Genomic DNA, 144,179 nt, shown 5'->3' with positions numbered 1-144,179 from the left:
GTGTCCAAAAAATTAACTATTACTCAGGGTCTCTGTAACAGACATTCACTGAAACGTAGGTATCTGACAGCACTGTGCAGTAGAGTGCAGGGTAGGAGCTGCCCAGCCAGTGCTGAACCAGTGAGCTTGCAGCCATGAATCAGATGCAGCAGAGCAATGTTATCCCAGCAGCTTCATCAGCATTAATTAGCCTGGCTGAGAGGAAGGACAGATTTGCCTGGGCAGACTGAAAAGACAGAGCAGCTACAGAGCCTGGTACCTGAGCGAGTTCTTCACTGTGAGAGTGGTGAGAGCCTGGAATGGGTTGCCCAGGAAGGAGGTGGTTGAGGCCCCATTCCTGAAGGTGTTTAAGGCTAGGCTGGATGAGGCTCTGGCCAACCTGATCTAGTGTAGGGTGTCCGTGCCCATGGCAGGGGAATTGGACTTGATGATCTGCTTGAGTCCATTCCAACCCCTAATATCCTGTGATCCTGTGAGTTTATCTGGAGAAACAGGGAGGTGCTGCCAGTGATGAGAAAATTGCACTGATTTAAACGGGTGCCAGGTCACACTATTCATTAGATCACTTGTCTCAAGGCATATGTACTAGGTTATAGCTGAAACAGTTTCGATCCTGTGCTTTTCCTTTTTGGTGCAGCTTCAAGAGAAGCAACAGCCTCAGTGTGCTAGTTTGAAGCAGGCTAGAATGTTTTGGTGAGAAGAGCTAGATGACAGGCTGTGAAAGGAAACAATGGGGATGTCTACTTCACTCATAGGCTTGCTGAGATGTATAAAAGCGTAAGTCAAAACATAGATAAGACACTCGGCACCACTCTCACTTGGGGCTGCTGGCTGAGCTGCATCTCTCTAACCTCACCCTCCATTTTTGGGACTAATCCACTTTGCTTCCTAACCCCCTGGCCAAACCTCCTTTCTTCCCTGGGACTAGGGTAAGGTTGAGAGGGGTAGGGGGAAGGTGAAGGGATGGTTGGGAGCCCCTCCTGGGGACTCCGGTTTCTGGGAGGGCTGTTGTGTTTCTGTATTACCTTTTACCTTGTCTATTTCTGCCTATAACTGTATATACTGTAAATATCTGCTTGGATATTGTGTTAGCTGTAAATATAAGCTTCACTCATATTTCCAGAGCCAACTGAGTCTAGTCTGGGTGATTTCCAAAGTGTGGGGGGTGGGGAACACCCAAACCATCACAGTATGGTTGCTCGAAGAGCCATTATCTACTGTATCAACACATAAAAGGTTAAACCATAGTAAAACAGTTCCCTTTGCTGTCTCATTTGCATGTGAAAATATTAAGAATGGAAATAGAAGTAGGAGCAGAGATATGTGTCAAAGTACAGATCTCTAAGACAGATTTGTGCCCTCACCAATCTATAACAATTAGATTTTACTTTCATACAATCCTTTAAATGAATGTCTGCCAAACTGTGTGTTTCAGTTCTGATGGCTAAATAGCTAAGTAATAGTAAACTAAGTCAAGCTAAGTATATAAGATCACATGCATTAGCTTCCAGGAGAAAGGAATTTGGGAACATAATCTGATGCTAAGCCCTTTCCAGGTAATGTGAGCCTTGCATCTAATGGGGCTGTCTTGGATCAGAGCTGTTTATTGCCAGGCACTGTAACTCCAGCTTCAGGGAAAGGAGAGTAACCTGGAAAGGCATAGAGGGAATACTGATGGAGGCTTAGCATCTTTGCCCTTTCTTCACGTGTGATTCTAGGCAAGTAACTCCGGGAAATCAGACACAAAGGCTATTTGGAAAGTGAGGAATAGAATACTTTGAAATGGTGTTAAGTTATTGTGAGAGTTCTGGCCTTGAAAGAATGTGAAGTTATCTTCAGTAAACGGGCAACAAACAAGCATTTGAGGCAAAATACTGTGATGTGCTTGTAGTTATGGGAGCCAAAGAGGAAAGAGTATAGAAATGTGAGCGAGGAAAAGTGTTTTGTGTACACACGCCTGTAACCGATGGGAGCAGTAAAGAGGTTAGGGATCCCTCTCCCATATCCTTCACACTGTACAATTCTATCTCAGTCCTAAAACAGAGCCTATGTTTCACAGGTGAGAATTCTTCATAGCTGCAGGTGCCATGCAGCTGAATTATAGAGCACTCAGGGCTAGCTGCTGGGCTACTTTGGCAGCATGAGTGCAGAATTAGGACTTTCAGTGCTATCCATTCATTTTCATGTCTTTATCACAGAATCACAGAAATAACCAGGTTGGAAAAGACCTTCAGGATCAGCTTATCACCTAATCCTTGTAATTAACTAAACCATGGCACTAAGTCCTTCATCCAGCCTCCTTTTAAACACCTCCTGGGATGGTGACTCCACAACTTCCCTAAGCAGCCCATTCCAATGCCAGTCACTCTCTCTGGGAAGAACTTTCTCCTAACATCCAGCCTAAACCTGCCCTGGTGCAGCTTAAGACTATGTCTTCTTTTTCTGTCACTGGTTGCCTGGCAGAAGAGACCAACACCCACCTGGCTAGAACCTACTTTCAGGTAGTTGTCGAGAGCAATGAGGTCTCCCCTGAGCCTCCTCTTCTCTAGGCTGAACACCCCTAGGTCCTTCAGTCATTCCACATAGGGTTGTGCTCCAGCCCCCTCACCAGCCTTGGTGCCCTTCTCTGGACGTGTTCAAGCACCTTGACATTTTTCTTAGATTGAGGGGCCCAGAACAGGACACAGTATTCAAGGTGTGGCCTGACCAGTGCTGAGTACAGGGGCAGAATGACCCTTTCAATACAGTTAGTGGAATAAAAATCCAGGACTGAAGATCCTAACCAGGAGTTCCTGGAAAAATACAGTGTGAGGTATAGGAAGCTCAGAAAATAGCAGATAATGTCCACATTTGTCTGGACAAAAATGTGCTGGATACATTCTGTGTTGGGAAATGAAAAGAAAAGGAAGACAAGAAAAACCCAGACATCAAAACTAATAGAATCATAGAATGAACCAGGTTGGAAGAGACCTCCAAGATCACCCAGTCCAACCTAGCACCCAGCCCTAGCCAGTCAACTAGACCATGGCACTAAGTGCCTCAGCCAGGCTTTGCTTGAACACCCCCAGGGATGGTGACTCCACCACCTCCCTGGGCAGCCCATTCCAATGCCAATCACTCTCTCTGGCAAGAAATTCCTCCTAACATCCAGCCTAGAGCTCCCCCAGCACAACTTGAGACTGTCCCCCCTTCTTCTGTTACTGGCTGTCTGGGAGAAGAGACCAAGCCCCACCTGGCTACAATGTCCCTTTAGGTAGTTGTAGACAGCAATGAGGTCACCCCTGAGCATCCTCTTCTGCAGGCTGAACAATGCCAGCTCCCTCAGCCTCTCCTCACAGGGCTGTGTTCCAGGCCTCTCACCAGCTTTGTTGCCCTTCTCTGGACACATTCCAGTATCTCAACTCACTAGGTAGACACAGGACCAGGAGTGCTGATTCATAGCCTTAACACAGGCAGGCAGGAGCTCTGGTGTGTGAGTGCGCTGTTGGAACATGCTTTTCTAGAGAGCACACCTACATTAAGATGCTGTCAGAGACACATCTTGCATAGTGCTGGCAACCCAGGTGTAGCGAATTTCCAGCACTATTAGTGAGTACTAACAGCTGAAAAAGCATTTCTCGTTTCTTGATGAATGTGGAGATGAGGTCTCAGGAAGAAATGGGGACTGGTAAACAGAAGTGAAGGGCAGTTGGGATCATAGAATCAGTCAGGGTTGGAAGGGACCACAAGGATCATCTAGTTCCAATCTCCCTGCCATGGGCAGGGACACCCTACCCTACATCACCCTGGCCAGAGCCTCATCCAGCCTGGCTTTAAACACCTCCAGGGATGGGGCCTCAACCACTTCCCTGGGCAACCCATTCCAGGCTCTCACCACTCTCATGCTCAACAACTTCCTCCTCACATCCAGCCTGAACCTGCCCATCTCCAACTTTGTTCCATTCCCCCTAGTCCTGTCACTCCCTTAGAGCCTAAAAAGTCCCTCCCCAGCTATTTTGTAGGCCCCCTTCAGATACTGGAAGGCCACAGGAAGGTCACCTGAGAACCTCCTCTTCTCCAGACTGCACAGCCTCAACTCTTTCAGTCTGTCCTCATAGCAGAGCTGCTCCAGCCCTCTCATCATCCTCTTGGCCCTTCTCTGGACACCCTCCAGCATCTCCACATCCTTCTTGTAATAGGGGCTACAGAACTGGATGCAGTACTCCAGGTGAGGTCACACCAGAGTGGAGTAGAGGGGGAGAATCACCTCCTTTTCTCTGCTGGCCACACTTCTCCTGATGCAGCCCAGGATCTGGTTGGCACTCCAGGCTGCAAGTGCACACTGCAGATATGCCTGTGAAGTAATGCCCATTAGAAGGGAAACCGTAAATGATCTCCCGTCATAATGAAGTCCTGATCAAGTCATCCTAGAAAAAGAAGCAAGAATGGAGGAAGTGGAATCACACTTCCCTGGTGCAGAATTACTTTTGCTCTTAAAGTCAAGCTTTGTGTCTTGGCCTCTGGATATGTTAGGTAGGGCATTCTTGCCTTCCTGTCTTTGCTTTTCTGTTGATACATTGAACAGCAACGTTAATTGCACTGGGGAAACACACCCACAGCTCTCTTGTAACTGTTCTGAGTGCTACCTTGTTTGTTTTTTTTTCATTTAGGGATCAGTTGTAATGTAAATGGAACCAACGAGATGATGATAGGATTTTATTTCCTGAATGCAAGCGCTCAGTGCCTGAGAAAATTGCTTTAATTCACTGGGGCTGCCCTGCAGAGTGGAAGTGGGAATTGAGCAGGACTTTCAAGGATTTCTGTGTATTTTACTCTGCTCCTTTCCAGTGATCTGCAGGGGCAGAAACTTTAGGCACATGATTGTAAAGGGTTAACCCTCCTGGGGGAGTGGTCTTGACACTGACTCCTCCCCAGGAGTGGGTTGGAACTTGTGATGGTTTGGGTGTTAGCAGCCCCCTTCCCCCTCCCCCCTTTGGAAATCACCCAGACTAGACTCAACTGCCTCTGGAAATTTGAATGAAGCTTCTATTTACAGTTTAGTTCAATATGCAAGCAGATATTTACAGTATATACAGTTATAGACAGAAATATACAAGGTAAAAGGTAATACAGAAACACAGCAGCCCTCCCAGAAACCTGAGTCCCCAGGAGGGGCTCCCAACTGCCCCTTCACCTTCTCCCACCTCCTCTCAACCTTACCCCAGTCCCAGGGAAGAATGGAGGTTAGGAAGCCAAGTGGACTAATCAGGGAGATGGCAGAGAGGCTAGAGAGGAAAAGAAATGCAGTTTCAAGCTCCCCAGCAGAAGAAGCAGTGATTCCCTTATCTATGTTTGGATTCTTGTACCTCTCAGCAAGCCTATGAGTGAAGCAGACATCACTGTTTTTCTTTACACAGCCTGTGATCTAATCCTTCTCACCAAAACATTCTAGCTAGCTTCAAACTAGCTTTTCTCCAGGTGTGGTGATTAGCCCACTCCCACTTGCTGTCTGGCCCCCTATAAAAACAGAGGAACTTCCTCTTTTGCTCTTTCTCTCCCCTGCCTCCCAGCCTGCCAGCATCACCATCCTGTTCCCGCTACTCTTTGTTTTACCACGTGGCCATAATCCACGAGGACAAACTCATTGCCACCAATCTGGGTTGTATTTACATATTTTGTATCTTGTTTCTTACCCCCCTCTCTATCCCTTTTGTAACTCCCCTACCTCAAATGCCTTTTCTTTATTGTTAATGTTTTCTCTTTTAACTTCCAAATCGAAGTGAGGCTTTATTTGGGTGTGTTATACCTTCTCCTCTCTACATCTAATTCCCTTTCCTTGAAAAAAAGTGGGGGAGAGGGAAAGGCATCCTATAAATTGTTATTGCTTCTATTAACTGTGTTTGAGTCTCTGGGAAATTTAAACCAGAATCAAGACAGTGATATAAAGGAAAGTAGGTTTTTGTGCATTTCTAATAGCTTTTAGTAATCTTGTAGTAAGTCTTTCACTTGTTTCATGTGGGCTTTTAAAAAACAGTACTGTTATTCTTATTCTCAATTTGTTTCACTTGGAAATTTTGTCTGAATTCTAAGAGTTAAAGAGAAAAGGTAGAGCTTCTGATGCTAAACATCAGTGTCCAGAGAAAGGCGACGAAGCTGGTGAGAGGTCTGGAACACAAACCCTATGAGGAGAGGCTGAGGGAGCTGGGGGTGTGCAGCCTGCAGAAGAGGAGGCTCAGGGTGTACCTCGTTGATGCCTACAACTACCTGAAGGGAGGCTGTAGCCAGGTGGGGTTTGGTCTCTTCTCCCAGACAACCAGCAACAGAACAAGGGGACACAGTCTCAAGTTGTGCTGGGAGAGGTCTAGGCTGGATGTTAGGAGGAAGTTGTTGGCAGAGAGAGTGATTGGCATTGGAATGGGCTGCCCAGGGAGGTGGTGGAGTTGCCATCCCTGGAGGTGTTCAAGCAAAGCCTGGATGAGGCACTTAGTGCCATGGTCTAGTTGACTGGCTAGGGCTGGGTGCTAGGTTAGACTGGGTGATCTTGGAGGTCTCTTCCAACCTGGATGATTCTATGATTAAGACAGAGTTCACAGAATCACAGAATGTCAGGAGCTGCAAGTGGCTTCAAAAGATCACAAGATCATTGGATGTTAGGGGTTGGAAGGGACCTAAGGAGATCATCTAGTGCAAACCCCTGCCAGAGCAGGACAATACTATCTAACAGATCATCCAGTTCAACCTCCCCTGCCAGAGGAGGGTCACCTAGAGCATATCACACAGGAATGCATCCAGGTGGGTTTTGAGTATCTCCAGAGAAGGAGACTCTACAACCCCCGCTCCGGGCAGCCTGTTCCAGTGCTCTGTCACCCTCACAGGGAAAAAAATTCCTCCTCACGTTTCTGTGGAACTTCCCATACCTCAGCTTCCACCCAGTGCCCCTTATCCTGTCATTGGGCATCACAGAGCAGAGCCTGGCTCCATCCTCTTGCCACTCACCCTTTCCATATTTATAAACATGAATGAGTTCACCTCTCTGCCTCCTTTCCTTCAAGCTGAAGAGCCCCAGCTGCCTCAGTTTCTCCTCATGAGAGAGATGTTCCATTCCCTCAGTCATCTTTGTGACTCTGTGCTCCAAGGACATACAATTCACTTGTCGACTTAGCAGCAATGTTTCTCATTCAGAGGTTAAACTGGTGGTCAGTTCAGCTACTTTCTTTTCAGCAGGCAGCCCCCCACTTCAAGGTTCACCTGTGGCACATAAAGATGTGAGATGGATGGGACTGCCTTTTGAACAAACAAACCATTTTCTTGCACGTGTAAGAAGTCATCTTGGCTGATCTCCACCTGGGCATGTGCAACGTGAAAACAGAGCTTGTGGATAAAGGTTAAAGGGGAGGCAGGGGAAGGTGACATCGTAGTAGGAGTCTGCTACAGACCTCCTGATCAGGAAAGTGAAGCAGATGAGGCTCTTTCACAAATAAATAGGAGAAGCTTCATGATCACAGGCCCTGGTCCTCATGGGGGACTTCAACCACCCTGACATCTGTTGGAAGGACAGCACAGGAGAGCATCAGCAATCTAAGAGGTTTCCGGAGTGCACTGAGGATAACTTTCTCCTCCAAATGATAGAGGAACCCACAATAAAAGGTGCTACACTGGACCCAGTTCTCACCAACAAGGAGGAGCTGATGAGTGAAGCTGAAGGGTAGCCTTGGCTGCAGTGATTATGAAATGGTAGAGTTTAAGATCCTCAAGGCATCAAGGAAGGTGCATAGCAGACTCACTGTTCTGGACTTCAGAAGAGCAGATTTCAACCTCTTCAGGGACCCCCTTGGCAGGGTGCCATGGGAAACAACTCTGGAAGGAAGGAGGGCCCAGGGAAGATGGTCAATGTTCAAGGATCCACCTCCTCCAGGCCCAGGGGTAATACATCCCAAAAAAGAGGAAGGCAGGTAAGAACACCAGGAGACCTGCATGGATGAAGAGAGGGCTGCTGGACACACTTAGATGCAAGAAGAAAGCTTCAGGGAGTGGAAGCAAGGACAGGGAACGTGGGACAAATACAAAGAAATTGTGCAAGCAGAGCTCAGGTTAGGGAAGCTAAAGCACAGCTAGAACTGAATCTGACTGGAGACATTAAGGAGAACAAGAAATATCTTCTGCAGGTGTATTAGTGAAAAAAGGAGGACTAGGGAGAATGTGAGACCCATCAACAAGGGAAATGGAGAGCTGCTGACAAAGGATGTGGATAAGGCTGAGGTGCTCAGTGACTTCTGTGCCTCAGTCTGCAATGGCAAGGGCTCCAACTGCAATGTCCAAGTCCCAGAGAACAAAAGTAAGGGCTGGGAGAAGGAAGATCTACCCACTATAATTGAAGATCTTGTTCACAAGCACCTAAGGAATCTGAATGTGCACAACTCCATGAGGCCTGACAAGATCCACCCACGGGTCCTGAGGGAACTGGCAGACAAAGTTGCTAAGCCACTGTCCATCCTATTTGAAAGGTCATGGCAGACTGGTGAAGCTCCTGTTGACTGGAGAAGGACAATGCCCAGCTTCAAGAAGGGGAAAGAAGGATGACCCCAGGAACTACAGAGCGGTCAGTCTCACCTCTGTGCCTGGCAAGATCATGGAGCAGATCCTCCTTAAAGTTCTGCTCAGACAAATGGAAAACAAAGCAGAGGTGATTGGTGGTGCCCAGCAATGGCTTCACCAAGGGCAAACCATGTCTGACATAGTTAGTGGCTTTTTATGATGAAGTCACAGCAACAGTGCACAAGGGAAGGGCAACTGACATCATCTACCTGGACCTGAGTAAGGCATTTGACTCTGTCCCACATGACATCCTGGTCACCAAACTGGAAAAACACAGACTTGATGGGTGGAGCACTGCTGGATAAGGAATTGGCTGGATGGATGCACACAGAGAATGGTGATCAATGGCACAATGTCCACCTGGAGACCAGTGCCAAGTGGTGTCCCTCAGGGGTCAGTGCTGGCACCAGTGCTGTTCAACATCTTTGTCAGTGACATGGACAGAGGAATCAGTGCACCCTCAGCAAGTGTGCAGATGACACCAAGCTGTGTGGCACAGTCGACTTGCTAGAGGACAAGGATGCCATCCAGGGGGACCTGGACAGGCTGGAGAGGTGAGCCCAGGCCAACCTCATGACATTCAACAAGGCCAAGGCTAAGGTCCTGCACCTGGGTTGGCACAATCCCAAGCACAGATGCAGGCTGGGTAGTGAGTGGCTGAGAGCAGCCCTGAGGGAAAGGCTCTGGGGGCCTGGGGTGATGAAAATCTCAACGTGATCTGACAATGTGCACCTGCAGCCCAGGCAGCAACTGTGTGCTGAGCTGCAACAAGAGCAGTGTGGGCAGCAGGGCAAGGGAGGGGATTCTGCCCCTTTACTCTGCTCTCGTTAGACCTCATCTGGCGTATTGTGTGCAGTGCTGGAGCCCCCAACAGAAGAAGGACATTGAACTGTTGGAGCCAGTGCAGAGGAGGGCCACGAAGATACTCAGAGGGCTGCAGCAGCTCTGCTATAAGGACAGGCTACAGGAGTTGGGGCTCTTCAGCCTGGAGAAGAGAAGGCTTTGGGGAGACCTTAGAGTGGCCTTCCAGTGTCTGAAGGAGACCTACAGGAAGGCTGGAGAAGGACTTGTAGGGACAGGACAAAAGGTAATGGGTTTAAGCTGGCAGAGGAGAGATTTAAACTCGATGTTAGCAAAAGGTTCTTTGCAGTGAGGGTGGTGAGACACTGGCACAGGTTGCCCAGGGAGGCTGTGGCTGCTCCCTGCCTGGAGGTGTTCAAGGCCAGGCTGGATGAGGCCTCGAGGGGCCTGTGTGGGGAGGTTGGATGAGGCCTCGAGGGGCCTGTTTGGGCAGGTTGGATGAGGCCTCAAGGGGCCTGTTTGGGCAGGTTGGATGAGGCCTCAAGGGGCCTGTTTGGGCAGGTTGGATGAGGCCTCGAGGGGCCTGTGTGGGGAAGTTGGATGAGGCCTCGAGGGGCCTGTGTGGGGAAGTTGGATGAGGCCTCGAGGGGCCTGTGTGGGGAGGTTGGATGAGGCCTCAAGGGGCCTGTTTGGGCAGGTTGGATGAGGCATCGAGGGGCCTGTGTGGGGAGGTTGGATGAGGCCTCAAGGGGCCTGTTTGGGCAGGTTGGATGAGGCCTCGAGGGGCCTGTGTGGGGAGGTTGGATGAGGCCTCAAGGGGCCTGTTTGGGCAGGTTGGATGAGGCCTCGAGGGGCCTGTGTGGGGAAGTTGGATGAGGCCTCGAGGGGCCTGTGTGGGGAGGTTGGATGAGGCCTCGAGGGGCCTGTGTGGGGAGGTTGGATGAGGCCTCGAGGGGCCTGTGTGGGGAGGTTGGATGAGGCCTCAAGGGGCCTGTTTGGGCAGGTTGGATGAGGCCTCGAGGGGCCTGTGTGGGGAGGTTGGATGAGGCCTCAAGGGGCCTGTTTGGGCAGGTTGGATGAGGCCTCGAGGGGCCTGTGTGGGGAGGTTGGATGAGGCCTCAAGGGGCCTGTTTGGGCAGGTTGGATGAGGCCTCGAGCGGCCTGTTCTTGTGGGGGGTGTCCCTGCCTGAGGCAGGGGGTTGGAACTGGATGATCTTTGAGGTCCCTTCCAACCTAAACCATTCTGTGATTCTAAAGTGCTGACCCCTCCGTGAAGCAAGGAGACAAGGTCAGTGACCATGGTGGCGGCCAGACCTCAGAAAGGGCAGGTCTCCAGGCCACCCTGCAGTAGGTGCTGGGGTGCCTGTCCCCCTGCAAGGCACTGCTGTTGGCAGCAGACCCTCTGGCCAGCCAGGCCCAGCAGGTAACGTAGCTCCAGGTTGATCGCTGGTGGATGGGGTTTTGTTTTTTAACGACTCCTCCTGTACTCCACACTTAGGCAATTCTGTGAGTTTTGTTGCTTTAGGAAATCCATTTCTAGTGCTGATTAAAGCTGTGTCTGGGAACGCTCTGGGAACGCAGGTTATTTAGGGCCTGTGTGTAAAAGGGCTGAAGGATAAGGGAGTGTTTGCTCTCAGGAGCTTCCCACCTGCCTTTCACACTGTGGTTTGCAATGTGCAGTCTGAGTAGGCATTTAGGCAGTACTTGGAGTCTGCATCCGTAGCGTTTTCTGGGGAAGAAAGGGCCCCAGAAACGACATTTTGGTTTATTGGGTTGTGCTGTGCTTGTCTAGCAAGGTAGGGGGGCGGGAGTGGCTTCTGCAAGAAACTGTGAGAAGCTCCCTCTGCGTTCAGTGAAGCCATCGCCAGCCGGCTCCAAGATGCACCCACCTCTGGCCGAGGGCAAGGCCATCACCGGCAGTGGTAGTGCCTCTGCACAGCTGTCAAGGTCCGGAGGAGCAGAGATTAACAGTAACTCTGTCCACAGGAGCAAGACCAGCTCTTATGGATTCCGTGTTGTGAAATTCAGGTGCAAACGAGACCAGATGTCACCATCAAACTGTTTATTAAAGGATGAGGTTGGGCAAAACGGAGGGAGAGAGGGGAGAAGGGGGAGAGAGAAAGATCAGAACCGGGGGAGAAGGGGGAGAGGGAAAGATCAGAACCGAGAGAGAGAGGGGAGAAGGGGGAGAGAGAAAGATCAGAACCGAGAGAGGGGAGAAGGGGGAGAGAGAAATATCAGAACCGGGGGAGAAGGGGGAGAGGGAAAGATCAGAACCGAGAGAGGGGAGAAGGGGGAGAGAGAAAGATCAGAACCGAGAGAGGGGAGAAGGGGGAGAGAGAAAGATCAGAACCGAGTGAGAGAGGGGAGAAGGGGGAGAGAGAAAGATCAGAACCGAGTGAGAGAGGGGAGAAGGGGGAGAGGGAAAGATCAGAACCGAGTGAGAGAGGGGAGAAGGGGGAGAGAGAAAGATCAGAACCGAGTGAGAGAGGGGAGAAGGGGGAGAGAGAAAGATCAGAACCGAGTGAGAGAGGGGAGAAGGGGGAGAGCGAAAGATAGAGAGAACGATGGAGGAGAGAAGAAGGAGCAGGGAAGGGAAAAGGCTGTGAGCATATTACCCTCAGTCGCAGATGAAGGGGAGAGAGAGAGACGGGTGCGTGGCCCAGGGGTGATCTTCTGCGGAGTTTGTCAGAGGTTCTTCAGGTGGTGTGCAGCTGTGGTGGTCTGGTGATGGTCTGCCCTCGGTGGTCCGCTGGGAATGGTGGTCCGCTGGGAATGCCACTGGTGGTCTGCTGGGAATGCCATGCTTGGTCTGGTGGGGATGCCACTGGTGGTCCGATAGAGATGTCACTGGTGGTGCGGTGGGAATACCACACTTTGGCAGGCATTTCTCCTGCCTTTTTGTACAGTTTTCTGCTCAGTCTCCAGCTGCAGCCCCCCAGGACATCTTCCTGTGCATTCTCAGGCATTCGCAGGGGTCCGGCGTCGCCGGGGGGAGGGCCTCCACCCTCTCTCGGCTACACCTGTCCACACCCTGCATACACAGCCCTTGGGGGTAGCTGAGATAAGATGTGGGCTTCCTGGGCAGTCCAGGGTGAGGTCCAGGAGTTTCAAAGGTATTGTCTGTTGATTTGCGTCCCTGAGCTTCGGGCTAAGCACCGAGTCTGAGTCCCAGGAGTAACAAGATTAAGGAGAGATGATGCATTCTTTGTTGATTAAGGAGGGACGATGCAATCTTTACCTTTGTTGATTAACAAGAGAGAGGATCAGGCTCTCACAATAGCATACTTAACAAAGAGGAAAAAACCTGCCCAAGGGACACTGCAACCGGAGAAAGGAGTGAGAATATGAGAAACAACTGCAGGCACCGAGGTCAGGGAAGGAGGGGAAGGAGGTGCCATAGGCCACTGGAGCACAGATTGCCCTGTGCCTGTGGTGAAGACCATGATGAGGCAGGCTGTCCCTGTGCAGCCCATGGGGGTGAACTGTGGACCAGACTTGCACCAGCAGCCCATGAAGAAGCCTACACCAGAGAGGGTGAATGCCTGAAGCAGGCTGTGGCCCCGTAGGAAGCCCACACTGAAGCAGGTTTGCTGGCAGGATCTGTGACCCTGTGGGGACCCACACTGGAGCAGTTTATGTGGAAATGGAGCAGTTTATGTGGAACTGCAGCAGTTTATGTGGAACTGCAGCTTGTGAGAGGGGGTTAAGTGAGGAATTTTGTCTCCTTTGGGAGGGACACCATATTGGAGCAGAGAAAGAGTGTGAGGAGTCCTCTGCCTGAGGAGGAAGAAAGGAAGGAAGAGCAGTTTCTTCTGCACTGCTCAGGCAGAGGAGGTAGAGAGTTTGGGAGTAAAGCTGAGCTTGGGAAGAAAAGAGAGGCAGAAAAGTGGTTTAAGATTTGAGTTTACTTCTCACTACCCTATTCTGATTGAATGTCAAGTTAATTTCCCCAAGCTGAGCCTGTTTAGCCTGTGACAGTAAATTGCTGAGTGGTCTCCCTGTGCTTATCTTGACTTATGAGCCTTTCATTACATATTCACCCCTGTTCAACTGAGGAGAGGGAGTGACAGAGCACATCCGATGGGCATCTGGCACCCAGCTGAAGTCAAACCACCACATATGTTTATCTGACCACTTAAGGATTTGCTAATATTGTCTCAGCTAGGCAGATAGTAGAGGACTTCTGGGTGCTAGACTTTCCTGGAATATACTTTCTAGATAATGCTTGTCCTAAGTGGCTGTTTCTGCTGTCAGGCTCACAGAAGCCCAGAAGCCCACTGAGACTCTTTTAGCTGATGGTGTGACAGAGTGACTTTGTCTTCTGCTCTAGGATAAAGTTCAATGCTGTGTCTGTCCTGCCTGTCTCACAGAAGTTTCTTCAATCACAGCCTTTGCTGTTCATGGTGCTTTGAACCTGAAGTGCTGTTGGGCATAGTGAGAATAACCAGCTGGAAAAGGAAGCAAAAGGCACACAGAGTAATAGCTGCATTGCAGCTTCTCAAGCAGCCTGGGTACCACTCACCTGCTTATGAGTAAGGAAAGCAAAACTACATGATTCTAGACAAAAGTGAAAGATTTTGGCTATTTCCAGGAAGTTTATATGCCTCACTGATCCCTGCCATGTCTTTTGACCGTTCGTCCTAGGACTTTAGCTCCAGCATTTATCCCCTGTATGGAGACAACAGCTCCTAAGTAGCTGCACCAGCCTTTGCAACGTTCACCTCTGCTGCAAACACACCAGGAGAGTGTCCTTGTTCCTGGGCAGACAACGTTTAAGTCAGGCAGGGGTCAGGAGATGAGTCAGAATCAAGCCAAAGCCTAGAAAAGCTTATGCAGGCTGACTGTGGAACAAACACTGTGCCTAATGTTCCCAGCGTGGATGTGTTTAAGATGCCCTAAGGCTTTGGACTCCAAAGTATTTTAAAGGGATTGTGTGATATGTGCCTTCTAGTGCTTTGTGAAGCTATTTATAAGAGTTGAATGTCAGGAGCTTCTAAAAAACAAAGCAGTTCTAGAAATACCCTTTCTCCTCTTAAATCTTGTGGGGCTTTGGCAGATGGATGACATGGAGTAGTCGTATTACTATTTCAAATTGGCAGGCTCTATTAAGAATTAGTCAGGAGTTACCCTGCAATGTCTCCTGAATCCAAGAGAGCTAACATAGATTTACATTAACATTGCTGAGAAAAGAAATAGACCATTTTTGGACATCTCTTCTGCCAGGCAACCAGCAATAGAATACTATTGCTGGTTGCCTGGCAGAAGAGATGTCCAAGAATGGTCTCAAGTTGTGCTGTGGGAGGTCTAGGCTGGATGTTAGGAGGAAGTTCTTCACAGAGAAAGTGATTGGCATTGGAATGGGCTGCCCAGGGAGGTGGTGGAGTTGCCATCCCTGGAGGTGCTCAAGCAAAGCCTGGATGAGGCACTTAGTGCCATGGTCTAGTTGACTGGCTAGGGCTGGGTGCTAGGTTGGACTGGATGATCTTGGAGGTCTCTTCCAACCTGGTTGATTCTATGATCAGCACTTCCAAAGCAAATGGGTGTGTTGTATCTCTAATAAGACTTAGAATCGTAGAATCAGCCAGGTTGGAAGAGACCTCCAAGATCATCCGGTCCAACCTCCTACTTCATAACTTGAAGAGAAAATTAACTGCTGGGCAACACCACCATTCTGTGCACTCCGTGCAAGCCAGTGACACACAGCTTTTATATTCAGTAACAAAATACCTGCCTGAGGCACCTTTTACACTTTTGCTTGTATGTGGACTGTGTCTGAGTATTTTTGAGGGGGAGATGGAGCACTGGAACAGGCTGCCTGAAGAGGTTGTGGAGTCTCCCTCTCTGGAGACTATGAAAACCTACCTGGATGTATTCATGTGTGGCTTGTCCTAGGTGATCTTTTTTGGTGGAGGGGGAGGGGTTGGACTGGATGATCTCTAGAGGTCCCTTCCAGTTCCTGATATCCTGTGTGATTCTGTGATTTTCTTTCTATCAGATAGCTGTACTGTCTGTAATACAGTATGTTGCACGTGAGGAGTTTTTACAGTGCTCAGTAAAGCTCTGTTTCACTAAAACTGGATTTTGGATTCCTGAAGTAGGGCATACTCTGCAATAACTTTCCAGCAGCCCTTCCAACATTCTTTGCCTCATTTGAAAACCATGGGTGATTAGAAGTCTGATGCAACAGCTGTTTGTGATCATATGATAGATATGTTTTCTAGGCTGATGTTGAGTATTAGAGGCAGAAACTTGCTGAATTCTTTGCAGTGTTCAAAAAAAAATAGATTTGAATTTGTACTCTCTCAATAGTCTGAGGAGAGTGGAACTGATCAGCAATGCAGTCTTCGTGTCTTTAAACAAGAATTGGTGCAACTCAGAATCATAGAATCAGTCAGGGTTGGAAGGGACCACAAGCATCATCTAGCTCCAAACCCCCTGCCATGGGCAGGGACACCCTACCCTAGATCAGACTGCCCAGAGCCTAATCCAGCCTGGCCTTAAACATGAAAAAAAACATTAGGCATGACTTAAGGAAGTGAAATTCTTTGTTTGAATCCGAAAGGGATCTGAAACCACTTAACAGCCTGCTGTACCTATAGGCTACTGTGTATTTGTGCCATTGGATTTCAGAAGTGAAGTCCCCTTGTGAAAAAGCTTACAGCTTATCTGACCACTACAGAACAACTAGCTGAAGAGGGGTCAGTCTCTTCTCCCAGGCAACCAGCAACAGAACAAGGGGACACAAAGTCAAGTTGTGCCAGGGGAGGTATAGGCTGGATGTTAGGAGGAAGTTCTTGCCAGAGAGAGTGATTTGCTATTGGAATGGGCTCCCAGGGAGGTGGTGGAATTGTTGCCTCTGGAGGTGTTCAAGCAAAGCCTGGCTGAGCCACTTAGTGCCATGGTCTGGTTGATTGGACAGGGCTGGGTGCTAGGTTGGCCTGGATGATCTTGGAGGTCTCTTCCAACCTGGTCAATTCTGTGATTCTATGATATTGTGTCTTTCTGCTTCTTTTCCGTCTCTCCTCAAAGAAGACATTACAGATGATCTTGGAGGTCTCTTCCAACCTGGTTGATTCTATGGTTCTATGTAAGCCAAAAGGTGAACATCACTGAATTCAGATTGCATCAGTAAAACAATGCATATCATCCCTGTAAAGCCACCAGAGCATTGCCTACCCTGCTGTTTAGGAAATGCTTTCAGAAATAGGAGCTCAAGCTGTACAATGACTTGTATAAAGCAGAGCTTCTCTGAAAAAGTTTCAACAGCTTTGCTGCAGCCTGGCTTCTTCTGTACTGAATCAGGATAATTTCTCCCAAGCCTGAACGCAGTTGTGATTTTCACAAAATCATGAGGCCACAGTGGATAGATGAAATACAATAGGCCTGGGGGTTGTTTTCCATGTGAAGTATCCTTTAATTGTAAGAACCTCATGCCACAATCATAGCTGATTAGCTGGTTGATTAGTTGTCTTCTAAAGGATCATGCAAACATCTGGGGAAACAGGTGGTGCCTCTCCTAAATGCATCTGCAAGAAGTGGAAAGCTGCCTTGAATGTCTGCCCTGTGTGAATCCAGAGACTCTCTTTGACTGCCCATAAGCATTTTCCTGTAGCTCATCCTAGCTTCTGACTCAAATGGGAGCATGTCCTTAGCTGGTGTAAACACTTAATCTAGCACCTGTATTCCTGGTACCACAGTCAGCTTGCTGATGGTAAAATTTGAAAGGTCTCTTCCTAAGAGCTTTCTTAGCCCCTCGTGGATTAGATTAACAAAGTTTCAAGCAGATAGTTGATTTAGAAGATGGACAGACAAGCTGAAGAGAAGACTCACAACCCTGTCCCCTTAAGGGCAGATGGCTCAGCTGATATGAAAATAGGCATTACCTCACAAGGCAGCTTCGTGAACATTCAATGACAGTAGTCTGAGTGTATCTTGGTAATATGGGGGCAAATGCAACCTGTCACATAACCTTCTTTAGTAAGGAAATGGGGACAGACTGAGAGAGCTGGGGCTGTTCAGTCTGGAGAGGAGAAGGTTCCAAGGTGACCTTATTGTGGCCTCCCAGTATCTGAAGCAGACTGCAGAAAAGCTGGAGAGGTGCGTTTTAGGGTGTCAGATGGTGATAGGACTGGGAGGAATGGCTCAAAACTGGAAGCAGATAGATTCAGATTGGATGTTAGTAAGAAGCTCTTCACCTCAATTTGAGAGGGATGTTGAGGTGCTGGAATATGTCCAGAGAAGGGCGAAGAAGCTGGTGAGAGGCCTGGAACACAACCCTATGAGGAGAGGCTGAGGGAGCTGGGGGTGTGCAGCCTGCAGAAGAGGAGGCTCAGGGGGGACCTCATTGCTGTCTACAACTACCCGAAGGGAGGTTATAGCCAGGTGGGGGTTGGTCTCTTTTCCCAGGCAACCAGAACAGAAGAAGGGGACACAGTCTCAAGTTGTGCTGGGGGAGGTCTAGGCTGGATGTTAGGAGGAAGTTGTTGGCAGAGAGAGTGATTGGCATTGGAATGGGCTGCCCAGGGAGGTGGTGGAGTCACCATCCCTGGAGGTGTTGAAGCAAAGCCTGGATGAGGCACTTAGTGCCATGGTCTAGTTGATTGGCTAGGGCTGGGTGCTAGGATGATCTTGGAGGTCTCTTCCAACCTGCTTGATTCTATGACCATGAGGGTGGTGAGACACTGGAACAGGTCAGTCTGGGAGGTGGTGGAAGCCTCATCCTGGAAGTTTTTAAGGTCAGGCTGGATGTGGCTCTGAACAACCTGATCTACTGTGAGGTGTCCCTGCCTATGGCAGGGGTGTTGGAGGTAGGTGATCCTTGGAGTCCCTTCCAACCCTGATGATTCTGTGATTCTATGAAATGGGCTTTTTGAAGGAGACATAAAATGTTCATTAAGAAGTTGACTGGGAACTTGGGGCATATGTGTGTTTATTAATGGTGTACTTTGTGCTTTGTATATACATAAACCCCATTAAAAAAAAAAATCCATTTCTGGTTTGTAGCTTGAAGATCAAAACTTTAGAAAAGCTCATTACACTGCCAAATATTTGCTCATAAAAATATACAGGTTTGTGTGCAGCTCAGAGATACTGAGATCCAGCTAGTGAAAAGAAACAAGCTTGATTGCTTCTCTTATTAATAAGCAAAAGCACTGTCAGAAGGTTTTATGATAGAAGTCCTAGATAGACAGCAAGGCTCCAGTGTGGGAGCTGATTGCTCATTATATTTATAGATAAGCATAAAACAATGTGTGAAAGATTGCTTCAAGGGGTGCAGTTTTCTAGTATATGATAGGAAGTTCCAACCTCTGTTGCTGAGAGCTGTTGAGGACACAGATTTAGAAAGGAGACCCTGTTTTTAACAGCTGCTTAAAGTACCAAGTGAGAAGTCTTTCTTTTTTAAATACCTTTTTCTTCTTTAAAAAATAGTTGTAACAGCTCTTGCTGTGTGAGGACTTTCTTCATTAGCAGCCTGATGAATGATGAGGAACTTGTGAGCTCTTGAACAAAGGTTTATCATAATGTTGTGTAATCTAGTACCTGGAGTTGATAATAATTGGCAGTACTTTGACTTCACCCAATTTATTATCTGCCTTGCTTTAAGTAATGTTCAGCTGAGGCCTGGTGGGCAATTCAATAAAGAGGTGGTTTCCCACTCAAACAGTTCAAGGCACCAAGTATTTAGCTAATACTTGAGAGCTGGGTGATCCTTATTATATCTGCATTTTAACAGGATCATTTTCTGTCCTTGGGAAGTTCTCAGGCTTGTCTAAGAGCTCAACATGAGGAGAAACTTCCTTATAAGTGAGGGAGACAGAGCACTGAAACAGGCTGACCAGAGAGGTTGTGGAGTCTCCTTCTCTGAACACATTCAAGACCCACCTGGATGCATTCCTGTGTGAACTACCCTAGGGGATCCTGCCTTGGCAGGAGTGTTGGAATCATAGAATCAATCAGGTTGGAGGAGAACTCCAAGATCATCCAGTCCAACCTATCAACCCTTTGGAGTTGGGGTGGTTGAGTCTTGAGAAGAGGAGGCTCAGGGGTGACCTCATTGATGTCTGCAACTACCTGAAGGGAGGCTGTAACCAGGTGGGGGTTGGTTTCTTCTGCCAGGCAATCAGCAACAGAACGAGAGGACACAGTCTCAAGTTGTGCCAGGGGAGGTCTAGGCTGGATGTTAGGAGGAAGTTCTTCAGAGGGAGAGTGATTGGCATTGGAATGGGCTGCCCAGGGAGGTGGTGGAGTTGCCATCCCTGAAAGTTTTCAAGCAAAGAGTGGATGAGGCACTTAGTGCCATGGTCTAGTTGACTGGCTAGGGCTGGGTGCTAGGTTGGACTGGATGATCTTGGAGGTCTCTTCCAACCTGGTTGATTCTATGATTCTTTAGGTGAACAAAAGACAATCTGGGGTTTAGAACTGGTATGGGCCTCTTCCTGACAACAGTGGTGAAGTCTGCTGGAGGGGAAGGACTGTAAAAGGAGCAACTGACTTAGTTTCATCTGGATTTATTGTGCAGCAGGTTCCCTGAATTCATAGTTTATGCACTGTCAAATTTCCTCTTTAGTGGCATACAGAGAAAACTGCAATGGATTCTGTCCCCAGCCTTACCAGTTTGTCATATGCCCCCTGAAGTCTAATAAAACTCTAAGAAAGGGAAAGATGTTCCTTCTGCTATAGCTAAATACTGCTTAACAAAAGGCTTTGCAATCTTCTGGTTATGTGTATATGTGCATCAAAGCACAGATGTTAAGTAAAGCTGGGCTCTTTCAGCTCACTGACTGAATTAATGCATTTGAAAGGAAGAGAGGGGAAAATGGTTTAGGGACAAACCAAACCAGATGGGAGAAGCTGGGAGTTAGGTTTGCCATCAGTTTCATTTGACTAAATCTAAATATGTGGTCCTAAATTTATGTTTTAGCTTAGGCATTATTTCATGCTTGTTTAACCTATAATAAAAAAAAGGTTACTATTTTATTGTAAATTAATAATGTTCAATGTTTTTTTTTCCCTTGAAGATGCTGAAACAAATCAATCTCCCTTTTTTGCTCCTGAATTTTGATTCACATCGATCATGAAGTTTGAATGAGACTCACAAAGAGATTATTCTTCTGAGTAAGTGTGTTTTATGGTTAAGTCTGGGAAACCCACTTCTTATACTGAATGCTTTGGATTGTTTGTGGCATGTCTAGCTGCTGTTGTATGGCCATGTCCAGGGGTACCCCAAATTGCTTTCTTCTCCCTCTCAGTCTGCAGGTTTGAATGGGAGAAGGTAGTGTGAAAACTGCTTCCCCCACCCCTGCCCTGAGGGCTTGAAGGGGGGCAGCAAAAGGTGCCTTTCAGCACGTGGGCTGACCCATGTGGAAGCCCATGCTGGAATCAGGCTGGTGGTTGGCTGGGTTTTCATGCCCAGTATAAATGCTAAATGGACACTTTGTCTAGAAAAAGGATAAATAGAGGAAGAGTTCCTGCCTTGAGAGTTCATAGAATCACAGAATCATCATAGAATCAAACAGGGTGGAAGAGACCTCCAAGAGCATCCAGTCCAACCTAGCACCCAGTTCAACCCCAGCTCCCTCAGCCTCTCCTCACAGGGCTGTGTCCCAGGCCTCTTGCCAGCTTTGTCGCCCTTCTCTGGACACATTCCAGTATCTTAACATCTCGAATTGAGCAGCCCAGAACTGGACACAGGTGTGGCAGACCAGTATTGAGCACAAGGGAAGAATAACCTCTAAATTTATCTATAATATCCTTTTAGAAGAAATTCCCTATCAAACTGAGTCTGTTAATCAAGTAATGTAATTTTTCTATGTAGTTTGAGGGCAGGGTTCCAGGAAAATAACATAATTCTATTTTTTATAATTCCTGACTTGGCCACATTAATTCCTTGCCTCCATGCCAGGCCAAGACTGTGATCTGAGAGAAGAAGGCTTTCTAAACTTGAGTTGCACAGGCCATCAGGTATGTCCATATCGAGTGGTACAGACAATGAACCATGTCATAAAACTTTATCTTCATTTCCCCCAATATCTCATTGGTGGGAGTTGATTTTTTTTGGCTCAGTATTACTTTTAACTATGTTATTGAGATACCAGTTTACTCTCTTCCCTATGTTGTGCACTAGATTTAGAGACATTTGATTTTTATTTCAAATAGAATTTCTGATGGAAAAAAAAAAGGGCTGTTAAACCTTTTGGATCAGCATGTGGGGCGAGGCAATACCAAGCACAAATCCAGGCTGGGCAGTGAGTGGCTGGAGAGCAGCCCTGAGGAGAGGGACTTGGGGGTGCTGGTGGACAAGAAGCTCAACATGAGCCAGCAGTGTGCACTTGCAGCCCAGAGAGCCAACCAGATCCTGGGCTGCATCAGGAGAAGTGTGGTCAGCAGAGCAAAGGAGGTGATTCTCCCCCTCTGCTCTGCTCTGGTGAGACCCCATCTGGAGTACTGAATCCAGTTCTGGAGCCCTCAGTACAAGAAGGATGTGGAGATGCTGGAGTGTGTCCAGAGAAGGGCCACTGAGATGATCAGAGGGCTGGAGCAGCTCTGCTATGAGGACAGACTGAAAGAGTTGGGGCTGTTCAGTCTGGAGAAGAGGAGGCTCCCAGGTGACCTTCTTGTGGCCTTCCAGTATCTGAAGGGGGCCTACAAAAAAGCTGGAGAGGGACTTTTTAGGCTATAAGGGAGTGCCAGGGCCAGAGGGAATGGAGCAAAGCTGGAGGTGGGTAGGTTCATCCTGGACATGAGGAGAAAGTTGTTGAGCATGAGAGTGGTGAGAGCCAGGAATGGGTTGCCCAGGGAGGTGGTTGAGGCCCCATCCCTGGAGGTGTTTAAGGCCAGGCTGGATGAGGCTGTGGCCAGCCTGATCTAGGGGAGGGTGTCCCTGTCCATGGCAGGGGGATTGGAACTAGATGATCTTTGTGGTCCCTTCCAACCCTGACTGATTCTATGATAAATACTCACTGTAATTCTAATTTTGGCATCTCACTTGGTTAGATGATAAAAGCAGCATTTGCATGTGTTAAATGATGGGAGCTATTTCGATCCCAGTTGTAAAAGACTTCACAGACTGATGCTATATATTGCTCTGTTTACTTAGAGGCTGATGTGTGTGGACAGTTGGAAAGGTTAGTGCTGTGGTTACTGTACTGAATTTTGCAGGGGACTCTCAACGGGGATGTAAAAGAGCTACACAGATTGTTTTGAACAGCAGTGCATACTGTGGTTTTGGCTCAACACATCTCTGCCTTTCTAGATGAAAGTAGAATGTAAGTTTGCTGGAAGCCAGAAGGTTTTTGGTTTGCTTTTTTTCTTGTGAACTCTAACAGTCTGGAAAAAGAACATTGACTGAAAGAAAAGCAAAATCAGAGTGCAAAAATTAACTCCTAGAAGAGAGATTTTTGCCATTTGCAAGAATATTACAAACGCCTTTGTTGGTTGCGTGTTCCTAGGTTCTTGCTGAGTTTTGAAGGAGAAAGTAAGAGCACTCTGACTTCCAGTGTCATAAGACAGAGAAAGTTCAAAATATTATTACAAGGATTTAGCTTGGTACTGCTGCAACTTAGGTCTACAAGCAGGGAGGGTTTCCCATGGTATGCTTTTTGGATGACGTCAATCCTCTTGTGTGCATGAGAACATCACAAAATGAAACACAAGCCCTGTGAGAAGAGGCTGAGGGAGGTGGGGGTGTGCAGCCTGGAGAAGAGGAGGCTCAGGGCAGTCCTCATTGCTGTCTACAACTACCTGAAGGGAGGCTGTAGCCAGGTGGGGGTTGGTCTCTTCTCCCAGGCAAACAGCAACAGAACAAGGGGGGACAGTCTCAAGCTGTGCTGGGGGAGGTCTAGGCTGGACGTTAGGAGGAAGTCCCTGCCAGAGAGAGTGATTGGCATTGGAATGGACTGCCCAGGGAGGTGGTGGAGTCACCATCCCTGGAGGCACTCAAGCAAAGACTGGATGAGGTACTTGGTCTAGTGATGGTCTAGCTGATCGGACAGGGCTGGGTATAGGTTGGACTGTGGGATAGGGCTGGGTGCTAGGCCTCTCACCAGCTTTGTTGCCCTTCTCTGGACATGTTCCAGTGCCTCAACATCTCTCTTGAATTGAGGGGCCCAGAACTGGACACAGTACTCAAGGTGTGGCCTGCCCAGTGCTGAGTACCAGGCAGTTCCAGCATGTGCCTTGTAAAATCTCAGCAAGGCTCTTTGGCCAGATTGCTAACCCGGAAAAGAAGAAGATCTGGAAAAGGTAGATTTTCCAGAACTACCCATGCAGAGGTGAGCCCAACTGGATATCAGTAGGTGATCTTTTTCTGAACTATTAAAGGAATTAGTGATGGGAAATGGCTGTTATCCAACATAGAAGTGAGCAATGGGAGTATAGCAGCTATGTGCTATTTATGACATAGAATCATAGTCTGGGTTGGAAGGGACCACAAGGATCATCTAGTTCTAACCCCTCCAGTCGTGGGTACAGACACCCTACCCTCGATCAGGCTGGCCAGAGCCTCATCCAGCCTGGCCTTAAACACCTTCACATTCTGTCCTATTTCTCCCAGCCAGGAGCAAGAGCTCTTGCTGGAACCAATGCTCATGTGCATGGTCATGACCTCAAGTTGCCTCAGGGGAAGTTCAGGCTGGACATGCGGAAAAAATTCTGCCCCTCAAGGCTTGTCCAGGCTGCTCAGGGCAGCGATGGAGTCCATATCCCTGGAAAGGTTTCCAATCCTTGGAGATGTGGTGCTGAGGGCCATATTTTGATGGCCATGGTGTGAGTGGGCTGATGGTTTAGTGGGCATGGTGGCACTGGATTGATGGTTGGATTCGATGGTCCTTGAGGTCTTCCCCAGTTTTGATGCTTCCATGACCTTTAAGGCCCTACCCAACCAAAACCCACTCTTTGATACCAGGGTTTCCTGACTCTCTGTTGCCCACCAGTGCCACACACACACACACACACCTCCTCCATGTCCCTCCTTGCTCCTTTTCCTGATCTATTTGTTGACTTGTTGTCCTGCAAAATGTCTTTCCTGCAGTTGCTGAATTATATTTTGATCTATACTGAGGCACCATCTGATGCTTCTGTATTCTCTCTTGTGTGACTTTTAAAAAGATTTAATTTCACACAACCTTTCTGAAATGTTTCTCACTGGAATCTCTCTGCAGAGTGCTCTTTTCTTATCTGTCAGTACTACACTTCCTTCATCTTGATCATGTCTCCTCCTCCTACTGCTCCTACCTGACCTGATCCATGCTGTCACTTAACTGTCTCATCAATGTCCACAGTGCCTAAGTTACTCAATCACATCTGTGCTGTCCCAGGGAAAGGCTACCTGAGTCCAACCTCCCTTCAGGCTTGCATCACACTAAATGTCACTTGTTCCATTTTACTATTGGTCTGTGGTGAGAAACTGGGTCATGTATTTTTGTCTACAAGTTTTTTCTTCTCTCTGGTATACTTCTGCTCAAGTAATTTTTCTCTTTTACTGCCAAGTGTCCTGTGCTTACAGTGTCAATCATATGTAAAACTCTTTAGTTTCTCTCCCACATTTACTTTTTTTTTTTCCTGAAAAAGTGCCTGAAAGATGTACTTCCAAGGAAAGATCCAAAAGCTTTGTAGAGGACAGATGACAGATAGAAAGAAAAAACACCACAATCTTTCCCAATCTCTCAACTTTAGGAGTTGTGAACACAGTAGAATGATAGATCAGTCAGGGTTGGAAGGGACCACAAGGATCATCTAGTTCCAACCTTTCTGCCATGAGCAGGGTCACCCTAACCTAGATCAGGTAAGAGTCATCACAGAATTGTTGGTCTGCTGGCTTAAGTTAAATGCCTGGAATTAATTCTGGAATCAGTGGTCCAGCTCCAGTTGAGATGGGGAAACTGCCAAATTAGTTTCCTTTACAACTGGATAACAGGATTTGGATGCAACAGAGAAACAATAACTATCATCCTTGTATCAGTGAAGTTCAAGGTAGTTGTCAGTCACTCGCTCTTAAAATGAAAAGCTACTGAATGGTGGTGTGCAGGTATCCAGGACTAATTTAAATGTCCCAGAGACTCAAATATAATTGATAGAACCAATGACACTTTATAGGGTGCCTTTCTTTCCCAAAAGAAAAGGAATTAGATGGAGAGAGAGAAAAGGTATGCAGACCCAAATAAATAATCTCACTGCGATTTGGAAGTTAAAAGAAGAAAAGTTTAATAATAAATATAAGGTATATGAGGTAGGGAACTTACAGAAATATATGGAAGGGAAAACAAGGTACAAAAATATGCATATATACAACCAGATTTGATGGCAATGGACACAGAGGAGGAACCAAATGAGGTTCAACAAGGACGAGTGCAGGGTCCTGCAATTGGGAAGGAATAATAAACTGCACCAGTACAGGCTGGGAGGTGATCTGCTGGAGAGCAGCCCTGTGGAAAGGGACCTGGGGCACCTGGTGTATAACAAGTTAACCATGGCACAGCAATGTGCCCTTGTGGCCAAGAAGGCCAATGGGATCCTGGGGTGTATTAAGAAGAGTGTGTCCAACAGATCAAGGGAGGTTCTCCTTCTCCTCTACTCTGCCCTGCTGAGACCTCATCTTGAACACTGTGTTCAGTTTTGGGCTCCCCAGTTTCAGAGGGACAGGGATCTGCTGGAGAGGGTCCAGCAGAGTGCTAAGAGGATGATTAGGGGAGAGGAGGGCATGGCTTATGAGGAGAGGCTGAGGGACCTGGGGCTGTTTAGTCTGGAGAAGAGAAGACTGAGAGGGGATTTGATAAATGTGCATAAATATCTGAAGGCTGCCAGGATTTGGGGGGGGGGGGGAGAAGAACAGGCTTTGCTCTCTTGCTCCCTGTGATAGGACAAGGAGCAATGGGTGTAAGTTGCAGTACAAGAGGTTCCGCCTCAACACAAGGGGGAACTTCTTTACTGTAAGGATCACAGAGCACTGGAACAGGCTTCCCAGAGAGGTTGTGGAGTCTCCTTCCCTGGAAACTTTCAAGGCCTGTCTGGATGTGTTGGTCTGTGATCTATGCTAAATTGTGTGGTCCTGCTCTGGCAGGGGGCTTGGACTCAATGATCAACTTGGGTCCCTTCCAAACTCTAACATCCTGTGACCCTGTAATGTAGAACATATATGGATCTGTAAAGAGAATTCAAAGTCTGTAGTCACAACTTCTTTCCTTCCCCCTGAAAGCATATATGCTTACATATTCTAAGGCTGGTGAACAAGTCCAAATCTATAGTCTGAGTACCTTGAAAGTTTGGAGTGGAAGAGCAAATTGTTGTGCTTTACTCCCAAGTCTTTCAAGGAATGACAATAAAGCCTCTTGAACTTTTGAATGCATCTTTGAAGTTGTGATTTTATCTCATCCCAGTCCAGATGCAATTAAACATCAGAAATGTATTCCTGCTAACTTATGCATTGTATTAACTAACTGTTTAATTCTACACTGCTCCAAAGTGCATGCATCTAAAAATTATAATTTCTTCCTGTGGGCCCACAAAGATTTCATAGACTCAATTACCTCAGAATAATGTTATCTTAATGGTACTATTTTTCCTTTAAAGAAAAATCCTGAAGAATGGTGAGATGATGTAATGTTTGAAGAGATAGCAGAAGAAGAATTGATACTAGTGGTTGTTCCAGCAGGAGTACATTTCACATCTGTTATTTGTGGAAGTGCCACTGGGGACAGATCCAGTAACTATGTACATAGTAATACCTTTAATTAGACTCACAGAACAAATATTGCACACAGGCTTTGGGGATCTCATAAAAGCTTTACTCCTGATGAAGAGGAAATTGGTGCAACTGTAGAACGATAACTCCAACAGGAACTACAAACTGGGAAGATCAGTATCTCCTGACTTCTTGTGCCTTGATTCTTGCAGGGCTCATGGATAAACTCAGGAGTCCTCTACAAGCTTCCAGGAAGAAACCTTCCTGTGAAACTGGGAAACTTAAAAATAGCCTGGAGAAGAGGAGGTTCAGGGGTGACCTCATTACTGCCTACAACTACCTGAAAGGAGGCTGTAGCCAGGTGGGGGCTGGTCTCTTCTGGCAGGCAACCAGAAACAGAACAAGGGAATGCAGTCTCAAGTTGTGCCGGGGGAGGTCTAGGCTGGATGTTAGGAGGGAGTTGTTGCCAGAGAGAGATTGGCATTGGAATGGACTGCCCAGATTGGTGGTGGAGTCACCCTTCCTGGAGGTGTTGAAGCAAAGACTGATGAGGCACTTAGTGCCATGGTCTAGTTGACTGGATAGGTCTGGGTGCTAGGTTGTACTGGATCATCTTAGAGGTCTCTTCCAATCTGGTTGATTCTATTCTAAGCTCCTAGGACAGATGTAGAGATAGCATGAATCACAGACTCCCTATATGGGAAAAGGGAGGGGAAAGCAAAGACAAGGAATGGTAGGAAGTTATGTGTGTAAAACCTTCCTGTGAAATTGGGAAGCTTAAGACTAAAACTTACTCATCAGCCAAAGGATGAATGTCAGATGACCTTCTGCTATGATCATGCCCACACCATGATTTAAAACAGTAAATTCTAATATCTTTTGTAAGCACTGCAGAGACTAAGTTATTGGAGCAGAAGAATATCTGTACCTGAAACTATGCTGTCTCTCTTCTAAGCTGCACTGCCTGAGGTACAGAGCTGAAGCTTAGGGTTATGAAGGCTTTGAAGTTAAAGCATAACAGCCTCTTTGTTTTCTCTCTTTTCCTTGCCATAAAGAGCACATAACTCGAGTGGCAGAGTTCAGTGAGTAGATGCGTTACACAGCTGCCCACTGCAACACCTGCAGCTTAGTGTGACACCACTGCAAACCTCTACTCGTGGCAAAGGAAGGGACACAGAAGACCACCACTGAGTCTCATGTTTTATGATAGTCAGAAATATGCATGTGATGCTTGTGTTCTTCTCATCCCTGAAGCTAATTTTTTCATGGATTTCAGCTAAAGCAATGTCTGTGAACATTAAGTCTAATTTTCCAGCTCAGTACTTTAGAAGTAACTACGGCAATGCCACAATCATATTGTCATCTTTAGCATGTGTGGCTGGTTTCAATGCCCTTGCAGTGATGTTTCAGGCACAGATAGGTGGACAAGGATATTTTAATAATCTGTGGCTGCTGATTAGGCTTTGTAGCTTGTGTCTGTATTGAAGTAGAAGACCAATTGACCAGCATCTGGAAGAAAAGACAATAGGGGATTATAAATTTGAGGGGTTTTTTTGCACGCTTGTGGCAAATTGAGGACTTCACCTCAGCAAAAACTCTGAGCTGAACCTTTTGGGTGGGCTGAAGAAAATATGCTCCAAACAGTGCAGTCTCAACAGCCTTGGCTGTGGAACCACTTCCATAATTTATCAGACTCCAGCTCGAACTTGTGTTCTTTCCGTGTTCTGTTATCATTTGTATGACTTGATCTATTAACATCATTCCTTAAACATGCACAAAATGAAGGGCAAATGTTTGAGGGTTTTGTTTGTTTGTTTTTAAAGAGTGCCTCTAGAAATTGGACTAGAATTTCATAGTATTATAGTGTCATAGAATCAACCAGGTTGGAAGAGACCTCCAAGATCATCAGTCCAACCTATCACCCTCCAACCTATCACCCAGCCCTATCCAGTCAACTAGACCATGGCACTAAATGCCTTGACCAGTCTTTGCTTGAACACCTCCAGGGATGGTGACTCCACCACCTCCCTGGGCAGCCCATTCCAATGCCAATCACTCTCTCTGGCAACAACTTCCTCCTAACATCCAGCCTATACTTCCCCTGGCACAACTTGAGACTGTGTCCCGTTGTCCTATTGCTGGTTGCCTGGCAAAAGAGACCAACCCCTACCTGGCTGCAGCCTCCCTTCAGGTAGTTGTAGACAGCAATGAGGTCACCCCTGCTTTCCTTTATTTGTATTATGTTCAATTGTTTCTTCATTTGTTTATTTATAAAAGGTCTACTTGTCCCTTGGTTTATGAGACCTGCTCTTAGAACACATAGTACCCATCAGAAATCCTGGATTTTTACACTTTTTTACCCAATAGATATTTCTCAGCCATGATTGAGACTAAATAGTTGGGCTTTTTTTTAATTTCAATTTGATGTCTCAAGAATTAGCATCATACTTTACCAACAAAAATGTCAATACAAAGTGAAAATGGCTCAGTTTTGCTGTTTAAAGTTTTATCTGAAACAGCACTAGTGACTGTTTGCATGAGACACAAGAAAAGACTGGATGAGGCAACCAGCAACAGAACAGGGGGACCCAGTCACAAGTTGTGCCAGGGGAGGCATAGGCTGGATGTTAAGAGGAAGTTCTTGACAGAGAGAGTGATTGGCATTGGAATGGGCTGCCCAGGGAGGTGGTGGAGTCACCATCCCTGGAGGTGTTGAAGCAAAGCCTGGATGAGGCACTTAGTGCCATGCTCTAGTTGACTGGCTAGGGCTGGGTGCTAGGTTGGACTGGATGATCTGGAAGGTCTCTTCCAACCTAGTTGATTGTATGATTCTAAAACCTTATTAAAAGTAAAAGCTGAGCAGTTGCTGCAGTATTTCATGCTCACTTTAAGCTTTATTAGCAGTTAAGGGCTTTCTTGGTGGAAGGTATTTGGCTATTCATAGCGGAAGGAAAAATTCTCTACACGTATAAATAAAACTTGATGAAAAGTAGGTCAGTCCTTCAGTCTAGCTTTTAGCTCTGCCTTCAAGATTTTTTTTTTTCTCTGCAGTGATTTGCTGATCCACTTATTCTTAATATCATAATCCTTAAATTTGTAATCCTCAGTGATAGTTAATGATTGCTAACATGTATAATTTCTCCTCATTCAGTGTCAACAGCGCCGGGGCTAGATTTGGCCATGTGTTTGTAAGTGGCTGTCTGTTTCAGGATCTGGGTATTTAAAGTGTATCTAATTTAATTACCAAACAGCAAATACACTGTCTGCAAAAGTCACTGACCTAGAATGTTGCCTCTAAGCTTTTGAGCACGGCTGATAGTGGAATGATGTAAAATGACATGAAAGCTGAAGACATAATTGCTCATTGTGAATCTTTTTCAGTAGCTAACATTATTCCAAAGATGAAAAGTGACAGTTATATATTTTTGGCAATGTTTCCCCTGTAGGAAAGGAACATGCAACCTACTTTTTTTTTTTCTTTTTTTTTTTTTTTTGCTGCTGTTAGGGTTGACTCAAAATTATAGTCATAAAATGTTTATTTAATGACATTATGGACTGAATTTTTGATCAGTCTCTACTGAAGTACTAATTTAGAGGTCTTGCAGGCTAGGTATGTAGTCATGCAAAATGAGCTGTTAGAAGCTTATCCACAAAATAGCATGAGAGTTATTCCTAGGAGCAAATGCTGTGTTTTGGGAGTATGAAAAAAAGGGGGGGGGAGGAAGGAAAGTGAAGCATGCAAAACTCAGATGCTGCTTCTGAGTATCTGGCCACACAAAACTTCAAAATGCCATCTGGTGACAGCTTTACCTTCTACACAGACTCCATCAGACTGTGTGCATGTCTGTGTCTTACCATTGCTTGCAAATTTACACTCGTCGCTGATGGGAGCGCTACATATGTGAAAGTTTGGAAAGCAGCTAGTGAGCAACCTCCTTCTTAAAAGAGCTGATAAAAATGTAGCAGCCAACAATCTTAAAGTGAACGTAGAGCCTCAGCACATATTGCAGTATTGGGTGCTTGCTAAGTGTTCAAGGCTCTGTTAGCTCCAGCTCTGACTGTTAACGGTTTCTGACCACAGTAAAGGTACAGGAGCTGCAGTACCCTTTGGGAATGTCAGGAGACTCATCTATGTGAAATGCAGAAATACCAACTTTGATGTTCAACAAGCTAGCAGGGCTTGTTAAAACTGGCTCTTTGTGTTACGAGGAGGAGAGTGGCATCGACACCCTGTGAGGTGAAGCGCAACAAACAGCTTATGTAACAAGGGGACACAGGAACACAGCCCTGTGAGGAGAGGCTGAGGGAGCTGGGGGTGTGCAGCCTGCAGAAGAGGAGGCTCAGGGGTGACCTCATTGCTGTCTACAACTACCTGAAGGAAGGAGAATGTAGCCAGGTGGGGGTTGGTCTCTTCTGCCAGGCAACCAGCAACAGAACAAGGGGGGACACTCTCAAGTTGTGCCAGGGGAGGTCTAGGGTGGATGTTAGGAGGAAGTTGTTGCCATAGACAGTGGTTGGCATTGGAATGGGCTGCCCAGGGAGGCGGTGGAGTCACCATGCCTGGAAGCATTCAAGCAAAGCCTGGATGAGGCACTTAGTCTAGCCATGGTCTAGTTGATTGGACAGGACTGGGTGCTAGGTTGGACTGGATGATCTTGGAGGTTTCTTCCAACCTGGTTGAGTCTATGATTCTATGATTAATCTTATTGATCCAGGGATCCAAGTTAGGATTTCTTTGTAGATACAACCTATACACATTCATCTGTCAGAGAAAGATGGAAAAAGAATAGTGTGTTTAGCTTCAGTGACATGGTCTACTATTTGTAGGCATTTGACTGAATCACCTTTCAGTTTCAGTCCAGCAAAAGCTAGAATATGCTCTTGATGAACAATTTTATCATGAGTATCCTGAGCTAATCTGATAGCACCCTTATAGACAATGAATAAGGCAGGAAGACTTCTCTTTTGGGAAAATATAGCTCAGGTACCTCACCTAAGTAGAATGAAACCAGTAATGGTAGAAACTATGACTGGTCAAAACCTGCTGTGACAGTATGCAAAAAGATATCTGTGCAGGTATACATGTCTCACACTTGGATTACTCCTGAGAAATGCTGCTAATTAGCATCATAGAATCAACCAGGTTGGAAGAGACCTCCAAGAGCATCCAGTCCAACCTAGCACCCAGCTCTATCCAGTCAGCTAGACCATGGCACTAAGTGCCTCTTAGACTCTTTGCTTGAACATCTCCAGGGTCGATGACTCCACCACCTCCCTGGGCAGCCCATTCCAATGCCAATCACTCTCTCTGCCAACAACTTCCTCCTAACATCCAGCTTATACTTCCCCAGCACAACTTCAGACTGTGTCCCCTTGTTCTATTACTGGCTGCCTGGCAGAACAGACCAACCCCCACCTGGCTGCAGCCTCCCTTCAGGTAGTTGTAGACAGCAATGAGGTCCTTCCTGAGCCTCCTCTTCTCCAGGCTAAACACCCCCAGCCTCTCCTCATAGGGCTGTGTTCCAGGCTTTTCACCAGCTTCATCACCCCTCTCTGCACACAAAAACAGCCTCTATAAGGAGAAAGGAAACTTTTCAAATTCCATTAAATTTTTTCCCCTGAGGTATGAAGTGTCTTAGGTTCATCTACAAAGACAATAATGAGGTGTGCAGTGCAGTGATGGCAAGAGGCAGAGAAGAGGCAGGAGGTTTTGGTGTGTGGTGCTTTTTGTTGGTTTGGGTTGTGCAGGTTTTTTGTCAGGTTTATTGGGTTTTGGGGGGAGTTATTTGGTGGTTGGTTGGTTTGTTGGTGTTTTTTGTTGCTGTGGTTTTTTGGGAGTTGGTTTGTTTATTTTCATGACTTTGCTTGTTTTGTTCAAGAATTTACTCTTAACAATCAAATCGCAGAATTCACTTTAACCAGACCTGTGCTTTGGTTATCTTGCTCTTGATGCATGTCATCTGGTCCCACAAGGCACTTCCAGTCAGAAGTTACAATCACTTGTAGGCACACCTGCAAAGTCTAAAACTTTGCAGGATGCAAACTATCTCTTGTAAAAGCTGACAAAAACCTGAGGACAATAGACAGCTGTAAGCCAGAGGGGATAAAAAGTGCTGGATATTGTGAGAGAAAGTACCTTAAGTGATGTAATGTTCTGCTTCTACTTTTGTTTGTTTTGTTTGTTGGCTTGGTTTTTTTCCCCCTCAAATACTACTAATGAACGGCTTAGTTTTACTAGCTCTGTGTTAAAATAAGGAGACATTCTGGCAAGTGCACAATGTGAAGGGAGAGATGAGACCCAAGCTGCCATTGCCTTGAGTACGTACATTTGTGCTGTGGGAGCCATAGTCAGACAAAAATATGCTGTGAGCTCTTTCCCACCCACGTACCTCAAGCATCATGAAGCAAAGGAGACTGTCATGTGGTGGCAAAGGCCAGATTATCATAATGTGGGTGTGACATTTCTACCCCAAAATACTCTCCTGCCTGTTGTTTCGAAACCTCTTATTTGCACCTGCAAAGCAGCAATCAGCACAAATGGAGTAGTTAGGCACCCAAATCATGTGTCCAGAGCCACCCACAGCTTGTCTGTGGGCAGAAATGCCCTCTCTGTAGGCAGGAACATGTTTTTTTTTCAAGTACATGTTCTTTCATTTCTCTCTTTCCCCTCCCACTAGAGTGATATCTACCTTTGGTTTCATTTTTTTGGTGTAGCATAGAATCAACCAGGTTGGAAAAGATCTCCAAGATCATCCAGTCCAACCTAGCACCCAGCCCTTTCCAGTCAACCAGACCATGGCACTAAATGCCTCATCCAGACTTTGCTTGAACACCTCCAGGGATGGTGACTCCACCACCTCCCTGGGTAGCCCATTCCAATGGCAAATCACTCTCTCTGTGTAGGATGTGCAGGACCATACTTTTTTTTTCATTTCTTTTATGTGCTGGCTTGCCAGATCCTCAGCTCTCTCAAGCTGGCATGATTCCACTGAAATAAAGAAAAGTATGTCAACTAAAACATGCAGAAAAGCTGAATCCACTAGTTAGCAGACCACGATACATGTGAGCTTCTGGAACGAGCTCAGAATTGTCCTGAGGATGTGCAGAGATCTTCCCAGAGCAGCTACAAAGACTCCCTTTACCATTACAGAATCACAGAATTGTTCATGTTGGAAGAGAGCCTTGAGATCATCAGGTCCAACCATTAATCCCACTCTACCAAGTTCACCAATAAACCATATTGCTAAGAGCCTCACCTTTAAACCTGTCCAGGGATGGTGAGTCAACCAACTCCCCAGGCAGCCTGTTCCAATGCCCAACCACCCTCTCAGTAAGCAAACTTTTCTTCATGTCACCTACCCTAATGCAGTCTGAGGCTCTTCCCTCCCATTTGATCACTGATTACTTGTGAGAAGAGACCAGCATCTACCTCTTTTCTGTCCTTTCAGGTAGCAACGAGATCTTCTGTAGGCAACCGATGGGTGACGTCTTTAAAGGTACTGTCATTATTCCTCTTGTCTTCTACAGCTAGATCCTGAATGTCTGCCTGAATGTTCTGTTAGTTTTGATATCTCTCTAGCAGTTTGTGGCCTGCCTGTTGTGCAGGACAGGGGATGCAGCAATTTCATCCTGCCTGTCAATGCAGTGCCCAGCAGTGTATTGAATGGGATAGGATGGAATGGAATGGGATGGAATAGAGTGAGATGGGATAGAACAGAATGGAAGACTGGATGAGGCACTTAGTGCCATGGTTTAGTTGACTGGTTAGGGCTGGGTGCTAGGTTGGACTGGATGATCTTGGAGGTCTCTTCCAGCCTGGTTGATTCTGTGATTCTATAATAGACTAGAATCATATCATAGAATCAACCAGGTTGGAAGAGACCTCCAAGATCATCCAGTCCAACCCATCCCCCAGCCCTATCCAGTCAACTAAACCATGGCACTAAGTGCCTTATCCATCCTTTTCTTCAACACCTCCAGGGAATGGGATAGAATGTTGATACTCAGTGAACTCCATGGTATTTAAATGTAAGTCTATTGTCATGAATGCTAGGCTTATAATGGCTCATTACTTTGAGGCAAATAGAGTAATTAGCATGAGGTGTACTTTATGATAATAAGGAATGTTTTACACATCAGATGGTGATATTGATTTTTGAGGGCAACCACCTGGACTCAGCATTCGCTAGCTAAAATTAATTTCTTTTTGGTATCCCTTTTGGATTCAGTGTTTCAAAATGCTTATGCTAAAATACTTTAACTGTTCAATCTCTAAATAATAGATCCATGCAATAAATTAGCTTTGAAGAATGATTACTGGAATAACATGCCATCAGCCAGAGGTGATACTGTAGTTTAGTTTATCTGGAATGCAAAGGGAAGCATCCATTATCTTAATGTCCAGGTCAATGTTACTTTCTAGCTCTCTTATGTCTGTCTGACTTGGTATCTGAACCTTATGAGCCTAGAACTGTGGTACTTAGTCTACTGTAGAGCTGTTTTTTTTATCATAAAGATGTAGTGTGACACTTCAAATAAAACCAAACAACAAAACCCCCATAAACCACCAAACAAAAATAACACAAGAACTTACACAACTGAGTCTCATGACAAGCTATTTACAACCTGTGATGGTTTGGGTGTTTACTCCCCCCCTCCAACTTTGGAAATCACTCAGACTAGACTGAGCAGCTCTGGAAATTGAACAAAGCTTTATATTTACAGGTTAGCACAATATACAAGCAGATATTTACAGCATATACAGTTATAGACAGAAATATACAAGTTAAAAGGTAAAAGAGAAACACAACAGCCCTCCCAGAAAACAGAGTTCCCAGGAGGGGTTCACAACCACCTTTCCAACTTCTCCCACCCCTCTCTACCTTACCCCAGATGTTGCCTTGTGCCCAAGGAAGACTGGAGGGTCAGCCAGGGGGATTAGGAAGCAGGTGGATTAGTCACAAAGATAGCAGATTAGATGAGAGAGAGAAGTTCAGCCCAAAGCCCAAACAGCATCTCCGTTATCTATATTTACCTTCTTGTTCTTGCACATCTCAGCAAGCTTATGAGTGAAGTAGACATCACCATTGTTTGCTTCTCACAGCCTGTAATCTAGTTCTTCTCACCAAAACATTCTAGCTAGTTCAAAGTAGCACACAATCTAAGATAGCTCTAAAGTGGCTTTGTTAAAAACCTAAAAACTTTAGGGCTAGCTTGGAAGCAGTTGGTTCTCAGTCAAAATCTGGATCTATGTGCTAGCTGCAGAGATAGAGACCTTATTTCTGACTTACTAAGAAATACTGGCTTGTGTAGATCAGTTTCTGCACCTGAAGCTCTCCCAGAATTTTTTTGTACCAGTTGAGATCCAAACCTAGGTGAAGGAGAAACTATTTTTTGTGCCAGTGATAAAGTGAAGGTAGTGCCATAACCAGCAGATGGAGAAATTGGCCAGGTCTGACAGTTTTGTTATAAGAGCCATCCTGGAAGCTGTGCAAGAGCTCAAGAACATCTCAATACTGCTTCCAGTTGAACTACATACTACTATATTTAACTCTTTAGCTTACTGTATGTCACCTCACCATCTGTAAAGCAAGAGATGTTAGTGTGGTGTGAGCCTGTGCCAAAAAGTGAGTCTAACATATTCATATTGCCACGATCCTGAATATCACATATTATTCCTAGTACAGCAGTTCTTTGACTTGCAGTTTTAGAGGTTAAACCAAGTGTCTTTCTGTACTTGTTAAACAGAAGTTACAGACTTGGTGCAGAAAGTCTTAGGTTAGATGTTTTGACTTGTCTCATACCAGAAGGTGGAGTGGGGTGGTGGGGAAAGGACATTTGGAGGTAAGAAAGAAACAACCAACTACTCCAAGTGCAGGGCTCTGCACTTTGACCATAACAACCCCAAGAAGTGCTACAGGCTGGGAACAGAGTGGCTGGAGAGTAGCCAGGAAGAAAGGGACCTGGTGTGCTGGTAGACAGTAGCTGAACATGAGCCAGCAGTGTGCCCAGGAGGCCAAGAGAGCCAATGGCATCCTGGGCTGCATCAGGAACAGTGTGGCCAGTAGGACAAGGGAGGTTATTCCTCCTCTGTACTCAACCCTGGGCAGGCCACACCTTGAGTACTGTGCCCAGTTCTGGGCTCCTCAATTCAAGAGAGATGCTGAGGTGCTGGAACGTGTCCAGAGAAGGGTGACAAAGCTGGTGAGAGGTCTGGAACACAAACCCTATGAGGAGAGGCTGAGGGAGCTGGGGGTGTTTAGCCTGGAGAAGAGGAGGCTCAGGGGTGACCTCATTGCTGTCTACAACTACCTGAAGGGAGGCTGTAGCCAGGTGGGTGTTGGTCTCTTCTGCCAGGCAACCAGCAACAGAACAAGGGGACGACACAGTCTCAAGTTGTGCTGGTGGAAGTATAGGCTGGATGTTAGGAGGAAGTTCTTCCCAGACAGAGTGATTGGCATTGGAATGGGCTGCCCAGGGAGGTGGTGGAGTTGCCATCCCTGGAGGTGTTCAAGCAAAGAGTGGATGAGGCATTTAGTGCCATGGTCTAGTTGACTGGACAGGGCTGGGTGCTAGGTTGGAGTGGATGATCTTGGAATTCTCTTCCAACCTGGCTGATTCTATCATTCCAAACCACAGAATAAGCCCTTAAAACTACCTCTGCTGTCTTCAAGTGGAGTATTGTGTGCACAGGGGATCAGGAACTGCTCTCTCACATATGGAAAGCGTATTCCTTCTCCTCCTCCTCCTCTGCTGTAAAACCAGTGCTCCTATTATGTCAAGGTCCATCGTGTTTGCTGCAGCTTTGATATGCTTGACCTAAAAATATTGCCATGAGTGAATTATTTACAATGACACTGAGGACTAATTTTCTAGAATGTCTCTGTGGCCTGTGGGCATTGCACTGGGTACATATGTATCATATTAATAAGAAAACAGAAAAATTACCATGAAATCTTTGTGCAGTGTTTTCAGCTACTGCTCCCAAAATGGGGTTGTTCTGTGGTTTAGGAGAGATGTGTGAACACCAGCGTCTCTCTGCTGTCACTGAAATCGCTGATAAATCACAGAATCATAGAATCAGCCAGGTTGGAAGAGAACTCCAAGATCATCCACTCCAACCCAGCACCCAGCCCTGTCCAGTCAACTAGACCATGGCACTAAGTGCCTAATCCAGTCTTTGCCTGAACACCTCCAGGGATGGCAACTCCATCACCTCCCTGGGCAGCCCCTTCCAATGCCAATCATTCTCTCTGCAAAGAACTCCCTCCTAACATCCAGCCTATACTTCCACCAGCACAACTTGAGACTGTGTCTCCTTGTTCTGTTGCTGGTTGCCTGGCAGAAGAGACCAACCCCCACCTGGCTCCAGCTTCCCTTCAGGTAGCTGTAGACAGCAATGAGGTCAAAAGAGCCTATTGCTGCAAAGTGTGTTCTTCAGAAAACAGTAATATCTGCAGCCCAGGTGAAAATGTTTGTCTTATTTTCTAAAGGATGTGTCCTGATTATCTCTGCCCAGGTAGATGCTCTTCTAGAAGGTGTGCTAGTTTCAGCCCAGCTGGGATATTTTAGTGAGAAGAATTAGATGATAGGCTGTGAAAAGGAAACAATGGTGATGTCTACTGAACTCATAGGCTTGCTGAGATGGATAAAAACAAGTACACAAACAGAGATAACAGAGCTGCTCTTTCTCTCTGGCTCTGACTGCATGCACTTCTCTAACTTGCTGCCTGACTAATCTGTTTGCTTCCCAACCCCCCTGTCATATCCTCCAAACTCACCTTAAACGTAAGGGAAAGCCTGGGGTAAGGTAGAGGGGTGGGAAGAAGGTGGAAGGATGGTTAGGAGCCCCTCCCTGGGGACTCTGGTTTCTAGAAGGGCTGTTGTGTTTCTGTATTACCTTTTTAACTTGTATCTTGCTGTCTATAGCTGTATAGACTGTAAATACCTGCTTGTATATTGTGCTAAGCTGTAAATATAGCTTTATCTTTAATTTCCAGCTGCTGAGTCTAGTCTGGGTGATTTTCTTAAGTGTGTTAACACCCAAACCACCACAGAAGGGTATAAACTATTGCTGGATAACATTTAGTGAGTGTATGAACCAAAATTATGGTAGAAATGAGGCAAAACCATGTGTTTTGTGGAAAAGTACCCCCTTTAGAAAAGGATGCAAATTATTTCATATTTTTCCAGCACTGGAATCTGTCTCTCTAACACTAATCATTCAGACATTATCGTTTAGCACAGAGAAGATATATGGAGAAACTACTTAGATCATCAAGCAGGTTGGAAGAGACCTCCAGGATCATGCAGTCCAACCTAGCACCCAGCCCTGTCCAGTCATTTCCTCTGTTAAAAGTACATAACACAACTGCAGAAACAAGTTCTGATTTTCAGGGTCCAGCAAGGAACTCTGGTATATTGCAAGAGCATCCTAGTTTTTCCTTCTAGACACAATGCATCACTTTGAGTCCCTTTTTAATATGATCCTTATCTGCCTGCAATATGTACATTGCTCATCACTGAAGCTCACTTTCATAGAAATGAGTAAAGATAGGAGCTTATCACTGAGCAGTGGTGATGAGAAGTTCTGCATGCAGAGCAGAACAGAGTATTCAAAAAGGATCACTGTCTCTGCCCATGGTGGTGTTCAGTGAACAACAGACCTTGTGAGTTATCCCCTAGTAAATACTGTAATGAAGAAACCTCCATCTTGCCAAACATCAGCTTAAAATAATGTCCATACAAGTCCAGAGTTTAATGTTAGTGTTGTTAAGGGCTTTTGAGGAACTGATGTTTGGGTTTTTTTCCTATAAAAATCAGTCTCACATAGGGCTGAGGACTGATCTCTCTCACGATGGAAGTATTTTTATCAATTCAGTAGGCTTCTAAGACAAAGTTCAAGAAGTAGACATAGATTTATCCTCCCATGACAGCCTTGATGCCTGTATCCTGCTCAGCTGGAGGGCCATGAGGGTGATCAGAAGGCTGGAGCAGCTCTGCTATGAGGACAGGCTACGAGAGTTGGGGCTCTTCATTCTGGAGAAGAGAAGGATACGAAGAGACCTTATAGTGGCCTTCCAGTATCTGAAGGGGGCCTACAGAAAGGCTGGGGAGGGACTATTTACAAGGTCTTGTAATGACAGGATGAGGGGTAACAGGTTTAAACTGGAAGAGGGGAGATTTAGGCTAGATGTTAGGAAAGGGATCTTTACAGTAAGGGTGGTCTCTTCTCCCAGACAATCAGCAACAGAACAAGAGGACACAGTCTCAAGTTGTGCTGGGGGAAGTAAGGCTGGATGTTAGGAGGAAGTTCTTGACAGAGAGAGTGATTGGCATTGGAATGGGCTGCCCAGGGAGGTGGTGGAGTCACCAACCCTGGAGGTGTTAAAGAAAAGCCTGGATGAGGCACTTAGTGATCTAGTTGACTGGATAGGGCTGGGTGCTAGGTTGGACTGGATGATCTTGGAGGTCTCTTCCAACCTGGTTGATTCTATGATTCTATGGTGAGACACTGGAATGGGTTGCCCAGGGAAGTTGTGGGTGCTTCCTCCCAGGAGATGTTTAAGGCCAGGTTGGATGAGCAACCTGCTCTAGTAGGAGGTGTCCCTGCCTATGGCGGGGGTTGGAGCTGGATGATCCTTGAGGTGCCTTCCAACCTAGACCGTTGTACAGGGTGGAATGTGGACAAAACAAGAAAGTACAGTACATAAGAAAGACAACTGTTATGCAACTGATGTGCTGAGGAAACTCTGTCAATAAGGAGATGAAAGTATTATTAATATCCTCCCCCATGATGGGCAGGAATGATATGAATGCTGTGCAATTATCTATCTTCTGGCAGCAATTCCTGTTGCAGAATAACTGAGTCACACTAAGTCTAAAAGCTGAACTTACCTTAGATGACCATGTGATGGTCTTCCTGTGGGTCTGACCAGGTTAATTATGGGTCATAAGGAAATAATGACAAAGTTGTGAGTTTCATTTCCACTTTTATTTTCTTATTACTGTCAGCAGTACTGAGAGTGTGACACAGGTACCCAAAATTTACAGTCATTTTACAATTGAACTACAGTTCCATTATTACTTCTGAATATACATTTCTCTGTCACCCTTCCAATCTCTCAAAGGGCAAATGTAGTAGGATTTGTTGTCTAACAGTAGTGATTTAGGTGCTTAATATCAGTTTTACACAAAATGAATTCACTTTTTGATGCAACACCTTGTGTGTTTCTTTGAATTCTGGCTCTCGTTTGTACTTGTTATGACAAGTATAGAAGAAATCTTGGAGCTATCCCACAGCACTTAGTTAAAATGCAACTTAAGTGTTCTTTTCTCCATAAAAGTGGCTATACACAATGTTCCCCTTGCTGCTACTGATTTCCACAGACATTTTGAACACACATTATGCTTTCAATGATGTTAAGACTACAGCAGGACGATATTCCAAAGAAAAGCAGTGGTTTACTTCTTTTATTCCTAGTCAGCTAAGTTAAATACACTGGAAAACAAGCAAGTAAAACTTGAACATGCCCAGCTACATCTTTGACCAGAAAAAAATGCAACCTGTAAGAAGTGCTGCTTCTCACTACTGCTTTCAGAGCTGGATGTTCCTCTCAACAGCAACTGTAAAATGTGGGGCCACAGTTGCATTCATTGTTCAGTGAGCTTGTCCACATAGTTAAACCCACCGACAGCAATGAATGTTGATTGTGACCTTTTTGTAAAGCTTGGCAGGGTAGGGGAGAAACACCATGTGATGATTAGGTTGCTATCTTCGGTGTTAAGGCCTGAAAGCATGAAGTAAGGAGGAGGATGGTTAGCTGGAGGGTACAATCAACGGTCGATGGTTTTCACTTTAACTCCAAACTCACCGACAGCGTTGAATGTTCACTGAAGCAACCACTACAACAGAACTCCATTGATTGACAGCATCCTCAAATGTCTGAAAGGAGTGGGGTGGGGGGAATAAAAGTTGACATAATTATTTAATCATACAGGTGATGCAACTTCAGTCTTTTTTTGTTTTCTCTTACCAACACCTTTTTCTGCCCATCCTATTTCAGTCTTTGTGCAAGGAGCTGGCAGTTGCCCAAACTTCTTTCTATGAAAAAGAAAAGATATTTCACTTATTCAGGCTTTAACAATACAGGATGTGGATCCTGGCACACAGTGAATTAATGTGGTCTATCATTTCACAAAATTGAACTTCACAGCAACCCAAAACACAAGATCCCATAGATATACAGAACTGCTTAAGAGTTGTGTGAATGAGTGCTGCCATTTGTAGGTTGCCAATCTGAGCAAAATATCATAGTGATCAGATGTTGTGCTGAGGGATTTGGTTTAGTCAAGGACTTGTCAGTGTGAAACTAATGATTGGACTCAATGATCCTGAAGGTCTTTTCCAATCTAAGAAATGCTGTGATTCCTCTGCTGACATGGTTAATTTGGATTTAAATTTGCTTAGGAGTGATGAAAACTACATTTTCTTTTGAAAAGATTAAATGTCTCAATAAATGTCCTAAGAGACAAAATGTCTTTTTTTTTTCCCCTTACAAATTGTTGTACTTATAGAACCTGTTCTGATTGTCTCCAGGAAGAAAAAAGGCAAATGTAGGATGTCAGGATCATAGGATGTTAGGGATTGAAACGGATCCAAAGAGATCATCGAGTCCAACACCCCTGTCAGAGCAAGACAATCCTATCTAACACAGAACACAGAGGAACACATCCAGATAGGCCTTGAAAGTCACCAGAGAAGGAGATTCCACAGCCTCTCTGGGGAGCCTGTTCCAGTGCTCTGTGACCCTTAAAGTTTCCCCTTGTGTTGAGGTGGAACCTCTTGTACTGCACCTTACACCCATTGCTCCTTGTCCTATCGTAGGGAGCAAGTGAGCAGAACCTGTTCCTCCAGCCTGCACTGGTGCAGTTTATTATTGCTCCCCAGATGCAGAACTCTGCACTTGTCCTTGTTGAACTTCATCTGGTTCCTCTGTGCCCAGCTCTGCCCAGTTCTCTCGAGATGGCCACGTTTTTTGCATGTTTTTTTCCCAGGTGGCAGCATGCTGGCTCTATCTAGAACTCCATCATCACACAGGACAGTGCTTAAAACATTTCCACAGCAGCACAATAACCTTCTTCCAACCTTCTGAGCTCTCTAACTCAATTGTCCTTATTTATCACGTAAACAAATAGAAATAACTTTTAAAAAACTCATGTAGGGTTGCAATTTTCATCTTTGTTGGAGGAGGGTTTTAGAGGCTGAATCAGCAGACAAAGCATGGTGTCCTAGGAATTTTACCTTATTTGTACTTGTGAGCAGAGTTTCCCTGCCAACAATGCTGCCTTGAAGCTCAGCTGACCTGAAATCTTTTTTTTTGCTAGGCTCACCCTTAGTTTGTTGCATTGAAACTGTGTGACTGATTCATTGGCTTCCAAGAATTGCTTCTCTGCCTTGTCCTTTGATAAAAGATGGCATACTCTTTCTGAACAATTCAGGAGAGATGTTGAGATAGTGGAACATGTCCAGAGAAGGGTGACAAAGCTGATGAGGGGCCTGGAGCACAGCCCTGTGAAGAGAGGCTGAGGGAGCTGGGGGTGTGCAGCCTGGAGAAGAGAAGGCTCAGGGCAGAGCGCACTGCTGTCTATAACTACCTGAAGGGAGGCTGTAGCCAGGTGGGGTTGGTCTCTTCTGCCAGACAAACATCAACAGAACAAGGGGACACAGCATCAAGCTGTTCCCGGGGAGGTAGAGTGATTGGCATTGGAATGGGCTGCCCAGGGAGGTGGTGGAGTCACCATCCCTGGAGGTGTTCAGGAAAAGCCTGGATGAGGCACTTAGTGTCATGGTCTAGTTGACTGGACAGGGCTGGGTGTTAGGTTGGACTGGATGATCTTGGAGGTCTCTTCTAACATGGCTGATTTTATGATTCTATGATCTTTTTGTGACTATTTTTAACATCTTAACCAAAACCTCCACCATCTATAACTTTTGTTGGTACTCATTTAAAGGGAAGCAGCACTGAAAGACTGCAGATTATATGCCTACTTCCTGTACTTCTTTTGCAAACCAACACACGACAAGGACCTGCTTCTTTCCAGCAATGGCTTTGCATGTAGAGACATTTAGCCCAACTGTATTTCTATCAAATATACCTAAAGGACAGGGTAATTAATGTAGCCTACTAGAGAGCCAGATAAGAATGGAATCAATTCTTTCCTTTACAGTAGATTAGATACAGTGTGTTTAGGAAGGCAACCGTGATTAGGAGGGCATCTATACTCTAACCAGTTCTGGCAGTTGACCCTCTGACATACCACCAGAAGATATCTGCTACCAATTCCTGAACTCTGAAGTTTGACTTTATTTTTATAATTAATTTCTTTTCCTCCTGTGGCTTTTGTGCAGTTTAACTCCATATGCATGTTACAAAAGGAGTTCCTTACACCAGCATGAGTGGTGAGAAAATAAGGTTCTCCAGCTCAGTAGTCCTTTATGCACCTGCATCTGTTCAACGTTGTTCTCACCAAAATGAGGGGACTATGGTTTAGGGTGGCTCACATTTAACATCTGCCTTATTAGAAGCTTGCTTTCTGTATGATATTTCCTTCAGCCCTTATTCCTATGCTGTTTTCCCCTCCTTCCCTTTGTCACTTCATGTTTCCATATGAGGGCTGTGCTAATTTGAGCCTAGCTGGGATATTTTGGTGAGAGGAATTAGATGATAGGCTGTGAAAAGGAAACAATGGTGATGTCTGCTTCACTTATAGGCTTGCTGAGATGTAAAAAACAAGAAGACAAACATAGAAAACAGAGCTGCTCTTGGACTCTGTCTGCATGCACTTCTCTCTCCCTAACCTGCTGTCTGTGTGACTAATCCTTCTGCTTCCTAACCCCCCTGGCCAATTTTCCAAACTCACCTTGAACGTAAGGGAAAGACTGGGATAAGGTAGAGGGGTAGAAAGAAAGTGGAAGAGTGGTTGAGAGCTCCTCTTGGGGGCTTCATTCTAATTTCCACCTCTTCTGAGTCTAGCCTGGGTGATTTTCTTAAATGTGGGAGAGTGGAGGGGGGTGGGTAACACTCAAACCATCTCCTCTTTATTTAAATAAAGTGCATGCAGCCAGAGCTCAAGAGCAATTCTGTTATCTATGGTTTTGTTTTTATACATCTCAGCAAGCCTATGAGTGCAGTAAACACCACCATTGTTTCCTTTTCACAGCCTATCATCTAATTCCTCTCACTAAAATATCCCAGCTAGGCTCAAACTTGCACAAGGTCTCAGCTAACAGCTGACAATTAGGGTGGGGTGTAGGGGAAGGAGGAGAGCTTCACAGAACTTACAGCTGGGTAGACTGCACCTGAGAAGTAATTACTTCCACAGGTGCTGCCTATTCCCTTAATTAGAGAGTTAATTCTCTCCAGCTCAGCCCAAACCCAGTAGTCCTCCCTGTCTCCCATGATGGCAGATCTTCAGCGTGTCCTTGCTTACCCGACCTCTGTTGAAACAGGCTGGAACTTGTAAGTACAAACCCAGTATTCCTGACTCCTGATGTGTGCAGGGTAGAAATGCTTTCATCTTCTCTCATCTGGTTTTCATTTTATTAAGAAATTTTACAGCTCTTAGCTAGGTGTTACAAATGCCAGCTTCGTTTGAAATCTGCTTTCAGATCTGCAGGCTTGTGTGAACATTCAGATTGCATGTGTGGGTTGTTTGGGGTTTTTGCTGTTGCTGCTGTTGTTTTTACTTGAGGTTAGTAGGTCATAAATAAACCAAAGCACTTTCCTTGCTATGAGCAATAGGGTCATAGTGTACACGAAATACTGCTTTAAAAAAATTGGAACTTAACTTGAATTGACAGAGGTACATGAGGAGGTAGTTCATTGTGGTGTTGTAAAGGCCATAGGGATTTGGATTGCTGGAGCTGCCTGGTTTAGGAATAGATTAGATATCTTGTCTGATGACCTGTACTTAATTTAAGTGACTGCCTTTGCCAGCCCATCCAGAGGGCAACTGTGTGAAGTAGAGCATCTCATCTTCAGTCTTCGGTACTTTTCCTGCTCTTGATGGCCTGACCTAAATTGAAGATATGGCTGTTGTGCTGCACAAACAATTATCATAGAGTCGTAGAGTTACTTCAATGCTATGTGAACTGCATCTTTGTCTCTCATCAGCTTCTGCCATTTTCACCTTGCTACCTTGAATCAAAAGACAAATGTTCAACTTCATTCTGCCAGTTACTATTGGCACCTGCTCCACAGCACGCTCATGTTTAACAGCTGCTTTACATAAAGCAATAATGAAATCTCCATCTCCCTACTTAGAAATGGTGGACAGAATTATGAAGTACTACCCTGCCCTGCTTGTTGTCCCACCTCTTCCTTTCTTCCTCCCCCACAGAAATGCTTGATTATACATACATGATAAATGTCAGACAAATCTGGCTCGCAGGCTACTTCAAACAGCTGTTTTAGTACTCTTAACAATCTTCCTGCATGTACAGCAGTGAAATCTTTTGGGAACAAATGGATTAATCCATAGGTCTCAGGTGTGAGAGGTTTTCTACCTGTTTCCTAATGATGCATTAAAGCAGCCTGGTCAGATTGCAAACTGATTAGAAGAGCATATTAACCTGTTTATAGGAGGTAGATACTCTGCATGGCTTATGGTGTCTTTTTTCTATTGCTGGCCTTGAATTGTTGCTGGAAGGTGGAGTTAAGACTTCTTGAAGGTAAATATTCACTTATATCAAAGGAAGGCAACAGAACAATGGTGTTGATACTCATACTGATATATTGTTGGCTACTTTCACCTCTCACTTGCCTTCTGCCACAGTCTGTCGACAGGCTTTCAGTTGTACACATGGGGACAGGAAGAAATGCAATGTGTGGGTGTATTTTTAATTGCCTTGTGAAAATGAATTCCAGTGGCAGTGTCTCAAAATGGCACTAACAGTTTTGGAATCAGATTCTCAGCTAGTGTAAACTGACACAGCTGCATTGATATCAGTGGCATCTGCACTTACACCACCTGGCACCTGGATGCTTATCTGGAAAGAGAAGTGATATAGAATGATCAGTTATCAGTTCTTATCTCCTTTTCTACTTTTTGTGATGAGTTCCTTTTCTTTTTGATTAAACCTTCCTCAGAAGACAAGTTTTCATGTTGTATTGACATTTTACCTGCAATGAATTAGCACTAAAATTGAATCTCAGTAAGTATTGACACTGCTGTGCTTCCACTGAAAGTAATCAAATCCAGCTGATCGTAGTTAGTAGAGATTCCATTTATTCTTGGCTGACTTTGAATTATATGCTGAAAGCTGAAACTTTGTGTGGCTGTCACCAAGAGGAAGTCCTTTTTCTGGCAAAACCAAAGTGTTTCTGCTGCAGAAACAGAGTCCAACAACCTCCACTGTCATCTAAGACCCACCTGATTCTGCAAATGCTAACTGCAGTTGCTCCTGCAGCGCGTTGGAGTATAACATTGACTCCTAATTACTAATACAGTAACTTTAAGGGCAATGTTTTTCCAGAGGTCTAATTAGAGAATCAAAATGTTTGAATGTTGCCTTCAATCTATGGAAACATCTTTGTATATCTCTGCTGGGAAAAAAAAAAGCAGAAGGGTTAGGGAGTAGAACTGGAATACAGCCATCTCTGGGGAAAAAGTAGCAGCTGCATGACATCTTGAAAAAACAGTGCATGCCAGCCTGAGACAGGAGGGAGAAGTGTTTAAATGCTGCACTCTATAAGGCTGCCTTCTTTTTTGGACATTATTGTATGAAGAAATCTGAAGTTGTGCATGATTGTCTCGACACTTGCTCATGAAAAAAGGGAAATATCCTGCTACAACAGCAGACACTTTTTGAGGCAAAATAATAACTTCGAGACTTTTTCTAAACTAAATTAAAGCTTGCTTGACACTCAGTGTGCTAGTTTGAGCCCGGCTGGGATATATTTTGGTGAGAAGAATTAGACTATAGGCTGTGAAAAGGAAACAATGGTGATGTCTACTACACTCATAGGCTTGCTGTGATGGATTAAAAACAAGAACACAAACATAGATAACAGAGTGTCGATCTGGGGCTGCATGAACTTCTCTCTCTAACCTAACTTGCTGCCTGACTAATCCATCTGCTTCCTAACCCCCTGTCATATTCTCCAAACTCACCTTGAACATAAGGCAAAGTCTGGGGTAAGGTAGAGGGGTGGGGAGAAGGTGGAAGAGTGGTTGAGAGTCCCTCTTGGGGACTCTGGTTTCTGGGAGGAGTGCTGTGCTTCTGTATTACTTTTTAACTTGTCTATTTCTGTCTATAGCTGTATATATATTGTAAACATCTGCTTGTATATTATGCTAAGCTGTAAATATAGCTTCATTAATTCAATTTCCAGAGCAGCTGAGTCTAGCCTGGGTGATTTTCCTAAATGTGGGGTGGGGAGTAACACCCAAACCATCACACACAGCCATCGCAGAGCAATCTGCAGTTCACTGAGTCTTACTGGAATTCTGGTGGCCAAACACAGACTACGCTGTCGAAACTAATCCCATGAGATGCCACATCTACAACGCAGGCTAGGAGCTGGGATGCTGATTAGCCAAGCTAATTCAGGAAAAGGACAAATGTGAGGAGAAGCAATGATTTTGAGTTCAATTAAATATTTGATTGCACTTCCCGAAGTAATTTAATTGCAGAATTCAAAACTGTGCTTCGCCCATTAGGATTTTACCTGATTAGTGTCATGGTAAATTCTGATATTAAAGACACTTCCAACCCAAAATCTGATGTAAAAGCACCCAAGCATACCTTGTCTTGAATGCTAGTTTGAGCCTAGCTGAGATATTTTGGTGAGAAGAATTAGATTGTAGGCTGTGAAAAGGAAACAATGGTGAGGTCTACTGCACTCATAGACTTGCTGAGATGGATAAGGACAAGAACACATATAACAGAGTTGCTCTCTGTCTCTGTCTGCCTCCTTTCTCTCCCTAACTTGCTGTCTGTGTAACTAATTTGTCTGCTTCCTAACTTCCCCGGCCAATTCTCCAAACTCACAAGAACACAAACAGTCTCTCTCTGGCTTTTGGGTTGCACTTTTCTTTCTCTCTAACCTGCTATCTGTGTGACTAATCCCTCTGCTTCCTAACCCCCCCATGCCAACCCTCCAAACTCACCTTGAACGTAAGGCAAAGTCTGGGGTAAGGTAGAGGAGTGGGAAGAAGGTGGAAGGGTGATTGGGAGCCCCTCCTGGGGACTCAGGTTTCTGGGAGGGCTGTTGTGTTTCTGTATTACCTTTTTAACTTGTCTATTTCTGTCTATAACTGTATAGATTGTAAATACCTGCTTGTATGTTGTGCTAAGCTGTAAATATAATGCTTCATTCTTTAATTTCCAGCTCGGCTGAGTCTAGTCTGGGTGATTTTTTTAAGTGTGGGAGGGGCAGATAACAGACAAACCATCACAGGAGCAGTGTAAGTCAAAACGGTAGAAGCTGCAAACACAGTCAGAGTTCTGCGTGGCTTGTACCTGAAAAATATCAACTCCAAGTAGTATGATGGGGGTGGGAAGGGAAAGACTGAAATGATCAGCTCTGCTAGAACATGAGATTCTGTTAGTAATCCTTGGTACTCATTACTGCCTTTGAAGGGAATTTCTTACTTTGCCCTTCCTTAGACAGGCATCCTTTTTTTATTTGATCAATCTGGTTTGTGTGTATGGTCTACATTTTTGTCTTAGTAATATGATCTATTTCCCATGCAAACCTGCAGGCAAGATTCTAAGGCCAGTAACTGTGAGGCTGTGCTCACAAAACATATGGTATGTGTGGAAACCAAGACTTGCATACAAGTTAAAAAGATGTGGAAAAGATCCATGTTGTATGGTAGGATAGGTGGTGGATGAGAAGGCAGGGGATGTGAGTTTTATTCTCGCTCTTCAATCTCAGTATGTTTACATGAAGTCTTTTCAGCTATAAAGATGAGAATCTTTAGGGTGTAAACTGTTCAAGGTTTGTCAGGCACTTATGTGGTTGTCATATGCTCAAAAGTAGGTTCACTGGTTGTTTTTTCAACACCTCTTTTATCTTTTTAGTTTATCAGAATGGAGACTTGGTATTTAGAGGATAGCCTTAGATATGCCAGCATAGCAACAAAATCTCCATAGAAGAAAAATGTGTATAAAAATGGAGCTTGTATCTTGTCTTTTTGGCTTCTTCACAGCGCCTCTGTGAAAGAAATATATTCAGAGAAAATTGTTTGGGGAGGTTTAAAATGCTTTGCTTCATTTCTGCTCCTGTTTTTTAATTAGTTTGAGAAGTCAGCAGAAAGATGCTGTGAGTGCAAGGTAGCTTAGGGATTCTCTGTGTCTGTCCTACTGCCAGAGTGTGGTAGCAGCTAGCTTTAATATGCCAACCTCTTATTTCCAATAGCAGCTAGCTTTAATATGCCATCCCCTTCTTTCCAATAGCAGCTGGCTTTAATATGCCATCCCCTTCTTTCCAATAGCAGCTAGCTTTAATATGCCATCCCTCTCTTTCCAATAGCAGCTAGCTTTAATATGCCATCCCCCTCTTTCCAATAGCAGCTAGCTTTAATATGCCACCTCCCTCTTTCCAATTCACTCTAGGAATGGACTGCAAGAATTACCAAATTCAAATAATTACATTCCTGCTGCACAAAGCTTCTTTTGATCAAGAGCAAGTCATTTGAACCCTAATGTTTAGTGGGTAATACTTACAGCCTCATAAAAGTGTAGTGATGGGTGATATCTCATAGCTCTTTGAACATGTGAAGTGCTATATAAACAACATAGGGCTACTCCACACAGCTCAGGCTGTTAGCATTTGAGGCACACTGCCCCGGGGCTCTCAGAAGGGAAATGTCTTCACTGGAAAAGAGGCACCTTTTTCTGTCCTGTGTGCTTTCAGGTTAAGGACTGGGAGCTCCCTAAATAGGATGTAGAGAAGCAAAAGAATGTGGTGGTTTGTTGGTTGGTTTTTTTTTTTCAAATACCATGTCTATTGCTCAGTACTGGATAATAACTAAAGAGAGAGAGCAGCCAGTTAGAACTGTGCATCTGAAAATGTCAGGATGGTAAATCATTGCCTGTTTGCATTGTTTCCATTGCTGTAAGAGTATTCTAGCATTCTTGCAGATTTTTTTCCCCCTTTTGAAATGCCTGTGTGCAAATCTTATTTGTTGCTAACATCCTTAGTATTTTTCACGTGTAATTTGAAGCAGATGAGAAATGATGCTCCACTTTTGTTCCTGAAAAAAATAAATCACTGTGTTTTACAGAAGGCATCTAATGCAGCTTGAGATTAGATTGAATGCTCCATGGGTGTCTGTGTCCAAATGCTGGTCAAAGCAATGGTGTCCATGTCTGAATGCCAGTGAAAGCAATGGTGTCCATGTTTGAATGCCAGTGATATCAGTGGTGCCCGTGTCCAAATGCTGGGTAAATCAGTGGTGCCAGTGTCCAAATGTTGGTGATATCAATGGTGCCCGTGTCCAAGTGCTGGGGAAATCAATGGTGCCCGTGTCCAAGTGCTGGGGAAATCAATGGTGCCCGTGTCCAAGTGCTGGGGAAATCAATGGTGCCCGTGTCCAAGTGCTGGGGAAATCAATGGTGCCCGTGTCCAAGTGCTGGGGAAATCAATGGTGCCCGTGTCCAAGTGCTGGGGAAATCAATGGTGCCCGTGTCCAAGTGCTGGGGAAATCAATGGTGCCCGTGTCCAAGTGCTGGGGAAATCAATGGTGCCCGTGTCCAAGTGCTGGGGAAATCAATGGTGCCCGTGTCCAAGTGCTGGGGAAATCAATGGTGCCAGTGTCCAAATGTTGGTGATATCAATGGTGCCCGTGTCCAAATGTTGGTGATACCAATGGTGCCCGTGTCCAAATGTTGGGGAAACCAATGGTGTCTGTGTCCAAATGTTGGGGAAACCAATGGTGTCTGTGTCCAAATGTTGGGGAAACCAATGGTGTCTGTGTCCAAATGTTGGGGAAACCAATGGTGTCTGTGTCCAAATGTTGGTGATATCAATGGTGTCTGTGTCCAAATGTTGGTGATATCAATGGTGATGTTGGTGATATCAGTGGTGTCCGTGCCCAAATGCTGGGGAAATCAGTGGTGTCCGTGGCCAAATGCTGGGGAAATCAGTGGTGTCCGTGCCCAAATGCTGGGGAAATCAGTGGTGTCCGTGCCCAAATGCTGGTCAAAGCAGTGGTGTCCGTGTCCAAATGCTGGGGAAATCAGTCTAAATGCTATGGAAGCAATGGTGTCTGTGTCCAAATGTTGGTGATATCAATGCTGTCCGTGTCCAAATGCTGGTCAAAGCAATGAATCAATGGTGTCCATGTCCAAATGTTGGTGATATCAATGCTGTCCGTGTCCAGATGCCGGTCAAATGATATTCTTAAGACACCAATGTGAGTCAAGAAAATAAAGGGCTGCTTGCTAAACAGCTGATGTGACATGTGTCTACTAGAGATGAAGGTGGAACAAAATTTTCCTAGGATTGGAGGAGCTGCCTGATTTGCTTAATTTTGCCTTTCCATCACACTTTATCTATGTTCTGATAACTAAAGGCAGCTGCTCAGGTTCCACACTGACATGCCTATCTTGCAATCACTACAACGTGCAGCCTAGGGAAGTGGAAAGGCTCGTGACTATCTTTAGGGAGAAGAGGAAATTCCTTGAAATCTTTTTCATGCCAGTCATTGCTCCAGATTTAAAAGCAAACCATTTTTTTTGTCCAGAGTTGGCAAAACATTTTTTTTTTTTTGGCCTTTTGATGGTGTAACTTTTAATTTCCAACAGCAGAGATCATTCTAAAGAATTGGATTTTTCTACTTGCTTGCTGCCTTGAGCTAAGCTTTTAGGCATGTTAAATGATGTAAACAAGTTTGGATTTTTGTTCCTGTTATCTAGGAACAACCATTCAAAACAAATATGCTATTGACTCAGTCCTACAAAGCTCTGAACACATAACAAGCTCAGGCTTTGAAGAACTGGGCACACAGTTTAGATATTTAGCATAGCAAAATCCATTGCAGTACAATTACTTGTACTGGATCCAGTGATTTATAGCATAAATGCAATGCAGAATCCCATGTATTTAGGGAGTAAATGCTTAGTTTACTGTTTTCTGTTGTGACTTTTATTCCTTTTTATTTCATAAAGATCAACCCAAACTACTTCTTTCCTGCTCTAGCAAAGAGATTTTAAAGTAATGTATATTCTTCTAAAGAAAAATAGCCCACAAGAAATAGATACAAGATCATAGGAACTCTTAGAAAAGCCTTATCTTTATTGTTGAAAAAAGGTGCACCCTTCATGTTTTTAATCTGCCTGTATCTTTGTGGTGTTCTCTACATCCTTCTGTTTGTCTCTGTTGAGCTCAGCTGCTCTTGGAAAAGCTCTTTGTGCTCCAGTGACCACTTTAAACTTTCTATTGACAGAATTAAACTAGACTCCTAATTTATTTTTTCCAGCAGAAAGTGGAAGTTGAAAGTGGTCACTGGCCCAAAAACCTATGGTGAAAGCAAAGATGTTTTTGTTGAGAAAAGGAAGTGATGTTTGGTCTCCCTTTCTCTGTCCTTCAGTTCCCTTCTGCTAATTTCTTACAATCATTTTAGTCCACCCAGAGCCCCAGGAAACTGCAGACTCTGCAACCCTGAGGTTTCCCTTTTGCAGCCCCACAGCAGTGAAGTTTTCCCTTTTTTTGCCACCATCTGCTGTAGTAAGGCAGGATAGTCTAGGAAATACTTAAGACCTCAGATGAATCCAGTTTGGGAGTCCAAATTCTGTCTCTCTAAACTGGGAAGATTGACTGGGAGATTGGCAATGATGTAAATGAATTAATGGAATGAGGGAAAATATGACTAGGCAAAGCTAGTGGGAGTTATTAGACCATACCCCTTGCTTCATGCATTCTTTTGTGTGTCTTCATAATATCTGCAAGCACACATGCAGAGAGAGTTTAATGCAATGGAAGAAAAGGGGGAGGGGAAGAAAGTGACAGGACTAGGGGGAATGGAGAGAAGCTGGAGATGGGTAGGTTCAGGCTGGATGCGAGGAGGAAGTTCTTCACCATGAGAGTGGTGAGAGCCTGGAATGGGTTGCCCAGGGAGGTGGTTGAGGCCCTGTCTGTAGAGGTGCTCAAGGCCAGGCTGGATGAGGCTGTGGCCATCCTGATCTAGGGTAGCATGTCCCTGTCTGTGACAGGGGGGTTGGAACTAGATGATCCTTGTGGTCCCTTTCAATCCTGACTGATTCTATGATCCCTTCTTTTTGGGAACTTAAAAGCATCAGATTTGTTCATGTGGAACACCTAAAAGATTCAATCATAATCAAAACACAGTTCTACAACTGAGACTTACTTCTCTGAAGTACCCAATACACTTGAACACCTAACCTGTAGTGAATGAACAGCTTTTGGAGTGGATCCATCTCATTCAGTCAACACTTTATCTGCAAGTCTCTAGAGATCCCGTTACCATCTCCATAACCACTCAAGAAATCACAACCTGAGAAACCATGGGTGACTTTGGTTAGCCTGTGAAATTTTATTTCTCTGTCAATGCCTCCCTGGATTTGTAAAACTTTTCTGGTTTGGATACCTACTGATTTTTAAAAAGAACTTCTGTGCTGCTTAATGGCCTTCTCTTTGTATCTTAGAAAGCTCTGCATTCAATTCTGCTAGGTGCAGAGCCTTCATCACTTAAGTCCTCTGGTAACTTTGCATTCTGAAAAACCTAATGCAGAGACATTATGCTGATACTCAGCAGACAGGAGGAACTTCATTCTTAGTGACTATGACCCAGGTGCTAAAAAGCTCTGAGAGTGCTAGGTTAAAAGCACAAGACAGCTTGGTACATAAATATTACATGACTGTACCTTTAATGGGTTCCTGTCGGAGACTTGCTTTGTTTAAAGATTTCTATAACCCTGCTGATTTATTGCATCTTCTCTAGAAGTGTGCTGTTAGCAGGAAACTCAGCTGAAGCACTTTCAATCGTGTTGGAGGATCATTATAATTTCACTTGAATAACTAATTAGCTGCAAGAAGTTAACCACTGCTGTTTAGCACGAAAACACTTCCAAGAAGGGCTTTCAGTTTTGTTGTGGAAAATTACCTCAGGCACTGGAGGTGGTGGACAGAAGGGAGAAATAACAGTCCTGCTGCCTTTTAATGTAACTTTTGTTTTCAATTCAACCTGATAACTGGCAGGGAACACAGCTGTCTGAAAGGGATGCTGCACTCAGACTTAGGGTGAATATGTTCTCATCATTCTGGTACCATGAATCTGATGACTAACCTCATTTCATTGGCTAAAAAGGGTTTTAAGATTCTAAATGTTGTCCCTTAAGGTCATGGGAGACAGAATGTGAGACCGAGGAAGAAATAACTAGTGATTAGAATCATGGAATCAACCAGGTTGGAAGAGACCTCCAAGTTCATCCACTCCAACCTAGTACCCAGCCCTGTCCAATCAACTAGACCATGGCACTAAGTGCCTCATCCAGGCTTTGCTTGAGCACCTCCAGGGGCAGTGACTCCACCACCTCCCTGGGCAGCCCATTCCAAAGCCAATCACTCTCTCTGGCAGGGACTTCCTCCTAACATCCAGCCTAGACCTCCCCCAGCACAACTTGAGACTGTGTCCCCTTGTTCTGTTCTGATTGCCTGGGAAAAGAGACCAACCCCACCTGGCTACAGCCTCCTTTCAGGTAGTTGTAGACATCAATGAGGTCTGCCCTGCGCCTCCTCTTCTCCAGGCTGCACACCCCAGCTCCCTCAGCCTCTCCTCGTAGAGTTTGTGTTCCAGGACTTTCACCTGCTTTGTTGCCCTTCTCTGAACATGTTGCAGTATTATGACCGAAGAAAGGATACATAAACAGTCTGTTTATCTATCTGGAACTTGTTTTTCTTGTGAAATGTGGACCACGATTAATTGGTATAAGAAGACTTAGCCTGAGTATTTTGCATAAGAGCTCAGTAGCATTGACAGATGCTATTCATAGCACTGCTTAAATAATGTGAGACAGCGAAATGAGGAAGGAGAACGAAGTGCAGTTAAAATACTTGGCCATTTGCCCCACCTCTCCTAGGGCAAAACCTGGAAAGAAACAGAAGACAAACTGTTTCTGGGATCTAGGTTCTTCTCTAATATATTAAATCTGTTTAATGAGGCAGTAACAGGATGATCAGGTTTTTTTTTTCGCTCTGGAACTGTGGTTTCAACCTCACTGTTTGAGAAATATGCATATAAAATACGCTTTAAAACTATGAAATAATCATCATAATAAAAAGTCCTTTTCTCCTCCTACTGCAGAAACATTGAATTCCTCAAGTATTTGGAGAAAAAGAGAACTATTGTCCGCTGATGTGAAGGCAAAGGGGAGAGGAAGCCTGGCAGTATTTCTTACTCCCCACTTCTCTCTACCAACACTTTCAGGTTTAGAAAGTGAAGTCTTCAGTATGTGCGAGAGTGATGTGGTGATACTGAAGCACTGGGAATTATTCAGAGCAAGAAGGGAGTAGGCTACTGTAGTCATGACAAACTCCTCCTGAATAGCAAAAATAAAGGCAGTGCTACCCCATTCCTATAATACTTTCAGCACTTTCACTCCCTGTTCTTTGCTTTCTTTCCTGTGCTTAGCCTCAGGAGTCTATTTTGGGTACCTGAAGATTAGGATCAGAACCTCATTCAGCTGTCTCACATTCTATTGGACTACCTGCATTGTTTAAGTGTCTACTGAAAGTATTCACATAAACCCAGTACCTGCTGGATGTGCTTCTTCTCCTCGGTTTTGGTTTCACTGTAGGTTTTTATCTGTTTATTTGTTATTGCCTTATGAGGATACAGGAGAGAGAAAGGTTACATTTAGCTTTTTGGAGAGGAGGTGGTTTGCATGAGTTGCATGCTGCAAAATCTGAGTTAGACTCAAGAAGGACAGAGAACTGCCTGAGAAAGTCCAGTGCAGAGCCACAAAGATGATTAAGGGAATGGAACATCTCTCTTACAAAGAGAGACTGAGGGAGCTGGGACTTTTCATCTTGGAGAGGTGCCAGGGTTGAGCAGAACTGAATAGTCTCAGAACTGATAAAGAGGCACAGCTGCAGAAAAGAAAGGGACCTGGGGCTACTGGTAGATAGTAACTGAACATGAGCCAGCAGCGTGCCCAGGTGGCCAAGAGCCAACGGCATCCTGGCCTGTGTCAGGGACAGTGTGGCCAGTAGGATGAGGGATGTTTTTCTTCCCCTGTACTCAACACTGGTCAGGCCACACCTTGAGTGCTGTGTCCAGTTCTGGGCTCCTCAATTCAAGAGAGGTGTTGAGGTGCTGGAATGTGTCCAGAGAAAGGTGACAAAGCTGGTGAAAGGCCTGGAACACAAACCCTATGAGGAGAGGCTGAGGGATCTGGGGTTGTTTAGCCTAGAGAAGAGGAGGCTCAGGAATGAGCTGATTGCTGTCTAGAACTACCTGAAGGGACATTGTAGCCAGGTGGGGGTTGGTCTCTTCTGCCAGGCAACCAGCAACAGAACAAGGGGACACAGTCTCAAGTTGTGCCAGGGGAAGTATAGGCTGGAAGTTAGGAGGAAGTTCTTGCCAGAGAGAGTGATTGGCTTTGGAATGGGCTGCCCAGGGAGGTGGTGGAGTTGCTGCCCCTGGAGATGTTCAAGCAGAGAGTGGAAGAGGTACTTAGTGCCATGATCTAGTTGATTGGACAGGGCTGGGTGGAGTCTCTTTCTCTGGAGATACTCAAAACACCCTGGATGCATTCCTGTGTAATCTACTCTAGGTGATCCTGCTCTGGCAGGGGGGTTGGACTGGTTGAGCTTTTGGGGTCTCTTCCAGCTTCTAACATTATGTGATTCTGCAAAAGAAACTGGTAGAGCTGCCTTCTAGAAAGAAGGTATGAACAATGCTGTAACAGCTTCAGTCCAACCCACAATAGCACTTTTCATCAGGAGCTATGGGACAGACAGTTTCAGTCTGGGCATGCTGCCACTAAAACAAATTACTGCAAACACAGGCAGCCAAGAGCTTGTGTGTGTTTACATGTGTGCAAAGTCACTGCTTCAGAATCGCTCTGCCCAAGAACTCATTAAGAAATATAATGGGAGAAGGGCTTAGGGAAAGTTCTTTTTAGTATGTTCTAGAACATTACCTGCCAGGCTTTAAAAAAAAAAAAAAAAAATTACTCTGAAACCACATGCAGGGAATTTAAAAAAACCCAACCAAACAAACAAAAAAAACCCAACCCTTGATGCTCATTGGAGTTTCTACTAAAAATTCCAGTGCTGTTTTTTGTGCATGGCTCCAAAGAACAACCTGAGCACAAGAGCATTGTCTTATCATAGAATCAAGCAGGTTGGAAAAGACCTCCAAGATCATCCAGTCCAACCTAACACCCAGCCCTGTCCAGTCAACTAGACCATGGCACTAAGTGCTTCAGCCACTCTTTGCTTTGAACACCTCCAGGGATGGTGACTCCACCACCTCCCTGGGCAGCCCATTCCAATGCCAATCACTCTGTCTGGGAAGAACTTCCTCCTAACATCCAGCCTAGACCTCCCCTGGCACAACTTGAGACTGTGTCCCCTTGTTCTGTTGCTGCTTGCCTGGCAGAAGAGACCAACCCCACCTGGCTACAGCCTCCCTTCAGGTAGTTGTAGACAGCAGTGAGGTCCCCCCTGAGCCTTCTCTTCTCCAGGCTGCACACTCCCAGCTCCCTCATCCTCTCCTCATAGGGTTTGTGTTCCAGGCCTCTCACCAGCTTCATTGCCCTTCTCTGGACACATTCCAGCATCTCAATATCTCTCTTGAAATGAGGGGCCCAGAACTGGACACAGCCCATTCTCTTTGTCCCTCCTATTAAAGGAAATCTAAGTATGTGATACAATGAATTGGAAATTGTGGCACATTATTAAATAGCTGAAGAAAATGCACAGCAACAACAACAGCTAAATAGATCTGCAAAGCTGTGATGGTTTGGGAGTTACCTGCCACCCCACACTTAAGAAAATCACCCAGACTAGACTCAGAGGGCTGGAAGTTAAAGAATGAAGCTATACACTGCTGGCTCATGTTTAGCCTACTGTCTACCAGAACTTAATACTGAAAGGATCAACAGAATAACCCCAGACCTCTTTCCTGAGAAAATGCCTGTACAGATGAGTATATCAAGGCAAGACGCTGAGGGAGAGACAGAGAAATATCTCTTGAAGTGGATTATAGGCAAAAGGATGTAAATCTGTTCCATTCTTTCTATGAGGAAACTCCAACATGTTAGCTAATTATCCATTTCAGTAGCTGTGCATGCATGCAGTTGCAAAGATGAAGCAAATGAGAAAGAGGCTTGAGTTGGTCATGCATGTAGGAATTTTGCTTTGGCTTATGCTGGGTAAAACCAGATGTGAAAGGATAAGCTTCAAAGGTGAATTCCAGGTGACTTCAGACCAATGGCAATAAAGTTTTACTATGCGAATTGAAAAGATCTTCCAAATTAGAGACTGTGTTTGGTAAGATTGGTTTAAACTATGTTTTTACCCTCCCTTCTCTCCTCATTCTTTCATGCTCTGCTGAGGCTGTAAATCAACTTTATTTGTCTGTCTTTCTGATTTCTCAAGTTGCAAGCCTGTCTTTATGCTGATGGGCAAATATGCTTCTGCAAAACTGTACAGAGCATAACAGTTCACAGTTTGTACATCTCATCAATTGATTCCATTTTGACAGTCAGCAACAAAACATGGCTTTTTTTTTCTCCTCACGTGGCCAGCAATTTTCCCTGTAGTTCTGGTGATGATGAATTGTATTTCTAGTTCAAAACTCCTTCCAAGTCTAGCAAATGAGTAAAAAAATCTGTCTTTAAAATGATAATGGCCTGTTGGTGTTTTACAGTTCTGAATCAAAACAGTGGTAGTGTATTAGTTAAAAGCAAACAAACTGTACTTTGGATTTTTCTTTCCATGTCTCATGAAAATTAGGAATTAATTGCATTATGGTTTCTTTGTGTCTGACATGTTTGATATTTATTCTGGATGTTTGTGAGAGATGCATAGTCAGGAGCTGAGCTAAAACAAGGACTACATTCTCTTGTCTTTGCTGTTCTGCACAGGAGTTTTTTTCCCCCCATTATCTTCATTAATAAAAAGAAAAACAACACAAAAGCCAGAGAAAAATAAAAATAATTAATGTAGTCTTGGAGCTTAGGACCTACTCTGGCCCTACCCCTAGAGGTGTTTAAGGCCAGGCTGGATGGGGCTCTCTGGCCAGCCTGATCTAAGGTAGGGTGTCCCTGCCCATGGCAGGGGGGGTTGGAATTAGATGATCCTTGTGGTCCGTCCCTTCCAACCCTGACTGATTCTATGGTTCTTTCTCATTCATTCTCGTGCTGTTTTGTGCCTTTGTATAGCACCAGTATCAACTATTCAATCAGTGTCTTTGAAAAGTAACCTACCAGGCTGCCAGATGCCTGATGTAGAGAAGTTAGACGGTGCCAGAAATCAGTCACTCTGCGCTAAATATTGCTGCTGGCTCCACTCCCTGTCTCTCGGAGTCTGCAGAAGTCTAATCCTCTGTTCTTCAGTGAAAAGATGGCAGAATTTTAAATTGCCATCTGAAGTTGCTGTTACATAACAAATGTCTTGCCATCCCAAATGATTAAGGAGTTATAGAAATCTCTGGTCTCAAAGGGTAGGAAGGCTTTGTTTTGTTTCCTTTTGGTATCTCATATTAAATGGAATGCCTTTATGCTCAGCTATTGTGATATCTCCCATGTGTTTCTTTGCTTGCCACGGCTTAAGTTCAAAGAATTTTGCAATTCCTGTATTTTAAACCAAGTGTTATGCTGACCACAGCTTGAGTACTGTGTCCAGTTCTGGGCTCCTCAATTCAAGAGAGAGGTTGAGGTACTGGAATGTGTCCAGAGAAGGGTGACAAAGCTGGTGAGGGTTCTGGAACACAGCCCTGTGAGGAGAGGATGAGGGAGCTGGGGGTGTTCAGCCTGGAGAAGAGGAAGCTCAGGGATGACCTCATTACTGTCTACAACTACTTGTGACGAGAGGCTGAGGGAGCTGAGAGTGTGCAGCCTGGAGAAGAGGAGGCTCAGGGGTGACCTCCTTGCTGTCTACAACTACCTGAAAGGAGGCTGTAGCCAGGTGGGGTTGGTCTCTTCTCCCAGGCAACCAGCAACAGAACAAGGGGACATAGTCTCAAGTTGTGCCAGGGGAGGTCTAGGCTGGATGTTAGGAGGAAGCTCTTGCCATAGAGAGTGATTGGCATTGGAATGGGCTGCCCAGGGAGGTGGTGGAGTCGCCGTCCCTGGAGGTGTTCAAGCAAAGACTGGATGAGGCACTTAGTGCCATGGTCTAGTTGATTGGACAGGGCTGGGGAATAGGTTGGACTGGATGACCTTGGAGGTCTCTTCCAACCTGGTTGATTCTATGAAATCTGAATATGAACACCAAACTGCCCTGCATGCACACAGGACGGCAACCAGCAGAGTACCTACTTGGGCTGTCCCCGGCTTTCACCACCCATTTGGCATGTGGAAAACTTAAGATAGTGCAGTACTAAAACTAGAGTCAGAAAAAGCAATGCTGAAGTTAATGTGCAAACAAATCTTTTCACCTTTGGTAAATGCATCTTCATGGAATTTACAGTTTTTGTATAAACCAGAGACCTTCCCAAAATTACCAACAGCCACTCTATTGTGTAAGAAAGAATTAACGAGTTTCCTAATCACACTTACAATGCACAAACAACTTCTGGTAAGCATTTAAAACCATTATGTCATCATCAGCCCAGTATAAACCTGAATCTGCATTATTTTGCTTTAAATGTCTTCCACAGCTGGCTTAGAGAGTCCATAGTGCCTACATTAAAAATCAGGCTACTCAAAACACTCTCTTTGGTGCTTGTCTTGACGTGGAGGGGCTCAGCTACCATGATTACCGTGGTTTAGACCAGGCTGGTGCTGAGCACCCATCTGCAGAAATGCCTCACAGATATTACCCAAGCATGGCCTGAAGGAAAGGCTGCAAGAGTATGCAGGTCCCTTCCCTTGCATTTTTTGCTCTTAAGTCCCTGGATCAAATTCTGAAGATGAGGGGAAAGCTGGTGTCACTACCAAGATGTAGCTGAACATATTCTCTATAGCCAGATGAACATTAAATTGCCCCCTTCAAATTCTGAAAGCTCATTGAGGAGGCATTCAAGAGCATCTCTCAATGAGAATATCCATTTGTGGGGGGGGGGGGAGGGAGATTAGGGTTCAAAACCCTATTGATAAAGCTGGAATTTGAATCCAGGTCTTCTGTGCCCTGAGCATGCAATCTGTTCCATTTGAGAGAGGCAGTAAAAGTGCTTGCTCTTTTGTCAGGTGGAAGAAGAGTTATTTTAGGGCCAGACTCCAGGAGAGACTTCCTGGTCCTATCATTGCAATGGCAGCAATATTAAATTCCCTTTCAAGGCTGCACTCCTCGGCCTGTGATTTTCACTATTCCCCCACCTAATTTAGGAGTACCTTCTTCAACCTGCTAGCTCCTGAGAGTACTTTCATGTGCATGGTTCTTTAAGCAATATACATCTGCCTAGATGGAAATCTGTGTGGATATAGCTGCTGGGAAGATGACTGTAACATTTATTACTTCTGTAACACCCTTTGGTTGCTCCAACCTACCTCCAGGACTTTCCCCTGCCTCCAGATGAGGAAACAGATCTAATGATTACCATGTTTGTTTGACTCTTCTTCTCCTTAACTAAGAGACTAGAGTGATTTGCTGTTGGAATGGGCTGCCCAGGGAGGTGGTGGAGTCACTGTCCCTGGAGGTGTTCAAGAAAACAATGGATGAGGTACTTAGTGCCATGGTCTAGTTGATTGGCTAGGGCTGAGTGCTAGGTTGGACTGGATGATCTTGGAGGTCTCTTCCAACCTGGTTGATTCTATGATTCTATGGTCTAGATGACTGGATACGGCTGGGTGCTAGGTTGGCCTGGATGATCTTGGAGGACTCTTCCAACCTGGTTGATGCTATGATTCTATGATTTTCCTTCCTGGGTTTCCTACTTTCTTCTTCGACCCAACTTGCTATTACTCCTTGCAGTGAAGTGACAGCTCCTGGGAGATGTGTGACGCAGTACAGCCAAGCAATCTGTACGTGGGATGCATTTTCTCCAGCTGGATAGTTCTCCAGGAAGAGTTTTAGCAAGTAAACCTGAGCCACAAAGTCTGTTTCCATTATCAAGGGATTTAGCTTCAACTGCTAATTCTAGACATCTAATGTATGAAGCCAGTATTTATGTATATGACTTCGATAGCTGAAAATGTTAGCATATGAATGTGAGGGTCTGACAAGGATTCTTAGAATGCAAATTAGCTTTTAGCTAAGCCACACTTTAAAGTATACCTGAAAAGAATATTCATATGCATCAAACTGCAGAGTTTATTTCTATTTATTGCTCTGGCAGCAAGCTGGATGGTCCAGATGAAGACAGAAGGCTCATTTTATCTTAAGAGTTCTTTTCTGGAGTTAAAACTGTTTAAACCAGCTTGGTTTAAACTCAGTAATATGGAGAAATACTAATGGGAGCAACCTCTATCTGTCAGTATTTCCCTCCTGTGTGTCTAAAACAGAGGAAGAGACTTTGATAACCTTTATTTTGACAATCATAGAATCCCAGAATCAACCAGGTTGGAAGAGATCTCCAAGATCATCCAGTCCAACCTATCACCCAGCCCTGTCCAATCAACTAGACCATGGCATTAAGTGCTTCATCCAGTCTTTGCTTCAACGCCTCCAGGGACACCAGCTCCCTGGGCAGCCCATTCCAATGCCAATCACTCTCTCTGGCAACAACTTCCTCCTGACATCCAGCCTAGACCTTCCCCAGCACAGCTTGAGACTGTGTTCCCTTGTTCTGTTGCTGCTTGCCTGGCAGAAGAGATCGACACCACCTGGCTACAGCCTCCCTTCAGGTAGTTGTAGACAGCAATGAGGTCACCCCTGAGCCTCCTCTTCTCCAGGCTCCACACCCCCAGCTCCCTCAGCCTCTCCTCATAGGGTTTGTGTTCCAGGCCTCTCACCAGCTTCATCACTCTTCTCTGGACACATCCCAGCATCTCAACGCTATGGTTCACTTTTGACATATGGGAGTCTTAAGTATTGCTTATAAGAAAAGCTGTACTCTAAAAGGTGCTATGAAGTTTCCTTCTACTCTGAGAATAACAGCTAGATTCTCTCCACACACATGAAAAAAAAAAAAAGGGGGGGGGAGGTTCCTTTTAGATGAGGTTTGTGTATGCAGGGATTTTCCTTCTTAACTGACTTTGGATGAAATGAACTGTGTGTTGAGCTTCCACACTCAGGCTGGCTGTGTGTTGAGCTTCCACGCTCAGGTTTGCTTGCTTGAGTATGTTGTCAGTCTGCTTTTTTACTGAAACTTCATGGTGATGTTTTTTGTTTATTAGTCAGACAATCAGGTAATTGAAAATCTAGTTACTCCTTTCCAGATGCCTTGGGGGGGAGGGGGGGAGGCTGCTTGGCAAAACTAATTGTTCAAGTATGCTACAGTATAACTCTCTTTTCATTGGTTACTTTGAGACAATGAAGGAGAACAAATGCTGCTTATGTAAAACAAGGCAGAGAGCAGACCATGGAAAACATGCCTGTTCTTGTGAGAGGTGTGGTGTGCAACAGCTTATGATGAAATGCAATTGAAGAGCTGTTATGACTAAGGTGGATGCTGCCTAATATAGGCCTGGTAAAGCTGCTGCTGGCTTTGTTCATTTCTTCCCTTCCCCATCCCTGCAGATTCTCCCACCACTGCAGCCCTGTCCTGTATTTTCCCTTCATGGGGGAGGAAGAATTAATGGGGGAATACTATTTGGCAACAGAAGCTTGCTTCCAGCTGGACTCCAGTGATAAAACTTAGAAATGTGTTGCAAAAAGGCACTACAAGAAGGCAAAAAGAGAATTAATAGCCTGGGGAGCTGTTCTTCTGCTGTGAGCTGTGGCAACGTAGATTGCATCACAAAGGGCTATGTCTGTGGTTTATAACAAGTGGGTAATTACAAAGTGAAGATAACTCAGTGAATCATAGAATCAGTCAGGGTTGGAAGGGACCACAAAGATCATCCAGTTCCAATGCCCTTGCCGTAGGCTGGGACATGCTACCTGAGATCAAGCTGGCCAGAGCCTTGTCCAGCCTGGCCTTAAACCTCAACCACCTCCCTGGGCAATTCATTCCAGGCTCTCACCACTCTCATGCTCAACAATTTCCTCCTCACATCCAGTCTGAACCCACCCACCTGCAGCTTTGCTCCATTCCCCCTAGTCCTGTCACTCTCTGATATCCTAAAAAGTCCCTCTCCAGCTTTTTTTGTAGGCCTCCATCACATACTGGAAGGCCACAATAAGGTCACCTGGGAGCCTTGGTGCACTGCTCGTATAATTTCTCCTTAAGCTTGTCACAGATATTCACTTAAGATGTGACTCTGATTGGGTTTGGCTTTTTATTTTCCTTCTGCATTATTATTCCTGGTTTTCCTACCTTTGGGGGCAAAAAAACCTTCAGAACAAGTCCAGCTTTTTGGAGCACCAGAATGCAGTCATAGGTATTTCTATAGCATTGAGAAGTCTTTTTTGGGAAAGGAATTGGGTTTTTTTGTTTTGTTTTGTTTTTTTTCCTTTTGGAGTATGGTTCTGCCACATTTCTTTCACATCAGACACAGGAACTGCATCATAAAAACTGAGAATGTTTTATATGCCAGGTGCACGATTAAAAATGTCAAAATTTGCAGTTTAAAGAGGTCAAGCTCAGAAAATAATTCCCAGATTATGTTGATTCGTGTTCAGTCTAGAGAGTATCCATGGCAAACTGTCTGATTACAGCAGTAACTATTAGTGATATGAAAACTCTTTTTGCTGGGATAACATCAAATTTGCTCCAATTGTCTTGATTTTCATAATGCTAAATCTACAGCACTAGTAAAAATTATAGATATGTGTGCTAGTTCAAAGCTAGCTGGAATATTTTGATGAGAGGAGTTAGACTAGAGGCTGTGAAAAGGAAACATTGGTGATGTCTACTGCACTCAAAGGCTTGCTGAGATGTATGAAAACAAGAATGTAAATGTAGATAACACAGTTGCTGTGCATCTCTGGCTGCCTGCACTTTCCTCTCCAACCTGCTAATTCTTCTGCTAACCCCCTTGGCCAGTTCTCCAAACTCACCTTGAACACAAGGCAAAGCCTGGGATAAGGTAGAGAGATGGAAAGGAGGTGGGAAGGGTGGTTGGGAGCTCCCCCTGGGGACTCTGTTTTCTGGAGGGCTGTTGTGTTTCTGTATTGCCTTCTTAACTCATATATTTCTGTCCACAGCTGTATATATCTGCTTGTATATTGTGCTAAGATGTAAATACAAAGCCTCACTCTAATTTCCAGCTCAGCTGAGTCTAGTCTGGGTGATTTCATAAGAGTGGGGAGGGCAGGTAACACTCAAACCATCACAGTATGGTAGCACTGCTGCAAGTCTCTCTACAGCCCTAACCAGCTGCATGAAGATATGCAGTGAGGAGCCTAGAGCAGACATCACTCCCTTGCATGGCACCAATACAGCTGCTTGCTACTTGGCTATGCAAGGAAATGATCCCAACTGCCAGGACAGATTTTTGAGTGTACAAATTAGGTTTTGCAGAGAGGTGTGTAGCCCTTGCACACAAGTTGGAAAAGAGAAGGCATGAGCTTCATTTAAATAGCCAAATGTCTGAAATGCTTAAACCAAATTCATATACAGAGATATTTTCAGCAGGAAATTAAAGCTTAAGTCACTGCGAGCATGACTAAATGTAAACGGATCTGAGCAACGTGGGGGATCTGAGACAAAGGCATAATGAACAGTTTTAGCCTGGAGAAGAGGCTCAAGGGTGACCTCATTGTTGGCTACAACTACCTGAAGGGAGGCTATAGCCTGGTGGGGGGTTGGTCTCTTCTGCCAGGCAACCAGCAACAGAAGAAGGGGACACAGTCTCAAGTTGTGCTGGAGGAGGTCTAGGCTGGATGTTAGGAGTAAGTTTTTGGCAGAGAGAGTGATTGGCATTGGAATGGGCTGCCCAGGGAGGTGGTGGAGTCACTGTCCCTGGAGGTGTTCAAGCAAAGAGTGGATGAGGCACTTAGTGCCATGGTCTGGTTGATTGGACAGGGCTGGGTGCTAGTGGATGACCTTGGAGGTCTCTTCCAACCTGGCTGATTCTATGATTCTACACATGTCCGTCTGACATTTGCATTCAAAGATCAAGTGTAGCTTCTCAGGTAATAATCAAAGATCCAGGAAACAAACCTGTTATCAAGCCTTTGGTTCTAATATTCAATGATTGTAAAGAGTTAAAAAGGGGCTTACAGTGTCAATTTTTTTTCCTGTTTGCTGGAGAAACTTCTTATGTAGTTAGAGAAGCAAACCAAAGCAAGTCTACATTATTTTTGTAAAGGCTTGCTGCCACCAGCACTCCTTTAAACAATATCCCTGTGAAAATATGCTGGCTTCAGCATTTAATTTTGTGTCTTTCTATGCAAGGATGGAAGAATGTGTGTATTGGAAAAGTAGTATATGTATTTCATGTTGATAATCCTCAGCTGAATAACAAATGGCTTTTTTTTCTTGGATTTAAAAAGGAAGAAGATAAAAGGGGATGCTGGTAACTCTCACTTAGGTTTTAATTTTTAACACAGTTATTTTACAGGATCACAGTAGGTTTGCAATGGACCCAAACAGATCATCAAGTCCAGCACCCCTGCCAGAGTAGGACCACACAATCTATCTCAGGTCACAGAGGAAAGCATCCAGACAAGCCTTAAAAATCTCCAGAGAAGGAGACTCCACAACCTCTCTGGGGAGCCTGTTCTGGCGCTCTGTGACTTTTACAGTAAAAAAGTTCCCCCTTGTTTTGAGCTGGAACCTTTTGTGCTGCAGCTTATAGCCATTGCTCCTTGTCCTAAGCCAGAGAGCAAGTGAGCAGAGCCTGTTCCTCCTACTCCTGACACCCAGCCCTCAGGTATTTATAACCATTTACTAAATCCCCTCTCAGTCTTCTCTTCTCCAGACTAAAAAGCCCCAGGTCCCTCAGCCTCTTCAGTGAACTTCTGCTGATAAGGTCAACAGTCACATATCAGTAAGGTTATGAAAGGACCTGATTTCATAGCTCAGAGCAGGGATAGAGGGGAAGATATTCCAGTATTCCCCCAATAAGATCTATCAATCTATACTTGCAGCACAAATTACAGCAAGTGAATTTTTCATGTCATACCACGTTTTCAAGTGGGTGTTTGAAGAGAATACTTAATATTTTTACCCTTTAATTAAAGGCCAGATATCAAAGTCCTTCTTGAACCAAGTAAAGGAGACAGCAGCAGATCTTAAGTAATCAAGCCTAATATATTTTAATAGCTACTTCTGCATCTGTCATATTCACTTATAAACAATGAGTTGTTCCAGGGGTAGTTTTGGGCTAATCAGTGTAACATCAGAACAGGCTTTCAAAAGGGCCTAATGCTACTTTGCTTTGCACTCAATGAGGTTAAATGGTAATTTGTAATGCTGACTTCTAGAGTTGAATTTAGGGAAGACTAATTACTTCTGTGCAAGGAGGGTTTTCAGACTGAATTGTCAGAACAAACCATCAGTACTTGGAATGAATCCAACTCAGGCTGACTGCAGCACCTTCTGAAGAGCCTCTGAGGCAGTTCAAATGAACAACAGTTAGTTTAACAGAAGCTACTTGTTAGTAAGGCATTAATGAATGTGGTCATAGAATTGTAGAATCAACTAGGTTGGAAGAGACCTCCAAGGTCATCCAGGCCAACCTGTCATCCAGCCTTATCCAGTCAACTAGACCATGGCACTAAGTGCCTCATCCAGGCTTTTCTTGAACGCCTCCAGGCACAGTGACTCCACCACCTCCCTGGGCAGCCCATTCCAATGCCAATCACTCTCTCTGTGAAGAATTTCCTCTTAACATCCAGCCTAGACCTCCCCCAGCACAACTTGAGACTGTGTCCCCTTGTTCTGTTGCTGGTTGCCTGGGAGAAAAGATCAACCCCCATCTGGCTACAACCTCCCTTCAGGTAGTTGTAGACAGCAATGAGGTCTGCCCTGAGCCTCCTCTTCTCCAGACTAAACACCCCCAGCTCCCTCAGATTTAAACAATGTAAAACCTCACAAAATCTTTAAAGGATCATCCATGGCTACCTTCAGTGATCATTCCTAAGTCAGTTAACACACCATTGTGCAGTGGTCTGGACCAAACTGAGAGCATTCACTATGGAGGTAGTATCTCATATGTCACAGATGGTTTTACAAAGGACACCATAAATCATAAAGAGCAGTCAAATGCTACAGCTGGAATACAGCTAGATGTCATAAGCCTATTTGTGAAGTTAGAATCATAGATCATAGAATCAACCAGGTTGGAAGAGACCATCCAGTCCAAACTATCACCCTATCATCATCATCTAATAAATGTTAAAGCTTGCCTTGGATTGTCACTGGTGACAGTTAAAAGCTGATTGGACAAAGCACTCTGTACAACACAGTGTCAGGTTTTGCTCTGCTGTGAGAAAGGTGTTGGACTATTTGAGGTACTGAAGTCCTTTCTGAGATCAATTACTTCAGGAGTCAGAGTCTCTGATTTCAGTTGTTCTGAATAACACCTGAGGCACAGGAAGCTCCATGGAAATGTGAGAATGAATTTTTTTTCACTGTGAGGGTGACAGAACTTTGGAACAGGCTGCCCAGAGGGGTTGTGGAGTCTTCCCCTCTGGAGATATTCAAAACCTGTCTGGATGCATTCCTGGTGTGATCTGGTGTTGTGATCCTGCTCTGGCAGAGGGATTGGACTGGATGAGCTTTCAAAGTCCTTTCCAGCTCCTAACATTCTGCAATTCTGTGAATATATATTAATGAGGCTTGATGGAAGGGCTTCAGAGACACTTGTTATGATACAGATATTTGTCCTTGTTTTGAGCCATGAGCTGCCCAGGGCAAAAGGACAGAAAATTTCAGACAGCTCAAGACTTTAATCTTTTCCATGGCTTTGTCAGCTGTCTGAGGAGAGCTTGTCTCTCCAAAGATGCTCCAAGCATTCTGTTCTAAAGGTCAATAATAATACTTTTGGACACTAGGAAAAATCCCAACACATTTGGGGTGTGTATAAATGCATATAGTACCTACAGTCTGATGGACTTTCTTTCTTCCTGTAGTTTCTTTGGCTGTGAGGAAGAGTGAGGGAATACCTGGGCGGGGGGGGAGTTCTGTTCTGCTTTCAGACTCTACTATCCAGTGCCAAGTCACTGCAGCTTTGCACGGCACCTGAAGTGCAGGAGAAAATAAAAGGCATTGAACTGGAGAAGAAAAAGAAAAGAAATTTAAAAATTAGGTCACTTTTAAAGTAGTCTTTTTACATTGGTAAGAAAAGACAAAATCATTTCAGTCATCAGCAAGTTTGCAGATGACACCAAGCTGGGGGCAGATGTGACTAGGTTGGAGGGCAGAAGGGCTCTGCAGCAGGACCTTGACCGCCTGGACAGATGGGCAGAGTCCAATGGGATGGCGTTCAGTAGCTCCAAGTGCAGGGTGCTGCACTTTGGCCACAACAACCCCATGCAGAGATACAGGCTGGGGTCGGAGTGGCTGGAGAGCAGCCAGACAGAGAGGGATCTGGGGGTGCTGATTGATACCCGCCTGAACATGAGCCAGCAGTGTGCCCATGCGGCCAAGAGAGCCAGTGGCATCCTGGCCTGCATCAGGAATGGTGTGGTCAGCAGGAGCAGGGAGGTCATTCTGCCCCTCTACTCTGCACTGGTTAGACCACACCTCGAGTACTGTGTTCAGTTCTGGGCTCCCCAGTTTAAAAGAGACGTTGAGATGCTTGAGCGTGTCCAGAGAAGGGCGACGAGGCTGGTGAGAGGCCTTGAGCACAACCCCTATGAGGAGAGGCTGAGGGAGCTGGGATTGTTTAGCCTGGAGAAGAGGAGGCTCAGGGGTGACCTTATTGCTGTCTACAACTACCTGAGGGGTGGTTGTGGCCAGGAGGAGGTTGCTCTCTTCTCTCAGGTGGCCAGCGCCAGAACGAGAGGACACAGCCTCAGGCTGTGCCAGGGGAGATTTAGGCTTGAGGTGAGGAGAAAGTTCTTCACTGAGAGAGTCATTGGACACTGGAATGGGCTGCCCGGGGAGGTGGTGGAGTCGCCTCCCTGGGGCACTTCAAGGCAAGGTTGGACGTGGCACTTGGTGCCATGGTCTAGCCTTGAGCTCTGCGGTAAAGGGTTGGACTTGATGATCTGTGGGGTCTCTTCCAACCCTGATGATACTGTGATAACTGTGATTTCCATGTTCCAAAAGAAAATTGTAGGTTGTTTTTTGGTGTGGTGTTTTTTTTTTCCATCTCCTCTGTCCTGCCATCTCTTACTCAGTGGAAACAAAAGTTTAGATGAACTGTTGAATATGTTCATGTATTGCTGATATTTATCTCTCCTGAGTTGAGAATGTGGCTTTGATAAGCAAAACTCACTGTGATTCTTTGATTTTGCACATAGCATTACAAATAAGAAGTAGGTCAATACAGAATTAGCTGACTCCAGTTTGAAAATGTGACTTTTATTTGTTTCCCCTAGTGTGAATACTCTGAAACACTAACATAGGAGTAACTATTTACTTAATGCTTAACACTAGCTTAGTATTTCACATTGCAGAAGATAGGAAAGCTTGAAAATGTTTCCTTAGATAAATAAGTTCATTCATCTTCAGTGGAGCTGGCTGTGTAAGCAGCACAAAAGCTCATAGGAGCGGATCACAGGAGGTTAGGGGTTGGAAGGGACCCAAAGAGATCACTGAGTCCAACCCCCCTGCCAGAGCAGGACAAGACTATCTAACACAGATCACAGAGGAACACATCCAGACAGGCCTTGAAAGTCTCCAAAGAAGGAAACCCCACAACCTCTCTGGGGAGCCTGTTGCAGTGCTCTGTGACCCTTACAGTAAAGAAGTTCCCCCTTGTGTTGAGGCACAGCCTCTTTTGCTGCAACTGACACCTATTGCTCCTTGTCCTATCCCAGGGAGTGAGTGAGCAGAACCTGTCTCCCCAGCTCCTGGTCAGCCCTCAGATACAGAATCATAGAATCAGTCAGGGCTGGAAGGGACCACAAGGATCATCTAGTTCCAACTCCCCTGCCATGGGCAGGGACACCCTACCCTAGATCAGGCTGCCCAGAGCCCCATCCAGCCTGGCCTTAAACACGTCCAGGGACATATTTATAAACATTTATCAAATCCCCTCTAAGTCTTCTAAGATCCTCATCCCAAAAAGCACTTTTGTGTTCTTGAAACAATTTCTTTGGACTTTTCAGAAAAAAAAAAATCTAAAGTTTTAAATGCAGGCCAAAATTCTAGATTCAGTACCTAGCTCTATTAGTGACTTTTTGTGTGATTCCTTTAACTTCTTTGTTAGGATAATTGAAGAAATTTATTGGATTTTGTTATGTAATTGTTTGGAAGCAACTGGAAATTCTCTATTAAGATGGTCTCAAAGTGTAACCTGTTTAACCAGTATTTTGTTATGGTGAATATCTGTACATATATACAGGTTGATTTAAACACCTGTTTCTGGAAAACAGTGTTTTAGCACATCTGGAATATTGTCCTGAAGGTGGAAAGAAAAAAATCCAGTATTTAGAAACCAATAGAAAGAAAAAGTTCCACTTGATCTAGTTGAGAAGTTAGCTGGTCCAAAGTGCATTCTTTATCTGACTCCCTAACTATATCCTCTATTTTCACTGTACATTCTTCCTGAGGATTTTTTTATCTAGGTCTGTGCTACTTATGCCCCTAAACATTTCATTGGTGTGTGGGAATGCAATGTGAGAAGGAATAATAATAAGCAGCCTGAGCATTTTGACCTCTGTTCTCATGGCTTCAGGATTCCTCCCGCAGAGGAGAAGGGATAGTGGACACCTGGTTAATGAGAAAAAACAAGGTGTGATGTATGTAACAGACTGGGCTGTGCTTGCCTAGATTATGCTAACGTGGAGGTGTGTGGTCTATGCTCAAGACTATATAAATGGAGTCAGAGCGAACGGTAAAGGTCTCCAAGTGGGATTCACGTTGAATCATGTGGAGTCCCTGTGGTACCCCTCACTAAACAGGTGGTGACCTGCACCACCCTCCTGAAGGAAGCATCCGCAGCTAACATGCGGTGACCTCCGACGTGTGCCTAAAGGAAGATCTGTGGCCAGCACTGGCATAAGCAGAAGTCTTGGCTATGTGATGAAGTATGGCAGCTATCTGAGTAAGACATTTCAGTGGAGTCTATATTTAGACTTGTCTCTTGTATCTATTTTTTGGCAGAGAAAGAGGGTGATTGACAAGAAGCACAGTATATGAAAGAACAGTTAAAGTCTAGGCAAACTGACATTACAATACAGCATCTCATTGGCTGATGTAGTGTTTTGACTACAGGGCTTTAGCAGGTCTATAATTTAGCTGCCATTAATTGCACAAAAAGCAATAGCATAGAGACAGGAATACTGCAAAATCTCTGGCTCTGTACTTATGATGTGGGTAAAAAAGCCCTTTTGAACTTGTAGTACCAAGTCTCGTCCGAAGTTACTGTTCTGCCTTGAGGAAAGCAGGTTTGGATTCTGTGGAATTTTATTTCTTCCCCTTAACACACAGACATTTTCTGTTCAACTTGCTTGCCTTGCGTCACTGCAAAGATCCCAGGCAGAGGGAGGCTGCTTGTGTTTTGCCTAAGTCGTGTCCAGTTCACACATTCAGTACAGAATTCACTATTGTGACCAGTCATGACTATGTTTTCTTTGTGCTTGTTGGCTTTTGAATATGCTTCTTTATACTTTTGCTAAAGTGGCACACAGAACTAGTTTCACCAGAAGCTATTGGTGCTTAGCTGTCACAGAGTTACACATAGTCCTGTGACTGCAGCCCAGCTATAATATCTCATTTGTTTCCTCTCAGTTGTTGTAATGTTCTCTGCCTTCTAAATTTGCCCTTTCTCTTAATCTGCTTTTTTGGGTTTCTCTTTATCCCCCTCTCCATTTTAAATTCTAACTAACTTTGCTTTGGTTATTGGCTTTAACTATGGGTAAGCACAAGTTTCTGTACTCTCCCCTAAGCCAAACATTTCATGCACCATAATGTACGCTATAATTGTTTGCCAAGTCGAGGTGAGCCTCTCTAGAAAGAGTTCCCCGATCTTTAAGGCCCTTGTAAAATGTGTGCAATATGTTAATTGTGAAGGGTGGGGAATTTTTTTTAAGCATGTATTTCAAAAGAGAGGGAAAGCTGTGTGAGTGAAACTTGTTTTAAAGTGCTCTGCCATTTCTAAGGGGAGACTGCTGTGAGAGTCGCGTTCTGCCGGCATAAAGAAATAATGCAAACGAAAGAATGAAGCCTTTGTAAAATGCACTTTAAACTGGTCCATTGGATGTAAGTCTAGCGCTACACTCTGTACAGACCAGCTGTTTCCAGTTTTGGCTGAGTGGGTGGACCCTTCAAATTGTTCATGCGGTGCTAACAAAGTTTAAACCCAACTTCTGTTAAGAGAATAAATCAAAACTAAACAGTAATAGTTCCTAAATGGAGAGGTAGGGCGTTCAGAAAGGCTCTCTAGGGTACAAGCCCCTGTTCTAAGTGTCATAAATGTGTGCATATACTTCTCTGCATATGCCTTTCTTTTCTCACTTACAAACATGCCATATCTATGATGCAGTGTGTATTTCTGTGCTAGAACACATGCAACATAAATCTGCTTTATACCGAAGGTAAGGAGAAGCGAAGAAAAATAGACCTACTGCATGAACTTAGAAACGTTGGATCTTAGCAGCAGTTCTTTGTTGAGAATTATCTGTGTCTGGTGTCTGTCACGCGTAGCTACCTCTTTGAAGCAGAAGCTTTTAAATCTGTGATCATCAAAACGGCATTCTACTGATCCTGTGCACTGATGTAACAACTTCATTGCTTTCAAAGTCTAGCACTAGAATGGGCAAAAAGAAAGCTTGTGACTGCTTTCCTTTTGGAAGGCAGCCGAATCAAAACAATAACGTGCAAGAAGGCACACTGGCCAAGTGAAACCCATCTTCTCTCTTTACCTCCTGAATATTAGTGAAGAAAGATTTTACTTTAAAGCACATTACAATCAGCACTTCTTAGTTTCAGCAGGAGGCAGAGAGAGCTCTTCAAAGAAGTGTGTAGTGGCTCTAAATAAATTTCTTTGGCAGGTAGCCTGAGAATTTTAACTAGAAGTGATACCTTTAAGTTGAGTGTTTGGGAAGGTTAAGTTTTCTCAGCTTTCAACAGCAAATCCAACTGATACAACCTTGGAGCATGTTGGGGAACTGCTCCACTTCTACCTTCGCTCTTGTAGAGATCATAGTTTCACTTCTTATCAGAAATGTCAAGAGCGAAATGTCAAAACGCTGTGTCAAGGTACAAGTATTGCAAAAACCTGGCTGGCCTTGATTTCCTCTTCCTATATTTCCTGCTAAGTTTCTTTTACTGCCTCGCCAGCAAAGTAATATCTCATTTTTCTCTTAGTTTCTCTTTCTGCTTGACAGTGCAACAAAAATTAAACACAGAAATTACATTTCTTGTATTTTCAGTTCCTTCTGCAAGTGTTTTTCATTGCTGTCTCAAGGAATCATTATGTATAGTCCAGGGAGGTGGTGGAGTCACTCATTGCTGTCTATAACTACCTGAAGGGAGACTGTAGCCAGGTGGGGTTGGTCTCTTCTGCCAAGCAACCATCAACAGAACAAGGGGACACAGCATCAAGCTGTTCCTGGGGAGGTAGAGTGATTGGCATTGGAATGGGCTGCCCAGGGAGGTGGTGGAGTCACCGTCCCTGGAGGTGTTCAAGAAAACAATGGATGAGGCACTTAGTGCCAGGGTCTAGTTGATTGGCTAGGGCTGGGTGATAGGTTGGACTGGATGATCTTGGAGGTCTCTTCCAACCTGGTTGATTCTATGATTCTATAAAATCTTTTGGCTTGGTGTGGCTGTACTTTCTCACTGTAGCTAAGTCACAGCAATTCCACTAACCTATCATGTACTCACTACTGAAAAAAACCTGCAGCAATTCAAACAACTGGAAGACTATTGCCTTTTGTGTTAAACTTTCCAGAGTCACTATTCTGTGCATGCAGCTCATGGCTCACTGCGTGCCATTTACACAGATGTGCAACTTACAAGTATGTGCTTTCGATAAACCCATTTCTATGCTATAGGAAATGCCTCTATTGTAACTGTAGACTTTACATATGTCAGCTGCTGAAAACAGTGCCCAAAGGTACTCTATCTACTTCTAACATTCCTACAATTTTGCTTGTGACTTGAAAAGGCATTTTTTTTCTTAGCACCCTCATCACAAAAACTTGGCCTGCCAGATGAGGAATCCTTTCCCCTGTTTTTTGAAACCCAGATGAAAAATAGAATTTGCCTAGGGTTTAATCACCTATGCTGGAATCTCCTTCAGGTTAGTGGGTGTTTGTAAGAATAGTAGGAGTCAGGAAGAGCTTAAGGGTATTGTAACAGCTGCTCACCAACCAAATTGCTAAAAGCTGTGAGGGGTCACAGACTTTGAAAAGAAAAGCCCAGCATTTTAATATTGTAGACATAATATCCAGGTCTTTAAGTTGCAGCAGGTTCTAGTAGGAAATTTAGGGGAAGTACCAGAAGAATTTGCAGTGTGTTTGCCTCACACTACCCCACTTAGTTAGCATTCCAGTTCTTCATAAAGCTGAATGGCATTAGGCATTAACTACCAGGTGATTTTTAAGTACAGAAGAAACTTTTAATGTAGAGATGTTTAGTAGAGTATTTGAGATGGTCATATACTTCTCCATATGCAGTGTTTAACAGATTTGAAACTTTCAGCCTGAGCAATAAAGAAGTATCCTGATTATATCACCACAGCTTGTGCCCTCAAGATCAGAAAACGTGCAGTTTGTGGAGATGGACTGGTACTGATCTCTTTGCCATTGGAATGGGCTGCCCAGGGAGGTGATGGAGTCGCTTGTCGCTGGAGGTGCTCAAGCAAAGTCTGGATGAGGCACTTAGTGCCATGGTCTAGTTGACTGGTTAGGGATGGGTGATAGGTGGGATTGGATGAGGTGTTCAAGAAAAGACTGGATGAGGCACTTAGTGCCATGGTCTAGTTGATGGGACAGGGCTGGGGGATAGATTGGAGTGGATGATCTTGGAGGTCTCTTCCAACCTGGTTGATTCTACGATTCTCAAGTAGTAGTAGTATTACTGATACTGCTTCAGAGACTGCATGGAAGAAGGATTTATGGTCTTTGAAGTAATGCTGCATTTTTCTCTGTTTCTGTGCTCTGAAAACTCTTTTAGCAGCATAATCAACAGAAATATTAATTGCCGGTTGTTAAGTGACTGTGCACAAATACTCCATGTCATAAAATCACGTTATGCCCTGAGACAACTTTTTCCTACTAAATGCCTTGCACACAACTCCTGCAGTACACAAAACGACTTAGTTTTCTGCTAAAAGCCCTGAGTAGATTTTGTAGCAATTAAAACCCCAAGGAGAGCACAGTTCGCTTCCTGACGTAGCCATGCGGTGCCAGCTGCCCTCACCAGAGCTGAATTCCAGATGGTCCTGTTTTGCTGTATGGAGCAGTGCTGTCATTGCTGGACAGCAGAGATGTGTTTTGGCTATCTGACAACGTATCTATTGAAATATTTTCACTGTGGCTGTTGTACTGTGCATACACAATATGAAGGGAGCTCTATTACGTATTCTAGTTTTCATACACATTCATGTTGCTGAACTGAGTACAAAAAATGCTTGATTTGAGCCTATAATAATGGCATCTAGAATCCTATATAAGGCAGGAATTAGCTGGACTCTAAAAAGCAGCATATACAGTAGCAGAGCCCATGATTTGAACCTGTGGTTCATAGAATCTTCTACGTTGGAAAGGACCTTTTAAGATCAAGTCCAACTGTAAATCTAATTGCAAAGTTCACCACTAGACCACATACCTAAGCATCACTTCTACATCTTTGCAATACCTCCAGCAATAGTGATTCAACCACTTCCCTGGGCAGGCTGTTCACAGGCTCACAGGATGTTAGGGATTGGAAGGGACCTCCATAGATCATCAAGTCCAACCCCCCTGCCAGAGCAGGCCCATAGAAACTAGCTCAGGTCATATAGGAATGCATCCAGATGAGTCTTGAACGTCTGCAGAGAAGGAGACTCCATAATCCTTCTGGTGAGCCTGCAATGCTTGACAACAATTTCCTAATGCCCAACCTAAACCTCCCAATGCCACCTGAGGCCATTTCTTCTCATCCTGTCACTCATTACTTGGGAGGAGAGGCAGACACCCACCTTGTTACAGTCTGCTTTCAGGTTGGACTTGATGATTTCAGAGATATATGCCAGTCTCTATAATTCTGTGATTGTAGACAGCAAAAAAGTCTCCTCTGAGCATCCTTTTCTTCAGGCTAAACAACCCCAGTTCCCTCAGCTCTTCTTCATGGGATTTATCCTTTAGATTCCTCACTTTAATCATGCTACTTGCTTGCTCTAGTTATATTTTGTAGCTCTGGTGTTTCTCCCACTGCTCCATGGGACTACTTTTATATGAGTTAATACCGTTTGGATTCAGTTAAAAAACCCTCAAAGAATCATTTTGGTACTATTTCAGAATATGTTTTACCAAAGTTGGGTGTTTAGATTTTTTTAAACACATTCACAACTGGACTGAGAGCTTGATCCTGGATTCCTTTCTACACCTAACTATTAAATGCTATGGATACTCTTGTTGTGGGTTATCTTGGTTTAAATCATTGCTACAGACACTTTAAGTTATTTTAAATGCCCTACTGAGCAGCTGATGGAGGACAGAAGACTTCTCAAGTACTAGCCATAGCTGCTACTTGGGGCAAAAGAGGAAGGCCAGGCATGGATTCCTTTTCTGTTCACAAACTGTGTGGTCACTTCTATTTCCCTAATCTGCCAAGTCTGAAAGTGGCTTGGCTTTCTTGTTCTTTTCTTTGTTTCTCCAAGCTGTAGTTGCAGCAACACAGTGCCTTGATTTCAGATGATGATGTTAATGCACTCTTGTAGTAGAAATTTTTAAGTGTCAACAGTATCTGGCTTCCCCTTCAAGATAAGAAAAACAGAGATGATGATTCCCAGATTCCTAGAATCCTGCTTTGCTGCAGAAAGACCAGTGGGGCAAACATGGTGTTAGTATAGAGTAAAAGGATCGTCTCTCCCTTCTGGATAGGTAGGGTTGAACATTTACTTTGTGGTCTAGGTTTATTACTGAATGCTCAAGCAAGCCTGGAGACGTTCCTGAAATGAGGTTGCAGCTGTATAGCTTTTAAACTCAATTAGGCCTCTCTTCTGTTTTTTCCATACTGCATCAATTATAATGGAGTTGACTTGGCTGTATGAGAAAAGGAAGGCACAGAGGTCCCTGTAACCAGCCCTCTCCATTCCTCATAGTGCACTGGAATGAAATGGCCTTTTGGCAGCAGCAGGTATCTCTCCAGAGTCTAAACACATAAACAGTGCTTAAAGGTGGGAGAGGTACTGGTAAATGCTGGAGGAGGAAAAAAATATCTAAACATTCAACAGCAAAGAAATAAGTGAGTTAGCTTCCACTACCTGCCATGAGACTCCTGCAGAGTAGGAAGAATACAGAGCTGGCTGTGCTTTGTGTAATAGACAGATGATAGGTTTGCCCCAGTGTGTTTCTTCCACACAGTGGTCTTCTGAGGCTTGTGGGCTTCTGCAAAATGCAAACTCAAGAGAAAGTAATCTCATCACAGCAATTACTGATCCCAAAAAATGTACCCTGAGGAAGTTGCTGTTCACAGGGATAAGCCCAGCTTAGAGTGCATTGGGAGGTGGTGGAGTCACCATCCCTGGAGGTGTTCAAGAGAAGACTGGATGAGGTCTAGTTGACTGGATAGGGCTGGGTGCTAGGTTGCACTGGATGATCTTGGTGGCCTCTTCCAACCTGGTTGATTCTATGATTCATTTGGCAAAGCAAGAGAACTGCTATGTAATGTTTTAAAGAGGAGGAAAAAGCAAGCACCTAACAGCCATCTTAAGGAAAGAAAGCTCTTTGGTAGACTTCAAGCAGAAGAAAATACTTGGCCTGTTTTGAACAGCAGTGTTTTTATAACATGCTTTTGTTAGACCACAGTCCTCTCTTCTCCTCTGTTTGATGCCCAAACCCAACTGTGTTAATTCAACAAATGAATGTAATGCATTAAGGCTGTAACATGATTAAAGGTACTACTAGAATTGATAGAAAGGGATTTTTGTTTCCTCTTTCCGTTGGGAGTTTTTCCCTTGCAATTGCAGATATATAGAGAGCTGTAACTAAACCTGGTTGAAAATTCAACCTCTTTTCTTTCTTTCTCCCTGCCCTCCCTGTCCCCTTTTTTCTTCCCCTGTGAGAAAAACAGCAGATTTTTTTGAAATAGATATATTTTTCAATGGGTAATTTTCTTCTGGGGATGCCTTTTGTATGAGGAGGTAAAAATGAAAGCAAACACAACAAGCCCCATTGCTGCCCCAGAATGGATAACAGCCTGGTGGTTTCAGTGTGCCTCTGGGGTGTCAGAGCTCTGTTGGTTTTGGAGAAGGACCTGGAAACCTGGATTTCCAATACATGGTGTGAGAGCCTTAACTATCAGAAGACTATCTACCTGGAAAGTGATGATGCTGCTTAGCTTTTCTCCTCCTCTTGCCTATGCTATGACCCCCTCCCATTCTCCAAAAGAAAAGTACCATAATTTAGAAGTACCTCTCTTTAGGCTAAACCTGAAAAGAATTCAAACTTTCTCTCTGCAACAGAGGTTTATTAGCAGTCCTAATGGTAATGGAGAGATCCACTCTTGGTGTTGTCTAGCAAAGGACAAGCTTTAGTGATAATGGCATGGAGGTCACCCTTAGCAATGCAGTGAAACTGTACCTGTGTGGAGGCAAAAAGCACTGGGACTGAAAAGCAGTGTTTGGAACAATTCAAGAGAGATGTTGAGGTGCTGGAACATGTCCAGAGAAGGGCAACAAGGCTGGTGAAGTCCTGGAGCACAAACCCTATGAGGAGAGGCTGAGGGAGCTGGGGGTGTGCAGCCTGGAGAAGAGGAGGCTCAGGGGTGACCTCATTGCTGTCTACAACTACCTGAAGGGAGGCTGTAGCCAGGTGGGGGTTGGTCTCTTCTGCCAGGCAACCAGCAACAAAACAAGGGGACACAGTCTCAAGTTGTGCTGGGGGAAGTGTAGGCTGGATGTTAGGAGGAAGTTGAAGTTCTTCACGGAGTGATTTGCCTTTGGAATGGGCTGCCCAGGGAGGTGGTGGAAGTGCCATCCCTGGAGGTGTTGAAGCAAAGACTGGATGAGGCACTTAGTGCCATGGTCTAGTTGATTGGCTAGGGCTGGGTGCTAAGTTGGAGTGGATGATCTTGGAGGTCTCTTCCAACCTGGTTGATTCTATGATTCTAAGATTCTTGCTTTCATTCCACTGGGTCTGGCAAAGAAGCACCTCGCTGTCTGTGCACTTGCATACATACTTAATGCTTTGCTTTACACATAGTGAAAACTAGGACTGATGGTGGCACTATGAGGGCTGCTTTAAAAACACAAAGCCAAACAGAAAACAGGGTGAGGAAAACAACCTGTTCATAAAGCCCAAGTGGTTCTTTATGGCAGAGTAACAAAAAAAAAACAAACAGTCCAACATATTCTGAATCTCTCTTCCCTTCAGAGAAAAACATAACTTAATGGTATCTTGCTTTTAGAAGTGTACTAGAGGTCTTCAAGAAGAGACTGAAAGAGGCAATTGGTGCCATGGTCTAGTTGACTGGATAAGCCTGGGGATAGGTTGGACTGGATGATCTTGGAGGACTCTTCCAACCTGGTTGATTCTATGAAAGCCCAGACTTGAATTTAAACAAGCCTATATGATGAGAGAAACATCCAGGAGAAGGGGTGGGAAGCATAGAATCAGTCAGGGTTGGAAGAGACCACAAGGATCATCTAGTTGCAACCCCTCTGCCATGGGCAAGGACACCCTAATCTACATCAGCCTGGCCACAGCCTCATCCAGCCTGGCCTAGTTTGAGGCTAGCTGAGATACTTTGGTGAGAAGAATTAGATTACAACCTGTGAAAAGGAAACAGTGGTGATGTCTATTGCACTCATAGGCTTGCTGAGGTAGATAAGAACAAGAGCACAAACATAGATAAGGGAGTCTCTCTCTGGGTTTTTTGGGCTGCACTTCTCTCTCTAACCTGCCTGACAAATCCCTCTGCTTCCTAACCCCCCTGGCTGACCCTCCAAACTACCTTGAGAGTAAGGGAAAGTCTGGGATAAGGTAGAGGGGTAGGGAGAAAGTGGAAGGGCGGTTGAGAGCCCCTCCTGGGGACTCAGGTTTCTGGGAGGGCTGTCGTGTTTCTGTATTACCTTTTAACTTGTCTATTTCTGTATACATTGTAAATATCTGCTTTTATATTGTGCTGAGCTGTAAACATAGCTTCATTCTTCTACTTCCAGATTGTCTAAGTCTAGTATGGGTGATTTTCCAAAGGGAGGGCGGGGAACACCCAAACCATCACAAGAAGCCAATGTTTTAATGTTCATCACTTTAATGTGGTTTGGGGTGTACTTCTGAATCATTACTTGGCAAAAAAAACAGCAGACGTGGGTATCCACCTCCAGATGGGTTTTCACACTGTTTAAAGATTAGTGTTTTTCTTCTTTCATAGAACAGAATCATAAAATCAACCAGGTTGGAAGAGACCTCCAAGATCAGCCAGTCCAACCTAGCACCCAGCCCTAGCCAGCCAAATAGACCATGGCACTAAGTGCCTCATCCAGGCTTTGCTTGAACACCTCCAGGGATGGTGACTCCACCACCTCCCTGGGCAGCCCATTCCAATGCCAATCAATCTCCCTGGCAACAACTTCCTCCTAACATCCAGCCTATACTTCTCCCAGCACAATTTGAGACTGTGTCCCATTGTTCTGTTGCTGATTGTCTGGGAGAAGAGACCAACCCCCACCTGGCTACAGCCTCCCTTCAGGTAATTGTTGAAAGCACTGAGGTCATCCCTGAGCCTCCTCTTCTCCAGGCTTAACACCCCCAGCTCCCTCAGCCTCTCCTCACAGGGCTGTGTTCCATGCCTCTCACCAGCGTCATCGCACTTCTCTGGACACATTCCAGTACCTCAGCATCTCTCTTGAATTGAGGGGCCCAAAACTGGACACAAGACTCAAGGTGTGGCCTGACCAGTGCTGAGTACAGGGGCAGAATAACCTCCCTTGTCCTACTGGCCACACTGCTCCTGATACAGGCCAGGATGCCATTGGCTCTCTTGGCCACCTGGGCACACTGCTGCCTCATCTTCAGTTACTATCTACCAGTACCCCCAGCTCCCTTTCCTCCTGGCTTCTCTCCAGCTACTCAGTCCCCAGCCTCTAGCACTCCTTGGGGTTGTTGTGGCCAAAGTGCAGAACCCTGCACTTGGCCTTGTTCAATCTCATCCCATTGGCCTCTGCCCACCCATCCAGCCTGTCCAGGTCCCTCTGCAGGGCTCTCCTACTTTCCAACAGATCAACACCTGCTCCCAGCTTGGTGTCATCTGCAAACTTACTGATGCTGGACTCAATGCCCTCGTCCAGATCATCAATAAAAATGTTGAACAGGACTGGGCCCAGCACTGATCCTTGGGGAACACCACTAGTGACAGCTGCCAACTGGATGTGGCACCATTCACCACCACTCTCTGGGCTCTGCCATCCTTAGGAAAGGTCCTTTTAAATTAGATTCTGATTTCCAGATCAGCCTCTCTTCATTTTTAATTCAAGGCAGCAAGAGAAGATAGCAGTGGCTTCTATTTGATCTCTTTTAAATATTTCAGCCTGCCTTTTAAAAACTTTAAAGTGCTGTAACTTTCCCTTGAAAGGCTGCTGTGACATTCAGATGTTTGTTGGCTGGACTTGAAAGTACACTTTGGATAGTGTTTAGAAAAATCCAGTGCCCCATAAGTGCAATACACAATAAGAGGAAGTAATGCTCGAGATCTATTGTGTGTGGATTGCTGCAAACTGCTTTTTTTTCCCCTTCTCTAAATGCTTTCAGCTCACTGGCCCAGAGAAAAGGTTCTTTCTACATTTGATTCCAGTCATCTGCATAGAATTTTTCATTTCAGGTCCTTTTTAGTTTGCTTTGACCTGTTTTTTTACCGATTTTAGTGCTGCCTGTTTACCACGTGTGTGCAGTGAACAGCTGCACTACTGAGTTACTGCAGATGTTGTCAGCCAGCATGATTTTTTTTGGTAGCTGCCTCTACCATGTTCAGTCATGGAAGTCTTGATTTAGCAAATAAATACCTGTTCAGGCAGAGATATCTTCAAGTGCTCAAGAGAAGACTGGATGAGGCACTTAGTGCCATGGTCTAGTTGACTGGCTAGGGCTGGGTGATAGGTTGGACTGGATGATCTTGGATGTCTCTTCCAACCTGATTGATTCTATAATTCTATAAGTGTCCTGACCCAGACCTGAAAAAAAAACTGTATGGTGTTTTCTGGCACTCCCTCTACTGAGCTGTCTGGGATGGTTTTCTTCTGTGGCTCCTAAATACATCAGATAAAGTTTTGGAGCCGTTCTGCATTTGCACGGTTCCAAGTTTCTTTTCATATCTCCAGCAATTCTGTTAATGTTACCTCTTTTAAAGTCCTTTGTTAGTAAATATCATCAAAAGCCATGAGCTCTGGATTTCTGCTCTGTGGAAGTCCATTAAATAAACAGAGTGTTACCAGCTGACTGACTTCTGAGCTTAGATTTACTGAGGGGTTTAGTGAGCTCTTATCCACTACAGGTATGGCTTTTTTGACTTCCTGATTTGGGGGGAATTCTGCTTATCAGATGACCTTTGTTTTCCTGATGAACTTGCCCTAGAGGAGAGCCAATCTCTAACTGTTTTCTTTATTATGAGTTCAAAACACCTTTAAATCTGAAAACATTTTTTAGGAGGTGTATTCTACTGCTGAAATAGACTTCGAGACTCTGTTATTTTGTCTCTGCATTTTGGCATAACAATTTAATCTATTTAAAATACATAAGTGAGTTTCCTTTCAAGACAAGTTTCAGAAAGACAGCCCTGAAGCAGACCTGTGTCAGTGTGCTTGTCTGGGAACTAAGTCAGATGTCAGGGCTGCATCACATCATGTAAGCCTGGAGCAGGGAACTAAACTTCCCTCTGTGCATGCAACCAGGTTTGTTGGACTTGGTATCTTACTTCGTATGCGTTGCAGCTGCATTTGTTGTTCTCCTTTGCTCTGGGAAAGCAAAGTAGGTCTTCTGCCATGTCTTACTTTCCCCATCTCTATCAGCAAAACACTATATTATAGGTATATATTCAGGGCTATTTCTCCTTTTGTGGGAGCTGTTAAATAATGCTGCCAGCTTCCCAGAGTCAGAAATGTAATCATTGTTTAAGTACTGAGGCTGAGAAGGAAATAAATAACAATCAGCTAGTTAGAGGGTGAGGTTTGCCAGGGGAAAGAGTAGTAAGAGTAAAGCCAAGAGTTGGTCTTATTCTTTATGCCAGTGCACAAAATTGCTTTTGTCCCCTTGTTACAGCCCGGCAGCAATCTTTGACTGCAGCCCCCTTCAGTTTTGGGGAATTAGAAATACAAAGGCAACCTTCACTCTTTACAAGCAATTTTCAAGCTCCTTCCCTTGCTATGATAAAATGGAAACCATAAACTAATGGTAAATGTCAACTAACCGCTAGACTTGAAAGAACCAGCAGCTGGCTTCTGCTTATGAAGGAGAGAAACTGTGTGGGAGGAGATGTAAAGAACCTCCTCAAATATCCACTCTAACAGCAGGGCAGGGAGACTGCACAGAATGTGGGTCTTACTTAACATTTAGAAATCTTTTGCTGTTCTTTCACATAATCATAGAATTGTTTCAGTTGGAAAAGACCTCTAAGATTGACTCCAAACTCCAACCTAACATCACCATGGCCGTTAAAGCATGTCTTGAAGTGCCACAGCTAAATGTTTAACATCTCCAGGGATGGCGACTCCACCACCTCCCTGGGCAACCTATTCCAATGCCTGACCACTCCTTCAATAAAGAAAGTGTTCCTAATAGCAGCCTACAACTACGTGAAGGGAGGCTGTAGCCAAGTGGGGGTTGGTCTCTTCTCCCAGACAACCAGCAATGGAACAAGGGGACACAGTGTCAAGTTGTGCTGGGGGAAGTATAGGCTGGAGGTTAGGAGGAGGTTCTCCACAGAGAGAGTGATTGGCATTGGAATGGGCTGCCCAGGGAGGCAGTGGAGTCACCATCCTGGAAGTGTTCAAGCAAAACCTGGATGAGGCACTTAGTGCCATGGTCCAGTTGACTGGACAGGGCTGGGTGTTACGTTGGACTGGCTGATGTGGAGGTCTCTTCCAACCTGGCTGATTCTATTCCTAATACCCAGTCTAAACCTCCCCTGGTACAATATGAGGCCATTTCCTCTCCTTCTGACATCTGATAGTAGGGAAAAGAATCCAACGCCCACCTCACTACAACCTCCTTTCAGGTAGCTGCAGAGAATAATGAGGTCTTCCCTTTCAGTCTCCTCCAGTTCTCTCAGATACTCCTTAAAAATTGGTTCTCCAGGCCCTTCACTAGCTTTGTTGCCTTTCTCTTGACACACTCCAGCAACTCAATGCCCTTGTAGGGGCACAAAACTGAACACAGTATCCGAAGTGCAGCCTCACCAGTGCCAACTACAGGTATTCTTAGACTCATATGAAAAAGCAGAACTGATTTTGTTTGAGGTAAAGGCATCAGACCAACACTTCCCCTCCCCATGCCACCTCAAATTAATTTCTGATAAGAACCTAAGCTCTTCATTTCCCTGCAGCAATTTGGTGGCTGTTAAAAGAGCTATGGCAGGAATCTCATAAACACTTTTGAAAGGTATTTAATGAATAATCGTTTGCAAAGAGCTTGTGTGCCTCAAATTAGATGCAAGGTTTCAGTGCAGCAACATTAACATCATTAGAGCAGTACTCAAACGGCGGCACTTAAAACATGCATCTGCCACGGATCTGAAATGATGGGTTTGTTTTGAATACAAATAAACAGAGGGGAAATGGATTGGGTGATAGTCATCCATGATGTATAAACTGAGATCAAAAGTAGTCCACAGGTTTATGCTAATGTAAATTGAGAAAAATTATAGGTTGGCAACACTGTTTGACCTAAATCCATCTGAGCAAGGCAACTAAATGTTACTCTTGCTTCTAGTAGTTCACATCCACTGGTGAGGAAAGACAGAGGGTTGTTTCAGGGTATTTTTGTTGGTTTCCAAGTAAGTTGTGTCTTAGGTTGTTGAGAAAGTGCTGATATGGAAAACAATATAATACAGCTTGATTAGTTTATGGCACAGTTACTTTTCACTTTAAAAAAGATCCAGGATAAGTAGACTAGAAAGTGGGAGGGGAGAGTTGTTGTGGGTTTGGCTTTGTCTCTGAAAACAATAAACTGCAAGACACAACACATGTGGAAAAGGTGACAATTTGGTTTTTAATTAGAGAACTTTCTAAAGCTAAATGTGGATTTGTGAACATAATAAACTGCAATACATGTGGAAAAGGTGACAATTTGGGTTTTAATTAGAGAACTTTCTATAGCTAGATGTGGATTTGTGAACATAATAAACTGCAATACATGTGGAAAAGGTGACAATTTGGGTTTTAATTAGAGAACTTTCTATAGCTAGATGTGGATTTTGCTGGGCATGGCTGAAATTGCTCTCAAGGAATGTCAAATAGTGTTCAGTATGGGAAGGTTGGGGTTTTTTTTGCATGTTTGATGAACAACTCCCATATGGACTGTGCTAGTTTGAAGCAAGCTGGAATGTTTTGGTAAAAGAACTAGATAACGGGCAGTGAAATGAAAAACAATTGTGTCTACTTCTCTCACAGTCACGCTGAGAACTCTGGGAAGAAGAAAGACTTTTTCTCCATTTTGTTTTCTCACTCTTGCTTTTGCCTTAGACCTGGTCACATCTCATTAACCCTGCTACTACTAACCTTGCTCCCTAACCTCTTGGCTGCACCTCTTTTCTTCCTGAGAACTGGGGTAAGGTTGAGAGGGCCGGGGGGAGGTGTTGGGGTGGTTTGAGAGCCCCTCCTGGGGACTCAGGTTTCTGGGAGGGGAGTTGTGCTTTTATATTGTTTATCCTTTGTATATTTCTGTATATAATTGTATATAACTGTATATATTGTAAATAGCTGCTTGTAAATTCTGCTAGCTGTAAATAAATTGCTTCATCTATATTCCCAGAGGCCGTCTGAGTTAGCTGGGGCAAATACAAAAGTGTGGGAGGGGCGGGGTAACCCCCAAACCATCACATGGACAAAAAGTGAAGAAGAAACTGAGCAGAACTGCACTTCTGTTATTTCACCTGCTGCTCTTTTATAAATGTTCTCTCTTTGCTACTACTCCCACCATGGAGCACTTGTCCATGGGCCTGGGAATTCCTACTAACTCCCCAAGACAGGAGTGAGAAATTAGAAGTGGTAAGGGCTGGAAGGGTACCAGCTGGAGGGTATTTGTGTCAGATAAGAATAACAGGAAGAGAGAGAGAGAGAGGAAAAAGAAATGCTCAGCGATTTTGGCTTTTTAAAAGTGGGGTGCAAATGACTTGCTCTTATGTTTTCCAATGTCTTGTTTCCACACTGCTAGCTTAGTCAGCCATGTCTTTAATTTGCCTGGTCTGTAACAGCTGCTTCTGCTGCTACCACAGAAAGAAATTATAGTTTCCAAGCCTTCACTTCAACCCTCTTACCTATAATCCTCAAGTTCCAGTCTGTCTGACCACTTGAATAGGCTATTTTTTTAATTAGCAGATCTTTTGGGGGTGGGGGGGATGCGCCTTTAAATATGTTTTGCATACACAGAAGTACTAAACAGCCTTAGAAACTCTTGATGAGATGAAAAGCATCCTGCTGGGAATATAAAATGGCACACGGTGCCTCGAATAATCATTTCCATAATTGAGATTTTCATGTGCTGTATTTAGGAGGCATCATTTACCTGGAGTCCTGTTCTTATGAATAGGAAAAAGGGGGGTGGGGGGGGAATAGTTTAGCCATTTAAAAACTCGTCTGATTAATTCACTCTCCACTGCTTTGCTGATGCTTCCGAAGAAAGCTTTTGGCTTTGGCACAAAGCACACAAAAAAGCCTGAGCTGTGCAGTCTGTGGTTCAGGTATACTTACTTGATTTGGCCAAATGAGTCAGGTGGAGTTTCACAATGATCTTTTCCTCGTACCTGAAAAGCACTGTGCTGCCTGGTCCTTTGGCTGAGATGGCACACTGTTAATGAAGTGCTAATACACAACATCATCAGGGAAGGGACATGCTTCTGCGCAGGGTAATAGCTCTCACTCCTCTAAGTATCTTAATGTAATCGAAGCAAACAGCTTGTTCTAATCATCTGCTAATTGTATGGCATGACCAGCTAATCTCTGGGATGTACCTTGGAGACCTGATAATACGTTTCATTGACTTCTGAGGAACCGACACAGACGATGTTGGTCAAATTGCCCTCGGTTTGCTTCTTTTGCTGGGCTGCAGCTCTGTGGCCATTTGTCTAGAAGAGAAAGAAAGAAAGGATTTTTGTGTGACTGCATAGATCAAGTGACAATTGGCCTCGACATCACCCAAGCAAAAATTGCTGGTGTTGCTATAGAGGTCTGCGTGCATCTGTAATATTTGTACTCATTATCCTCTTTGGATTGCCAGTTAAAAGATCTTGCGTTTCAAGTTAGCTCTAAGTGAAATTAGATTGCTCATCACAAGACACAGTCCAGGAAACAAACCTTTTATCTTCAACAATTTAAACACTAATCTATATAGGTCTGAGATCTTTTCTGATGTGCTGCTCTTGGGAGATTATTCAGATGCTTAAACCAACACAAATGTGCCCGATTTTTTTACGGTGCTACAGAGAAATGTTGGTAAGATGCTGCTCTGAAAACTCAAATATTAAACCTGTATGCATCAGGTTTTTTACACAGTGTAACATTAAATTGCTTTTCTGTCTTAAAATAATCCCACTTAAATGTTTAAATGCAGGTTTAGGTAACAGTGTAATAATTAATGCACCAATCTAGATGCAATCTGCAAAAATCCTGCAGTTTTGCAGTAACTCTGAAAAATGTTCCAAGCTTAGCTTGCAATGCCAAAGGCTCCCAAGGAAGTGTACAGAAATGATTATCCTCCCTGCCTGAAGTGCAGTGGGTTGGGTAATGGGATTCCCAAAGTCTTGCCAGAAAATACACTCTGATGAGCCTGAATTCTGTCAACTGGTCCAGGATAATGGTGCAGATTGCTCACCATTTCTACATTTCCAATGTGTCCCATCCCTAGATACTACCCCACTGCCAGCGGTGGAAATTGTTGTGCTTGGCATTCAGGGTTGAATTTGCCTCAGCTCCAGTAACAAATACCCGACTCAAATCACTGAACCACAGAATTTCTTAGATTCTAAAAGACCTTCAAGACCAAGTGCAAGGTCCTGTATCTGGGTCGAGGCAATCCCCAAGCACAAATCCAGGCTAGGCAGTGAGTGGCTGGAGAGCAGCCCTGAGGAGAGGGTCTTGGGGCTGATGGTGGATGAGAAGCTCAACATGAGCCATCAATGTGCACTTGCAGCCCAGAGGGCCAACTAGATCCTGGGCTGCATCAGGAGAAGTGTGGCCAGCTGGTTGGGAGAGGTAATTCTCCAACTCTGCTGCGCTCTGGTGAGACCCCACCTGGAGTACTGCATCCAGTTCTGGAGCCCCCAATACAAGAGGGATGTGATGTGCTGGAGCATGTCCAGAGAAGAGCCACTGGGATGCTCAGAGGGCTGGAGCAGCTCTGCTATGAGGACAGACTGAAAGAGTTGGGGCTGTTCAGTCTGGAGAAGAGGAGGCTCCAAAGTAACCTCCTTGTGGCCTTCCAGTATCTGAAGGGAGCCTACAAAAAAGCTGGGGAGCGATTTTTTAGGCTATCAGGGAGTGACAGGACTAGGGGGAATGGAGCAAAGCTGGAGGTGGAGAGATTCAGAGTGGATGTGAGGAGGAAGCTGTTGAGCATGAGAGTGGTGAGAGCCTGGAATGGGTTGCCCAGGGAGGTGGCTGAGGCCCCATGGCTGGAGGTGTTTAAGGCCAGGCTGGATGAGTCTGTGGCCAGCCTGATATGGGGTAGGGTGTCCGTGCCCAGGGCAGGGGGATTGGAACTAGATGATCCTTGTGGTCCCTTCCAACCCTGACTGATTCTATGATTCCATGATTCTGAGATCATTGAGTCCAATCGTTAGTTTCACACTGACAAGCCCTTGACAAAGCCAAATCCCTCAGCACAACATCTAATCACTATGAATTGCTATGGTTGCAAAAGAAGCACCAGGATTGTTAAAGCCACTTTATTAAATTGGACTCATTTAAACAAGCCAAGTGTCAAGTACGTGTGGTGTATTAAATCTAAACAGAAATATTTCCAAGTGTATACTTTTCCCTGGTCCCTTTTTGAAGAGCTTGAGGTCTGCAAAACACTGTAATTATACTGCATCTGCTTGGAAAAAATATAATTAACCATCAGGCAATCTCAGGGAAGACATTTTGAGACTTTCAGATCCATCTTGCTTAGCTACACTTTCTCCATGGCAATTAATGGAGGGGTAGAGAAGCTTGAGGTCTTCAAACACCTTGGCAAAAATCTCACCTTAGTTATTTGTTTGGTTTATAGGGCATGGAAAACCCCCTGCTGCCCCTCTGAGAATTAAAGCACAGTGCTTTAATTACATAATGCCCATTAATGCTAATAAATTTTATGCTAAAGACCTATGCTGTACCAATGCCAACTAAAATATAAGGCTCCTTCCTTTGCAAACCCTGTGCCACGTAATGCCTGGGCATGTGGTCATTAAAATAAACTCAGTTGCAGTGACAGACGTGAAACAAAGACACAAGATTTTGTCCTTCAACAGTTTTAGAGGCTCAAAATCATTTTATGATATAATCTTCCAGTGATCTTTAAAAGCATTCAAACAGGAATAATGTTAGCTGAGTGAGGGAGCAGGGCATTATATAAGGGAAATCAAGTGATAATCTTGCTCAGCTGCTGCAGTGTTTCTATTAACTTAGATGGCTTGAGCTTTCTCAAACAGTTCCTCTCCAATGGTAGGCTGAAAAATGAACTCACTAGCTGTGTGAGAAAGCTCCTTTGTACCTCTTTATTCCTAAACCTTGTTTCTTAGTTTATTCTTTGCTCTCTTACCTAGTCATAGAATCAGCCAGGTTGGAAGAGACCTCCAAAATCATCCAGTCCAACCTAGCACCCAGTCCTAGCAAATCAACTAGACCATGGCACTAAGTGCCTCATCCAATCTTTGCATCCAACCCCCACCTGGCTACAGCTTCCCTTCAGGTAGTTGCAGACAGCAATGAGGTCACTCCTGAGCCTCCTCTTCTTCAAGCTAAACACCCCCAGCTCCCTCAGCCTCTCCTCATAGGGTTTGTGTTCCAGACCTTTCATCAGCTTTGTCTCCCTTCTCTGGACACATTCCAGTATCTCAGCATCTCTCTTGAATTGAGGAGCCCAGAACTGGACACAGCACTCAAGGTGTGGTCTGACCAGTGTTGAGTACAGAGGAGGAATAATCTCCCTTGTCCTACTGGCCACACTGCTCCTGATGCAGGCCAGGATGCCATTGGCTCTCTTGGCCACCTGGGCACACTGCTGGTTCATCTTCAGCTACTATCTACCCCAGGTCCCTTTCTGCCTGGCTGCTCTCCAGCCACTCTGTAGTTTGCAGCCCTTTTTTGGTTTTGTTTGTTTGATTTTGTGGTGGTTTTGTTGTTACATGGGTTTAGGGGTCTTTTTGATTTTTTTTTTTTTGCTTTGGTTGATTTTGAGTTGGGTTTGGTTTTGGTGAGTTTGTTTGTTAGGGCTTGTTTTGGTTCTCAAATATAGCTCTGCTGTTCCTAGTCCTTTCGGAGTATGACCCCAGAACTGTCATCTTCTCTTGGAACACAAACTCTATGAGGAGAGGCTGAGGGAGCTGGGGCTGTTTAGCCTGGAGAAGAGGAGGCTCAGGGCAGACCTCATTGCTGTCTACATCTGCCTGAAGGGAGGCTGTAGCCAGGTGGGTGTTGGTCTCTTCTGCCAGGCAACCAGCAGCAGAACAAGGGGACACAGTCTCAAGTTGTGCCAGGGGAGGTCTAGGCTGGATGTTAGGAGGAAGCTCTTGTGAGAGAGAGTGGTTGGCATTGGAATGGGCTGCCCAGGGAGGTGCTGGAGTCGCCATCCCTGGAGGCTAGTTTGAAGCTAGCTAGAATGTTTTGGTGAGAAGAATTATATGACAGGCTGTGAAAAGGAAACAGTGGTGATGTCCACTGCACTCATAGGCTTGCTGAGAGGGATAAAAACAAGAACGCAAACGTAGATATTAGAGTTGTTTTGTGGGATGCACTTCACTCTCTAACCTGTCATCTGTGTGACTAACCCATCTGCTTCCTAACCCCCATGGCAGACCCTCCAAGCTATCTTGAGCATAAGCCCAAGTCCTGGGTAAGGTAGAGGGGTGGGAGGAAAGATGGAAGGGCAGTTGGGAGCCCCTCCTGGGGACTCTGTTTTCTGGGAGGGCTGTTGTGTTTCTGTATTACCTTTTACCTTGTCTATTTCTGTCTATAGCTGTATATATTGTAAATACCTGCTTGTATATTGTGCTAAGCTGTAAATATAAAGCTTCATTCAATTTCCAGAGCAGCTGAGTCTAATCCGGGTGATTTTCCAAAGTGGGGGGGGGAGGTAACACCCAAACCATCACAATGTCACAGAATCACAGGATATTAGGGATTAGAAGGCACCCAAGGAGATCATCAAGTCCAACCCTCCCTGCCAGAGCAGGACAATACTCTCTAACACAGATCATAGAGGAACACATCCAGCCAGGCCTTCAAAGTCTCCAGAGAAGGAGACTATCCCAATCCTTGCATAGTGATTGCTGTTCATCTCCTGAAATGATTTTATTAGTTACTCAAAGCATTGCCAGTCCTTTCTCTCTGAAGTCCATCATCAGGGCAGTCTTCAGGAGCAGACAAAAGGGAAGAGTGTGAATGTGAGTCAGTACATGGGCTCAGCATGCAAACTCTGCCACGTCCTCGTGGCCTGGGTCTGGGTGGGCAAAGGAGATGCTGCAGTACACAGCCAGGAGGACATGAGGATGAGGCCGAGAACTGAGCTTGCTGCCTGGGATGCTCTCTGCAGGGCAGGGGGCCCCTCTCTTGTGGAGAGCTGTCAGCAGCTGTATTTCACCCTCGATAATCACCAACTTGTCATTGCAGGGCATTAATCACATTTTTAGTGTTTTCATTACGTAATGTTTCCTATGTTCTGTTTATAGTGCCTCAGTGTTTCTGCTGCAAGACTGAAAGACCAGCTGAATTTGGGTGGCTCTGCCACCAGATACATGCCAGCAGCTCCACATGTAGTTAAAAAAAAAAGAGCTATTCTAAGCAGAAGGTTTATAAGAAGGCTACATGTTGATGAGCAGTAATTATCAGAACTGGGGATATTCTGAAAACCTTTCCGATGATTAAGCTTTCATTTTACACCTTTACTACACAAATTCCCAGTTATACTTAGCAGTAGGAGCTCCTTCTGCCTCTGAGTCCTAAGGAACTGGGATCACACTTAGAATAATTGATAGTTCTTAGTGTTATGCTGCTGTTGTAAATCTAATTTTTACACTGAGAAACTTGAATTTTCCCAAATCTTCCCACAATCGTAGAATCAACCAGGTTGGAAGAGACTTCCAAGATCAGCCAGTCCAACCTATCACCCCGCCCTAGCCAGTCAACTAGACCATGGTACTAAGTGCCTCATCCAGGCTTTGCTTGGGCACCTCCAGAAATGATGACTCCACCACCTCCCTGGGCAGCCCATTCCAATGCCAATCACTCTCTCTGCCAACAAATTCCTCCTAACATCCAGCCTAGACCTTCCCCTGGCACAACTTGAGATTGTGCCCCCTTGTTCTATTATTGGCTGCCTGGGAGAAGAGACCAACCCCCACCTGGCTACAGCCTTCCTTCAGGTAGTTGCAGACAGCAATGAGGTCACCCCTGAGCCTCCTCTTCTCCAGGCTGCACACCCCCAGCTCCCTCAGCCTCTCCTCATAGGGTTTGTGTTCCAGGCCCCTCACCAGCTTTGTTGCCCTTCTCTGGACACATTCCAGCACCTCAACATCTCTCTTGAATTGAGGGACCCAGAACTGGACACAGGTGTGGCCTGACCAGTGCTGAGTACAAGGGAAGAATAACCTCTCTTCTCCTACTGGCCACACTCTTCCTCATACAGGCCAGGATGTCACTGACTCTCTTGGCCACCTGGGCACACTGCTGGCTCATCTTCAGCTACTATCTACCAGTACCCCCAGGTCCCTTTCTGCCTGGCTGCTCTCCAGTCACTCTGTCCCCAACCTGTAGCACTCCTTGGGATTGTTGTGGCCAAAGTGTAGAACCCTGCACTTGGCCTTGTTAAATCTCATCCCATTCACACTCTTTTCCAACTTCCTGACTACTTTCAAAGACACATCACATTCTTGCTATCTTTTTTGGTTCTTTGGGGTTTTATTTTTTGATCTGTTTGCCCGTGTTCACCTTGCTGCTGATTCCTCCTGCTCCTAGGCAGCCGATTCCAGCTCAGTGATGAGTATCAGCCATGAGAGTGGAACAAGCCAGAAGTAGTAAACTCGCTATGAAAAGCCTGCAGACTTGGAAGCACATAGGTGCCAGGGTTTTAAGCTCATTGCCACTTTATTAACAACACCCTGGGGGAAGAATCTCTTAATGGTAAACACATTCAAACTGATCCGAACTTAAAGCTGGATCTACTTTATTTTGCTTACATGTGTGATACAGAATTGTCAGGAAACTATTTAAGAGCTACAGCTGTCAACTTCTAGTTTGGGTCACATTAAATTGAAGATTCTCCATCACTGAAAATATTGGGGGTTTTCCCAGTTTTATGGGAGCTTCCCCCCACTCTCACCCCCCACCCCCATGTGGCACTTCACAGTTTAAAAAGAGCTGTGCATTAAACATCATCTGTTGAGCTTACTGAATGATCAAATATGATTTCATTTTTCTCTCAGGAGGTTAATTCCTGCTCTGCTTTGGAAACAACACACGTGCCAGTGTGCTGTTCTTCTCCCTGGGACTTGCTGCACAAAATCTATTTTCCTTGAGAAAATGGGATCTTTGTGTCTTTGTCTCCTCAGTAGCTTTCAGGCATGTTTTGGCAGGAGCTCCGACTGTCGAGGCACTGGAGAAGGAGGAGCCTTGCACTCATTTGTCAGCTTTTCTTGCATCTGTAATTTTTGTCCACTCAGCAGTATTAGAGGGGCTTAAAAAGGGGGGTGGGGGGGGAAGGCTTGTAGCTGTTGAAAGTCAAACTCTTTGAAATGATTGCTAAACTGTTAACTGCCTGGAAAAGGTGTGCATGTGGGGAGAAGCCACGAATGTTTTGGCTGAAACTAGCTTTAGGTTTAACATTTTAGCAACTCTCCATTTCATGCACATTTTTCCCCCATATATCCTTACAGGCACTGGTGTCATGTTTTTAAACTCAGGGTTTTGCCTGCTGGTAAACCAATTTTGTTTTGTTTTTTGTTTAATAGCGATGAAAACTGTTCCACTGGTGTTCGAGACCTGGTTGTTTCCAGGCAACACCTTAATTTCAAGTCTTCTCTACCTTTTGTCTTCATCTTCCACTGCAATCTTCCTTCACAGACCATGCACATTTGTCTCCTTGTGTATTTTCATATCACATATAAAAAAAACCCCATGTATTTATCTCCTTTTTGGTTTATACTACATAAAGCGTTTGTCTCCTTCAGCTTCTTACGGAATATTACCGTTGATCTCCCCTCATTTCAGTAGGCTACTTAAGCTTAGGGCTCATACTGTGAGCTGTTAATTAATCAGTGTGACAGATGAAGCAAGTATCCAACTATGAAAGAAAACCTTACTTGAGTGACTAACAATAAGGATGTGAGCTTCAGTGATTTAAATGATTTCTTTATTTTTTGGTGGACGTGTGATAAGGAGGCCTAAGCTGTTTGAGGCAGCGACGGGGTGGGGTTTTTTATCCCTTCAGTTTGTGTCTCTGCACAAACATTAAAGGGCTCATCAATATTTTGTCTTGAAAAGTCTAGACAGGAGTTAAAAGAGCCTCTCCTACAGTTTGAAGAGATCCGGTTTCCCATAATTAATAACAGGAAGCAAGTAAAGAAGGCTTCACTGACAAATGAAACTGCAACGGTAACGTGTACCCAGAAACATTAGCTCCTAGCTGAGAAATGTAGCTGAGCTCTGTCGGCTTTAGTGCCCAGGAAAAGATTGCTGTGGAAGCACATCAGAGCTTTGCTCAGATCTCATTCAGTTATGTGATAGCAGGCTGAAAGTCTAAAAGTAACGATAATGCACTTTAATTATCGAGAGCGATTCCTGACCTTTGTTTACATCTGTGTTTATAGTCCAAGAAACTCTTCCCCTGTCATTATTTAAAACTCTTTGAACTCAAAAAGACATTTTCATGTTTATTTGAAAGCTACCAGAAGGCATTTCAGACATTTCCTGGAACAAACTGTATAGATGTATTTGGGGAAGATAAGAAATGAAAGGAAATTTGAGGGAAAGCTTTTATTTTTCTTCCTATTAGAAGATTCTCTTTTTCCCTTCAAAGGCACATTTTCAGAAACTGGTTGGAAACCCTTCCCCCCTCCCCAGGTCCTCTCGTTAAAATCAGTTAAAACAACAAAAGTGGGGGGAGTTGGAGCCTCATCTCTTCTGTGCCAGCGTAAAACCAGAGTAGTGCTATTTATCTCACTGAGCTGTTAAGGCTGTTTCAGTAACTCTACATTGCAATGACAAAAAACTCAGTCTTGCCCTTGCTTGCCAAGCCAAAAACATTGGGTTTTGGGGTTACCTTTGTGGGGGTGGGGAGAGTTGAAGAGGGGAGGAAAAGGAGAAGGTTTCTCTGTGTGTGTGTGGTTAGGGGGGCAGTTGTTTTCCTAGAGAGCAACAATGGCTGAGTGTAATATTCAGAAGCACTGGAAAGCACATTTAACTCCATGCTACTGCTGGACTTTTAGTCTGAGCTTGTTGAATTATGGGTTCATGGTTTGACATGTCAACTGCATGATACAACTGTGTAATATGGACTGTAGGTAATCTTAGCCCCGACCTTGAAAAGAGAAGAGAATTTGCTTCGCTGATTCTTAGATACACTAGACACTAAATTCTCACTTTAGCTATTTAATTTACAGTTAACTACTAGAATTGTTATTTTTTTTCCACCCTATTGGAAGCCCAAATAGCTCATCTACTAAAACTGACAAGATAGGCCAAAATAAGCCTGTCTGTAGAGCTAATGTTTTCCCTTTTCTGTACGTTTTAGAAGATTAACAGCCGCTGCTGTACAGGAGCATGGTGATGAATACTAAATAGTCTGTCCATAAGGCATTTTGGAAGGAATTCAGTAAATCAGAGAAGATATCCCAACACTCTATCCCATAACTTGTTTTTCAGGCTGACCATAGCTAACACAATGAAATCAACAAACCATATCCAAAGAGAAGGCACGGTGTTTGCGATGCCTTGTCAGGTTAAAATGTTTACTGACAGTTATTCTTTTATTGTTGGCTGATTAAACAAGACATTTGAGTATCTTTTAAACACAGGGTTTTTTTTTCCATCTAATTCAATGAAATGACACAGTTCCATAATTTCTAAATGCATTTCCTCCCCCCAGGGAAGTGGTGGAGTTCCCATCCCTGGAGGTGTTCAAGCAAAGAGTGGATGCGGCACTTGGTGCCATGGTCTAGTTGACTGGATAGGGCTGGGTGCTAGTTTGGACTGGATGATCTTGGAGGTCTCTTCCAACCTGCTTGATTCTATGATTCTATTAATCATAGATGCCAGCACCTGGCTGGACTTAGAGCTTTTAAATGAGGCAGCCTATGGAATATGGTGCTGCTTGACACAAGTGCTTGGGTCCTTACTGCAGTTAAATCTCTCAGATGTTGCTTCAGATGGCTGTTGTAATAAGAAAAAGTAAAAAAGACAACTGTGGAAGCTGTGTTTTCAGGCTAAATGTAAGATAATGTGTCAAGTTTGTTTTTCTATAGCTCATAACTGTATGGGGCACTTAGTGCCATGGCCTAGTTGACTGGATAGGGCTGGAGGATAGGTTGGACTGGATGACCTTGGAGGTCTCTTCCAACCTGCTTAATTCTATGATTCTAACTGGCTAATTCATAGAATCACGGAGTGGTTTATGTTGGAAGGGACCTCAAAGATCACCCAGTTCCAAATGACAGGACATCTCCCATTAGAACAGGTTGCTCAAGGCCTCATCTAACCTAGCCTTGAACACTTCCAGAGAGGGAGTATCGACAACCTTCCTGGGCAACCTGTTCCAGTGTTTCACCACCTTCACTGTAAAGAACTTCTTCCTAATATCTAGTTTAAATTTCCCCTCTTCTAGTTTAAACCCATCACTCCTCATCCTGTCATTACAAGACCTTGTAAATAGTCCCCTCCAGCCTTCCTATAGGCCCCCTTCAGATACTGGAATGCCATTACAAGATCTCCTCAAAGCCTTCTCTTCTCCAGGACTAAGAGTCCCAGCTCTCGTAGCCTGTCCTCATAGCAGAGCTGTTCCAGCCCTCTGTCCATCTTCGTGGCACTCCTCAGGACTAACTCCAACAGTTTGATGTCCTTGTGCTGGGGACTCCAGAACTGCACACAGTACTGCAGGTGGGGTCTGACGAGAGCAGAGCAAAGGGAGAGAATCCCCTCCCTTGCCCTGCTGGCCACGCTGCTCTTTATGCAGCCCAGCACACAGTTGCTGTTTAGGCTGCACTCACACTGCAGGCTGATGTTGAGATTTTCATCAACCCAGACCCCCAGGTTCTTATTTTCAGGGCTGCTCTCACCCGTTCACCACCCAACCTGTATCTGTGCTTGGGTTTGCACCAAAACAGGTGCAGGACCTTACACTTAGCCATGCTGAATGTCACGAGGTCAGTCTGGGCCCACCTCTCCAGCCTGTGCAGGTCCCTCTGGATGGCATCCCTGCCCTCTAGCAAGCCGACTGTGCCACACAGCTTGGTGTCATCTGCAAACTTGCTGAGGGTGCACTGATTCCTCTGTCCATGTTGCTGACAGAGGTGTTAAACAGCACTTCTACATCTATGGTCAAAAAGATACGCTTCTTTACCATGGGAAAAAAAAAGTTACCTTGCACAGCAAAGCTTTCATGAAAACTGTGTGAATTTTTCACCTGTTTGGGACCTTTGAAAGTCAGATCTTTATGACATATGTAATAGATCTAGCACTAGAAATCTCTTCTGTTAAGAGACCTCAAATCCACAACATACAGGCAGTTTTAACAGCCAAGTTGTGTACCTTCACTTTCACATCCCAGAGACAACTTCCCTACCAAAACTAATCTTTGTATTCAAGTTTTGATGTGCCTTTTGCATAGCTAAAGGGAGTATTTTCATGTTTAGGGTGCTGCATCTGAGAAGAGAGGTGATCTGCCTGTGGACAGCTCAAATTCTTTGTCAGTTTATGCATTGCTGCTGTCATGTGCACCACTACCTGTAGATTTATTAAATATGTATTTTTGAGAGATTGAAAAGTATAGTGAATAGTAGAGTAGTGTAAAATAAGGCTCCTGAGACAGAGCTAGTTTAATCAAAAAGATGCAAATATGAAAAAACTGCAGTCCTAACTGCTCTGGAGATTGGTAGCAGAACTCTGATATCTTAAACCTTACAGAATCATGGACTCAATTAAGAGACCTCCAAGATCATCCAGGCCAACCTATCACCCAGCCTCATCAACTAGACCACGGCACTAAGTGCCTCAGCCAGGCTTTCCTTCAACACCTCCAGGGACAGTGACTCCACCACCTCCTTGGGCAGCCCATTCCAATGCCAATCACTCTGGCAACAACTTCCTCCTAACATCCAGCCTAGACCTCCCCCAGCACAACTTGAGACTGTGTCCCCTTGTTCTGTTGCTGGTTGCCTGGGAGAAGAGAGCAACCCCCACCTGGCTACAGCCTCCCTTCAGGTAGTTGTAGACAGCAATGAGGTCATCCCTGAGCCTTCTCTTCTCCAGGCTGAACCCCAGCTCCCTCAGCCTCTCTTCCTAGGGTTTGTGTTCCAGGCCCTTCATCAACTTCATCACCCTTCTCTGGACACATTCCAGCACCTCAGCATCTCTCTTGAATTGAGGAGCCCAGAACTGGACACAGGACTCAAGCTGTGGCCTGACCAGTGCCGAGTACAGGGGAAGAATAACCTCCCTTGTCCTACTGGCCACACTCTTCCTCATCCAGGCCAGGATGCCACTGATTCTCTTGGCCACTTGCACACACTGCTGGCTCATGTTCAACTACTATCTACCAGGTGCCTTTCTTCCTGGCTTCTCTCCAGCCACTCTGTCCCCAGCCTGTAGCACTGCTTGGGGGTGTTGTGGCCTAAGTGTACCTAATTTCTAAGTAAAACCCTGTTGATAGCTAGCAGTTGCCAGGATGTTATCTATATTTCATGTGGCATTGGAAGTGTCCTCTTTTGACTCTTTCCAGAAGTTTGAAGGCTAATTTTTATATGGTATTACCCCAAACCTCCCTCTGTTAATGTCACAAAGTTCAAAGTCGCTGTAGGTGCCCTGAACATTTAACAAAGCATTTATTTTTGTCCTCTAGGATTTTTAATTACCTCAAGCATATTTTAACTTGTGTGTGTGTGTTTGTGATTGGACCTGATACTTTCCTTCTCTACCATTTTAAAGTTCAGGTTTTTATTGTTCAATTTATTCAAGGGTAAAAAGAAGTTTAGTTCTGATTCCGTGGTAGGCTCCCTGTAGGAAAAAAAAAACAACCAACCAAACAAAAAAAATCCAAGCCCCAAACCAAACTAATTAGAATAAAGGTAAGGAAAATGGATTTGCATTCAGCTTCAAATATTAAGGTTTCTAATTAAATTCCAGACTCTGTCTTAAGTATTGTAATGGTTTCTTTCTATGGTGCTTCACATTGGGCTAGGAACTCCCCTGCAAATGCCTTTAATCCACTGAAGATGGGAAGCTCTACTTCATTAAGCAATAGCCAGTATCACAGTATCACCAAGGTTGGAAGAGACCTCATAGATCATCAAGTCCAACCCTTTACCACAGAGCTCAAGGCTAGACCATGGCACCAAGTGCCACGTCCAATCCTGCCTTGAACAGCTCCAGGGACGGCGACTCCACCACCTCCCCGGGCAGCCCATTCCAGTGTCCAATGACTCTCTCAGGGAAGAACTTTCTCCTCACCTCAAGCCTAAATCTCCCCTGGCGCAGCCTGAGGCTGTGTCCTCTCGTTCTGGTGCTGGCCACCTGAAAGAAGAGAGCAACCTCCTCCTGGCTACAACCTCCCCTCAGGTAGTTGTAGACAACAATAAGGTCACTCCTGAGTCTCCTCTTCAAATTTTGGCATGCAATTTAAAGAAGGTATTCATCCTCTACATTTATAAGAATTAATGATGATACCAGTGAAGATACTGTAAATTACTGTGAGTGTGTGAAAATAGAGGCATGCAGATGACATGAGGGCCCACGGGGATGATCGGAGGGCTGGAGCAGCTCTCCTGTAAGGACAGACTGAAAGAGTTGGGGCTGTTCAGTCTGGTGAAGATGAAGCTACCAGGTGACCTTCTTGTGGCCTTCCAGTATCTGAAGGGGGCCTACAAAAAAGCTGGGGAGGGACTTTTCAGGCTACAAGGGAGTGGCAGGACTAGGGGGAATGGTGATAAGCTGGAGGTGGGGAGATTCAGACTGGATGTGAGGTGGAAGTTGTTCAGCATGAGAGTGGTGAGAGCCTGGAATGAGTTGCCCAGGGAGGTGGTTGAGGCCCCATGGCTGGTGGTGCTTAAGACCAGGCTGGGTGAGGCTCTGGCCAGCCTGATGTAGGGTAGGTGTCTGTGCCCATGGTAGGGGGATTGGAACTGTGTGATCCTTGTGGTCCCTTCCAACCCTGACTGATTCTATGACATATGACTTAAGCGAAAGCGCCTGAGATGTTACTTTTACTATGAGTAATACTGGCTAGCTCTTGGAAAGCTCACCCTGCTGTGTGCAGAAGCTCTCCAGACTGCCAGCTAGCAGTGCAAAAGAAAATATATTCTGGGCTACCAGCAGGTAACAAAAACTATGGGTTGCCAATAGGATATGCAAGTTCAGACACTTAATTTTCAAAGACCTGCTGTCTAGAGATTCAGTTTAAACTTTTAGATTGCTGACTGTAAAACAGGGAAGAGAGGATACCTGAGAACATTAAATGCTTTATAAAAGCTGTTCTGTAAAGTGGCATATGCTTACTGCTGCAATTCTTTCAGCAGGGATTGCTGATGCCATGGAGTGGAGAAGGCTCCTGGCTCTCTGAGATATTTCTTGCTGCCATACATACTAGAAGGAGTTGTGAAGGAGTGCCAATGCCCTGGGAGCCTTCACTGAGCTCTCTCTTCCATGACAGTCAGTAATAGGATCAAAAAAAGAGAGAGAAATGTCAATTCTCTAAATGCTGGTTCTGGAAGGAAAGGCACACTTTACATACTACAGTAATTTTAAAAACAAAAGTAAAATCCATCAGGATGCCCATCAGGGGCTCACTGGCATGCACCACTGTCAATCAGAGGAGGAAGTAATAACCTGTCCAGAGAAGGGTCACAAGGATGGTCAGAGGGCTGGAGCACCTCTCCTATGAAGACAGACTTGAGAGACTTGGGGCTGTTAAGTTTGGAGAAGAGAAGGCTCTAAGGAGACCTTATTGTGGCCTTCTAGTATCTGAAGGGGGGCACAGGAAAGCTGGGGAGGGGCTTTTTTTGGTGTTGGGTAGTGACAGAATCATAGAATCAGTCAGGGTTGGAAGGGACCACAAGGATCACCTAGTTCCAATCCCCCTGCCGTAGGCAGGGACACCCTACCCTACATCAGGCTGGCCACAGCCTCATCCACTTCCAGGGATGGGGCCTCGACCACCTCCCTGGGCAACCCATTCCAGCCTCTCACCACTCTCAAGCTGAAGAATTTCCTCCATACATCCAGTCTGAAGCTACCTATCTCCAGCTTTGCTCCATTCCCCCTAGCCCTGTCACTCCCTGATAGCCTAAAAAGTCCCTCCCCAGCTTTTCTGTCCTCATGTCCAGTCTGAGGGGAATGGATCCAAGCTAGAGGAGGGCAGATTCGGATTAGATGCTAGAAAGAAGTTCTTCACCATGAGGGTGGGGAGACATTGGAACAGGTTGTCCAGGGAGGTGGTGGAAGCCTCATCCCTGGAAGTTTTTAAGGCCAGGCTGAATGTGACACTGAGCAACTTGATCTAGTGTGAGGTGTCCCCACTCACATCAGGGGGATTGGAACCAGATGATCCTTGAGGTTCCTTCCAACCCCGACAATTCTGTGAACCTGTAGTAAGGAACTAAGGAGTTGCAACTCTTTTTTGGTAACAGAGGAGTGAGGGAATACCTGCTGCTATTATTACTTCTTGATGTCCTAGTTTATGCTGAGGTCTATCAAATCAACGTGCATCATGTTCTTACTATTTTAAACACAGCTACCTTTTCTTGACAAGCCAGGGGAGGGGGATGCCTAATGATGAAACTGGATTTTTGTTTGCTTGCTTCAATATTCTCAAGGAGAAATTTATAACATCCTTGGATTGCTTCTTTCCAGAAGCATCATTTCTCCCAGGTGACTTAAAGATAACATGACCAGTTGTGTAAGTGGATCTTTTGTATTTTATACTGATGCATCTAGGGAGACAGAATAAAGGCCAAGGACACTTCTCTCTTCCACTGGATATCTTTTTTTTCTTTAATTTCTTGGAAATTCTCCTCTTTTATTAGCTTCTATACTTGATAGGTACTAGAAGCTTTTCTGCCAAGCTCCGTACTGTAATATTTCCTTAGAATCACAGAATCAGTCAGGGTTGGAAGGGACCACAAGGATCATCTAGTTCCAAGCCCCCTGCCATGGGCAGGGACACCCTACCCTACACCAGGCTGCCCACAGCCTCGTCCAGCCTGGCCTTAAACACCTCAAGGGACAGGACCTCAATCACCTCCCTGGGCAATCCATTCCAGGCTCTCACCACTCTCATGCTCAATAACTTCCCCCTCATGTCCAGTCTGAATCTCCCCACCTCCAGCTTTGCTCCATTCCCCCTAGTCCTGTCACTACCTGGGAACCTAAAAAGTCCCTCCCCAGCTTGTCTGTAGGCTCCCTTCAGATACTGAAAGGCCTCAAGAAGGTCACCTCAGAGCCTTCTCTTCTCCAGACTGCTCAGCCCCAACTCTTTCAGTCTGTTCTCACAGCAGAGCTGCTCCAGCCCTCTCATCATCCTCGTGGCCCTTCTCTGGACACCCTCCAGCATGTCCACATCCTTCTTGTAATAGGGGCTACAGAACTGGATGCAGTACTCCAGGTGGGGTCTCACCAGAGTAGAGGGAGAGAATCACCTCCCTCCACCTGCTGGCCACACTTCTCCTTGTGTAAAGTTATTACAGGAAGTGGGACTGGCAAAAGTCTGTTTCATGAGTCCATAAAACATACTCTTCTACATGAAATTGTTAGTAAGCTTTCCTCACAGTATGTCAAACAATTTTTGGTGCATGCAGTGAAACTTGCTGGTGAGTAATATGGCATATAATTATTTCATTTTACTAATTAGATTAGCATATATAGACCTTATCATGGAAATGCTCCACGTCTTCAAGTGAGGGCATGAAATACTTCTCACACTTTCTTCTTCATCAGAATTAAATGCCTCACAGAATTTAAATGTGTTCCTTAACTACAGTAAGGTCATAACTAGGAGAGGACTAAAACCCACAGAACATATATTGGTGTACACTGAGTTTGGGTTGGTTGAAAGCATTTAGTCTTTGGTGCTGTTCCTCCCTCACAAGTCTCTCTGATACGGGTGACAGAGGAGCACATGTCCTGGTAGTCATTATTGCTGCTGTCAGTATTACAGCCTGCTGTGGTGATATTAGTCATGGAAAAGGTTTTTAACAGTTCATATATTTTTTTTTTAACTAGGAAAAAAAATCATTCTGTCTCCTGCAAAACTCTTGTACTGCATGGCTGAGTTCTAATGCTGCAGAAGGGTGCTGGTAGCTGTCGGCAGTTTACACACCTTTAGACAAACACAAACAGTACTCAGGGATGTGATGGTTTGGGTGTTACCCACCCCCCACACACTTTGGAGATCAACCAGACTAGACTCAGTGGCTCTGGAAATTGAACGAAGCTTTATATTTACAGCTAGCACAATATACAAGCAGATATTTACAGTATATACAGTTATAGAAAGAAATATACAAGGTAAAAGGTAATACAGAAACACAACAGCCCTCCCAGAAACCTGAGTCCCCAGGAGGCGCTCTCAACCACCCTTCCACCTTCCCCCTACCTCTGACCCTTACCCAAGATCTTGTCTTATGTTTAAGGTAGTATGGAGGGTTGGCCAGGGGGGTCAGGAAGCAGATGGGTTAGTCACGCAGGTGGCAGGTTAGGTTAGAGAGAGAAGTGCAGCCTACAAAGCCCAGACAGCGTCTGTGTTATCTATGTTTGGATTCTTGGTCTTATCCATCTCAGCAAGCCTGTGAGTGAAGCAGGCCTCACCACTGATTCCCTTTCACAGGCTGTAATCTAATTCTTCTCACTGAAACATTCTAGCTAGCTTCTAACTAGCACAAGGGAACAGAGACATGCTCTGTATTCTTTCTGTTAGCGTATTGATGTTACTGAAGTTTCTCTTTACAAATGTGCAATTCTATGATAACTCTATGATTCTAACTGTATGAGTCTAACTCTATGATTCTAACAGTATGATTCCAATAACTCTATGATTCTAAAAACTCTGATTCTAACTGTATGATTTCAATAACTATGATTCTAACTGCATGAATCCAATAACTCTACGATTCTAACTGTATGATTCTAATAACTATGGTTCTAAATGTATGATTCTGATAACTATTATTCTGATAACACTGATTCTGATAATTCTATGATTCTAAGTCTATGATTCTAATTGTATGATTCTAACTGTATGATTCCAATAACTCTATGATTCTAACTGTATGATTCCAGTAACTCTATGATTTTAATTGTAGTATTCTAACTGTATGATTCTAATAACTCTATGACTCTGATAATTCTATGATTCTGATAACTATGATTCTAACTGTATGATTCTAATAACTCTATGATTCTAACTGTATGATTCTAATAACTCTATGATTCTAAATCTATCATTCTAGTAACTCTTTGATTCTAACTGTATGATTCCAATAACTCTGTGACTCTGATAATTCTATGATTCTGATAACTATGATTCTAACTGTATGATTCTAATAACTCTATGATTCCAATAACTCTATGGTTCTAATTGTATGATTCTAACTGTATGATTCTAATAACTCTATGATTTTAACTGTATGATTCCAATAACTCCATGATTCTAATTGTATTATTCTAACTGTATGATTCTAATAACTCTATGATTTTATATGTATGATTCTAATAACTATGATTCTAAATGTATGATTCTAACTCTATGATGCTGGTAACTCTATGATTCTAACTGTATGACTCTGATTCTGATAACTCTATGATTCTGATAACTCTATGATTCTGATAACTCTATGATTTTAATAACTCTGATTCTAGTAACTCTATGATTCTAATAACTCTATGATACTCTATGATTCTAATAACTCTACGATACTATCTTTTTAGTGTTATACTGAGCCTTCAGTCTTGAAATATATAAAGGCCTTTCTATCAAACTTATTATTACACACACCCCTCACAAAAAAAAAAATCAACAACTAAAGTTGCTGGAATGATTTGAAGTATATAAAAAGGATGAAGTATATAAAAAGTAGCATATATTCAAGTTTTATTGATTGATGTTTCTATTATTACTATCGTTTCAATCTGGAGATGTCTAACCTTGCTTAAACTCCCATCAAATCAAATTTGAGTCCAGAAGAGATTTTAATCTATCTCTATTTTATTCCCAAGCACAGTGCCATATGCTTGGTTTGCACTTGCTAGAGGAAGATATATATTTGTTAAATATTTGCATAGCTCTCTTTTGAATCATAGAGACCTTTCTAATTTAGGGGGATTTTGTCTTTGTAAAGAAATAACTTCTTTTTTTTGTGATACTCTAATAAACAACCAGCTTTTTTTATTTGGAGGCAACATTCTAGTACTAAACCCAACATAAACAACTTCAGTACACAATCTGTAGTGAGAAATTTAAGAGGTTTGTCTTAAATATGAAGATAAGTACAAAATCTGTATGCATTTTGAGTTAAGTTTTTGCCTTCATTCCACCCCTCAAACAGATCCAACTTTCTTTCTTTCCAAGTGTATCCCTGGCCCTCTTAAAAGATTTAAAACAGAAGGTGAAGGCTGTGGTGCTGACGTGAAACCTGTGAGAAGTGCTCTGCAATGCCTGACATCCAAAGAGCACAGTGACTCAGAATCACAGAATGCTTTAGGTTAGAAGTGACTTCAAAGATCATCAACCCTCTGCCACAGGCAAGGACATCTCCCACTAGAATATAGTAGCCTGCCATAATTTGGGTAATTGCTGAAGATGCTTTTCAGCAAGGGTAACATCTCTAAAGCTTTGCTATTTATAATACTCTCATGAAAGTTTCTAAGGCCCAGCAAACGGTTATGAAGTATGCTCTGTCAGCTTTAGCTCTGGTCATACAGCCTCAAGTTGTGCCAGGGGAGGTATGGGCTGGATGTTAGGAGGAAGTTCTTCAAAGAGAGAATAATTTGCCATTGGAATGGGCTGCCCAGGGAGGTGGTGGAGTTGCTGTCCCTGGAGGTGTTCAAGCAAAGCCTAGATGAGGCACTTACTGCCATGGTCTAGATGACAGGCTAAGGCTGGGTGCTAGGTTGGACTGGATGATCTTGGAGGTCTCTTCCAACCTGGTTGATTCTATGATTTCTTGTTCTACATTAAATTTAAGTTGAATCTAAGAATTAAGAGGTCTGTCTAAAACAGACAATTTACTGTTGGAATGTCTTATTTAGAGCCAATGTGTCTGGTTTTGACTATAAACTTCATTTTAATCCTTAGAAAGGTTTTCTGAATAAGTTGTCCTTAAAAATGGTGCAACAAACACCACATGTTAAGTTCAGCTTTGTGAATTACCATCTTCCGGCTTGACAGAAAAGCTGATACTCAAAGACTGCACTACTTGAGAATTAGGAGTCAAATATGAAGATAAATCTTCTTAAGTTTTTGGTGAGAAGTGGCACTTGATCCATGAGGGATACAAATTCACTTCAACCTACATGACACATCACATGGCATTACTGAAACATGCACTAGAAGACTGTAAAATGAAATGCCACTCTGTGTTAAGTTAAAAGCAGAAACCATTATCCCCATTTCTGAACATTCTATCACTTCATATAGTTCCTTCTGTGAATGAAAAATGGCACAAGTCCTGCACAGAAGCAGTCTACGAATTACAGAGAAACAGAGGCTGAGGGAGCTGGGGGTGTGCAGTCTGGGGAAGAGGAGGCTCAGGGCAGACCTCACTGCTGTCTACAACTACCTGAAGGGAGGTTGTAGTCAGGTGGGGGTTGGTCTCTTCTCCCAAGCAACCAGCAATAGAACAAGGGGACACAGTCTCAAGTTGTGCTGGGGGAGGTCTAGGCTGGATGTTAGGAGGAAGTTGTTGCCAGAGAGAGTGATTGGCATTGGAATGGGCTGCCCAGGGAGGTAGTGGAGTCACCGTCCCTGGAGGTGTTCAAACAAAGCCTGGATGAGGCATTTAGTGCCATGGTCTAGTTGATTGGCTAGGGCTGGGTTCTAGGTTGGACTGGATGATCTTGGAGGTCTCTAACCTGATTGATTCTATGATTCTGATTCTAAGCTTACACTGAGCCATATGGCACAAAAGATATCAGCCACCTTGTAAGAGAATGCAGCACAATCGTGTGGCCCTCAGAAAGCCCAAAAAAATCAGTTAGGCTGTTTTTTATTCCAGAGTAGAAAGATGAATAAAGTATAGTCATGGCTACATTTTTGTTTCAGCAAGCTGGGCAAATGTGGTGATCTTTTAGATGGTAAAAGACACAGTACCTGGATGGAAAATGCAGATGGAGTAAGAGTACGTGGGGTTTCTTTTCAGTTTTATTAGCTGCATGGTTTTGTCTGTATCATGATTTGGATTACTGCTGCTAGGTTTTGGGGGCAACATATGACTGTGTGCATGATATGCCATATAGATTCTTTGCTACTGTATAGCAGTGCCCCAAACATTCTCCATTCACTTTATAATAGAATGAGAAAAGGGAATTAACCTTATTATGCCTTCCCATGGTCTGCTAGTCAGGGAATAAAGAGGTTCTTACACTGCATCATTGTAAATCTGCAACAGGAGACCAAATGAACCTGGTTCTCCTACTGGCTTCCCTGGCAACTTGTCTCCATCCTGAAGAAGTGGAAAAGGAACCTTCATAAAGGCCTCATCCCTGGAGGTGTTTAAGGCCAGGCTGGATGAGGCTCTGTCTAGCCTGAGCTAGGGTAGAGTGTCCGTGCCCATGGCAGGGGGGCTGGAACTAGATGAACCTTGTGGTCCCTTCCAGCCCTGACTGATTCTACGATTCTATTCTATGTTTCAATCAGTGCTAATAGGTTTTGTTAGAGATTTTCATTTGATAGATAGTTTGTTAGGTATTTTAATTTGTTAGATATTTTAATGACATTCAAATGTCTGTTGGAATAGTGTTCTGTATTAGTGTTAGATACATTGTTAGATATAGTGTTCTATATTAGTGTTGGATATTGCAGTGTGTTGGATATTGCAGTGTGTTGGATATTGCAGTGTGTTGGATATTGCAGTGTGTTGGATATTGCAGTGTCTTGGATATTGCAGTGTCTTGGATATTGCAGTGTCTTGGATATTTTAATGGCATTCAAGTGTCTGTTGGAATAGTGTTCTACATTAGTGTTAGATACTTTGTTAGATATAGTGTTCTACATTAGTGTTAGATATTTTAGTGCCTTAGATATTTTAGTGCCTTAGATATTTTAGTGCCTTAGATATTTTAATGGCACTCACGTGTCTGCTGGAATAGTGTTCTCTATTAGTGTTAGACTCTTCGTTAGATGTAGTGTTCTATATTAGTGATAGATATTTCAGTTTGTTAGATATTTTGTTAGATTGTTTATTAGATATTTTAATTGTGTTAGATATTTTAATGCCATTCAAGTGGCTGTTGGAATAGTGTTCTATAAATGACTTAAAGCAACTAAAAAGCTCATCCATAAAGGTGATGCAATGAATGATTGGGGTTTTTTCTTTGCTCTGTAATTTGATAAATTGCCTTGTTACAGAAATTTTGCTGTTGTTCTTAATACCTTTGGCACAATTTTACTTTCAAGAGTTTGAATCAGTGAAAAGAAGAAAAAGACATAGAAGAAATAAGATTCAGTGAGGAATCTAACGATAGCTCACAAAAGCTTTCGCTTGTAATAAAGACCAAAGTTATAATTAGGTTTTTGGAGTGTTTTTCACTCCAGCTGCACTAGACAATACTCTGACTTGTACTCAGTATATACAGACATATCTGCTTATTTTCCTTTGCATGGCAGCATGTGTACTTCCCTAACTGGCAGCTTGCCATTCATATGTGGAAAACAAGCAAGAGGCAGAGGCTGAGATTTCCGACGTCTGCCGTGCGCAAATATCTTAGTTACGTTAATGAAGGGTGAAGAGATTTAAGTCTGAATTCAGTTACTCAGGTCCCTAAGGCTAGCCATGAGTTACAAACACTCAGAATCTGTCAGAATGCTGGCTGCTCTTTCAAGGCTTCCTATTAGGAGCAACCATTAGTTGCAGTTAATGATGGTAGCTCTTTGTCCGGCAAAGTATCCAGCAATAGTAGACACATTCGATAAAGAAACTGATCTTTACCTGAATCCCTGCACTTAAATCAAACTGCTGAGATGCTCCTCCCCCTCCTAATGCAGAACAGAATTGTGAATACATTCTATTTTTTTTGTGTGTGTTGTGTATTTGGACTTCACAAGTAGGAGCAGGATGACTGAATACAACGTTCTAGAAAATAAATATGCCTTCCCCTACTCAAGAGCTACAAAATTAAAGTTACCTCACACTTTCTGGTAAATCAGAGAGCAACTGATGGTGCAACAAGAGTTCTGTCAGACACTGTATTGCTGCCCTTTTAAATGGATATATTGTTAAGCCTTTTGAGGATCATTTGGCACAGCTAGTTTACGATGTCTGGCTAGGGTAGTGTGCCAGCTTGAAGCAAGCTAGAATGTTTTGGTGAGAAGAACTAGATTACAGGATGACGAAGGAACACAAGGCTGATGTCCACCTCACTTATAGGCTTGCTGAGATGTATAAAAACAAAAATCCAAACATAGATAAGGGAGTCTCAGCCACTTCTCCTGCTGGGGAGCTCTGGGCTGGATCTCTCTCTCTAACCTCATCCTCTGTTTTTAATTTCCTAATCCACTTTGCTTCCTAACCCCCTGGCCAAACCTCCATTCTTCCTTGGGGCTGGGGTAAGGTTGGGAGGAGTAGGTGGGAGGTGAAGGGGTGGTTGAGAGCCCCTCCTGGGAACTCAGGTTTCTGAGAGGGCTGCTGTGTTTCTGTATTACCTTTTACCTTGTATATTTCTGTCTATATCTGTCTATGCTGTAAATATCTACTTGTATATTCTGCTAAGCTGTAAATATAAGCTTCATTCAATTTCCAGAGCTGGCTGAGTCTAGTCTGGGTGATTTCCAAAGTGGGGGGGGGGGGGGGGGGCAGGGAACACCCAAACCATCACAGCCATAATGGTCGCACATGCAGTAAATAATAGAATGAACTCTGTCTCTTTTGGAAACGTTCATCACATTTTCAGGTAGTCATCTACAACTACCTGAAGGGAGGTTGTAGCCAGGTGAGAGTTGGTCTCTTCTCCCAGACAGCCAACAACGGAACAAGGGGACACAGTCTCAAGTTGTGATGGGGGAGGTCTAGGCTGGATGTTAGGAGGAAGTTGTTGCCAGAGAGAGTGATTGGCATTGGAATGGGCTGCCCAGGGAGGTGGTGGAGTCGCCATCCCTGGAGGTGTTGAAGAAAAGACTGGCTGAGGCACTTAGTGCCTTGGTCTAGTTGACTGGACAGGGCTGGGTGCTAGGTTGGACTGGATGATCTTGGAGGTCTCTTCCAACCTACTCGATTCTATGAGTCTATCTCCAAATGTCTATTGCTACATCTAAAGTGAAACCTATCATGAGTAGATTCAACTGCCACTCTAGATCTTGTCTGAGAAGTCAAATATTTCCACTATAAAAAATCAAATTCAAAATTATTTTATGTAACTAAACAGATTTAACCAACTGCCTAAACTCCAGAAGATGCCAAATTTGAGTTCTTTTTAAGCAGGGATCTTCTGTACTTTTCATGTCTGTCATGGGGGCTTGTTGGAGTGGGCTGTGTTAATCCAGGATGGTGTCTTAAGACTACAGAAAGCTAAAATCTTTTAAAAGTGCTTTCAGGCAGATTTAGTTTAGGACTTCAGTTTCCTAAAGTCACTTTTTTTCAGTGTTTCTCTTTCCATTTAGAGCACAAAAAGTGCTTGAAGTAATTTGGGTGCTACAGAGGATAGAAGGAGGTACCTAACATTTTCTACAGTAACAATTACAGGCTGAAAAGTATTGTGTAATTTGGAGTCTGTGCCTGCCAAAATCAGGGATGAATGAATAGATTTTAAGAACTGAAAAGCAATGCATTTCTAGACAGAGTACTTGAATTAGACAGACTCCGCAGTCTTTCTGACACAGGCTGTCTACCATAGCCTGCATGAAGTCCTGCTGAATGAGTACTGAATCAGAACTGAAAAGAGTTGGTAGAAGTCTTGCCAAATTAAACAAACAGCTTTTAGTACTGTAAAACCAAGGTGGAAATCAATGAACACAGTCACTAAAATATTGCTGATTTCATCATTTAGAGATGATAGGAATAGGAGACACTGTATTAAAACCAGCACGTTTCGACCATCTCTATTTCAGTTTCACATTTTATAGTTCTCATGAATTGGGGGGTTCAGTAGCCTCTCTGTTGTAATCAGCTAGATGTGACTCTGTTGAATCTTTATAATCACTGATTTACCAGTCTATATGATCTACATAGTTTTAAACAAAATCTCCAGCTGATACAGCTAACCCTCAACCCAGCTTTGCTGTGAACTCATCTAGTTCCTCTCATAAGGAACTCGTTCACTTGCACAAACTGGAGCACATTTCTTCATTCTTTGCTCTTTTGGTTTTCAGATAGACTAGTTTTGATCCTCTAGATAAGTTTTCTTAACAGAAACAACACAGAGGTAAACAATTGTGTGTGAGTTTTTTGCCTCATCAGTAGCCTCTCAAATACTTTTGACTTTCTGCCGTCGTTGGAGGTGTCCAAGCAAAGAGTGCATGAGGCACTCAGTGCCATGGTCTAGTTGACTGGATAGGGCTGGGTGATAGGTTGGACTGGATGATCTTGGAAGTCTCTTCTACCCTGGTTGATTCTATGACTTAGAAGCTGGTATGAAAATCCTGATGCCATGTGATCCACTTTGCTTTTCTTGCACGCTCACTCTGGACTGACTTCACCCTATAAGCTGGTTGGTAATTGTGGTGACACTAAAGGCAGGATAGATTTCAACAGCGTCCAGAAAAAGCTGGGTGGTGTAATATAATCTCCTTTATCAGTCTCCACAGAATTCTCTTTGTCTTTTCTCAATAGCTAGATCTATAATGTCTTGTTACATGGCTCTGATTCTGGCTTTGCAGTTTTGAGGATAAACTAGTCCCTCTTCCTGATCCAGCTCCAGGGATTTCTGATGATAAATTGAATCTCCTAGAATTTTAGCTCCAAAAATGCAACACAAGTCTGATTTTAAAACTGCATAATCTTGCATGCTTTGTAACATTTAAAGCACGCTTGTCCCATTTCATTCCACTAAAGAGATCTTTCCTTCCTAAATATCTGGGTTTACTTCCACATCATCTTGCCCTGACAGATAAATTCATACAATTAATCAGGTTGGAAGAGATCTTCGAGATCATCCAGTCCAACCTAGCACCCAGCCCTGTCCAATCAACTAGACCATGGCACTAAGTGCCTCAGCCAGGCTTTGCTTGAACACCTCCAGGGATAGCGACTCCACCACCTCCCTGGGCAGCCCATACCAATGGGAAATCATTCCCTCTGTCAAGAACTTCCTCCTAGCATCCAGCCTAGACTTCCCCCTGCACAACTTGAGACTCTGTCCCCTTGTCCTGTTGCTGGTTGCCTGGGAGAAGAGACCAACCCCCACCTGTCTACAGCCTCCCTTCAGGCAGATGTAGACAGCAATGAGGTCTGCCCTGAGCCTCCTCTTCCCCAGGCTGCAGACCCCCAGCTCCTTCAGCCTCTCCTCATAGGGTTTGTGTTCCAGGCCTCTCACCAGCTTTGTCACCCTTCATTTTCCCCAAGTGCTCAAATAAAGCAGTTTTATTTTATTAGGCCACTTAAAAATCAGCTAGCAAATACTGCTTAATTTTGGTTTTCTTCTCCGATTCCCTTTCAGTATAAAATCAATTTTATTAACGTTTCATAACAAACCTCTCATTGAATATTTGTTCCTACTTGGCATCTTCTAATGAAAAAAACTAAGGACAGTATTACAGGACAAGTGGTCAATCATCCTCACAAAGAGATATATGTAAAAGTGGTGCTCAAAGAAGAAATGTTATTAAATGAAATCTGATTATTTTATTTGAGAGGTCAGAGAGAAATGAGATGTTCTTTCAGCATCACTGAGACTGATCAGTGCTGGCCTGTTGAAGAAAACTCTGTTTTGAGGAGAGACACAGTAGATATTCTCAATCCCAGTGAAAAGCAGAGCTCCCAGCTCTGAAGGTAACTGTGCCCAGCTGCCACTTGCCTCATAGCAAACTTCTGCATTTCTTTTTAAGCAGCCTGGAATGTGTCCAGAGAAGGGCCATGAGGATGACCAGAGGGCTGGACCACCTCTCCTATGAGGACAGGCGAGAGAGTTGGGACTGCTCAGTTTGGAGAAGAGAAGATTGTAAGGAGACCTTATTGTGGTCTTGTAGTACCTGAAGGAGGCTACAGGAAACCTAGTGAGGGACTTTTTATGCTGTCAGGTAGTGACAGGACTAGGGGGAATGCATCTAAGCTAGAGGAGGGCAGATTTAGATTCGATGTTAGGAAGAAGTTCTTCAACATAAAACAGATGAGACACTGGAGGAGGTTGCCCAGGGAGGTGGTGGAAACCCCATCCCTGGAAGTTTTTAAGGCCAGGCTTTGGGCAACCTGATCTAGTGTGAGGTGCCCCTGCCCATGGCAGGGGGATTTGAACTCGATGATCCCTGCTGACAGTTCTGTGACTGTGCAGATGCATTGTTTGTCAGGAACTTCTGGAAGAAATCCTATCTGCTGCAGGAGCTACTCTTTCATTTCTATTAAAAATGGACTGGGTTGTTCAGGGAGGTGGTTGAGGCCCCATCCCTGGAGGTGTTTAAGGCCAGGGTGGATGGGGCTCTGGCCAACCTGATCTAGTGTGAGGTGTCTCTGCCTATGGCAGGGGGAGATTGTAACTACATGATCCTTGTGGTCCCTTCCAACCCTGACAATTCTGTGAATTTGACAATGAAAATACTAAGCATTCTCATGAAGAAGTCTGTCTTAATGTTACTTTTCACTGCCATATTTAGAGAACATTTCCCTGCTTTATTGAGATAGAACCATAGAATGGTTTAGGTTGGAAGGGACCTCAAACATCATTCAATTCCAACCTCCTGCCGTAGGCAGGGACACCTCCCACTAGAACAGGCTGCCCTAGGACACCTCCAGGCAGGGAGCAGCCACAACCTCCCTGGGCAACCTGTGCCAGTGTCTCACCACCCTTACTGTAAAGAACCCTTTCCTAACATCTAGCTTGACTCTCCCCTCTTCCAGTTTAAACCCATTACTCCTTGTCCTGTCATTACAGGACCTTGTCAATAGTCCCTCCCCAGCCTTCCTGTAGGCCTCCTTCAGATACTGGAAGGCCACTCTAAGGCCTCCTCGAAGGCTTCTCTTCTCCAGGCTGAAGATATAAGGTATTATGGTAGATAAGAATGGGAATGGCACTGTCTGCTTGATATCCTAAGAGTAGGGTAAAATGTGAGACTTCTCTAAGCCAATGGGAAGTAAGTTTTCAGTACATGCTATGTTCTGACTTTTAACTAATAGCCTGAGTTCTACAGTGCCATTCCCATTCTTATCTACCATCAAATCCACCAAAGATCAAATCCACATGATGATATATGGAATACAATATCCATTGGTCATACTTCTTGAATGACCTGGGATCATGTGTTAACATGATGAAGCCAGATGGGATGTTCAAACACTAAACTCAATTCAGGGCTAGCCAGATGTCTTTCCTAAAGGATGGGGGAGGGATCCTCCAAACAGCACTTTCAGGAATGATGTTAACTGTCAAATTTTGAGCAACAGATTTGAGTGATAAATACACTCATTGGTTATTTAGTAATTGCCTATCTGCTTTTAGGTAAGATTGATTTAATGCCATCTTATCTCTTGGCTTCAAATGGGAATGGATCAACTGATCCAAAAGGTGTATTCTTTTTCTCCTACTTAAGTAAGTGGAAGGAAAATTCCCCTGGTAAGGACTCAATTCAAGAGAGATGTTGAGGTGCTGGAATGTGTCCAGAGAAGGGCAACAAAGCTGGTGAGAGGCCTGGAACACAAACCCTATGAGAAGAGGCTGAAAGAGCTGGGGGTGTTTACCCTGGAGAAGAGGAGCTTCGGGGGGACCTCATTGCTGTCTGCATCTACCTGAAAGGAGGCTGTAGCCAGGTGGGAGTTGGTCTCTTCTCCCAGGGAACCAGCAAAAGAACCAAGGAGTCACAGTCTCAAGATGTGCTGGGGGAAGTATAGGCTGGATGTTAGGAGGAAGTTGTTGGCAGAGAGAGTGATTGGCATTGGAATGGGCTGACCAGGGAGGTGGTGGAGTCACCATCCCTGAAGGTGTTCAAGCAAAGCCTGGATGAGGCACTTAGTGCCATGGTCTAGTTGACTGGCTAGGGCTGGGTGCTAGGTTGGACTGGATGATCTTAGAGATCTCTTCCAACCTGGTTGATTCTATGATCTTACTTTTACCTTTAAGTTTGCTTTGGTATTTTGGTTGGGTTTTCAGATCTTTAATATCTCCCACCATAAGAGTGTATTTTTCATTTACCCTGTTCTTAAAGTTTTGAAGGTTATGAAACATTTCTAGATGAGATATTGGCTGTTTTAGAGAAACACGCAGAAAATTGTCCAGGAGCAAACAAAAAACATGGCTTTGCCACATATTAAGGTTAATGAAATTAGTGAACATCCTACAATCAGATCATGATTACTGTTGTGTTTTCAACCTTCACGGGATCTGTAAAGGTCTGTGATTCATAGAGTTTCTTTTCATGGCTCAACTATTATCTTACAAAGAAAAAAAATATGGAAGAACAGGGCAGTAGAAAATAAAGCAATTAAGTCAAAAGCAAGCTGCAAATACAGCAAGCAATGAGCAAAAAAAAGTTTGACAAATGGTTAGCCACCATTCAGAAAGATTCTAGCCCTAAACTGGATTAATAAACTATATGTTTAGTTATGTTGGAAGAAAATAGCTCTGTTCTTGTATCTTAAAGCCCAAACCCAAACAAAAACTCTTCAGTTATGCTACCTTTGACCCGTACACAAATTCCACTACAGTGGGCTCGCAGCAGTGTGGAGAGACTGTAAATATGTTTAGACAGCTGGGACAGTCTGAGGCCTTCTTAAGGCAACAGAAAACAATACAGAAGGTCTTGATTCAGAAATATTCTCATATACTGAAGAATGCCCAATATCTTTCAATGCAAGATGCCTTTTTCAGTGGATATTACTGCTTGTCACAAAACAAAGTACGAGTTTTCAAACAGAGCAATTGAGGAGAAGTAGATCTCCCCCACATTTCTCTTCCATGCTATGTTAACCTTACTTATTTTACATTTGTGCAGTAGAAGAAATGCCAGCCAAGCTACGTTTACTGGATGACAAATCCTTGGCAAGGAGTGACATACAATTCTAGTCTTCATTATGCTTGCCACCTCCTGTTGTAGAGAGCTAAGGGGGGGAAAAAAAGGAGCAGGAAGCTCATTAAGATCTTGTAGCCAAAGGCCACAACCCCCTTTTCCCATAAAAGCCTCAAATTTTCTTGTCTGTCTGCTCTCTCTTTGTAATGTCCAAAACACACAGTGAATCCTGAGGGCATCCAGCAGGAAATCATTGCTGTCTGTTCTGTGTGTATCCCAAAGAAGGGAAGAAAAGGACAGGACACAGGCACTGCACAGTGCATAACTCAGCAGAGGCACCGGAGGAGAACAGAGCAGAGATGCAGGCCTTAATATAACAAAAAGTTAGTGAAATCCAGCAAGTCCCCCTGGTGATTTCAACAGCCTTGATGTTCTCATAACCTGCCTAGGCAAGGCATCAGACTCCTTCCACCAGGAGCATGTTAGAAATGTGATGGAGTCAAAGAACCACAGAAACATTCAGGTTGGAAAAGATCCTGAGGATCGCCAAGTCCAACTGATCTCCCTCCTCTGCAAGGTGCATCCTAAACCATAGCTCCAGGCACTGCATCCAAATGACTTCTAAACACATTCAGGGTTAGTAACTCAACCACATCTCTGAGCAGTCCATTCCAATGCCTGACCATTCTTACTGTGCAATATTTTTTTCCTAATAGTCCTAATGCATTGCAGCCTGCTGGAACAATGCTAAATGTGATCCCCTGCATGAGTACAGGTGTGTTGGCATGACTCTTGGGGAGCCAACTCAAAATGTTATGCAGTCAAGAGATATATTCATGAACTCAATACACATTCAGTCTTAGTCCCTCTTTCCTTTGACCTACTTCTTTGGTAAAGTTCAGGAATTCTTGATTTGTACAAATTTAACCCAATCTTTCAGCAAAAATAATAATCTTAATTCCCCTTTGAACAGGACATGAACTTCAACAGCTCTTGAAGTAACCCAAGTTTTAATTCCTTCATTAATGTGCACAACAGATGTCAGTACTTTCCCATGGAGAAGATCTTAAGAAGTTACCCAAATTCTGCACTGAACTAGAAAAAAATAGCTAAGATCAGCTAATATCACCATCCCTGGGGGTGTTCAAGAAAAGACTGGATGAGGCACTTAGTGCCATAGTCCAGTTGGCTGGATGGGGCTGGATGCTAGGTTGGACTGGATGATCTTGGAGATCTCTTCCAACCTGGTTGATTCTATGATTCTATGATACTGGTTCTGATAGAACAGTCATGATGAATGATGCCTTAAATGATGCTATGTAAACTGAATTCCCTGAAGATACATGCAAAATTGGCAGATGTTATTGCTTAGATGGATCTGTTTCTCTCTTCTGTTTTTTATGTACATCATTTTGTAGGATTGAAGAGTGAATTTAACCCTAAAAATGCAACCAGTTTAACTTAATAATACCACAGAATCACAGAATTTCTTAGATTGGAAAAGACCTTCAAGATCATAGAGTCCAATCATTAGTTTCACACTGACAAATCCTTGACCAAACCAAATCCCTCAGCACCATACCTATGTTCACTATGAATCGCTATGGTTGGAAAGGTCCATCAGGATCATCAAAAACTAAACTACATGAGTCAGCAGTGAGGTAAGGAAAGAGGAAGCTTGGATTCAGAAACAAAGTATCAGATGAATCCCACAGAATGAAGTAACAGTGTCCCATAATTTGACTTGCTGAAATTTCACCAGACAAAGGTTTGTTTTATTGTGTTATTTTGTGTTTTGAGGAAACTGGTATCTCATTTTGAAAGCATCAAAATAACAAATGCAGGACTAATCAGATTGCAAGCTGGGCTTTTATTTGCACTTTCCACTAAGGGTAAAAATACAGGTTTTGCCTTTGGAATGGGCTGCCCAGGGAGGTGGTAGAGTCGCCATCCCTGGAGGTGTTCAAGCAAACACTAGATGATGCACTTAGTGCCATGGTGGTCTAGTTGACTGGATAGGGATGGGGGATAGGTTGGACTGGATCATATTGGAAGTCTCTTCCAACCTGCTGGATTCTATGGTTCTATGATCCTAAGCTTCCTTGTTCCACTAAGGGTAAAAATACAGGTTTTGCCATTGGATTGGGCTGCCCAGGGAGGTGGTGGAGTCACCATCCCTGGAGGTGTCCAAGAAAAGCCTGGATGAGGCACTTAGTGCCATGGTCTAGTTGACTGGACAGGGCTGGGTGCTAGGTTGGACTGGATAATCTTGGAGGTCTCTTCCAACCTATGATTCTATTCTGATTCTAAGCTTCCTTGTTTCAATTAAAGAAAAATACCTGCCTCACAGGGAGGTGCTATTTTATTTGCATTTATATTTTTAGGTGAAACAAAATCTCATCCTATCTTGAGTAGCTTTCCACACGTATCTCAACCATTTTTTTTCCCACATCTTTACATTCTGTTTTGCATAGCAGTTTAGAGAAGCAGTTTGGATGGGGGTAGAAAAGATGAATAAGAAACAGCTCACCAGCAAATGGATTTCACAAAGGGAATTTGTGAAATCCATGTCTCTGCTTTTAGACATTTTGTGAGCTGAAAGTCTGGAGCACACATGACGTTCTGATCCTGACGGTGCACAGGATCTGGAAGGAACAACTTCTTTCTCTTCCGTGTCTATGATATGCTAGGAAGTTGTTTACTGGAAGAAAACAGACTTTTAAGTGTTACACAAGACTGAGGTATTATGTAAGAATTACAGAAGGAGACACCTGTTTAGGTTTGGATTGTTTGGGTTTTTTTTTTTTTGTTATGGCTTGTCTCAACTGACATAGAAAAGAAGTTTAAAACCAAGCACAATTCAAGAGCAGCTTGCTTTAATTTCCTTCCTTCAGGTAAAACTGTATGCGAAGGCTTTAGGAATGATTGTAAGCTAGAGGATCAGAGAGGTATGCCCAGAAAAAGCAGGGTCACTAGATTATTTCCTGTATTTTAGGTGCACTTATTGCATGTAGAAGTGACAAATAATTCTTAAGGGTAAATGAATCAAGACACAAGAATAGTGCCCTGCTTCTACCACGACAGTTTTAGCATGGTGCATAGCAACTGTTTAGAACTTACAGAAGCTTCACATGAGTCTTCTCTGAGACACATGATTTTGATCTCCTAAAATAGGAGGATACTAAATGAATTTTTAGGTTTGGTTGTCTATTTTTTTCCCCCCTCTACTTAAACTAGAAACTTGACTAATTCCATTTTGCAAAGAATTAGAAAATCAGTGCCTTGCAAGCACTGCTAACTCCATCTCAGATTGCAGTCCTGAGAAAGATACGCAGTGGCCACTGACGGGAAGACAAATCAAACCACTTTTTCCAGACAAAGGATTCTGAAGTTCTGTAAATATAAGTACCCAAAGATCTGCTTCCACTGATACGCAGCAAACCCATCAGTGACGGTCTTGATGAGGCAGAAGGAGAAAACAGTGTGAAAAATGACTTGGTTCTGTTTATTTCGTGTACAACTCTTCAGTGCTGTTTCCTTCACAGAAACAATGTCTGTTTTCAGTCTACAGTAGTTGAATTCTCAGCTGTGCAAAAACTACAATTATGACAAGTACACTTGACCTTCGGGGAAATTAAGTAGAGTACCACCTGCACTAAATATGTCTTGTAAATAGTGTCAGGAGCAAAGGGATGCAGTCTGGCTAGAAATCAAACCCAGTCGCATAGCTTACTACAATAATAACATTTCAGGTTGCTTCAAAGTTTTGGCTTCTAATTGTGCCCTACTCTTAAACAAGGGGTGTTGATGAGTTGGTAGCAGCTGCACTGTGAACAGGAGCATTCTTAGTATTGAGGTAAAGCTACTCAGCTCTAGGAACAGTCTGTCATGCAATACACAACTTTTAGGGTTTTATCTTGATTTTCTTGTAATCCAAATGTTACTAATTCAATCAAAGAAGGTAAAGAAATCATTTAAGGGCACTTCCCAGAATACTTTGATCCCCTGACTCCTGCCTACACCTAGAACAAACTGATACAGACCCATCAGCCTGACCTCAGTGCCAGGGAAACTGATGGAGCAGGTTATCTCAGGGGTGATAAGAGCGCACCTAAGGGATGGCAAAGGGCTCAGGTCCAGCCAGCATGGGTTTAGGATCAGGTGACCCGCTTGGTGGATGTGGTCTATCTGGACTTCAGCAAGGCCTTTGACACTGTCCCCCACAGCAAACTGCTGGCTAAGCTGTCAGCCCACGGCTTGGATGGCAACACTCTGTGCTGGGTTAGGAACTGGCTCCAGTCCAGGGCCGGACCCAGAGAGTGGTGGTGAATGGTGCTACATCCAGCTGGCAGCTGTCACTAGTGGTGTCCCTCAGGGATCTGTGCTGGGCCTCATCCTCTTTAACATCTTCATAGATGATCTGGATGAGGGCATGGAGTCAGTCATCAGCAAGTTTGCAGATGACACTAAGCTGGGGGCAGATGTGACTGGGTTGGAGGACAGAAGGGCTCTGCAGCAGGACCTTGACCACCTGGACAGATGGGCAGAGTCCAATGGGATGGGGTTCAATAGCTCCAAGTGCAGGGTGCTGCACTTTGGCCACAACAACCCCATGCAGAGATACAGGCTGGGGTCGGAGTGGCTGGAGAGCAGCCAGACAGAGAAAGATCTGGGGGTGCTGATTGATACCCGCCTGAACATGAGCCAGCAGTGTGCCCAGGTGGCCAAGAGAGCCAGTGGCATCCTGGCCTGCATCAGGAATGGTGTGGTCAGCAGAAGCAGGGAGGTCATTCTGCCCCTGGACTCTGCACTGGTCAGACCACACCTTGAGTACTGTGTTCAGTTCTGGGCCCCCCAGTTTAGAAGGGACATTGAGATGCTTGAGCGTGTCCAGAGAAGGGCGACGAGGCTGGGGAGAGGCCTTGAGCACAGCCCTACGAGGAGAGGCTGAGGGAGCTGGGATTGGTTAGCCTGGAGAAGAGGAGGCTCAGGGGAGACCTCATTGCTGTCTACAACTACCTGAAGGGTGGTTGTGGCCAGGAGGAGGTTGCTCTCTTCTCTCAGGTTGCCAGCACCAGAACAAGAGGACACAGCCTCAGGCTGTGCCAGGGGAAATTTAGGCTGGAGGTGAGGAGAAAGTTCTTCACTGAGAGAATCATAGGACACTGGAATGGGCTGCCCGGGGAGGTGGTGGAGTCGCCATCCCTGGAGTTGTTCAAGGCAAGGTTGGACGTGGCACTTGGTGCCATGGTCTAGCTTTGAGTTCTGTGGTAAAGGGTTGGCCTTGATGATCTGTGAGGTCTCTTCCAACCCTGATGATACTGTGATATAGGAAGATATATACTTAGTTTTTAAAACAAGCCTCTTCAAAACTGCTCCCCTTAAGGCTACCTAGATAATGATGATGGCCTAAATGAATTTATATATAGCTGTCACAAGGAAACAGCAAGACATGCTTTTAGAAAGGCAGAGTGTACTGCAGGCTGCTTGTCATATCTGAAAGACAACCTATTAAAATAAATACTGCATTTCGGAGCCACATGCAGCTCCGTTGTGGGAGTTCCTTAAATGCAAACCCTCATCAGATCTCTTTCTATGCAGATCTCACCTTAAAGTAATGCTATGCCTGGGAAAGGTGTTATCTTGGGTTATTTTGGCTAGACAGTTCTGATTGGTAAGGTTCTCCATAAAGACTACCTGCTGCTCTTGACTTCTCTTAAATCAATCCTTTTCCTTTCCTTCAGCTTAACGAACATTTTACAGCGTAGCTCAGTGAGGATGAAACGTGGGGGAAGGTCAGTTAACTAAAGCTTTTAAATGTCAAAATCATGCTTTCTAAATATTCTCTAGGCATGGTTAGCTTGTACAGATCACAAAGTGTAGGAAACATGTACTTGGCAGTCTTGTATTTCCAGTGAGTTTTATGCCTCGATTGTACCGGGTGCGTTTTAAGGACATGATATTTTTGTAGTGGAAAACGTAGGGATCTTAAATGCCAGATCCAATATCTGAAGAAGTCATCAGTCCTGCAGCATAATGTGAATGGGGGAAACGGTTTCCTTGCCCACAGTAGCAAGAAATGCCCATGGCAGGCTTTTCAGAAATGACACAAAATCTGTAAGGGTCTTGAAAATGACCATACCAAGCTCGTGCTTTCTCCCCAGCAAAGTCAGACTGCAGGCCCTCAAAAATCATAGCAACCATCTACTAAATACAAAGCATAGACAAATCAACGATGCATCTGCTTGTGCCATCCTTTCTGTTATCTGCCTCCTGACAACTGGAGAATTTGTATTATCTCACAGTCCATAATCATTTTCAAGGATTATCTTTGTAAATCAGAATTGATATTATAGGGACCTCAGGGAGTGTGGTTTAATTATTAGTGTGGTGGAAAACTTAAGAGGGTTTTTTTTTTAAGTTTGTGTCAGCCCAAATATAATTAATAACTGTACGAGCCATCAGTTTATTTTTGAGGGGAAGTGAAGTGCCTTGGATGTTTCGTAGCAATGGGTTCTGGTGCTGTCTCCCATTTCCATAGCAAAGAGAATTCATTTAAGAGAGATCAATAGCGTTGCCAGCATACGTGGCGTACCCCTGCTGTAATTCACGGGGCTGGGGAGCACGAGACATGAGTTTAAACTTAATCTTGTATCTTGTTGCGTGGAATTATGCACGTTGTATGGGGTGATCCCTTATGAGCAGGCTTTTGTTTTTATTAATTTAATGCAGTAATACTAATAAGGGGGGGGGCATGTGTAAAACAAATCACTGTGTGTACTTAGCATAACAAAAATGCGCTAAGTCTTGACATTGGTGCTGGTGATGGATGTTGTGTAAAACGCTCTCTGCACTTTGCAGCGTGTGAAACCTGCACAGACTTTCCAATAATGTTAAAGCACTTGCAAAAATGTTGCACCTGGAGCACGGAGGAGTGAAAAGGGCAAAGGTCAGCATTAGGCATTAAGACACTGACTAAACAGACTTTACACTCGGTGAAAAGTCCAGACAACCCCTGCAGTGTCATCTTACAACTCTGGTTTTCTTCTTTTCAGGACATAGTAATCCATAAATACATTCAAGTCACCAGCAGCTTAGCTCTTCCCCCACCTCTCCCCCCTTTCTAACTCTCCTTTCATTTTTAATTCTTACATAAAGATCTGAAATTTTAACCCTTTCTACGCCTTTAAGTCAACATGGTGAACTTTTTCTTTCACTGTGGCAGAACTGTTTGTCTTTTTAAATCCTTTGTTTTGTAAATTAGTGGTTGCAAATCAACCAAAAAAAAAAAATACTTGCAAGCAGGAGCACAAACTTTGTGTAGGGATAAAAAATTCTGTGAAATGAGATTTTTATTTCTTGAAAGGCAGCTATGAAATTCTCTATGCAACTTAAATCCATTCTTTTTTTTTTCCTTGAAGCTTCTTAACCAGATACTTTTTGTAAAACACTCATAGGATGCAGTATAACATTTGTTTTTACAACTCCTTCCGAGCTGATGTTTTTGATAGATGAAGCCAGTTTCAACTGGGATGCTGCTCGAAAATAATAACCCTCCTTGCCTTTGTTTTCTGGTTGGTTTTCTTTTCAATCAAAGAAAACCTCATCAATTTCTCTATACTGGAAAAATGCAGAGCTAAAGCACAAAGAGGTGCTTGTACTTTTATTACACAATTAAGTCTTTCAGTTTTGAACCTACTACACTTAGCTGAAATCATGAGAACAAACTGATTTAAATCATTTTATGTGATCCCACTGTCCTGCATCCCATGGCTCTACCCAGGAGACTGGGTAGACTCTTAATATAGTCTGGAGCCTTGACAGTAAAAATAGGCTGCCGAAATGCAGCCCATCAATCGCACATACCCCTGCACATTTCGCTGACTTCCTCTCCTCGTTCTGAGCTCTGCACAAGGTTGCATTTCCATACAGGATAATTTCTTCTTGTCTGCTTCTCTCGAGCCTAACCCTTCTGCAAACCCACCAGGATGAGTGGCAGATCGATCACAGAACCTTTTATTTTTGCAACTCCTGAACAGCCCTGAAACAAAATAACTGAAAGTCTTTCCTCCATACTATACTGAAATACTGATTAATAGGAACATTCATTAGCAAATGATTTTTTTTCCTTTCACATAGAGATCACTCGTACTTATTCGTGCAGGGAAAACAAAGTTTTGCATTCCATGTGTGTGGCATGGTCACTGCAGTTAGTCACAAAAAAGGTGGCCTGAAAAAATTGTCCATGAAATCTCGTGACGAATTCAGGGCTGCTCATTACTTCTCTTAAAAGCAGCCAATTCTAGAGTCACTGCCCGAAGGTTTCTAAGTCAATTTGCTCAATGGTGAGAATCAAAGAATCATCAACAGAAATAGAGAGGTGAACCTTGAACAATAACTTAATGACCCTCAGTAAAGTTGATTCTCATGTCAAAGGGTTCTGCAGAAATTAAAGACCTATTTCAGCACAATGCTTCTAAGCATGTGTTGAACTTTTGAGCATGGAAGCTGTTTGCTGGATCACCTTTAGGCTTTAGGAATAAGAATATGCTCAATACTATTGCTAGATCAGATACTAGCAGAAATACTGGAGGTCATAAATGTATAGTGCTCAAGTTTGGTACAGCTGGTCATGCAGGTACCACGGGACAATCTGCCAAGTCATTACTCTACAGAAGTAAGTGTTTTAATGCTAGGCCTTGAAAGACAGCACTTTGTGTTGAACAGAGAGCATCATGAAGTAGTAATTCTATTTATCTTCTGCTGTTTTGTTGCATGTTAGCAAAAAAGAAAAAAAAACCAGTGAATGTTCCAGTACATGAAAAACATAAAAACACTCATAAGATAGAAGTGATTTGTGTGAACATCCTCGGAAACAAACTTTATATCTTCTCTAGTTATAGGAAATAGCAAAAATTATTTGCTTTAAGAACAGCAGGAAACCAAACTGCTTCTGTCTGGAAGCATTATGTCAGGTGCCTCCAGTACCCTTTGCTGTGGTATCTGAACGCTGACCTCGCAGTAACAATCACAAATTCAAACCCTGAATCGTACTCTACAATACATAGATGGGAAGCCAGACAGTTAAACGATTTGCCCAAGGCAACAAAGCATCTTGCAGGAGAGGTGAAACCAGACCTTTTACCATGTCTGTCTGGCCAGTCCCAAAGTCTGGGTTTTGTTTTATGTTCTCAGGCATGTTTCTTCACGCATATGCTACTCGGATGGCATGCTTCACGTACAGCAAAGTCCACCCTGTCCACTGCATTCTCTCTAGGGTCGGTTTTCAAATTTAGGAAGTGATTGGGATTTGAGCAAAACTCTCATTTCAGCTAAAGAAAATAAGGAACAATTTTCATCATTATTTTCCAGAAATGATTTTTTTCCAGAGCTGTTTGGTTTGTTTCTTGACTCAAGCTTGTAGTGATAATCCGAAATCGTGGACCACGCAAGTGTCACGTTAAACCAAACTGTGATTAGTAAATGGAATCTGTATAAAATATAACAGGAATGGTAAAGCTGTTGCTAAGCTTTTTCCCTTGTGTAAAATAGATAAATTAAAAAAAAAAAACTATATTAAAAATAAATCCCCCAAACCAACCAGAAAAAAACTCCAAAGTCCTCCCAAAATAAAACTCCAAACAACTCCCCCTGCTTCCAAAAAAAAATTATTCTTAAAAAAATCAAACCAAGGAACCCCAAACCTACTCAACAACACAAAAAAAAAACCCAAACCACCAAACAAAGCCAGCCAGATCTGCTCTGTATTGCTTTGAATTGGTCTTTCCCTTCCCTTTTTCTCCTAAAGGATCCATTTTACACACTTACCTTATCCATGGGCTAGATGAACCTATGGGTAAGACCTCCTGCGCCTTCTGCACACTCCACTTGCTAAATCTTGTTAACTATCCTGATATTCTTTCACAGCTATCTCGCTAAACCCAAATAAAATAGTAGGGAAGACTGCAGTGATGTCATCTGCGTGCATATTTCTGCAGATAATGTTTGTGTGTGATAGGCACAGTTGCTGCAATCTGTACTTTGCATGTAGATCACAGGCGCTAGCGAGTCCATGACCATCAGCCCACACAGCGCGAGCGGGTACGTGCGTGTAAAAGCCATGTAGGCAAATGAACAGCAACTGGAAACTACAGGTACTGTAAACCTGTTGTATTGGACAGTTGGAAGGTATTTTTATGATGTTTTTATTAAGATCTTTTTTTTTTTTTAGTGTCAGATTGACTCTTAGTTTGAGAAGTGCCATATCCTTCATGGGGTTTTTTTTTGCTTCATTAGAAAAAGCAAAGCAGTTCACCCTTTAATTCGCTTTTTGTTGTTGTTGTTGTTCATACTTTGCTTGAGGTTTTGGGTTTGGGTTTTTTTTTTTTTCAGTTTTGTTTTAATAGTTGGCAATTAAATGATGCTGAGTACCTGTTTGTCTGGTGTGTGATAGGCACATTCCTTGGTGCAAGCATTGAGAAAAGAGGAACTTGCCATGGTTTTTGCCTGGGCGCAACAAGATTTCCTGCTGTACAAATAACATAAATTAAATATTCTTAATTATTTTAGCTCATGCTAGGAAAAAAAAAATCAGGACAAAGGAGAGATTGATGCAGTGTGCCTCACAATGGCCCTACTGATTTCTCTACTGGCCCTTCCTCTGCACATGGTCAATTAGAATTGAAAATCCTGTGCTGATTTCATTCGCTGGAATTTTTAAGCAGGTCAGGAAGAAAGATGTTATTGAAACGAAAAGTCTCATCTAAATAAGAAAAGAACACGTGGCCATCTGGTCTAACTGTACCACACCGAAAGTCATTTTGGCTCAGCCTGTAGCTGGAGCTTTGCAACAGTTTGCCAAAATATCAATCAGAAATCAGCTTATATTGAAACCCTCTCTGCTTTTCTATTTATCGAAATGCAATGCACAGCTCTCTTCCTATCTCTGATGGATGATCTCAGCTGACCCCGTTACCTTATTGAGACTGCCTGTGCTTCTGGTAGGCTCTCTAGCTACTTCTGCTGTGTAAAGGTGTGTAAGTGAAGCAACCAAGCTTCTGAAAAACCTGGCAGGAATCCTGAGCACTTTATCCTTACGACTGAAACTTGCACTTCCGCTTGAACTGGGAAAGGCTCAAACGAGCAGATGTAACAGAGGAAGCATAGGCAGAAGAGGGCAGACAGTTCAAGAAAAGAAATCAGAACTTGACGTTTGTGCAAGTAGCAACATGGAGTTTGCACAAGAAACTGGAGGCCACAGGCTAAGAGATGAGCTGTAATTCACATCAATTTTGTAAGGAATGGAGTCATAAATATGCATGATCTTCTAGAATTGTTTTTTTTTCCCAACTATTCAGAAGTTCCAAGAAGTCAGCAATAATTCACAGGTGAGAATTGTTTGCATTTAGGTAAATAAACCCTTTGCTTAAAAAGCTAAAACACAGAGCTCCCAATCTCTGCTACTTGGACAACAGAAGCTGAAGGATAAGGCCACATTTGCAGCAACATTGGGCTTTTAAAACACAGAGCTCCCAATCTCTGCTACTTGGACAACAGCAGCTGAAGGATAAGGCCACATTTGCAGCAACATTGGGCTTTTAAAACACAGAGCTCCCAATCTCTGCTACTTGGACAACAGCAGCTGAAGGATAAGGCCACATTTGCAGCAACATTGGGCTTTTAAAACACAGAGCTCCCAATCTCTGCTACTTGGACAACAGCAGCTGAAGGATAAGGCCACATTTGCAGCAACACTGTGCTTTTAAAACACAGAGCACCCAATCTCAGGTACTTGGACAATAGCAGCTGAAGGATAAGGCCACATTTGCAGTAACACTGCGCTTTTAAAACAGAGCTCCCAATCTCAGGTACTTGGACAACAGCAGCTGAAGGATAAGGCCACATTTGCAGTAACACTGCGCTTTTAAAACACAGAGCACCCAATCTCAGGTACTTGGACAACAGCAGCTGAAGGATAAGGCCACATTTGCAGCAACACTGGGCTTTGGTATCTTCTATGTACTTTAGTTAGAGCTCCTGAACACATAGCATTCACAGAAATCAAGAGACCTTAATGGGAGATGGGGGAAGAGCATTGCGCATGGAGGCAAGGGTCCTGTACTCCTATGCTTGTGTTTAATGCTCAACTCTTATCTAATTAGTCATTACTTTGACAAAGAATATATCAATTGCCACTTGAAATATCACTTCTAACACAAAGTGGTGCGTAAATCACTTCTGAAATTCAGAAGAATTGACTTGCATAGGATTTCAGTCTTCAGAAAATAACTGCTTATTGTCATTACCTTAGGAAAATTAAAAACCAGCACTTCAAAATGTACCAGCAAGCAGTATTTTGAAATACTCTTGTGAAACAGCAAGCACAAATGTTAATTTTCAAGTGTTACATGCCAGGAAAAGTAGAAAGGAAGCTAGCATACTCCTTTCAGCGAGACTGCTTATACACACATGCCTGTAATTTACAAGTATATACTTGTCAGAGATGACCATTGTGTTGAGCCTGCTTGTATATTTTATGGGAGATAGATAAAATATTCCTTCAGGAAAGTGTTAAATCCCTTGTCTTTAAAAGAAAAAAAAAAGGCAAACAAACAAACAAAAAAATACCAACCAAAGAAACAAAAACAAACCCCAAAACAAGCCCACAGGAATGCAAATTTAGCTGCAGCTCTCAATTCTATTCATTTCTTTGAAACCTCTTTTCTAGAATCTTTACCTTGCCTATGGATGTTGCCGCCACTACATGCAACCTTTTGTTTGTGTGTCTCTGCTACTGTTTGGAGAGGAAGGGGATTTTAGGACTCAGTCTATAGGACAGCTATGCTGGATTCCATTTTTCAGTGTCTATTATCAATGGTAAAGACAAAAAAAAAATCCTATCTTTCTACGAAGTTACCTGTCAGCGTGGCTATGATACAGTTTAAGTCTTTTCAAGGAGTGAACTGAAAGCACTGTGTATGTCTGCAAGTACATTGGTGTTGAAAAAGAAAGATTTCCCCCCCAAAAAAAACCCGAATGCTTTTTCACCCAATGGTCCATAACGAAAAGCAAAAATTAACCATCACATGCAACGTGCCAGAATTTGTACCAGGACGATGCAGCTCCAAAGAACTTTTCCAAAATGGGTTCAGCACAGCATACATTTTAAACTCAAACAGAATGGAAGTGCTTTGAATCTGCCTTTTCCTTCCATGTCTCTGCTAACCCCACCCCTAGCCACACTAAACGGAGAGAAACTATTTTGGGGAGAAGTGCATTCCCAAGCCCAACTTTCTGGCACGGTGACACTGGGCCAGCCGGGGTTCCTCGGGGCTCTGGGAACAGGCAGGCTGAGGGCTGCAAGGCTGGCTCAGCAGTCCGCTGCCATACTCCCCCTCCACGGTTTGAAGCCAGCCTACTTGCAAAGCATTTCACCACCGACTCGCTTCAAACTGCCACGAAACTGTCTAGGAGCTCTTGCTAATCTCTCTAAACCCATAACGCGTTCCAACGTTGCAGTCGGATGCAACTGCAGAGCGACTCCTTGCCTGGATGGAGTATTTTGTAGACACAATCTTTGACACAGTACTCGAGAGCTACACGGCGGCTACACGACGCATGAACTTAACGTGAAATAACTACACCGGCTGTAAATCTACTGTAGAAACCGCTGTGCAATCTGCCCCCGGTCACACAGCCTTGCAGAGCCTGCGCACATATGTGCGCGCTTTGTACAACACCACGCAGAGATGTTTACAAAGTTTCTTGGTTCGCATTGCTCGAGAAATGGCAATGAAGTTGAAACGGAGCCTGGCCGACATAAGGAGGAAAGGCTTGTGTTTGCCTTTAATCTTTTCTGCAGCACGGTTCAGCCTTGCGGCTGATCTGCAGAGCGGCGAGCGAGGGGCTCGCCGTGCATTGCGTGCAGGCTCCTCGCTTGGGGAGGGGAGGGGGAGAAAGAAATCTGGCTGGAATCCAGACAGGCGAGCCCAGCGCTCTGTTGATCATTGTGTCTAGCCTTCAGGTGTCTCAGCTCACAGTGGGCGGCGGGTGGGGGGAGGGGGAGATAACAGGAGGGCAGACAAAGAATAAAACGGTGTGTTTTACGTTGGGTAAAAATAACACACGCACAAAATCCCTCTCAGATCCTTGCTGTTGCTGTTGTTGTTTTAAACGCTTCTTTTTAACGTTCCTTTCCCCGCAGTGGGAGCAAGCAAACATCTGTCCAGGAAGATTTATTTAAGCCATAATGAGTAGCGTCTGGAGTCTTTTAACAATTTCTCCTTATTGCACTTAATTTTATTTTAATTTTTTTTCAATTTTTTCCTTTTTTTTTCTTTTTTTGTTGTTTTTTTCTTTTGTTTGTTTGTTTTGTTTTAAAGAAGCCTGCTCATCTTTCACTTCGAAACTGTTTTCACCTCATGCTTTATTAGAGATCCAGCCCAACCAGGACCGAGTCGCATTTCTATTGTCTTTGCTTCCCCCCCACCCCGCTTCTGATCGTAGTTTTCAGAATCTAACTTTTGGTAGAGGTGAGAGGAATGGGAAGGAAAGTGAAGGCGGAGGGTGGGGGAAAGATCTTATTAATCGTTTTATGAACATGTGGAGGCAAAAAAAAAAAATAGGAACAAAACCACAAATCAGTGCTTCTTAGTATGCAGTTATCCCTTTGGATTCAGTTTCTTTTCCGGAGAAGGATAAGGGGGGAAAAAAAAAAAAGGCAAAAAGGGGGGGGAAAAAAGGCAGCTCTGCTTTGTTTGTTGCTTCTGTTTGAGAACTCTCATAAATCTTGCCCAGAAAGCACCTTGAGCTTAAGGAGATCTGGCCAGCAAAGCTCTAGGAAGCAATTGCTATGTCTCTCGCTATGGATATTCTCTTCTTTCTGCCCGCTTCATTCCCTCTTACCCCCCTCCACCCCAACCTTCTGACATTATGCTGCAAAAAGCCCCACACCCTTTCCCACCCCACCGGGAATCCAAGTGAATGCAAGCCGCAGCCTAGAGGGAGTTAAAGTTGCTTATCAAAAGAAGCCTCTCCTTGTGTTGAGTGAGTCCAGATATTATACTAGCTGTGTTTTTTTTCCAGTCCAGCCATAATCCTTTTCCAACACTCCCCCCCATCGCCCCCCCCCGCTGGCTTGCCTCTCCCCCTCGCCCCCCCCGCCGTGGAAGGGGTGGGATGGGAACCTTGCTCGACTTCATTGTTCCAAATGTAAGAGCTATTTGCCCCAAAGTGTCTTTGCTGTCTTTCATAGCTAATTATAATAACTGTCAGATGTCGGGAAAGTCTGGGCTGCCCTTGCTGGCGGAGTTAAAGTTTGCCTTTATTTTTTTTTCTCCCCTTCCCCTTGGGGACAGATCAAGCCTGATTAGACACAGGGTACAAATAAAAGTGAACAACATAACGTTGTGTAGGGCTTTTTGTCTTTGTTTTTCTTTAGGAACAAAGCAGCGTGCTGGCTATGTCAGGAAGCATTGTGGCATGCAGCACGCATGCAGGCGCTGCCCTGGAGGATAACTCTTTTCTTTCTTCTTTCCTCCCCCCCCCCCGTCCCCCCCCGTCCCCCCCGTCCCCTCCTTTCTCTTTTATTGAAGCCTGCAAAAAGTATTCCTGAATAGCACTTTAGATAGGTGTTCGTCTCGGGAAAAGTAACCATCGATTTAGAGCGCCAAGCAACCCGACAATTGTTTAATGTATTTGCTTTTCTGGGTGAAAAGAAAAATAAATAGACCCCGTACTCACAGTTCTGTTGTGCTGTGCAGGTCGCTGTCTCCTTCTGCAGAGACAAGGAGGGTCAGAGGATGTCAAAGGTGCAGAATCCCAGTTTAATTCAGGAGAAATCTATAAATGGGCTTCCCGAAGTCGCCTGGAAGTCAGCCACTTGTGCTCAGACATCCCATTGCTGCTCTGTACGCTATACTATCTGCAGTTCTGAATTGAACTAAATACTGCCCATGTGAAAGACAGGGGAAACACAGTCATGTGGGACACACAAATCCACTCTATTGGCTCCGAAGGCACAACTTCAGCATTCTTGCATTTCCACCATTGGTTAACAGTTCAAGCTGAAAGAGTCTAGGTCCTCCTAGCGAGTCCGTTTTCCCTTTATGTGTGGAAGAATGACTGTAGGATTTTACAGTGACAGGATTAGTTAAGAAAGGGGCTGAAGTCATCCCTTTGACTGAAGCTAGTGGGTGGGGATTGGAAGCTGTGCTTTTCTCAAGTTGACGTTTTTCCTTTCTCTGCCTGCTTTCTGTGTGTCAGGAAATGCTTGCAGTTAACTTGGGCAGCGGTGAGAAACTGAAGCGACTGTTTTCAGGTTCAGGGATATGGACTTGACTTTGACTAACACAGCGCTGCAGATCATATGTCGATTTTTTTGCAGGGATACCTCTGTTCTGGCTGCCTAAAATGTTGTTATTTTCTCTCTTTTTTTTTTTTCTTCCTTTTTTTTTTTTTTTTTAAAGCCCAGAAAGAGCTCTATCAGGATCATCTAACTTGAGCTTTTGCATCACATAAACCAGATAAATTAATCCAAGTCCAAAGCCTAGACTAATAACCTGAGTGACAACAAAAACCAGATTTTACAGAACAATGGGATCTGTGGGGGAATGTTAAGATGTGGTCATAACAATATTTTCAAAGCAGCCACAACTCTCTAATTGCTGATATTTGGTAGTTTTGAAACTCTAAAGATGAAACGGAAGAGAAGAGGGCTGCCTATTCCCCAGTTTGGTGTTCTGTCATTTGCCTGTTGTAGTTATGCCAGCATGAGCAGTAATTTGAAACGGTACTCAGTCATGTGTGACATACTTCTCCAATTAACCCTTATTAAAAAGACCTTTCCCAAATCCCAAATGCATGTTTTCCTAGAACCAGAGAAAGCAGAGGTATGGCAGATTTGTCTGAGTTTGTGTCCCTCCTATTCTTTGGGCAGGTTTATTTCCTCTTCTGTGTTTCCAGGACTTTGTCTAAGTGTAGCTCTAAATACCCTGAACGTGTGGCTCCTGTTGGTGGACTGTTGAACTTAGGGCCTAATTTAGCAGTTGAAGGGCTTAACTACATTTGGAATTTTACCAGAATAATTATTCTGGAATAGTAAATTCATTATATGCCTGTGGTGTAGGCAAAGCCAAGCACAGACAGGCTGCACTACTGGCATTTATACCGCGTACAAGCTCTTATTCAGCAGCTTATGGCTGGCTGTGGGCGTCAGGACACCTTTCTACTTGTACCAGTCAGTCGTGCTCAGACCACCTTAACACAATGCTTCTTCCTCATCTGGGTTCACCCTCTTAAGCTATTTATAGACTGTTATCATCACCCCACTGACCACCCTTGTCATCACTTAGCTGAACACCATATTCCAGGTGTAGCTGTGTCAGATCGGTGACCGTTCCTCTGTACCCCACGACCTGGTACCGCTGCAGCAAATCAATATGTGTCTGCTTGATATGTGAAACACATATATCTTTAAAATATACTTACACACCTGACAAACAGGATTTCAAAGAAGATGCCTACACCATCTGCTCTAATCTGAGTTAAGAAGGCCTCATAAGGCCTACTTTGCTAATAGTCAGGTGTAGAGTGTTTATTTTCCTTTAACAGAGTCGCTTTAGTTTAGTAATAATACACAAAAGTTGAGCTTTGGTTTAATTGTTAGGGTTTTAATCTTCATGAAGAAAAGTAGTGGTCTGGTTTGGATGAATTAAAGCTATGGCAGTAGCATCAAAACTTTCTCTCCTCCCTCCAAAACTTGTTTTCAACTCCATTGGGCTTTCCACATCTGGACTCCAGAACATTGAAGGGAGAGAACTGAAAACCCTGGGAGACATCTTCTTTTTTTTTTTTTTTTTCACTGTGCTGGTGGTCTCCATAATTTTAGTTACTTTTTTGTTGTTGTTTAATTCAATTAAAGTGGGAAGAAATACTAATGAAAGAAACCTTACTCTGGAGAGCAGTAAACTGGTTTTGAGACTGGCACACGATCTTGTCTTAAATACATCTTTTTCGTGGATGTTGGTTTCTGGTTTAAAATGCTGAAGAGCTGTTCAAAGACAGAGACCAAACATCTGAATTCGTTTAGCTTTTTCCTCAAACAAGTAATGAGCAGATTTCAGGAAAACTTAGGGAATCTAGAGCAAAGATTTTTCACCTGCACTTCTTGAGATACGAATCAAAGACTTTGGTAATACAATCAGACAGTTCTGCTACTCTCATGGCATTTCAGAGATCAAATTAACACTTAGCATTACTGATGTCTACAGAGGGTGGTGCATCGATGTCTTTGTCAGTACCCAACACAGACACATACATCTGTGCTGCATGTGAGTCAAGCTGAAGCAAGGTAAAAAGAAGGGAAGAGGACCAATCCACCTTCCCAAATTCAACTAGTGCTGTCAGGAACTATAAAAGCAGACAAAGTGCTACAAACCAGCAACAGAACAAAGGGATGCAGTCTCAAGTTGTGCCAGGGGAGGTCTAGGCTGGATGTTAGGAGGAAGTTGTTGGCAGAGAGAGTGATTGGCATTGGAATGGGCTGCCCAGGGAGGTGGTGGAGTCACCGTCCCTTGAGATGTTCAAGCAAAGCCTGAATGAGGCACTTGGTGTCATGGTCTAGTTGATTGTCTAGGACTGGGTGCTAGGTTCGACTGGATGATCTTGGAGGTCTCTTCCAACCTGGTTGATTCTATGATTCTATGAAAATATGATCCCATGAAAAATAAAGTTTAATGTTGGTTACACCAGATACCAGATAGACCAGATCAAAGTGCATTTCTCCATGTATTCATTTCTTCCAGCCCATGTCTTTTATCTTTTGTATCATCTTCACTGAAAAAGAAAGAAAGATGAAGATTTTTTACTATCTCATGTTTACTCTCCTTGAAAAATAAACTGCTTCTTCCCCCATAATTTTTTTACTATGAAAGAATTCGTAACTGTAGGAGGAAAAGGGTGAGAGCGTTATAAAATTACCACACTGTGTCAAAGAACATTACTTTGCAAATTAAGAAGTGAGACAAGAGGTTGCTGTATCACAGAGCCAAGACCACCTTACGTGGTCCTTTACCACTGCATCCATTGAGACAGAATAGATTTCTATTTCTGTGTCTGCTTAGGGTTTTTGAACTCTTCTCCTGGTGTAGCAAAGTCTGGTAAAGACACTTAACTCCTGCCTGTAGAGGTCCTATTTCTAAGAATTTCCACTGTCTCCTGGCCAGGAACTCTAGGAAAGAATGAAAAGCAATTCAAGTTAGAAATGGTAGTCACTGAACAGCTTTTTTCACTCTGAAATTATAAGAGAGTTTATGGTATGAGAAGGTGGAAGTCAGATGACCTTGGTCCTCTTGTTCAGCTTGCATTCCAACACAACTTTACAAAACAGCTAGCTATTTTTTTCTTATGTTAATCAATCTAATCTCAGTGACTGTGTGCCCAGATGGCCAGGAGAGCCAATGACATCCTGGCCTGGATCAGGAACTGCGTGGCCAGCAGGACAAGGGAAGTCCTACTGCCTCTGTACTCAGCACCTTGAGTGCTGTGTCCAGTTCTGGGCTCCTCAGTTGAAGAAAGATGCTGAGGTGCTGGAACATGTCCAGAGAAGGGCAACAAAGCTGGTGAGGGGCCTGGAACACAGCCCTGTGAGGAGAGGCTGAGGGAGCTGGGGGTGTGCAGCCTGGAGAAGAGGAGGCTCAGGGCAGACCTCATTGCTGTCTACAACCACCTGAAGGGAGGCTGTGGCCAGGTGGGGTTGGTCTCTTCCGCCAGGCAACCAGCAACAGAACAAGGGGACACAGCCTCAGGTTGTGCCAGGGGAGGTCTAAGCTGGATGTTAGGAGGAAGTTGTTGCCAGAGAGAGTGATTGGCATTGGAATGGGCTGCCCAGGGAGGTGGTGGAGTCGCCATCTCTGGAGGTGTTGAAGGAAAGCCTGGATGAGGCACTTAGTGCCATGATCTAGTTGACTGGCTAGGGCTGGGTGCTAGGTTGGACTGGATGATCTTGGAGGTCTCTTCCAATCTGCCTGATTCTATGATTGTTTGAGAGAAGAAGATTTTCCCCTTGGCTTCTTTCTAGCAATTCATGCTACGTTTAGGACGACAAACCCCCCAAAATGACAAATCTCTTTCAGAAGCACTTAAAAGAGACACTTCTGCAGTTTGCATATTGATGTGGTGTATTCTATAAATGGATACTTCCAAAAACGTTTTTAAGTTCCCTCAGAAAATCAGATGCCCTTCTGATGTGTGTGTGTGTGTGATGCAGATTTCATGTTGTGCAGCTCTTTAAAGCCTCTCCATTTTTCTTTCCGTGGGAAATAATTGAGCATTGCTGGGCAGACTCCATGTTTGCTTGCAGCTTTGCCAGAGAATTCTTGCTGTTCTACACACCTTTGCTTTTTATAATTCATCAGTAGGTGGTATCTGCTAAAGTTTAAATCTTACATTAGTCACTGCTAGTAAAATTCCCCAGCGTTGGTAATAGATAAGAAAGAAGAAATTGGTTAAAAAAAAAATCCCCCCAGGAGATACTGGAGAAGCTGGGTTGGGGGGGGGAGGCTAATAGAAGGGAAGGGGGGAATAGAAGGGAAGTGAAGTCACTGAGGGCAGTGGACAAAGGGCACCTAAAAGGCATTTAATGGAGAGGAATTAGCAGAGCCTGGAAATATATACTCTGGGAATTGTTTTATATCCTAGCTAACAACAGCCCTGAACTAACACGAGGAGGTTTTCAAATGCATCTGGTGCAGGAGGGCTGTGAAGGGAGGTTTATTCTCATCCTCTGCACCAGGAGGGGAGAAACTAGCCGAAATGCTGTCTGAGCAAGTCATCTGTGCTGTACGTGAACCAGCTGGCCGGGCGGCAGCACTTCCTATTTGTGTAAGGAAAAAATCACCAGCGAAGTTGTTAATAGCAAAAGTGGGTTTGTGGGGCTTTTTCCAGTTGGTGCTTTGCTTTGCTTTGCTTTGCTTTGCTTTGCTTTGCTTTGCTTTGCTTTGCTTTGCTTTGCTTTGCTTTGCTTTGCTTTGCTTTGCTTTGCTTGCAGGTTATTTTTCATCTGATTCTTTTCTTGCTCCTCTGTTTCTTTTTTATGTAGAAAAAGTGAGTGAAACCATGTGAGATACTGGGAAGGTTTTCAGCAGGCAAAGAGAAAGCTGCTGTGCTATTACTGCTGAAAGTCAGAAGTTATTTCTGCTTTCTCTGCAGGCCATATTTATGCTTTGGGTCAAGTTTTGGTGGATATTTCAGATAATATGGCTGCAATTTAACTGCTACCAAAAAAACCCAACACCCAGATTCAGTACATTTTTGACCTACACATATGGAAATGACTTCATCCTTTGAGCTATTATTTGGTTTGTATTTATAAACCTGGTGTTGGTTACAGGACTTTTGGTGAGTAAATGTGATCTCATCAATTATCTCATTCAGATAAATTGATAGTGTTAGGGAAAGATCCAGAATTGTCAGAACATCTCTACTAATTTTTTTACAAGCTTACATTAGCAAAATGTAAAGCAATCTGTAAAAATCTGTATGTGTAGGAGACAATTTCTAGATAAGAGAGAGTGTTATGTGAACAGGGGCTTGGTAACTGCAGTAACCTTGGGATGAAACTGAGTGACACATGTTTTAAAGCTTGGTTGTCTTTGGCATGCCATAGAGTTATGATGACCAGAAGAATAGGTAGAGCTAACCAAACTTTCAAGCTTAAGTATCTCAAATTTAAAAGATACCAAATTCCTTGGACCATTTGGGATGAAGTTGAGTGACACAAATGTTTTAAAGCTTGGTTGTCTTTGGTGTGTCATAGAATTATGATGACCAAAGAATAGGCAGAACTAACCAAGCTTTTAAGCTTAAGTACCTCAAGTTTAAAAGATACCAAATTCCTTTGACCATTTGGGATGAAATTGAGGGACACAAATGTTTTAAAGCTTGGTTATCTTTGGTGTGCCATAGAATTATGTTGACCAGAAGAATAGGTAGAACTAACGAAGCTTTTAAGTGTGGAGGGGCAGGGAACACCCAAACCATCAGAGGGGTTAGATCTAGATGATCCTTGTGATCCTTTCCAACTCTGATTGGTTCTATAATTCTATGATAACCAAGCTTTCAAGCTGAAGTACTTCAAGTCTAGAAGATTCCAAATTCCTTTGACCATTTGGGATGAAGTTCAGTGACACAAATGTTTTAAAGCTTGGTTATCTTTGGTGTGTCATAGAATTATGATGACCGAAGAATAGGTAGAACTAACCAAGCTTTTAGTACCTCAAGTTTAAAAGATACCAAATACCTTTGACCATTTGGGATGAAATTGAGAGACACAAATGTTTTAAAGCTTGGTTATCTTTGGTGAACGGTGTAACATAGAATTATGATGACCAGAAAAATAGGTAGAACTAACCTATTCAGGGTGTCCCTGCTCATGGCAGGGGTTTGGAACCAGATGATGCTTGTGATCCCTTCCAACCCTGACTGGTTCTATGATTCTATAATTCTATGATAACCAAGCTTTCAAGCTGAAATACCTCAAGCTTAAAAGATACCAAATTCCTTTGACCATTTGGGATGAAATTGTGAGGCACAAATGTTTTAAAGCTTGGTTATGTCTAAAGTGCCCTAGAATTCTGTTGACCAGAAGAACAGGTAGAACTAACAAAACTTTTAAGCTGAAGTACCTCAAGTTTAAAAGGTACCAAATTCCTTTGAGCATTTGGGATGAAATTGTGAGACATAAATGTTTTAAAGCTTGGTTATCTTTGGTGTGCCATAGAATTATGTTGACCAGAAGAATAGGTAGAACTAACGAAGCTTTTAAATGTGGAGGGGTGGGGAACACCCAAACCATCAGAGGGGTTGAATCTAGATGATCCTTGTGATCCTTTCCAACTCTGATTGGTTCTATAATTCTATGATAACCAAGCTTTCAAGCTGAAGTAGCTCAAGTTTAGAAGACACCAAATTCCTTTGACCATTTGGGATGAATTTGAGTGACACAAATGTTTTAAAGCTTGGTTATCTTTGGTGTAACATAGAATTATGATGACCAGAAGAACCGGTAGAACTAACAAAACTTTTAAGCTGAAGTGCCTCAAGTTTAAAAGGTACCAAATTCCTTTCAGCATTTGGGATGAAATTGTGAGGCACAAATGTTTTAAAGCTTGGTTATCTTTAGTGTGCCATAGAATCATGATGACCAGAAGAACAAGTAGAACTAACAAAACTTTTAAGATGAAGTACCTCAAGTTTAAAAGGTACCAAATTCCTTTGACCATTAAGGTGCCATTGAAAAGAAAGAATGAAAGACACTTGAAAATTTTCTATATTGCATCTTCATACTCCAGAAAGCCTGGAAGTCTATTGATTTCCTTTAAATGTTACATTTTTGTTAGGTTAGGTTTTGTCCCTGGGAGACTTCCTCAGTTTTTGTTGGCTTGCCCCATTTTCACCACATCTTCTTTCCTCTGTGTGTGCACTCATTCCCATAACTCCTTTCAGCAGAAAGAAATTATTTTCCCTAAAATACACAGTCCTGAAGTTCAGTTGGTCCAATTTTCACCCAAAAAACACCCTCAGTAGGGGCAATGTGACTTGGTGACCACAAATCAGACTACATTTACAAGGTTACATAGCTTTTTTTCTGATTTCAGGTAAGATTTTTTTCATCCTGGATGAACTCATAATAAAACATAAACATACATATTTTTTGTTGTGAAAGGCTGCAACTGACACTTGATCATTTAATTTCCTTCTGCTGCAAGGGATTAAATTAATTCCAAAATCTGAAATGTATCAGAGTCTTGTGCAATCCAGTATTTAGTGAAGAATGACAGTATTTAGCAGTTCACATTCCAAAAATAGAAGTATTTTGGTAAAAAAAAAATCATATGTGATCTAATTTTGAGTATTTATTTTTTGTTTTAATGGAATATATAATTTCCTGGGATAAATCATATCTCTTTTCACAGAGGCAATACAAAAATGCTTCAGCATTTCACACTACACATAACAAAATTGAATAGAGCATTCCCTCCATTGCCTCACTCCTACAGCACTGCCTGCAACTGAAATGCAGGTGAGATTAAGGAAGGAAAGAAGTCACTAAGAGTTGCAACTCCTTTTTCAGTAAAAACACATCAAAACTAAGATATATTACAGTTTTCATAGAATCAACCAGATTGGAAGAGACCCCCAAGATCATCCAGTCCAGCCCTATCCAGTCAACTAGACCATGGCACTAAGTGCCTCAGCCAGTCTTTGCTTGCACACCTCCAGAGATGGTGACTCCAGCACCCTGGGCAACCCATTCTAATGGCAAATCACTCTCTCAAAGTATTACATTTGGATGAAGAGTCACCTTAAAAATTGGGGCATATTACCCTGCCTCAACTGTTTCTTTCCAGAGTAATATTTTGTTTGAGGACAAATGTAGCAAGCCTTGGAGATGATTTTTCTTCTTTTTCAGCTGTGATCTAAAGAGATCTCCCTTTTTTTTTTTTGCTTCATTATTTTTGCCTGATATCTCAGTGTTTTAGGGACTAAGATAGTAGATGCTTTGCCCCATTTTTTATGTTGCAGTGATGGGTGGTCCTAAATCATGACAGTGTCAAAAGATTTGGTTTATTTTGTTTTGCTTTAAACCATCTGCCTTCCACATTTTACTCCTTAATGAAATAATTTCTTTTGTTGTTTGGGTGGTTTTTTTTGTTCCTTAGAAGATGCTAAGACTGCATAAAATCAATACTAATGTCATAGTTTTCTTTGCA

The 144,179-nt window shown here is 43.9% G+C and overlaps 1 long non-coding RNA gene across 4 annotated transcripts; it reads right to left on the bottom strand.

Annotated features, from left to right (window-relative positions):
• Positions 1-41,033: 41,033 nt before the first annotated feature.
• LOC135177834 (uncharacterized) lies at positions 41,034-135,512 on the bottom strand. 4 transcript variants are annotated; one of them, XR_010303186.1, is made up of 5 exons: positions 135,151-135,512; positions 89,406-89,779; positions 42,091-42,158; positions 41,929-41,999; positions 41,034-41,844 (listed from the first exon to the last, which is right to left on the bottom strand). It is a non-coding gene; the product is annotated as an uncharacterized LOC135177834 (long non-coding RNA). The 4 variants fall into 4 exon arrangements; XR_010303185.1 differs by having other exon boundaries at positions 41,929-42,158; XR_010303184.1 differs by having other exon boundaries at positions 41,034-41,999.
• Between the last annotated feature and the right edge of the window lie 8,667 nt (positions 135,513-144,179).

This window comes from Pogoniulus pusillus, chromosome 8, assembly GCF_015220805.1.
Source record: "Pogoniulus pusillus isolate bPogPus1 chromosome 8, bPogPus1.pri, whole genome shotgun sequence".
Lineage (NCBI taxonomy): Eukaryota > Metazoa > Chordata > Aves > Piciformes > Lybiidae > Pogoniulus > Pogoniulus pusillus.
Note: the sequence above shows the minus strand (reverse complement) of the source record. Positions and strands in the feature narration are given on the sequence as shown.